This window comes from Helianthus annuus, chromosome 4, assembly GCF_002127325.2.
Source record: "Helianthus annuus cultivar XRQ/B chromosome 4, HanXRQr2.0-SUNRISE, whole genome shotgun sequence".
NCBI classification, from domain to species: domain Eukaryota; kingdom Viridiplantae; phylum Streptophyta; class Magnoliopsida; order Asterales; family Asteraceae; genus Helianthus; species Helianthus annuus.
This window is the reverse complement of record NC_035436.2, coordinates 61,730,738-61,874,916: the sequence shown is the minus strand read 5'-3', so window position 1 is coordinate 61,874,916 and position 144,179 is coordinate 61,730,738. Positions and strand designations below refer to the sequence as shown.

Genomic DNA, 144,179 nt, shown 5'->3' with positions numbered 1-144,179 from the left:
ACAAGCCTTACACAAAACTCTATTGGAACCGCTAAACACCCCAAATTTTTTTCAAAAACTTTTTCATTTTTTTTATTTACTTGTCTTAGTTTAAGTTGGGAATAACAAGTTCTAAAAAGGTTATATTTTTACAAGTTTACAACCGATAGCGTCGTGATAAAAAAGAACCAACATAAGAAAATTATGAAACAGCATAACAAGTCTAGTTAAAAATTTGATTATATATACTTGGTCACATTAAAAACCCATTCCCACAAAAGTGAGTTTTGAGCCTTTATTGAGCATAAAAATATACATATTTAGACTAAATGCTCATTTTTCGTTTCTTGTCTGAATAGCCGCTCGGTTCTTACAAATCTAGAACTTGCCACGATAATACATTCCCGGTCCTTACCAACTTAAACCCAAGTAAGTAAATGATGGAGGCATTAGGACTAACCATTTTCTTTCAAAACCATTATTTTTCATTTTTTATCACCTACCCAAAAATCCCCCTAGATAGCCCCTTTGAGCCTAAACCTTTCATTTCATTACCCCAAAAACCCTTTTTACCCACCAAAAACCTTTTTATTTTTCACCCTTTATTTTAGTAACAAGCTCGATTTTTCGTAAACTCGCCTTTTCATGTGAAAAAAAAATGATGATGAAGTCAAAAACAAACAAAAGCTATAAAAAAAAGCTTGTTTGGAGAAATACTTCAAAATAAAAAGTCACTAAAAACAAGGTATTTTACGAAAACCGACGCTTTTTACGATTTTCGCCCTTTTTACTAACCACTAACCCAACCACCCACCTTTAACCCAAGCCTAACCCTTCACCCAAAAGTCCTCTTGATATTTACAAAGGTAAAAAGTTAAAAAGGAGGAGGATTGATTGCTTGGCAAGCCTATGGAAGGCGTAAGTTCCGTGCCGCTCTCGAGTGATTCACTAAAATATACACCTTCGGCCGAGTGTTGAGTGATCTCCCGTGAGGTATGTGAACTTGTATATAAATGGAATTTTAATAAGGCATGCTATGCCCAAATAAGTAATTTATCTTATGAAACGTTCAAAATAAATCATAACGAATAGGATTGTAAATAAATAAAAATAAAACTTACAAAGACCTTGGATTCCCGACACTCTAGGACAAGCTAAAAACTTCTCTTCTACCTATTCCATTTGGGAGTGTAAGCCACATTTAAAGAGTTTTGCTTGAGGACAAGCAAAAGTTCAAGTGTGGGGGTATTTGATGTGTGAAAAATGCAACATATAAATCACATCAATTAAGGCATAAAACTAACCCTTTTTGAGTACTAATGTTGGAAAAATAGTGTTTTTGTCTTCCTTTTGTATTTTCAGGATTAAATGAGCTCAAAATCATAAAAGAAGCAAAAAGACAACTAATTCTAGCATAAATACAAGAAAAGGAACAAAAGTAGACTGCCCGGACCCTCAACGGCACCTCCCAAGGCAAAGGAGAAGAAACAGAGTCTGAACACGCCCCGTGTCCAGCGAACACGGGGGCGTGCCCAGGAAGCAGCAGAAAAGACAAACCAGTAGAAGCTTCCATTGCCCACCACGGGGCCGTGTCCAGCGGGCACGGGGGCGTGGTGAAAGTACAGCAGGCGCATTAATTGTAATTCGCAATTACAATTAATGAAGAGAGAGAATGTCAGACGGGCACGGGGCCGTGTCCAGCGGACACGGGGCCGTGTCCAGCCTTTTGTTCAGCCTATAAATAGAGGAGCTTGGCTTCATTCTCTCTCATCCCTTGGCACACCACCTCTCTCACACTTCATCCACCACCCACCACCACCATAACACCATCATCCACCACCATCATCCATTGTCCATCGTAGAGTGTGTGAGTCGTCTCGGGATCCAAGATTGATCGTAAGAGTTCTTGACAATCAAGGCCATGTTTGCCTAAGTCTCTTACATCACTTGGTGAAGACAAGTGTTTAGTATAATACTTTTTATTTTTAATCTTTTGCACTTTTTATTTGGTTTTGTATTAATGACTTTAATAACTAGTTACTTATGTTGAAGGTGATCTTTCCTTATCGTTTGTCCGTGGTGTCTTGTCATTATTTTACTGTCTATATAAAATAAAAGATTTTCACCATTCATATCTCCACGATCTATATGGAGGTATGTTGGCTACCTGGTCGGGGGTTAAGGGAACGGTTTGGTAAGGGTCTTGCCCTTGTTCAGCGTTTAGAGGTCCTGCTTGGGACCTGGGTCAATTTTAGTAGGATCTCCTTCAATACCCATAGGTATTGGATGGCGGGGATCCAAACTCTTTGACCCCCTCATAAGCTAACTACTATTAATACTATAACCCGGCTACTTAGGACTGTATCCCTGCTGACTCAGACTACTTAGCCGAGGGTAACGTCACCGCCAAAAGCGGGGCCTACCACAATTTGCATTAATAACTTAATTCATTATCTTTCAATAATCCGACCCTTTAGGATTGTATCCTTGCTGACTCAAACTACTGGGTTGAGGGTAACGTCGCCTTCAAAAGAGGGGCCTACTACAATAACTAAGATAATCTCTTAAACAAGTGCAAAAGTGCGAAAATAATCAAAGGTTATACTAATACACGTGTCGGATCCAAGTGATTCATCTTGTCTATCTGTTTTTATTTTATTTTTATTTTCAGCATTTAGTTAGTTTTTATTTTTCTTAGTTTAAACATTTTTCTAACCTTTTGATTTGATTAGACGTTGAGGATAAACCGGTACTAAAAGCTCTTGTGTCCTTGGACGACCTCGGTATCTTACCAACACTATACTACGTCCACGATGGGTGCACTTGCCCATATGTGTGTTTAGTGTTAGTAAATATCGTGTTTTATAAATTTAAAACTTGGCTAAAAGTGTAAAAAGGGGCTTAAATACTCATCAAAATTATATCGCACCGACACACATCAATGGACACCCTTTGCCAACCCATGTGGACGGGCCACGTTTTGCTGGTAGAAATGTGGGTTGGAAATTTGACAACCTTAAAGGGTTAAACATTTTGTGAATAAATAAAACTTTAAATTTTTGACTTATCCTGTGTTGTTATCCTTATGAATCCTTTAGTTTCCAAGTGTTATTATATACTTTGTTTGAATAAGAAAAGTTAAACAAATTAGGTTTAAGAATTTTAGGATATGATCCAGGATCAAATATCCTATAGTCGAAAAAGATAAACTTTAGAAAGGTTATGCCATTTAAGAATCATTGGGTCTGTTGTCAAAGAATAAGGGTCACTTATATAAATGATAAAATCAAAGTAATTTAAGGGTAATATCTGAGGATCCAAGTTAGGATCCTAACTCCTTAACAATCATAATCAGGATAATCAAGAAAGACAAACCTTAGTGGAAGGTAAGGATCAAGGATCCTTGCTTGTTTAACTTCAAAAACCTGAAATAGAATACAACTTGGGACTAAGCCAATATAAGATAAGAGTTAGTAACTGGGGACAGGCCCAAAGGATCGTGTGTAAACTGGAGTATGGCCCTGACTAGCGACTATCGAAACTTAGTGACATGAAAATGCCAAAACCTTAGCTAACGTGAAAACGTTAGAAACCTTAGGAACGGATGTATGGTACGTCTACCATTATACGTAGGATCCCGGATACAACCAATACAATGAAATTGTCAGCCCCTAAAGCGAGTACTGGTCCCATTGCCGTAAACTGTACCAGGATTATCGTGCGCCACTGGCAATACTGGGGACAGGGCCAAACTGGGGACTAGCCCAAATAACTGGGGTCAAGCCCAAATAACTGGGGTCAAGCCCAAATAACTGGATACTTCTGTGGATAATCAATCCTTTGTTAAGGATACCTGAACCTTCAAAACTCAGAATCAAGTGAAAGGAGGATATAGGATGCATGATCCTTATCCTTATATAAGAGAATAATAGAATGAAATAGTTTGAGATTAGAATGTTACCAAAATGAGGATCATCTGTCTTGTAAGGATCCTTCAAGGATACTTGTCATGTGAGGATCATGGATCCTTATCACATGAAGTATTTCTTCAGATGGACAGCATTCCAGGCTCTTGGTAGCAAATCACCTTCCATTGTTAGCAATCGATATGCCCCCTTTCCTGCCTCAGCTTCAATCAAATAAGGGCCTTCCCACTTTGGTGCCAACTTTCCATCAGCAGGATTGGTGGTATTCTGAAATGCTTTCCTTAGTACCATATCACCAACTTGGAATTTTCTGATCTTGACATTCTTGTTGTAAGCTCCAGCCATCCTTGGTTGATAACTGGCCATCCTTATCCTTGCCAAATCCCTGATTTCTTCTATAGTATCCAAGTCTTGAACCAAGTTTTCAGCATTTCCTTTAGGATCCCGGATACTTGTTCTTGCAGTAGGAACCACCATTTCTGTAGGGATCACCGATTCTGCTCCAAATACCAAAGAGAATGGAGTTTAACCAGTAGCATTCTTGGGAGTTCTCCTATTAGCCCATAATACATAAGGTAGCTCTTCTGCCCATTTCCCTTTCTTGGATCCAAGTTTCTTTTTCAAGTTGTTGATGATGATCTTGTTGGATGATTCTGCCTGGCCATTAGCTTGTGGGTGGACTAGTGTTGATGTTATCATCTTAATCCCCCAGCTGTCACAAAAGTTAGTAGTTCTATTCCCAATAAATTAGGATCCATTATCACATACAATTTCAGAAGGAATACCAAATCTAGTAATAATGTTTCTTTTAATGAAGGATATAACTTCCTTTTCTCTGACTTGACCAAAGGCTTCAGCCTCTATCCACTTGGAGAAGTAATCGTCATAGCAAGCATGAATACTTTTCCACCAGGTGCCTTAGGAAGCTTACCAACTATATCCATTCCCCATCTCATAAATGGCCAAGAAGAGGATATAGGATGCAAAAGCTCTGTTGGTTGGTGAAGGATATTACTATGTCTCTAACAAGGATCACACTTCTTGGCATATTCCACATCGTCCTTCTTCATAGTAGGCCAGTAGTATCCTGTCCTCAGGATCCTTGAGAATAATGCTCTGCCCCCAGTGTGGTTTCCACAATCTCCTTCATGGAAATCCTTTAGGACTTCTTGGATTTCAGGATCCTCAATGCATCTTAGATATGGTCCTGCCAGAGATCGTTTGTATAGCATGTTATTCAATATTGTAAATTGAGATACCTTAATTTTGAAAGCTCTGGGGTTTTCTCCTGTAGGGATCTCTCCATGTTGGATATATCTCATAATTGGGAGGATCCATGATCCTGAATGAGATCGAGTATCATCACTAGGGATGATTGCAGAATCCTCTCCATTCTCCATAGCTACATGATCCTCGATAGCAGGGCTCAGGATATGGATAATAGGAATCCTTATGTCCTCCGGGATCTTCAAGGATGATCCTAGATATGCCAATGCATCAGCCTCTGCGTTTTCTTCCCTTGGTACCTGTGTTAAACTAAAAGATACAAAAGAGAGTGCCAATTCTTTGACTATCTCTAAGTATTTGATTAGCTTTTCACCTTTAACAGCATAGGATCCATTAAAGTGATTAGTGATTAATAATGAATCTACATGTACCTCAAGATACCTAATCCTCATATGCTTAGCAATTTGCAAACCAGCTATCAAGGCTTCATATTCAGCCTCATTGTTAGTAGTTTGAAATTCACAAGCTATAGAGTGGGGTATTATGTCCCCCTGTGGCGATTTTAGTAGTATTCCAAGCCCTGTTCCTTTGACATTAGAGGCTCCATCAGTGTAGAGTATCCAAGGATCCTTAGTTTCCTCTAGCTGTTGAACTTCTAATTCAGCCTCCCTTTGCAAGTCACTACTGAAATCTGCCACAAAGTCAGCTAAGGCTTGGGATTTAATGATTGTTCTAGGCTCATATCTTATATCATAAGCACTGAGTTTCACTGCCCACTTAGCCATTCTTCCTGACATTTCAGGTTTCCTGAGAACATTCTTAATTGGAAAATTAGTCTTAACAATAATGGCGTGAGTTTCAAAATAATGTCTTAATTTAGAGGATGCCATAATCAAAGCAAGGATAAGTTTTTCTAAATGTGAATACCTGGATTCAGCATCAAGCAAACTCTTACTTACATAATAAACAGGATGTTGTGTACCTTGGTGATCCTTAACAAGGACCGCACTTACTGCTTTTGAGGATACCGCTAAGTATAAGGATAATATATCCCCTTTTTCTGGTTTCATCAAGGCGGGGGCTGAGGATAGGTAATCCTTAAGAGCTTTGAGGGCACTTTCATGCTTCTCAGTCCATTCAAATTTCTTGTTCTTCCTCTGGATGTCATAGAATTCCTTGCACTTTTCTGAGGACTTGGATATGAACCTGTTCAAGGCTGCGATCCTTCCTGTCAATCTTTGCACATCCTTAGCATTGGCAGGAGATTTGATATTCACAATAGCCTTGATTTGCTCTGGACTTGCTTCAATGCCCCTCTTTGTCACCATATAGCCTAAGAATTTACCTGCTTTAACACCAAAATGACACTTGGAAGGATTTAGCTTCATATTAAATTTATCAAGGATATTGAATGCTTCCTCCAGGTCTTTAAGGTGATCCTAAGCTTTTTTAGACTTAACCACCATGTCATCTATATAGACTTCCATAGTATGTCCAATTTGATCCTTGAACATCATATTGACTAGCCTTTGATAAGTAGCACCTGCATTTCTTAATCCAAATGGCATAGCAATATAACAATATATACCAGTTGGGGTCATAAAGGCTGTATCCTCTTGATCAGATGGTTCCATCTGAATTTGTTGAAATCCAGATGAAGCATCCATAAAAGTTAACAGTTCATGACCCGTGGTAGCATCCACCATGGAGTCAATGTGGGGTAATGGGAAAGGATCCTTGGGACATGCCTTGTTTAAATCAGTAAAATCGACACATACCCTCCACTTTCCATTTTTCTTTTGAACAACAACCACACTGGCTAACCATCTTGGATACTTAACCTCTCTTATCATACCTGTTCGGAGTAATTTTTCTACGTCCTCCTGGATAATGGCATTTCTTTCTGGTGCAAATTTCTTCCTTTTCTGATGAATTGGTTTGAATGACCTGTCAATGCCAAGTTTATGAGTAATTACATCCTTAGATATACCTGTCATATCCTCATGTTTCCAGGCAAAGGTAGTTTTTCTTCTTTGGAGGAAGGATATTAGCTCCTGTTCAATGTCGCTAAAGATCCCTGTTCCTATGAAGATCTTGGATTCAGGATCATCAGGATCCATGAGGATTTCTTTCAAATCATGTTCTCTTGCCTCCAAGACATCTCTTGAAGGATACTTTAATTGCTATTGCTCCCTTGGTCTTGAGGCTGGCTTCATTGATGATGTGTAGCAGTTCTTAGCCTCTTGCTGATCACTCTCAATTTTTACCACCCCCCATGGACTAGGAAGCTTTACACACTGATGATAGGTAGATGGGACTGCCTTCATGTCATGTATCCATGGCCTGCCAAAGATAACATTACAACAAGATAAGCAATCTATAACACAAAATTTTTTATAAGAATGTAATCCTTCTATGTAGATTGGGAGTTTGATGTCCCCCAGAGTATTCTTGGTCTCCCCACTGAATCCCACAAGCACTGAGGATCTTGGTATGATATCGGATTCAGGAATATTCATCTTCTTAAGGACATCAAGCTGGATGATGTTCACAGAGCTTCCTCCATCTATAAGGATCCTGCGAACAAAATGGTTAGAAATAAAAAGAGTAATAACAAGACCATCATGATGAGGATCCTGAATGTCAACACGATCATCCTCATCAAAAGTTATGACTTTATCCTTGGTAACACTGGACGTTCGAATGGGTCTGTCTCCGTTATCCATCTTGGTTTCCTTAGCATGTCTCTTGGCTGCTAAAAAAGAAGTACCACAAATGTCTGATTCTCCAGATATGAAGTTTATAACTTGTGCATCTGCTGGAGGAGCTGGAGCTTTTTCTGGGATCCTGTCAGGATCCTGGGTTCTTGACTTCTTTCGTCCCAAAAGTTCCTTTAAGTGCCCCTTGCTTAACAAGTAACCAATTTCTTTTCTAAGTGCAATACACTCTTCAGTGAGATGCCCAAAATCCTCGTGATAAGCACACCATTTTTACTTGTCTTTTGTACCGACTGGTTTATCACTTTTTCTTGGCTATCTAGATTTCTCACCTAAATTCTGTATTGCAAGAATCAGTTCATTGTTATCACCAGAAAAACAATATTCAGAGATTGGAGGATAATCCTCATCATCCTCTTCCTGTTCCACTGCATGCACATTCTGGTTTTCAGATTTGTTGTAGGATTTGAACTTGCTGTTCTTGAAAGAGGATCCCTGCTTTTCCTGTTTTGAGGATCCTGCTAGTCTTTCCTGGATCCTTTTCTCATCCTCTAACCGGATGAACCTAAGGGCCCTGGTTCTTACTTCATCGAGATTCCTGCACGGAGTCATAACAATATCATCATAGAATAATGAATCCCTAAGCAAACCCATTTTAAAGGCTTCTAGAGCCGTAGCTATATCCAAGTTAGGAATATCTAAGGATTCTTTATTAAACTTAGTGATATAATCTCTAAGTGATTCATTTTGACCTTGTGTTATCCTATACAAATCACTAGTTAATCGTTCAAACTTTCTACTACAAGAAAATTGGTTATTAAACAAGTTAACTAGATTAGCAAATGAAGTAATAGAGTAGGGAGGAAGACTTAGCAGCCATTTAAGAGCTGATCCTGTGAGGGTGGATCCAAATCCCTTGCAAAGACATGTTTCCTTTAACCTTTCTGGGATGGGGTTAATCTCCATCCTTTCTCTGTATTGAGCTATGTGTTCTTCAGGATCTGTGGAGCCATCATATAACTTCATGGTTGGTATCTGGAACCTCTTGGGTATCTCAGCATCACAAATAGGTGGTGCAAAACGAGATATTTTATGGCTCCCATCTGCGATCTCAGGAATAGGCTTAACCACCCCTGGAACACTGGAGATCATATCCTTAAGCTTTTGTAACTCCCTAGCCATAACTTGATTGATACCTGTATCCTGCATAAGGCCATGGTTAGTGGTATAAGAATTATTGAAAGTGTTACCTCCCAGTGGATTCAAACTTGGAATCCCGGATGTAAATCCATATTGTCGAGGTTCTGGTATGATTGAAGGAGCAGAAGAAGCAATGGTTTGCATTAGGATGAAGTCTCCTTGATGGACATCAGAACTTCTAGGTTGCAAACTTCTCAAGTATCCTAGATCCTGGGGAGCATTGGATCCTTGATGCACTGTAAATGGGGGTCTTGGAGGATAAACCGTGGATCCGAAAACCAAAGAGGATCCTTGAGGCTGAAAGGAGGATCCTTGAACCTGAGAGGATCCTAGAACCTGAGAGGATCCTTGAACCTGAGAGGATCCTTGAACATGAGAGAATCCTTGAACCTGCTACGTCCCCATGTATCCTCCTGAGCTGACGAAGGATCCTTGGTGCTGAGAGAAGGATCCTGCTGGTTGAAAATAGGATCCCAAGGCCTGAGACGTTGCTGAGGATCCGTAGTGCATTCCTCTTGTTCCACCCAAGTATTGGACATCTGGATCTGCAGAATGCTAAGAGGTTATGACTGGAGTGTCGAAATTCAAAGATCTGGGCATCAATGGGGAATGGTCCTCTGTCGATCTCTTCTGTTTCTTGATATCTCCAATTTCTCTGAGAATCCTTTCGTTGGTCTTATCATGCTGCTGTATGTGATCCTTCATTTGCAAAATTAAAGTGAAAAGGTCACTAGTAGTAGGAGTATAAGATGCAGAAGAAGTTGTAGGTTTTGAGAAAATAGGAGTTGGTTTCTTCTCAGCATTCTTCTGGGATCCAGAAGGTGGTGGAGGCAAAGGTGGAACGCCCTGGGATGAATTGACCGCAGACATTGCACTTGAAGTGTTCTTCGCTGAAGAAGCCATCTGCTTGGTTGCAACGAACCGAAATGATCACAGAAACAAGAATTCCTTAGGAATGAAGCACCAATTGCCCCACGGTGGGCGCCAAACTGTTTTGGTCAAAAATCAAGCAAAGATAATGCAACAAAATCTTTATGTGTGAGGTGTGATGCTTGAATCAATGAACAATATTAAGGATCACTCTGAAATGTAATGAACAAGTGACACAGAGATTTATACGAGGAAAAAGCCCTTGATCAACGAATGATCTCCGGCATAAAAAACCTCGGGTGATGGAAACTATCGATCACCAACTCAGATTAAACAAGAATGTATTACAACTTCGGATGATAGTGAGCTAATTACAAGGATCACTATAGTGTAATGTGCAAAAAAGTGTGTAATCGCCAAGTGAATTGTCAAGAGCTGGTGAGAGCAGTTACGAGTGTGTGTGTTAAGCTAAAATTAGCCAAGTGTTTCTATTTAGCTCGCTATCCCCTTTAAAAATAGAAATTATCTAAGCTAACAAACATTCCGCATTTGGTGCCAGTCCTACACGACCTCCATAACGTCCACTTCAGTCATGCACGTGCGGAATAAACATGGAATATGCTCCAGGAATATCGCCAAGACCAAGTCCAAGCTCGTACCCCTGCAAAACAACATCATATTCAAAGCAGACAATCGTTAGTATAAGGATCCTTATGATGATCCATGATCCTGATCCTGCAATACTTCTGAGGATCACTAACTCAAACAGAAGTGAGGATCACTAAACCCAACAGCAATTGAGGATCACAAATCATTGGAAAATCCTCCCCTAACAACACTATAGTGATCCTTGTAATTAGCTCGCTATCATCCGAAGTTGTAATATATTTCTCGTTTAATCTGAGTTGGTGATCGGTAGTTCCATCACCCGAGGTTTTTTATGCCGGAGATCATTCATTGATCAAGGGCTTTTTCCTCGTATAAATCTCTGTGTCACTTGTTCATTACATTTCAGAGTGATCCTTAATATTGTTCATTAATTCAAGCATCATACCTCAGAACAGAAAGTTTGGTTGCATTATCATTGCTTGATTTTTGACCAAAACAACTAGATTTGGCATACCTTCTGAAATTGTTTGTGACAATGGATCCCAATTCATTTGGAGCCGAACTACTAACTTTTGTGACAACTGGGGGATTAGGATGATAACATCAACACCAGTCCACCCACAAGCTAATGGTCAGGCAGAATCATCCAACAATATCATCATCAACAATTTGAAGAAAAAGCTTGAATCCAAGAAAGGGAAATGGGCAGAAGAATTACCATATGTATTATGGGCTGATAGAACAACTCCTAAGAATGCTACTGGTCAAACTCCATTCTTTTTAGTCTTTGGAGCTGAATCTGTGTTCCCTACAGAAATGGTATTCCCTACTGCAAGAACAAGCATCAGTGATCCTGAAGGAAATGCTGAAAACTTGGCTCAAGACCTGGATACTATAGAAGAACTCAGGGCTTTGGAGCTGAATCCGTGATCCCTACAGAAATGGTATTCCCTACTGCAAGAACAAGCATCCGTGATCCTGAAGGAAATGCTGAAAACTTGGTTCAAGACCTGGATACTATAGAAGAACTCAGGGATTTGGCAAGGATAAGGTTGGCTAGCTATCAACAAATAATGGCTGGAGCTTACAACAAGAATGTCAGGGTCAAGAAGTTTTAAGTTGGTGACCTGGTATTAAGGAAGGCATTCCAGAATACCACAAATCCTGCTGATGGCAAGCTAGCACCAAAAATGGGAAGGCCCATATCTAATTGAAGCTGAAGCAGGAAAGGGGGTATATCGTTTGTTAACAATGGATGGTGACCTCTTACCAAGAGCTTGGAATGCTGTTCATTTAAAGAAGTATTTCATGTAACAAGGATTGAGGATCCTTAAATATCTTAATATTCTATACATGTGTGAGGATCCTCAGAGGATATATGGTCCTCCTTCTGGTAATGTTTTGCTTATTTTCTCACTAGTTCTTTAATTCATTCATTGTGAGGAAAGGATGTTAGATTTATAACATCCATTTTCATCAAAGTTTTAAGTTTTGCAGAATTATTTGCATTTGTGACAAAGGATCAAGGGGTTGGCCACCTCTCCAAAGTTTTTGGGCTTGTCCCTAGTTTAAGGTATCCATTACATTCTATGGTTTAAAGGTCTTCACCTTTCACACGAATTGGGTTTTTACACCCCACCAGTTACGCACGAGTATCCAAGTATAGTTCGAGGCAATGGGACCAGTACCCGCTTTAGGGGCTGGCAATTTCATTGCTGTTGGCTATATGTAGGATCCTAAGTATAATGTAGACGTACCATACATCCGTTCCTAAGGATTCTAACGTTTTCACGTTAGCTAAGGTTTTGACATTTTCATGTCACTCACGTTGGGATAGTCGCCAGTTTGGGCCATACTCCAGTTTACACAAGTTTATTTGGGCTTGTCCCCAGTATATTTGGGCTTGTCCCCAGTTTGTTGGGCTTGTCCCTAGTTTGTTGGACTTGTCCCCAGTTTATTGGGCTTGTCTCCAATTTATTGGGCTTGTCCCCAGCTTGTTGGGCTTGTCCCCAGTTACTAATGATCCTTTCATTTGATATTTGGCTTAGTCCCAAGTTATATACTGTGACTGGTTTACGAAGTTTAACAGCTAAGGATCCTGAATCCTAAAGTTCTATCGATTTTTATGCTTTGATTGACATAACTGTAAGTGTTAAGGATATAGAGTCCTAACTTGGATTCGCTGGTATGATCGTTCATTTACCTTTGTTTTATTTTTGGCTTGTTAATGTTACTCTTAACCTTTGAGAACAGGATATGTGATCCTTGATCATATAATGTTAAGTCTTTTGAAGAACTTGTTTTGACACGTATTTGGTACTCTTTTTAACAACTTATAAATTCCAAAGTTATATGATATGGAATTGGCTAATAAATGTCAACATAACAATATTCAAAGTAAAAAGAACAACACCAAAGATAGTCAAAAGCTTAAAGTTTTATTTATTTATTAAAAAACCCTTTGAAAGGTTATCAAAATTGCCGACCCAAGTTTCTACCAGCAAAACGTGGCCCGTCCACTTGGGTTGGCAAAGGGTGTCCATACAAACGGTTCATAAAGTGCAGGAAATTAAAGGCGAGGGGCACCAAAGGCTTCATCCTCCACAAACAGATGGATCCATCCACCTTTGCTACCCCCCTATTGTTCAAAGGATCAGTGATCCTTAACCCTAAAAAGCTACTGTTTAGTTACAGACCATCATTGTTTGAATCAAAACACCATAAACCAAAAGCCATCAACATCTAAAAAAATGGGCTCCGGCAACGTCTAAATTTTCCATCATCGCCCATTGTTGCATCCTACTCCTTCGCTTCCTTATCCACCTTAGCTTTACCACTTAGGGCTGTAAACGAACCGAACGAACACGAACAAGGCCATGTTCATGTTCTTCGTTAAGGAAATTAATATGTTCGCGAACTGTTCACGAACGCATACTGAACATAAGTTTATGTCCGTGTTCGTTCGTTAAGGAAAATCAATTTGAACACTGGTCTCGAACACAAACGAACGCAAGCAAATAAAAATGAACAATGACAAACATTTAACTTGAAAATAAAAAATGAAAACATTGTTATCCTTAAACATTGGATATAGATAGTTAAATACAACCATTAAATGATAAATTAAAACACAAGAAGTCTACCACACCACCAAACAATAAATAAAGTTTAACTAACTTAGACAAAATTAACCTCAAAAATGTCTTAGAATGTCCAAATTTTAGCTAACTTAGAAGAAAATAGAGTTTAAAGTTTTCAATATGTTTAGATAAAAGTTTTATTATTTGTTATTTTTTAATATAATTAAACGAACATATTACCGAACGTTCACGAACGCAGTCGAACGAACGAGACCTGTGTTCGTGTTCGTTCGCTAAGCTAACCGAAAGAAATTTTTTGTTCATATTCGTTCGTTAAGCTAATCGAACGAACATAGACGAACTTCCCGCCGAACGGTTCACAAACTGTTCGCTGAACGTTCGGTTCGTTTACAGCCCTATGACACCACTGCCACCAGTCGCCGCCACATCCTCAGCAGTCGGCACCTCCTCAGGCTCCTCGTCATCCCCAAGCTCGTGTAGCCTTTGCCTCCAAGAAACAGTATCCCATTCAGCCCTGTTGAAGGAAGGATCAGCAGCCTCTCTAGCCATCCGGAGCTTGATCTTGAGGGTCACAATAGCAGCAGATTGTTTGGCCTCTTCTATGATCTCTAGTCGCTCATGGGTAGCGTTCATCTCAGCAACCACTACCTGCTTCTGCAAGCCCTTATTCTCCTTATCCAGGTGGGAGTTCCTTTTATCCTTAGCAGCTACAATGGTTTTGAGGTCCAGGATACCCTCCTCTGCATCAGCTAGGTGTTGGCCTTGAAGAATTTGGATCTCAGCAAATTTCTGCAAGCAGGGGATACATTATTCAGAATCAGTGATCCTTAGACAGGATGCAGAATTTAGGATACGTGATCCTTACCTCGGAGATGGTGTCATGGAGCTGTTTCTCAATCAGGGGGAGATCACAGGAGGGCTCACTGGGCTTCTTCATTTTGCTTCCTGCTTTGGCTCGTGTGGTCGTGCCTTTGACCTCAGGGAGGCTTTGGCCTGCGGCCAGCTCTTTCTTAACGGACGTGGGGGAGATGATGCCGTCGATATCACTCACTCCGAATCGGGAGGCGGACTTGGATGACTTAGCAGCACCTACCAGCATACAAAACAGATAAGTATTCATAATTTATCTTTTATGAAATACTTACATACATATGTGGATACTTACTTGACATGGTGTAGGAGGCTGATGAAGCTTCTTCTGTATCCTTGATCCTTGGTTGGTATGTTCTGACAGCTAAATCCAAATTCCAGAAAGAGGTGAGTCTTTCAGATGTTGCAGGTGTATCTTGCAAGCTTGATAAGGTGATAGCTGCATAAACAAGAAAAGCATAAGCATCAGTTATCCTCTTCAGAAAAGAAAGGAACTCTCTATGATCTTAGCCTAAGGATCCTATATCCTACCCTGGGTGTTCCATTTTTTTGGGAAGATGATTTCCATTGGGAATGGAATCTCTCCTCACAAAAAAAAAAAAAAAAAAAAAAAAAAAAAAAAAAAAAAACTGATTTCTCTAGTTAGTATCGTTCTTGGTGACTTTGAGGAATGGATGGGGATGTTGTGGCTTGGCTTTGAAGAGGAAATGGTAAGACCCATGGCTAACCAGATTGTACATATGGTTCAGTTCAGAGAGCCCTAAATCTATGCCCTCATGCTCAATGATCTGCTCGAGTGTGAAGAGGACTCTCCACAGCATCGGCATGGCCTGTATGTAGCACAGGCCGGTCAGGGTGAAGAAGCTCAGTGTGAACGCCAGAAAAGGGTAACTAAAGCCAATCTAGAACGGGGCAGCAGGAAAGGAGATCCAGGCATCAGACTTGCAATCACTCTTCATCGAAGAGTCAAAGGGCCTGAATATCGTTCCCTCAGGGAAGCAATGACGTAACTGATCAATTTTTGGATCAGTGAAGCGACAGAGTTCCAGGGAAGGATTTTTTAGGAGACCTTGACTCCTCGGTGGGCTGTTGTTCTCAGGATCCTTGACTAGAGGAGTCTTATCGATGACGTCAGACCTGTAACGGCTAGTCCGCATATAACGGCTAGTTCTTTGGCAACGAGTAATCCGAATCCAGCAAAAATATGACTCATCTAGTCACAATTAATTCCTTATATTTTGGGGGCAATTGTTAGGGCATGTATTTTACGCTAAGGATCATCCATCCTGAGATTGGACCTGGATCACGGATCCTTAATGGATAATGCAAGGAGTCTGAGGATCAAGGATCCTTACCAATGTTTATGTTTTTAACAATTGTTCCTTGTGTTCTTAGTTTGCGTTTGCGAGTATTATGTGGGCCGAGTCAACACAGGAATATTGGTGGAATATGCTATTTTTGGCACATAGAAAGCAGTTATGACCGTTAAGGGGATCATGTGAAGGCTTGTATGATTCTCGGATAGTTTGTTATTAGGATATTTTCTAATTTTAAAGGGGTTAACAAGCTCTTTTTAGAAACACACCAGCTTACATTCGAACTCTCTGATATTCATTGGTGAACAAACACATTCACATTAGCAACTCATTGTATTGAGCTTGTTATCTTCCAAAGTTGTAACCTTTCTTGTTCAATATAGTTGATAGTGATAGTTTTCACTATCCGAGGTTTTTTTATGCTGGAGCTCATTCATTGATCAATGGATTTTTCCTCGTATAAATCCTTGTGTTCATTGTCATTTCCTTTTGATAATTGTTCATACATTTGTTCATCTAATCAAGCACTCAACCTCACAAAAATCAGATTTGGTTACATTATCCTTGTTGTGATTTTTGACGAAAACATTGAGGATCCTTCATGTTATTCCAAAACAATTTTCTTTCCATTTGGATCTGTGACTTTTATTTCTTGACCAGCCATGTTTGTGGGAATGATTTTAACCAAATCAGAATCATTTCAACATTGGTCATTTTTGCGAAAACCTATGCCAAATTTCACATTGTTTTTGATCTGTTTTTCCAACATCAACTCATAACCTTTGCAGGATTCTACCCATTTTTCACAAGTGATTTGGGTAGACTCAAGCTCCTTTTTACAACTATGATATTTTTCTTTCATAGCTTAGATTTGATCCTTGGTTATGCTTGATTCATGTTTGAGACTGCTGATTTCACATTCTTTTTCAAACAGTTTTGATTTTAACCCTTTTGCATGTTTTTCAAACTGTATTTCTTCATCGAAGATCTTGTTCCTAAGGTTTTCATTCACCTCTTTAATGTAAGCAAAAGCAATGATACATTTGTCTAAACATAAGTCTTTAAGGACTTGAGGTGATACCTTAGCAGCAGCCATCATGGCACAATCACATTCTCCTTCACATACACTGGACTCCCATGGGTCTGACAGAGGTTCCATCAGTTCTTCACTAACCTCTTCTTCTAAAACAAATGTTTTAACATTATCACCTACCACATCAGACTTGGACTCCACTTCCTCAAATTCAACCCCTTCTTGTATTGTCTCTAGTGCCATAAAACAAAAATCAGGTTTCTTTTCTAAATTGGCAAATAGGGTAAAATTTCCATCTGTAAGTTCATAAGGTAAGCTGCTCCAATCAACAAAGCCTTATGTGAAAAAGCTTTGTTGACTGGTTGCTACCTGAGCAGATGTTTGTGCAGCTTGTGGTACAGGTTGCACTTGAACCTGAGGGGCTGGGGCTTACACATACTGTATCTGAGGAACAGGGGTTGTGACATGTTGTACTGGAATAGTGTTTACAGGGTGTGCAAAGTAAGCAGTGCTTTGCATGTGTGGTGTAGGGGTATATTGGGAATAATGGACAGTGTTTTGAGTGTTTTGAGGTTTAGGATTTGGATGTGTAACAATAGGACCACTGTTTTTGCTCCTACATTCTCTAGCAAAATGGCCTAACCTATTACACTTGGAACACTTGATTTTTGATTTATCCAACCCAACTTTCAATCCCCCATGCAACCCTGGAAATTTTCTGCCAGTTCTTTTGTAAAATTTGATAGCTCTAACACCTAGCAATGCAAGTTGGTGCAAAATGTCCATTTCTTCCAAATCAGTTGGGTCAAAGTGTTGAAGATCATTTAACTCAAAAGATAAGTTGTCAGAAACTTGGTTTCCCCATTTGCTGCAAAAGCATAATTGGGTGAGTAAGAATCAGAGTTAAACCCCCCACCAGATGTTATGTCAATAAAATGATCATAACTCTGATCCTTACTTCCACCAGAGGTTTCTTCTTGACCAAAAAGTGATGTGCTACCAAAAGCATAGTCATCAGCAACTTTTCCTGACTCTTGTAGCTTCTTTTTCTGGTTAAGCTCTCTCTCTTAAGTGAGGAGCTTACCATGAAGCTGAGTCAAACTCCTAACATCTACTATTTGCCTAAGTACTGTCACATTGATAAAATCTGTTGAGCAACATCTGTTTGAGCTTTAACCTCTGTTGAGCCATAGCAGACCTTTAGTTTCTTCAGTCTTTATCTTCATCAGCAGAGCATGATCAGACCTTTGCTTCAACAGACTTTGTCTTCAAGCAGAGGTTCACTTTGGCAGACCTTTGTATCAACAGACTTTGTCTTCATCAGACGTTTCTCTTTGGCAAACTTTGGCTTTAGCATACTTTTGGAGTAGCAGATGTTGATGCTTTTGTCATTGGGGGAGCAGATCTTCAAAGCACTGTTATTGGTAATCAGATGTTGTAGATTATTTTGGCTTTCCAATCATCTGTTCTTTTGGCGGGGTCCACATGATCCAACAGGACTGGCTCGGTTCGTCACTGTATCGCTATTTCAAATACAACTCCGTATTTAATAAATTTTATATCGAATTTTTGAGAAAAAATAAATAAATCATAACGCATCAAAGAATTTAGTTTTTATTAAAAAGGTAACGAATGAAAATTATAAGAAAAATATAAAATTATCAAGTTAAAGGCATACATTGATATAGTATAAGGGTGAAATTGAACTTAAAAAGTTAAAAAAATCAAGTCATTTGATGCAGCCACGTATTTAGTTTTTATAAAAAGAAGCTAAGGAACAGAATTATACGAGTAAAGTAAAACTACTTGGTTAAAGACGTATATTATTTATAATATAAAGTGTGTAATGGTAGTTAGAGAAAAGAAGAAATAAAGAAAGTCAAATTATAGCACATGACGTTATAGACTATTGGCATCTTATGGGTGGAATAAGACTTAGTGATTATGGGGGTTCTGGTTTCGATTTTCACAAAGGGGGTTTTTCCAGATTTATTGGATTTTCTCCAGAATTGGTGTATATGGATTATTGCCTAGTGGAGATGGATATGATAAGGTGGTTCCGCTCATGGCATGATGATACTCCAATGATCCGTCAGTGATCCAAATTTGCCATAGCAATGTGCGTAAATAAACCGTACATCTATATCGACAATTTACCCTCACATCAACAATACACATACACCAAATTAACATGTACTTGTTAATAACTTCCATATTATTATGACGTTCAAAATGTACTTGTTAATAACTTCCATATTATTATGACGTTCAAAAGGTTGGCTTCACCACCGACCAACCCAGACACCAAATTACCAATCATACCTAATTTCCTACCATAACAACATGAAATAATTGATTTCCTATTTACGAAAAAAAAACAATAAAAGAATTTACGAAAAAAAACAATAAAAGAATCTTAAAAAAAAAAGTAAAAAACACTTCAAATGCGGCCGGCCCCGAGGGACTAAAAATGCCAACACCCCCAAGCTTTTATTAAATAAAATACATGGGACCCACCTCTAGTTTGACCCAGCAATTTACATTTCTTTATTCCCCAAATTATTATATTTTATTTTATTTATTTTTTTAAACATCATAAATATATAGAGAAAAATGCCCGGATAGTCCCTGTGGTTTCGTATTTTTTCACCTATAGTCCCCAACTTTCTAAAACTACCTGAATAGTCCCCAACTTTTCATTTTTTGTTCTCGGATAGTCCCTGGGTCTAACTTCAGTTTGTTTTCTCTGTTAAGTGGGTGTGAAATGACCAATTTACCCTTTCCTTTAAAAGGCCAAACCACAGGGACTATCCGGGCATCTTCTTCAATTTAGAGAAAAACCCCACCACCACCACACTTCATCTTCAACCTCCACCCACCATCACCCTCCTCCACCCTCCACCGTCACCGCCACAACAGTCACTCTCCACCTATAAACAAAATATCATTTTAGAGAAACAAAATATCACCACCTATAAACACAAGATAAATTGTAATTCGCAAGTATTCGTTTGGTTAACAAAAATGAAAGTTTATCACATACAGGTAAAAGAGATGTCTTGGACAGCTTATTAATAAGAGACAACCAGACAGATTTTTCAGAAACTCTGGAGCCCCAATTGTTATTTCCTTGGTAGGCTCGACCGGTACCAACAAAGTTCTGGGGAGCGGTTTGTTTGTTTGGTTTGCCTCTTGCAAAACTAGTGTTGGGTTTTTGAGTATGAAGAGGTGCAGGTGGTGTGGTCAACGTTTTTCTCTTATGGGCATCTTTAGCAGCTCTCAGACCCTGTGATATAAATTTCTCCTGTTCACAGATTTTGTACACTTCTCCAGAATAAAAAAGGCAGTGCTCTAGTGGGACAGGCCTTTTTGTAGTCCTGTCAAATAAATAAATAAATAATCTGATATACACGGGTGTGCATGACTAGAAGAATTCTTATAAAAACTTACCCAGTAACACGGATTTGCTTTTGTTTCGTCCTACCAATCCAATCGGCAAATTCTATTGTATTAGGTACCTGCAAATACAATAACAAAGATTAATAATGTCCCCCAACTGAAAAGTTTCTACTTCTTAATGAGATATTCAATGTGTATATGTAGAAGAAAGAAAGAATTACCGTGGCAGAGAGGAGAACAAAATTGATATGCCTTGGGAGCATTATGATCACCTCTTCCCAAACAACACCTCTTCATTTTAGAGAAACATATCATTTGGTGGAGAGTGACTGTGGCGGTGACGGTGGAGGGTGGAGGAGGGTGATGGTGGGTGGAGGTTGAAGATGAAGTGTGGTGGTGGTGGTGGAGGTTTTCTCTAAAAATGAAGAAGATGCCCGGATAGTCCCTGTGGTTTGGCCTTTTAAAGGAAAGGGTAAATTGGTCATTTCACACCCACTTAACAGAGAAAACAAACTGAAGTTAGACCCAGGGACTATCCGGGAACAAAAAATGAAAAGTTGGGGACTATTCAGGTAGTTTTAGAAAGTTGGGGACTATAGGTGAAAAAATGCGAAACCACAGGGACTATCCGGGCATTTTTCTCAAATATATATTTATTAATTTATTCCCCAAATTAAATATCCCAACTACATACATGTGCACAAACAAGTACACACAACCAATCTCCCCTCTCACTTTCCCCAAAATCTCAATCTCCACCACCATGGACTCGCCGGAAAACCCCACCGGCAAGTCTCCCCGGTCACTCCAAGGCCCCCGTCCGGCACCTCTCCGGGTCCACAAAGACTCCCACAAGATCCGCAAACCACCAGTAGCCCCACCACAACACCACCACCACCACCAACAACCACCACCCCACCACCACCAACAACAACAACAACAACTCCGGCCACCGGTCATCATCTACACCGTCTCCCCAAAGGTAATCCACACAAACCCAAATGAATTCATGACTCTAGTCCAACGTTTGACCGGCCCATCAGCTCCATCTCCGGTGGGCTCGTCTTTCCCCGCCTTCGACAGCGCCGCCGCCGTGGACGGCGGCGCTGTGTCGCCGGCGGCAAGATTTGCATCGATAGAGAGGGCGGTGAAGTCGCCGGAAGGGAGAAAGACGGCGGCGGTGGGTGACGTGGCGGCGGTGGAAGGGGTGGAGATGAGTTATTTCCCCGGAATATTGTCGCCGGCGCCGGGATCGCTGCCGCCGATTCCGGCGAACTTTTTTTCGCCGTTGAGTAATGATTTTTTTAGTGGATTAATAAGCCCTGGTTTGCATAACAATAGTTTTGTTGCAAGTCCTACAAATCTTTTGTCTTCTCGTATAGTTTCACCTACAACACCAAACTTTGATCTTTTTACTAGTTTGTTTGACTTGTAATATGCAATGTGATTGCTTTGTTAGGGTTCATAGTTGCCTTTGTTGATCAATGGGTAGGTAGGGGTAGAATTGGAATTTTGTAATTAGTAATTTATTTTTGTTTTTGTGTAGAGAAATTGATATGGGAAACTTTGAGTTGACTTTTAGAGTACATTCATTATACATGTATCTTTTTTTTAGTATTCTCCTTTCATTTTTTTAGTTGTTTGAAATTTGAATCGATTTTTTTTTTTTTTGATTGATTTGGAGTATATAGAATGATGGATTGAAATATCTGGCTGACGGTTTAGAGGTTAGATCTTGATTGCTTTGTAAACAGTGAAATTGAATCATTTCTAGATATTTTAGCTAGTTAGATTGATTGTCTAGCTGTTTTAAAACTTGCTAACCATCAACCTGAACTGGTTTTAGATCATGTGTAGTGATCAAGCTGTATAAGATTGTGGGGTATGGGGCTTGGGTTGGGGCGTGGGTTGGGTGAAAACGCTCAAGTCACCACTCCGGGTGGTCTTGGGTTTGGGCGTGGCCCCATTGGCGTGGGATTTAGCCCGGGCGTGGGGCGGGGCTACCCACATGACATGGTGAAACCTTATTGGCCAAAAGCACTAGCCACGCCACCCCAGCCACGCCCCACCATACCCCTTTGAAATTGGCTTTTGGTCTTGGGTGCCCCGTACTCAACGTGTCGCACCATGCCCCCAACCCACGCCCCACCATACCCCACGGTCTAAGACCCCATAAAAGGGTTATGTGATAAGTGACAAAATGTGTAAGAGAGGTGGTTATATAACTTAATGTATGTAGTGGAAATAGGGTTATATAACCCCTTCAATATATGTATAATCATCCCGGGGTATATATATGTGTGAGAGAGAGCAACCAAGATGGTCACGTTATAATTATCGCGGGGTAAAAAACTTTTGCCCATAGCGCCTGAGGGGGTGGTGTACCCCTGTGCTATGGGGCTTTATATTGAAAATTGGCACCATGTAGCGCTCCACAGGTGGCCTTAGAAGGTTTGGCCAGTGGACACCGGCAACAATGTCTGTTTGTTTTGCCATTTTTTAAAGTATGGTTACCTTGTAATTTCCTTCAAAACCGTTTGAAGGATGTAAACATCCGTGAAGTATACATTAATAAGTTATTAGTTATTAGGGGAAATTTCGCTTTTCGTCTTTTATGTTTGTATCGAATTGCAGTGGATGGTCTTTAACTTCAATAATTACAGTCACAGTCCTTTATTTGTAAAACTCATTACACCCTACGTCCTTTAATCCTAACTTGGTTAAAATATTCAGTTAAGTATAACATGTGCCTTGCACATGAGGGTAAATTTGTCTTTTACAGTCTTAAAGGACTATTTATGCAATAAATATGGTTTGCTTTTTAACCAAGTTATGATTATAGGACGTAGGGTATATTGGGTTTTACAAATAAAGGACTGTGATTGTAATTGTTGAAGTTAAAGGTCATTCATTGCAATCCGATACAAACATAAAGGACGAAAAGTGTAATTTATCCAAGTTATTATTATTATTATCATGGCTTGTAACATGTAATTCCATTGAGTTTGGGTGCCATTGATCCTATGTGTTTGGACGGGGTGAAATGTGAAAAAAAATGTTGTCACCTCACTATAAGGAGTGATTTCACATTTTACACGCACGTATGTTATGAAAATGTGAAATGTGAGAGTTTTTGTTTTGCCTTTTTAAAAGAGTGCGAGGTGTATGAAAGAAATTGGTCAGTCGAAGAAGTGATTTGGGAGGTCAGCCATCTCGCGCCAAAGGGTAGTGTTCAACTGGTTATATGCACGCTCCACTGTGGCACATCATATGTGGGTAGATATAACAATGATAATTGATTGATACGAGTAAAGAAGCATTCATATATGGGTTTTCATTTTCTTCGTTCTCTTACCTACTTTTTGTTAGTATTTAATGCCCTATAGGCCATATTGGTTGCAAAGGGCGTGTATAATTCCTACAGTCCTGCTTCATATTTTATACTTTAAAACTTAGTAAAGGGATAGACTTTATGAAGGAAAAAAGTGATACTTAGATTTTGATTATTTTTACAAAAAAAAGGGGAAAAAATTAGTTAAAAACACAAATGTATACTTTTTGTCATTATTGTTATTTGTTTTTTTTTTTAAACCAAATAAAAATAATCACACATTACGTTTAGTTCTATCTTAATTGTTTGATAATAAAAAGAGGGTTATTAAGTATAAGGGTGAACGGAGTGGGGGCGGTAAACCCACTCGGTACCGTCCCCCCTCCACTGCCAACCATTTTTACCGATCAAGATTACCGAATTGGGGGGTGTTTTCGGTGAAGGTTCACCGATTCGGTGAAGAGAGGGAAAGGGGGAGAGAGAGGGTGTGTGGTGGGGTCCATTTATTCTCAACCAATTGCACATTTTTCCTTTTTTTAATAGTTTACCTAAATCCAATTAGGTAAACCACCGCCAACGTTTTTTAGCATTAGATAAACAATTGACATAGCGCTATGTGATTGGGTGAATTGGGAGTTTACCTATTCCATTAGGTAACCGAATCAAAAAGAAGAAAAAAAATCGGTTTTTGGTTTTTGGAAAATGTTCGGTATATTATTTATGGTTTTTGTGGCCATGTTATTGGGCTGATAGATGAACTTATAATCTTATATGAACTTGAACACTGTTTAAAACCCTCCAAAATATATCAACCACATGAACCTGAACTTGATCACACATATTCACGGTTGACATGAAAGCAACTAATTTAACCTGAAATTTTATATCATATTCTTTTACGTATTAAGTTACAATTATATAACTTAAGTACAAATGTTAAAAAAAATAATTACGTTAAACTACAAAATCTCTGCCCATTTATAGTTAACTTCAGAGTTTTATAGTTAACTATAAAACCTATGCCCTTTTCTTAAATAAGTTAAACGGGTCAACCCATCCGTTAGACTTGCTCGAATATGACAATTTAACTGAACATGTTTGTGAATTCACTTTAAAACTGATCCAAACCGATTGAAACTAAATTCAAATCCTATATTTGATGTTAGATTCATAATATGTTTTCACCAAATTCAAACCATGTCCAAACTTACCTATAAAATCTAAGAAGTTATCAAATATGAAATAATTTAGTGAGAAAAAAGGCCCAAATTTACGACCAAACAAAATCTACTACATAAATCTCAACTTTACATGTTAAAATAAACCATAGGAGTAGGAGACGAAGTTTCCGCGTAATCACAAACAACACCTAACCGGGTTTCTAATACCCGTATTTAACTCTCCTCCAACTCGAGTTAAGTCGTGGCTCAACAAGTTAACTCATTTGTTTTCCATGTTAATGATTTTGTATTTTTCTTTCAATAATAAAAGCATTGAATAACAAATTAACATATAATGAAATGCGGTAATTTGTATGAGCCAAATCATCTCAAGTTTTATACGAACGACATATCTTTGGCTCGGAAATTATATTTTTGAGTGACTAGATTGGAACACTCCTAAAACTTGATTACTGGCAATCTGTATAAGTCGTGAACGGGCTGTAGCTATGAACTATGTCAACCGCTCTTATTGGAGGCAAACCACTTACCAATTCCAATAAAAAACTTGAGATAGAAGCTCAATTCAAGTCACAAAAAGAACTCCATTTTGAGCCTAGCAAGCCATCATTCTTAACAGATCTGCCACCGGCCCATAATGGCATAATGTGTGGAGCCAATATCGTGGTTTGTAATCTGTTATATGCTTGTTTACATAATAAAACTTTGGGCTCGTTTCATTCACAAAATTGGACGGAATTTTAATTTAATTTAATTTAATTTTAATTTATTTATTTATTTTAAATTTAAATTTAATATATTTATTTAAATTTAGTTTAATTTAATTTAATTTAATTTAATTTAACAAGGTTTATCACCCTAGCCGCGTTGCGGCGAACTTATTTTATTATTTAGTATGTGTTTACATGTGTTTTGAAATCACTACGAGTGCGTTGCACGCGGAACCAATAACAAAAATAAAAAGAAAATGTAAAAAACAGTAAAAAAATAATCGAAAGAAACTCAACCAAAAAAGTTGTATGTTAATGATGTTGTTCGTATGAAACCCGTGGTCAGCGATGAGCAAATAATACTGGGTACCGGTACCGAATTTCCCTAACCGAAGGATCCTAAGTACCAATTCAGTACCGACTTTTGGCGTTCCTAGTACCGGTTCGCTACCGATTTTTACCTTCATATGCCGGTACCGTAACCGGTATTTTCGGTATCGGTTGCCACCGAGCTCATCCCTACCCCTCAAACTAAAAAAAAATCATTAAAAGTTTAAGAAAATCAAGAAGAAAAAGTTGTACGATACCATTGTTGTTTGTACGGCACATGTGATCAGGGATGAGCAAATGGTATCGTGTAACAGTACCGAATTTCCTGAACTAAAAGATTTTCAAACTTAATCCGGTACCGACTTTTGGCGTTTTCTATATCAGGCTGGTGCCGATTTGTACCTTCATGTACCGATAATGAACACTACCGTACCTGTATTTTCGATACCAGTATTGATTGACACCAAACTTATCCAACTGAGAAAGTAAAGAAAATAATAATAATTGGTATTATTATATTAATATATTATTATTATTATTATTATTATCTCTATCTCTAATAAAAGAACTAGGTTCTTCCACTTGGCACCCCCACATTCCCCCTAAACACATGTCAGCCCCTCCTTCAATTTACTACCTACCGTGTTCAACAAATAAGGTGTCCACGTCTACACGCTGCTGAACCGGGTTTTTTTTTCATTTTCGAACAAACCCTAATACTTCCCCACAGCCGCTCTGATTCCTTCTTCTCTCCTCAACACTCGCGCAACCATTCTTCTTCTCCATCACTCATCCATGGTTCCGGATCTTGACCACACAATTAACAGGTATGGTTTTATTCTATTTTTGTCCATTGTTCTTGATTTTAGCAGTTTGTTGAGTTGATTTTGTTACTGATTATTCTAGATCTGAACACCCCGTATTTCATATTAGGGTTTATTCTTCCATTGTTCATCTCCATCATTCATCCATGGTTGAAGATCTTAACCACGCGATTAACATGTATGGGATTCCTCCTTTTTTTGTTAATTGTTCTTCATTCTAGGTGGTTTTTAACTTGATTTTGTTACTTATTATTGTAGATCTGAACCACCCGTTGATCATATCACGGTTTGTTCAAGCTATCCGTACCGGCGGCTGTTTTCATTTTCCCAATTTTGCATCCTTTTCTGTCTCAGGTTTTATTCTCCCTAAAAAATCTTTTGTTTTTTTAAAAACTTTTATGAAGATTTGAACAACGCGTTTAATAGGTTATGATTTCGTCATGTTTCTGATCACTGCTCTTGATTCTAGGCGTTTGTTGAGTTGATTTTGTTAGTGATTATTGTAGATATGAACCACGCGTATTACAGGTTAGGGTTTCTTCATCTTTTTCATCATTCTTCTCTTTTAGCAGTTTTATGAGTTGTGATTCCATTTTGTTATTCAAACATTTTGTTTTTGGTTGAACATATTAGGGTTTATTCTAAGATCCGAAGTCAAACAACTTGGTCGGCTTCATGTGATTGACACTGTCAGAACTTCAAAGATTAAACCACAATACAAGATAAAATGCAACTTTATTAATAAACTTCTCCGAATAATCAATACAAGAACACTAGTCAGTCATCACAGATTGACAGGCTTTACAGATGAATCAAATGATTAAAACAAGAACAAAGTATTCCTCACGAATGTACGTGTGAGGGATCAGTAGATGTTTAGGGTTTTGAGAAGGAGAAACAATGAGAGGCGGTGCACATGATCCCGAGGCAGAGCCCTCCTTTAATAGCACAGAACATCCAAGCCCACAATCTTAACCAGCCCATCAAGAGATCCAAGCCCAACCGGGTAAACCTCAAAGGAAAGACATAAGCAAACAATAGCAACGGTTATAAAGTTATAATAGGAAATGAATAAGGACCAAAATGGAAAACATTTAAACTGAATAAATTATAATTTTAACATCCCCCCTCAGTTTAAATGTTTAAAACAGATTTGTAAGCCCTAATGACTTACACATTTCGTCATGATTTCTTGGCAGCAACCCTTTTGTAAACATATCAGCAAGTTGAAACTCTGTTTTTATACCGGTTGTCTTGATAATACTGGCAGCTATTTTTTCTCTTAAGAAGAATAGGTCAATCTCGAAATGCTTCGTCTTATCATGAAATACAGGATTGGCAGCTATAGATAAAGCTGCAGTGTTGTCACACGTGAGAGTTACCGGAAGGTCAACTTTGATCTTTAACTCCCTTAAGATATTTAATAGCCACAGAATTTCACATGAAGCACTACACATAGACCTGTACTCAGCTTCCGCCGAGGAACGAGAGACAACACTTTGTTTTTTGCTCTTCCAAGAAACTAAAGAGTTCCCAAGAAAAATACAGAACCCTGTGACAGATCTTCTACTGTCAATGCACTTAGCCCAGTCTGAATCAGCATAGGCAGATAAACTAAACGAATCACTTTGTTTAAACATGATTCCGCAACCAGGTGCATTTTTTAGGTATCTCAGCAGCCTAAAGGCAATCTGAGAGTGAGCTTCGGTTGGCTTATGCATGTATTGGGACAGATAGTGAACAACATAGGCAATGTCAGGACGTGTGTGGGAAAGATAAATAAGTTTCCCAACAAGTTTTTGATATTCAGTAACACTAACTTCTTTTAGCTCTTCATTTTTACTCAATTTAGTCAAAATATGATTTTGTTCTATGGGATAGTTGACCGGTTTACATCCGCTCATCACATATTCATTTAAAAGATCCATACAGTATTTTCTTTGTGTAAGACAAATACCATCTTTGTTGTTAATGACTTCAATACCAAGAAAGTATTTCAAAAAACCAAGATCTTTGATTTGAAATTCCTTTTTTAAGAAGGATTTGACTTTGTTAATTTCATCAGAGTTGTTTCCTGTTAGCAAAATATCGTCCACATAGACTAATAAAACAGTAAACACAGAGTTATCAGACTTAACAAACATAGAATGATCACACTTGGACTGAATAAAGCCAATTTTAACAAGAACTTGAACAAGTTTTTCGTTCCACATGCGAGGAGCCTGCTTTAGGCCATATAGGGACCGTTTTAATTTGCAAACCTTATTTTTGTTATTTAAGTTTAAACCATCAGGAGGGGTCATATAGACATCTTCCTTTAGGTTACCATAAAGGAAGGCATTGTTGACGTCAAGTTGATAAATGGGCCAATTATTTTGCACAGAGAGACTAATAATACATTTGACTGTGACCATTTTGACCACAGGAGAAAATGTCTCCTCAAAGTCTATGCCCTCAATTTGACTAAAGCCTTTGGCCACCAGCCTGGCTTTAAATCTATCTATTTCACCGTTTGATTTGTATTTGACTTTGTAAACCCATTTACTCCCAATGGGTTTCTTTCCATTTGGAAGATCAACAATGTCCCAAGTATCATTACTATATAAAGCAGAGAGTTCATCATTCATTGCATCTATCCACCTTTTATCTTTACATGCTTCTTTATAGTTAATGGGTTCCGAGGTCTTATTTAAGTTGGCAGCAAAGCACATATTTTCACTAGATAGATTCGCATAGTTGACAACCTTATCATAACTATACTTAGCATTTCCAACAATGAAGTCATTGAACCTCTTAGGGGCAGACACATGTCTAGTGGACTTTCTAAGGTTAGATTGGTTACCCTCAGGGAGGACTGATTCATCATGCGTACCACTGGACTCAACCCTCACAGACTCACTTTGAGACTCACTATGGTGCTGAACATTAGCCATGTCAAATGACTGCTGAGCGTCAGCAACATCAACTGACTCATTTGAGCTACTGTGTTGATGTATCTCAGGTACAGAATCAGACAACTCCTTCTCTTCATCATTGGGATTTGTATCACTTGAGGACTCATAGATGTCAAAAAAATTCGAATGATTCAAAAAGTTTGTTTTGTCTAGGTCAGCTTCAGAAAATAGTTTAGTTTTGAAAGGAAAAACAGTTTCATAAAAGCTGACATCTCGTGAGAAGGAGAATGTCCTTTGATCCAAACTCCAGAGTTTGTATCCCTTTTTTAGATTTGAGTAACCCATAAAGACACATCTTTCAGCTCTCTCTTCAAGTTTATCAGTATTAGTTAAAACAGTAAAATAACATAGACATCCAAAGACTTTCAAGTGATCAAGAGAAGGTTTAAACCCATAAAGTAATTCATAAGGGGTTCTACCACCTAAGACAGAAGAGGGAGTCCTGTTAATCAAATAAGCAGCAGTGAGGACACATTCAGACCAGAACCTTAAAGGAATACTAGATTGAAACAATAAAGCCCTTGTAACATTCAGAAGGTGCCTATGTTTTCTTTCAGCAATCCCATTTTGTTGGGGAGTGTAAGTACAAGATGTTTGATGGATAATGCCATGAATTTTAACAAAATTTTCCATTTGAGAGTTAATAAATTCAGACCCATTGTCACTTCTAAAAATTTTGACTTTTGTTTCAAACTGAGTTAAAACAAGATCATAGAAACTTTTAATATTTTCAAACACTTCAGTTTTGGATTTCATTAGGTAGACCCAGACTGATCTGGTGTAGTCGTCTACAATAGTGAGGAAAAATTTATACCCATCAAGACTAGGTCGTTTGTATGGACCCCAAACATCAAGATGAACAAGGTCACCTATCCTTTTGGATTTATGGTCACTTAAAGGAAAAGGAATTCTATGTTGTTTGGCCTTATGACAAGTGTCACATGGTTCAATTTGACCTGTTTCATTTTTAAGATTTAGGACATGTAGGACTTGGTCTGAGGGATGACCAAGTCTGGAATGCCAAAGCTTTATTGTTTCACTCTTATTAAAACAAGCAATAACAGGTATACTAGAGTTACCACAGAAATAGAGCCCATCAGTTTGCCTACCAATCACCAGGTTTTTCTTTAAGGATACATCCTGAATATAACAATTATGTTCGTCAAAAACAACTTTAAGTTTGTTATCTTTAGCAAGTTTGTGCACAGAGATAAGATTCACACAATATTCAGGAACAACAAAGACATCTTTCAAGATCACATCTTCAGACAGTTTAAACATCCTATTTGTTTAACTTTAGCATCAGTCCCATTAGGGTGTTTAATAGTAATATCATACTCAGACACATCAACAAGATTAAACATGTTGTCATTTTTCATAACCATGTGTTGGTTAGCCCCCGAATCAATGATCCATTTTAGCTTATTTAGATGGAAAAAACTGGAGTTAAAACAATAGGTGTTTTTATTTGACCCAAGAGAAGTGAAAGCATTATAGCACTAACCACTCATATTAGATTTGTGAGGGTCTTCCAGCTTATTTTCATTTAGAAGGCCTAGCAACTTGGAAAACTGATCAGCAGTTAAAGCATTTAAGGAGGAGTTAACAGGTTGATCATTCATAGCATTGGCAACAGAGCTATTCGCAGACAAGTTGGTTTTAGGCCATTGAGAGTTGTTTTGATTTGATTTATTTCTATAATTTGATGGATAGCCATGAAGTTCAAAACACTTTTCAATCACATGACCAACCTTGTTACAGTGAGTGCATTTCAAGTTGGGATTAGGACCTTTGTTAAAACGTTTTTTGTTGTCATTATATTGTGTTGCCTTGGCCACAAAACCAACATTTGGTGTTTTTGAGGATTTATTTGAATCTCTATGTGATTCTTCTCTAGAGATGACAGAAAAAGCAGTTTTAACAGTTGGTAAAGGATCCCTAGTTAACAGGTTAGTTCTAACAGGTTGATAAATGTCATCTAATCCCATTAGAAACTGCATAAGTTTGATCAGTTGACTGAACTCATTGTATTTAGATGAAGCATCACAAGTACAGGAAGGCAATTGAACCATGGCATCAAATTGTTTCCACATAGTGTTGAGTCTATGATAATATTCAGAGACACTAGTGCCATTTTGGCTAACACAATTAATCTTTTGGTATAACCCAAACACAACCGACCCATCAACCCTATCATAGGTGTCTTTTAGATCACTCCAGACTTCACTAGCAAGGCTGGAGTAAACTTGACCAACATATAATTCCTCAGAGACAGAGTTGAGAATCCAAGTTAAGACAACAGAGTTACACCTATCCCATTGACTTGCTAACACATCATCTTTAGTGGATTTGGTGCAAGTACCATTTATAAACCCTAGCTTGTTTTTAGCAGTTAAAGCAAGTTTCATAGCATTTGACCACACCACATAATTTTCAGTTCCTTTAAGTTTAATATTGACAATAGAAAGACTACTAGAGTCACTAGCATGAAGATATAACGGATCACTAGCATCCAATTTACTAACCAAGGTGACAGATGATTCACCTTGTTTTTCTGTATCGGGCATGATAACACACAACCACAATAAAGCAAATAATCACAAGAGCAGTAACAGCAAATGAACCAGTCACCAATAGAAAACAAAAAACACTGACACAGTAACAGCACAACAACAAAAATAAACAGAGGCAAGGGACAAAAAAGGTCAAGGACGAAGCGAAGCCTGAACAGAGGTCCGATCAGAGGTTCATCACTCAAAAGGTGCCTCCGCAGATAGTATTCAGGGAGCTTAAAAACACGGACAAATGCAACAGAGTGGACCCTCTCTGTATCCCAAATCAAACCGGTCTCACCTAAAACCTGGTATCAATATGCCTAGACACAAACAGTAAGAATGATGCAGGCAAAGAGAAAAAATAAAAAAATAAAAAGGAAAGATCTCACAGTGGGTGCGTGTGAAGTCCAGAGGATCAAGACTTGTAACCTTCACTTAGGGTTACAAGAGCTTGATCAGAAGACAGAAGACCAGATCTGCTGGTTTGCCCTAAAGGGACCAACAAGAAATTCTTCAAGCAATCCGACGAGAAAACCCTAAAAATTAGGGTTTCGTATATCCTACGGCGGCGCAGCAACCACGATCAAAAAAGGATCCAGGAACTAAGCACAGTGGACCACAGGACCGCCAAGGAACCACCTCCAAGAAACAACCTTTACTTCAGAGTCCTTGGATTGAGAAACACCGGAGAAGACCAGGCAACGGAGAGTGCAGCAGAAGATCACCAGAGCACCAAATTAACCTTGGAGCTCTGATACCATGTCAGAACTTCAAAGATTAAACCACAATACAAGATAACATGCAACTTTATTAATAAACTTCTCCGAATAATCAATACAAGAACACTAGCCAGTCATCACAGATTGACAGGCTTTACAGATGAATCAAATGATTAAAACAAGAACAAAGTATTCCTCACGAATGTACGTGTGAGGGATCAGTAGATGTTTAGGGTTTTGAGAAGGAGAAACAATGAGAGGCGGTGCACATGATCCCGAGGCAGAGCCCTCCTTTAATAGCACAGAACATCCAAGCCCACAATCTTAAGCAGTCCATCAAGAGATCCAAGCCCAATCGGGTAAACCTCAAAGGAAAGACATAAGCAAACAATAGCAACGGTTATAAAGTTATAATAGGAAATGAATAAGGACCAAAATGGAAAACATTTAAACTGAATAAATTATAATTTTAACAGACACTTCTCTGCACGATTCTTGGAAATCCATAATCAGATAAGTCGAATTAAGAATTCTAATTTTTAAATGTAAATTAGAAATCTTAATAACCAGTTTATACATAATTGACGAATCCTAACTAGGTAGTTGAATACTGAAAGTAATTGTTTGGCTTGATATTTCTAATGTTGAACTAATTTCACTAACATTGGGGTTTTTTTTTACTGTTATGGATTTGGAAAACCAATTATTTAGAATCTGAATATGATTTGATATTTGATAATCAAATATTGTGTTAAATGTCCAATTTGTGTTCTGGATGTTTGCAAGAAATAATGTCACCTCTGTTTTTTAGCATGATATTAGTTTTTGTTTTTAAGAATTGGATGGATGCATACCTGAATCCGAAATCTCACTCAGCTGAGTTTGAAATGGTCCAAAGGTATATAAGTTTTTAAGTCTCATTTTATCTTATTGTTGTAAATGTACTCACAAATTGATTACTAACATGTTTAGGATGAATGATTGTAAAATTTAAACTAAATCTTGGTTCATATGATTTATGTCACCATTCTGTATTTGAAAACAAAATATTCCAAACAGATCTGAATCAATTTTGGTATTTCTTTTAACCTATTTTATAACTTTTTACACTTTAAACTTCTAAGAATTCCTAAAGTATACAAGTTTGTCTTTGTATCAACAAGGTAATCAAACTCTTCCCCAAAAACATTGTTCACCTCCTATACTTTTCAGATTACTAGCTTTAAAAACCCAGGAAAAGTACAAAAATACAAAGACAAACTTTTCATATTTTCATAAACCTTTTATTTTGACTTTCTGAAAGACCTTTTCCTTTTAGTTGACCTTACCCATAATCTTTGTTCCACTTTTCACCATTCAGTTTATTAACGGTCAGGCCCTTTTGTCATTGCAGTACATTATGGTTTTCACAGTTTTTAAATTGTCAACTATAGATTAATTCTGTTTGAATAATATACTAACAATATTTCTTTTTTTGAAAGTAAATCAAATTTTTCAAGGACGTTTCACAAAGACACTTTGATTTCTACTCATAACCATACTTTTGTAAACATTTTAAAGACTGGAAACGTGTTTCTTTTTTATAAAGATCATTAATTTAAACCTTTACAACAGTAGTCCTTAACAATAGTAAAGGATATTTCATATACATATGTATTTAAATAATTAAGAGAACAAGTATTCACTAAAAAAAACTATACATACCCAATTGATATTCATACAGCCTATTAAGGCCCTGAAAAGACAGCAGTTAAAAAAACAGAATAAATGGGATTGAATTCTTTGTTCCTTTAACATATGGACTTTCAACGGTTCATGCTTTTAAATTGGCAGGTTATGTAAGGTCTAACTTTTTTCGGTCAACTATAAGGACAAATAAACCATTTCAAATTGTTTCACCTTTTAGTTATTGTACTACCTATCCAAGGAAGATAACTGAATCTGTTTACTTTCATATACCTTATATAGTTTTGTTTTTTTTCTTCCATCCCCCATTATTTATATCTACTCCCCCTTCCTCCTTTTTCACCAACTAGAACTCTCCTTCTTCCATTTCATCTGTGAAGCAAATTAGTGAACTAATGGAGCACGGGTAGTTCTCTTATTTTTTTCATTTACTGATTCATATCCTATTTTATACATACTAATATTAACCCCATATTTCTTTGATACAATAACATCACCTATTTGAAGGATTTGGATTTGGCTCGGCGTGATTACACTGTGAAGGTTCGTGTACTCCATTTATGGAAGCAGCCCATGTATAACAATCCAGAGCAGTTTTACTCAATCGAAATGATCGTTGTTGATGAAGAGGTATATATTTCTCATATTAAGTTCACTGTTTTTTGAAATAACGAACAAATTGAATTATTTTACATCTCAAACAAACTTATAACCTTTGCATCCAATCACTTTGTTAAAGTTTTGGTTATCTAATTACGTATTCGTTTAATTTAATGTGTTATCCTTCTGCTTATGAACATCTGACTGTAACATGCCAAAATGAAGTTTCCTGTCTCTTTCCTCTGTAATCTCCGTAAAGTATATTTATTTTTTGTGGTTTTTAACCTTTTTATTTTTATTTTTCATGTTTTATTTGACAGGGAACCACCATGCAAGCCAATGTTATCCGAAGATGGTTTCCCAAATTTGAACATCTTTTGAATGAATCGGGTATATTATTTAAAACCTTTTAAAGTTGTTAAAGTTATATTTAATGCAACAACCTGCCCGTTTAACTGTTTCATATTAACTTATTTACAGCTGCCTTAGTTATAATAAAATGTTATTTTTTACATCCACATATTGTAAAACTAAAAGGTGGTTATAACTTACGTATATTCAATAACTTATAACCGTTGAAATAAGCAACTGCCATGTATATTTTAACAATGTTTGGTTATGCATAAACTTGCATGTTTAATTGTTACATAAAGACTTATTCACAGCTGGCTTAGTTTTAATTAAATGTAGTTATGAAATTTTAGTTTTTATATTTATCTGTTTAATTGTGTATTATGGAGGTTGGTTCTTTATGTGTTTTTTTAAATTATTTTTAGTCACATGTCATTAATTTAGGACTTCTAATATCATGTTACCCCTAGAAAGTTATGAGTAGTTCCAAATGTTAAAACGTCAACTTTTGACCATATTCTCATTTAAGTCCCTTACATGTTTCTATTTTATACATCATAAATTATTTGTATACTTACATTTTCCGTATCCTTAAATTTATTTAAAAGAAATTATTTACATCCACATAGTGTAGAACTAAATGGTACTTATAAGTTAGGTATATTCAATAACGAATGATTCGATAAATAAGCAAATGCATAATTGTTGGATCTGAGTTTGATTCTGATTGTATTTTGTGTTTGAAATTAAAATGAAAATGGAAGAGTGTGCAGCGGAATTATGATGAAAACAAACTTTGCATACAATCAAACAAGAGTAATACTTTGATCAAACATCTTTACACAATGAATCGGAAGATTGAATTTATTTCAATAACAATTACAATGATTGATGAATGAATGCAAACTCCCCCTCAGCCAGAGCTCAGTTGTTTGTTCGTGCAAAGAAGACGATAGTGCAAAAGAGCTAATAGAACAGTACAAAGTACTGATCTATTTACAGGCACTTGCAAACTACTGAGCATCTTAGCTGACGTCACCATGAAAGTGACATCTAACCTCCTAACAAACTCTAACCTCTGATCTATACAGACACTGCTATGTTAACTACTGCTTATTACATTACATTACAAAACAGACTATTGATCAGCTGCTGCAACCTTCCACTGCTGTGAACCCAGCAGCACTTGTCCGGATCAGCAGAGCTTGACTCAAAGCAGTAGATTGAATCAGCAGGGCTTTAGTCTTTTATCAGGTCTTTTCTAGAGCAGGAGTTGTAGGTCAGCATTTTGCAAGATCAGCAGATAAGAGGTCAGCAGATGTTGAAATCACTTTCAAGGGGAGAGGTTTGTATGTAATCATCTGCTTATTCTGGATCCACTGCACTGATCCAGTGTTGGCTTTAATTATCTGTTCCTCTGATAGGGTTCAATCCCAACAATCTCCCCCTGGAACAGATAATGCCAAAACTCTTCATTATTGTGGACATTTATTGCCTCATCAACAGTTCCCTTATCTGTCCTTTAAATTGTAGTTCAAAGTCAAGGGCATCTGTGTCTTCATCATCCCTGCTAAGTGGAAGATCAAGGAGATCCTGCAAGTCTTCAAGACTCAGGCCAAGAGCTTGTTCCCTTGATATTTTCTCCACTTCTCCACCAGACCTGAGCAAAGTCAATACGCAGGTCTGCTTGTCAGTTTCCCACTTTTGTATTTTTGAGCCTGGTGGGTTTCTTGGGAGATGTTTATTTGCAGAGGTATTTGGTGAGGCTGGCCTATTCATAACTGGCTAACCAGTATTTGCAGTTTGACCCAAACCAAGAGTTTCTATGATCATTTTCTTTATGCCTTCTTTTACAAGGTCATCTCCTTTTATCATCTCTTGGATGGTTTCAGCTCCCAACTGTTTGTGTGACCTTCTTTTATAGATGGCAGCACCAGTTGGAGCAGTGGTTCTCCTGATTTGCAGCTTTGATGGTCTTTTTGAAACCTCAGCTTCAGGATAGTCAGGCTTTTGAGGAACTTTTGGATTTTCTTTCTTAATTCGTCCAACCTTTTGTAGGTGATCCTGACCACATCTTCTTTCCATCTAGCAATTTGTCTTTTGTTTCCATATTCAACAGCAACCAGTTCTTCTCTCATTCTTTTCAGTTCTACCTGTTTGTCAGGTACATTCTTTCTAAACTTTGCCCAGTCAGGAGGAGTCTGAGTGACTTTCCTTTTTATCATGTCTTGAATTCTTGCTGCTTCATTTTCAAGCTCAGGAACAGTCCACTCTTTGTACATGTATCTCTCTCCTTTGTACTTCTTGTGAGCCATGATGCTTTCAATGTAGTCTTTCTTCAAAGTTTCAGCTGCTCTTTCTGAAATTTGTTGACTGACATTTTTTGCAAATTGTTCTAGGGAACTGACTTGTGTGAGCAGATATTGATAGGTTCTAGAAATTTCTTTGTCAGATTTCCCTTGTGTGTTTCTTTTTGAGATATCCTCTGCTTGCTTGGCTTTGATCTTCAAATATTCATCAACATTTTTAGGCCAGGGATATCCTCTTATTGATGGGAAACTCCTTTTGGCAGGGTCATCCTCATAGTAAAAAGATTTTATTTCTTCTCTAACAGCTGCTAGTTCAAGAGGAAACTGAACACCTGCAGGAGGTAAGGGCTTGTGCATTCGAACTGAAGAGAGAGTAACTGGTTTTGGTATTGTGACAAGAGCTAAAGATTTTGAAGATGTTTGAGATGGTGAAGTGTCATCATCTTTGAGAATTAGCCTTCTCCTCTTTGTTTGAGGAGGGGCTGATGATGTTTTGGATGGAACAGTGGTGGTGGATGTAGTGGCAGTGATTTGTGATTGACTAACAGTTGTTGAAACAACTGGTGTTCCAACCACTGTTGTCTTTACAGCAGATGTTGTAACAACTGCTGTCTTCTGCCTTTTGGCAGGAGGTGATTTTGTTTTTGGTGGTGATGGTGATAAGGCAGTGGATGTAGTGTGTGTTGAAGTGGTGTGTGTTGAAGTGGGAGCAGATGTTGAAACCACTGAAGTACCAACAGTAGTGGGTACAACAGGAGTTACAACAGCTATTTTAGGTGGTGGTTTTGGAACAGACTTTGAACGTCTGGTTGGAATGGATTTGGGTAGCCTTACTCTTCTTGTAGGCTTCTTCTTTTCATCAATAAGATTTTCATCATCTTTTGACCCTGAAGTACCCTGGTCCGGATAATTCACCCTGGCTTTCCTTTTGGCCTCTCTATCCCTTTTTACACTTGCAACTGCTTCTGCCAGTGCATTTGTGGTCACATCAATTTTCTTGCTTCCATCTGGCAGAGGGATCTGTTTGGTCATGTTTGTATTTTCTGATGCAATGTAGAGACCATCCTCTATTCCCTTCTTTTTCCACTCCTGAATTTTCTCCCCCTTTTTGGCATTATCCGGGGGAAGTTGATCAATGAAGAGAACTGTTGGAGGAGCAGTGCCAGTGGTGTGCAGGATCTGAGTTTTGAGGGCCTTTAGATCAGCCTGAGTGTTCTTGAACCTTGACTTCATTGCATTTCTCAGCTGTTGAACATGTTTTTCATGTTGCTGATCTGCTAGTTGTGCTTGGTGATGGAGAAAAGGTTGAAATAGATTCCAGAGCTCATTTGTAGCAGGTGCCTGTTGTGGAGCAGGTGCTTGAGGTGGAACAGCTGTGGATTGCATCTTTTGAGTTTTCAACACCTGCTGTAGCATGTTTTTAAGATCTGCAACAGATGTATCCAACTTTTCAATTCGTTCCGTCAAATCCTGATATTTTAAATCATCACCCAATTTAATGGGATCATCTGATTTCCCACTAACAGTGGTTTTATCAATGGTAGAGGTAGGGAGTATACTCCAAACATTAACCACTGATGCCCCTTTTTCTTGGTACTGGGGTCTTCTCCCTTCAACACTTGACAACCTTTTGATGTTGCCAGTAGGATAAATAAATCCACTGGTGGTTGGCAGAGGTGCTATAAAAGGAATTGCCTCCAAGGAAGTCTTATTGATGTAACCACTGTCCAACTGTAAACCAGTGGGTTCAACAGCTGTAGTAGCTGCTTCACTTGGATTACCACCAAGAGTTACTTGTAACTCAAGGGGTGTAACCTCCTCAGGTTGTGTTGGTGGGTTAGCAAGGAATGATACTTCAGGCTCAGTCAGTTGTTGAGGTATATTCTCATTAACAGGTGATTGAGAAGGACTGAGTAATGCCTGGTTCAAATTGATTGTATCCAACAAAAGTTGTGTTTTTGGTGGAATTGTGGATGTGAGGTGGGGTGTAGAAAGAGAAATTGCCTCGGGCATTGGGCTGTGGATGATGGAAACGAGTGTTTCCAGAGCATCATAATGTGGTGGCCCTATGTGTACAACCTGTTCTTTTTGTGAAGAAGCAGGAGGAGTTTTGGTTATGGGTTGAGATATTTGTACCAACTGCTGTGAGGAAGTAGCAGCAGTGGTTTCTTGTGACATTTGTGTTGTCACAGGCAGTAGCTCTGGTATCTCATCCTCCAGAGTTGCCGTTTTGATTGGTTTGGGGGGTTTTTGATTTTTCTTTTTGTTTGGCTTTTTGGGATTTGTAGGTGTGGGTTTCAAAACAGTTGGTCTGCTGCTTTGATCACCTTGAGCAGTGGGCTCAGCAGCAGATACCTGAGGAGCAGTGGTAGCTGCTAAATTCTGCTCAGGCACCTCTGCTTGTGTTTTGCAAGGTGCTAACATTCTTGAAAAAGTTTCAGTTGTTAAGCTGTTTATTTGAGTAGACTCGCCTTGATTTATTGCAGCTAAATCATTCTTACTGAATTTCTTTTCAAAATAGTAACTTAAAAACCGTGGAAACAGTAAGAATGACTTTGTTTCAACATTATTAACCAAATCTTTAAAGATTTCCCGAGAGTAATTAAAATTTTCTTCTTGAAGAATTGCATATCCCAATTTTGAATCTTTAGAGGGATTTCATTGAAAGAAGTGGTCTTGTTTGAAACACATAGTAGGAGGGTATGAAATAAAAATCTGGTTGCAGAAGGAAAATAACCTTTTTGTAAGGTAAGTTTCTTCATCATTGTGGCCTCATACCCTCTTTCAATGAAGTCAGTTTGTAACTCGTTTTTAGTGAAAGAAGTTTTACCTTTCTGATCATCGAGTTGAAAGACCTCTGAAATGGATTGTGGCGTGATTTGGATAGCTTTACCCTTTATAGAAGAGTGTATGGTGGTTGCAGTGTCTCCTTGTTTTTCAAGGGTTGCATTCTTCCAGAACTCCCTTTGGGTCTCCAAATAGATTGATGCATTGGCGGTGAACAAAGTTTTGTACTTTGATTTTGCCATGATGTTAATGATGGAATCGAAGACATCGGTGGTTCCTGGTTTTGTGAGAAGACCCAGGAGATTGTGAGATGATTTATATGGGATTTCAGTGGAGATTGCCTTTTGAGAGGCTGTTTTCGATGATGATTTGGATGTGGGTTTTGCAGATGGCTTCGATTTTGTCATTTTTGAATAGAATGATCGAAGAAGTTTGTGAAGGATGAGATGAAAAACTGCTTTGAGAAGAGAATTTTTAAGAATTCAATTCGACAGTAAAACCCTGTTTTGGTGGTGAGTGGGGGATTCTTATAGGGAAGAAAGTGAATGCTGACGTGGCAGCCGTTACAAAAGGTCTGACCACTATGTACTGCCCACGTGACAACCCCTGGTGAAAGTGAAGGACAGTACTTTGATGAAAGTGAGAGATGAAGGCAGTGGTAAGGAAGCAGTGGATGATTTTCACTATCAGTGGATAGCATATCAGTGGATAAGACACTGCTTTTGAACAACAGAGATTATCAAAGGAATGAGAGAACAGGGGTTGACTTTCAGCAGTGGACAGACTTTTGAAGTAGAGCAGACTTTTGAACAATCAGTGGTTATGGCAGACTTTTAAGGATTATAATGAAAATTTCATTTTTAGCTATTTTTAAGGATGAATTTTTGATTTTCTGAAAACATTTTGTTGCTTTTATTCAAGGAAAACCAAGATGTTGCTTGTTATTCCATGTTCAGCATCCCAATCCTAGAGACCAAGCTTTCAAAAGTGGTTGTATCAAGTGCTTTTGTGAGCACATCTGCCAGCTGGTCTTTAGTTGGGACATGATGCAGAGAAATCAAACCTTTTTCATAGCAATCCCTCACAAAGTGATGTCTGATGTCGATGTGTTTGGTGGTAGAGTGGGAAACTGGATTTTTGATGATATTTTCTGCTGCCTGGCTGTCCAACATGAATGGTGTTTTTAAGGCAGTGATACCAAAATCCAGTAACTGATTTTGAAGCCACAAGAGTTGGGCTGTACAGCTTGCAGCAGCAATGTATTCAGCCTCAGCAGTGGATGTTGAAACTGCTGCTTGCTTTTTGCTTTGCCAAGAAACTAAGCAATCACCTAGAAACTGGCACCCTCCTGAAGTGGACTTCCTTGTGGTGTGACATCCAGCAAAGTCACTGTCTGAAAAACCTGAAAGCTTGATATTCCCATTAGCTGGATACCAGATACCAAGTGTGGGAGCACCTTCTATGTATCTGAAGATCCTTTTTACAGCAATGAGATTTGATTTTCTGGGAGCTGATTGACTTCTTGCACAGACACATGTTGCAAACATGATGTCTAGTCTAGATGCAGTTAGGTACAATAAAGACCCAATCATGCTTCTATAGAGTGTTTGGTCAATCAGCTCATCCTTTTCATCAGACATGACCAGCTTATTTGTTGCCATGGGTGTACTGCATGGTTTACAATCATTCATATCAAATTTGGTCAAAAGTTCTTTAGCATATTTGCTTTGATGAATGAAAGTTCCATTTTGCATTTGCTGTACTTGGAGACCAAGAAAGCATTGCAGCTCACCCATTGCACTCATTTCAAACTCAGCTGTCATGAGTTCTCTAAGCTCTTCACACATTTTGTTACATGTGCTTCCAAAAATAATGTCATCCACATAAATTTGGACAATCATTAAATCCTTCCCTCTCCATTTAAGAAACAGTGTTTTATCAATGGTACCTCTTTTGAAACCATTTGAGAGTAGGAAGTTGGAAAGAGTTTCATACCAGGCCCTTGGTGCTTGTTTCAGGCCATACAAGCCTTTGTTTAGCCTGTAGACATGATCAGGATAAAATGGATCCTCAAAACCTGGAGGTTGACATACATACACCTCTTCTTGAATTGTACCATAGAGGAAAGCACTTTTGATATCCATTTGAAACACCTTCATGTTGTGGTTGACAGCAAAGGCCAGGAACAGTCTAATGGCTTCCAATCTTGCAACAGGGGCGAATGTTTCATCATAATCAATCCCCTCTTCCTGTCTGTAACCTTGAACCACAAGCCTGGCTTTATTCTTGACAACAATGCCCCTTTCATCAGTTTTGTTCTTGAAGACCCACTTTGTGGCAATGGGACTAACCTCTTCTGGTAGTGGTACAAGCTCCCATACTTGTTGTCTTTTAAACTGTTGGAGCTCCTCTTGCATGGCTTCTACCCAGCTGTTGTCTTTCAGTGCCTCTTGGTACTTGACTGGCTGATGGAGTGATAGAAAACCAGCAAAAAGACAAATGTTTTGGGTTTGGCTTCTTGTGAGCACCCCTTCATTGATGTTGCCAATGATTTGATCAGGTGGGTGAGATCTCAAGAAGATTAAATCTCCTTGGTATGGTATGATGGCATTTGTTGGTGAAGGCTGCAAATGTGTATCATCTGAGCAAACCACTGCTGGTGACTTTGATGACCCAGCAGTGGCTTCAAAAGGTGGTGGAATAGGTGGTAATGAAGTGGACAACTGCTGACTTTTATCCACTATTTGAGGACTTTTGTCAGCAGTGTTTGAAGATGTGGAAGCAGTGGTGGATGGGCTACTTTGGTCAACAACTGTTGAGGTAGCAGTGGTTGAGCTTTGACAACTGTTTTAAACAGCTGGTGCTTTTCCCTTTGTGGCAGACCTTTGAGGAATGATGATTTCATACCCATAGTCTGGTGTTGTATCCTCTGATGGACCTGCACAGTTAGTCTTGACAGCAGTATTTTCAAAAGTAAATTTTTCAAGATCAAACAGATCTGCAGGATTTGCTAGGATTTTCATTGATGAAAGTTCATTGAACTTTACATTCAAAGTCTCCTCCACTGCCTTGGTCCGTGTATTGAACACTTTGTATGCCTTGGCAGTGGTTGAGTATCCCAGATGATAACCACAATCAATTTTGGCTGCAAATTTTGAAATGGAATCTTTTAAGTTCAAAATAAAGCATGGGCAGCCAAACACCTTGAAATATGAGATCAGTGGTTTGATTTTATACAGAATTTCATAAGCAGTCTTTTTATGCCTGGGGTTTATTAAAACTCTGTTCTGGACATAGCAAGCAGTGTTTACTGCCTCTGCCCAGAAAGTTAATGGCAAACCTGAATCTGCAAGCATAGTTCTGGCAGCCTCAATTAAAGTTCTGTTCTTTCTTTCAACAACCCCATTTTGCTCTGGTGTTCTAGGGATACTGTACTGCCTTACAATCCCTTTCTTCACACAGAAGGCATCCAACTCCTTATTTTTAAATTCTGTGCCATTATCACTCCTGAAGCTTTTCACTGGAAGGTCAAATTGCTTTTCAACCTGTGTCATAAAGTCTTGCAAAATGCCTGCAGTCTCATCTTTTGAGTGTAAAAAGAAAGTCCATGTAAACCTAGAAAAGTCATCAACAATAACCAAACAATATCTTTTCTTCTTGAGGCTCATGACTTGAACTGGGCCAAACAAATCCATGTGTAGCATTTGCAAACACTGGGTTGTTTTGGACTCTTCAATGGACTTGTTTAAGCAACAAGTTTAGTTTGACCAGTTTTGATTATTGCTTCAATCTTTTTGACCATTTCTGGTCCAACAATCCTACAACAATCTTTTGTGAAGAATGACCCAAACCCTTTGTCACTCATTTGTGATACACTCAGAAGGTTGAATTTTAGATTGTCTATCAGATTGACGTTTTCAAATTTTACATTTCCAGATTGCACTGTACCAGACCCCAGAACTTTCCCTTTACTATTATTCCCAAAGGATATATCACCCCCTCCATGGATTTTAAAGTCTTTGAGGAGGGCTTTACATCCTGTCATGTGCCTGGAGCCTCCACTATCTACATACCAAAGACTATCAAAGCATGCAGAAGCTCCCTGCACATGAAGTAAAAGGATTAGTTCATTAAGGGCTCCAAAGCCAACAGGGCTTTGGATGGGGATTCAACAGTGTCTAGTATGGATGCAGAGTGATGGACAGTGGTTAGGTCAAGGGTTTGGACAGCTTTAGTACTGTTTCTTGCCAACCACTGTTGGGGGTCTTGACCAATCACCTGCTGATAACCAAAAGGATGCCTATTCACTCTAGGTTTAGAGGGCCTTTTGTAGGCCTCATAAACGTGTGGAATCCTTTGGTAGGACTGTTTTTCCTTGCCTTTTCTGAACTGATTGGCACGGGGTGCATCAGTAACCTGAACATCTCTTTTGACAGATGTTTGGTTCAGCTGTTTTGTGACAGCTGTTTGAACTGGTACAAACAACGGTTGTTTCTTGGTGAATTTGACAGATGATGATGATGATGATGATGGACTCAAGGATGTTTTAGCAATGTACTCATTCTTTTTCACATCAAAGTTTTTGAGATACACACATGCTTGAGTTTTGTGGTTTGTTTTACCACAAACAATGCAACTTTCAGCTGAAACAATGACACTTGTTCTGTTTATATCATAAGCTTTTATGTGGAAACAGTCTTTTGTTAGATGATTCCTTTTCTCACAGAATTCACAAAACAAGTTATCAATTTTTTCTTTCTTCTTTCTCTTTTCAGACTCCTTTGCAGCAGAGGTTTTAACCACTGCTGGGATGTCCTTGAGAGGTATGACTTTAGCTTTTGGAGCTTTAACACCATCAGTTGATGTAAAGTCCATTGGCTTGAAATTTTCAAGAATATCACACTCATCAGACCATTTTGGTTTAAGCTGATGATCTTCAAGCTCCTCAAAAGTAGAGGATCCCATTGGTCTGTCAAGTGTGATTTTGTTACCAAGTTTGTCAGTGATTTTCACTTCTTGGCCATTCTTGTTCGTGGGGATGAACTCAGTGGTTACATCAGTGGTTGGAACAGATTTTTCAAAAGCAGTGTTTTCATCATCATGTTTTCTATAACCAACCCCAAATTTCACATTGCTTTTTATCTGTTTTTCAAGCATAACCTCATACCCTTTGCATGATTCCACCCATCTCTCACATGTGACTCTAACTCTTTTTTTGAAAACTTGGTATTTTTCTACCAAAGTTTGGAGTTGGGTTTTGGTTATGCTCTGCTCTTCTTTCATGCTGCTAATCTCTTTCTCTTTTTCAGCCAATTTGTTTTTAAGTTCTTTTAGAGATCTTTCAAATTTGACTTCATCAGTTAAAATTTTATCCCGAAGGTTTTCGTTCACCTCTTTGATGTTAGCAAAAGCAATAATGCAATTGTCAGAACACAGTTTTTCAAGAACTTGAGGTGATACCTTGGCAGCAACCATCATTGCACAATCACACTGAGGATTTTCTTCATCTTCAGCTCTTTCTTCTTTCTCACCTGCTTTTTCTTCTTTCTTTTCTTCCTTGTTCTCTTCGGACCATGGGTCTGTCAGTGGTTCAATCAGGGTACCTGAACTTTCTCACAACAGTAGTTCACCAGCCACAACAGTAACCACTGCTTCAGTCACCTCATCCACTGTTTCAATACTCAGCTGTTCCTCTTCAGTTTCAACCCCCTCCTGTATTGACTCTAATGCCATCAAAAAAAATTCATTATGAGAAGAAACATTGGAAGCATAGAGTGCAAAATTTTCATCACTGAGGTCTTCAGGCATACTGCTCCAGTCAACAAACCCTTGAGTGAAAAAACTTTGTTGATCTGGTTGTACTACTGCTGGAGCAGTGGTTTGAGGTGCAGGCTGCACTTGTGCCTGAGGGACAAGGGTTTGAACATATTGGATCTGTGGAACAGTAGTTTGGACATAGTGCACTGGCACAGGGGCAGCAGCATAGTGAGCAGTGTTCACTTGAGCTGCTGGGGCATATTGGGTATAGTGCACAGTGCCTTGATTTTGAGGTCTAGGATTTGAGCTAGGATGAGTGATTATGGGACCAGTAGTTTGACTCCTACATTCCCTAGCGAAGTGTCCCAACCTATTACACTTGTAGCACTTGATTTTCGATTTATCCAACCCAACCCTTAGATTCCCATGCAAACCTGGGAATTTTCGCCCTGTTCTTTTGTAAAATTTGCTAGTTCTAACACTTAGCAAGGCCAGTTGGTGTAGAATATCCATTTCCTCTAAGTCAGTGGGATCAAAATGCTGTAGATCATTGAGTTCAAAGCTTAGATTGTCTGACATCTGGTTATCGTTTGCAGTGAATGCAAAACTTGCAGTGTGAGGATCAGGGTTGTTAGAATTTGCACCAGCAGTTATGTCTATGAAGTGATCATAACCCTGATCCTTAGCACTACTCCCAGATTCTTCTTGACCCAGAAGAGCAGTGTTACCGAATGTATAATCATCAACGGTTTTTCCTGACTCTTGTAACTTCCTTTTCTGGTTCAACTCCCTTTCGTAGGTCAGGAGTCGACCGTGGAGTTGGGTCAAGGTCAGATCCTTGAACTCAGGTGAATTTTGGGTGACAAAAGCTATGGTGTCCCATTTTTCTGGCAGTGACCTGTGGAACCTGCTATTTTGAGTTGAGTTTGTAAAAGTGGTATTAACAAGCCTTAGTTCACTGATGAGACAACTGAAATGCTCAAATTTTTGCGTCAGTGATTCACCTTTAACATGACAAAATGTTTCATACTGTTGGTTCAGGATTTCCCTATTGTTTTCTATGACTTCTTCGGTTCCCCCAAACTGTTCCTTAAGCGCGTCCCATAACTCTTTGGCACTGTTACAGTGTAACAGTCCAGCATATATTTCATTGGGCAGCGCTGATGCTATGATGCTAAACGCTTTAGCATCTAGTTCGATCTTTTGAAAGTCGGTTTCGGTATAATTTTCAACTGGTTTTGGAACGAACTTTTTAGCATCTTCAGCGCTTGGCACTGTGGGAACATGGGGACCAAAGACGACAGACCTCCAACAACCTGTGCTTTGTTGAGCGAGGATGTGACCCATCCTCCTCTGCCAGATGTTGTACTCATTTCTTTTTAGCATAGGTGGTTTAAAAAGCGAGCCGATGTTGTTTTTGTCATCCTGAGATTGTGACGTCATTCTTGTTGTTTTAAAGACACTGAGAAATCAACTTTAGTAGTGATTAATCCTTGCTCTGTTTTTCAACAAACGAACAAACGATCAGTATGAACTGTTATGAGTGGAACTATTTACGTCAAAATGATTGTTAAATCAAATTTGACTGTCCAGGCTCTGATACCAATTGTTGGATCTGAGTTTGATTCTGATTGTATTTTGTGTTTGAAATTAAAATGAAAATGGAAGAGTGTGCAGCGGAATTATGATGAAAACAAACTTTGCATACAATCAAACGAGAGTAATACTTTGATCAAACATCTTTACACAATGAATCGGAAGATTGAATTTATTTCAATAACGATTCCAATGATTGATGAATGAATGCAAACTCCCCCTCAGCCAGGGCTCAGTTGTATGTTCATGCAAAGAAGATGATAGTGCAAAGAGCTAATAGAACAGTACAAAGTACTGATCTATTTATAGGCACTTGCAAACTACTGAGCATCTTAGCTGACGTCACCATGAAAGTGACATCTAACCTCCTAACAAACTCTAACCTCTGATCTATACAGACACTGCTATGTTAACTACTGCTTATTACATTACATTACAAAACAGACTATTGATCAGCTGCTGCAACCTTCCACTGCTGTGAACCCAGCAGCACTTGTCCGGATCAGCAGAGCTTGACTCAAAGCAGTAGATTGAATCAGCAGGGCTTTAGTCTTTCATCAGGTCTTTTCTAGAGCAGCAGTTGTAGGTCAGCATTTTGCAAGATCAGCAGATAGGAGGTCAGCAGATGTTGAAATCACTTTCAAGGGGAGAGGTTTGTATGTAATCATCTGCTTATTCTGGATCCACTGCACTGATCCAGTTTTGGCTTTAATTATCTGTTCCTCTGATAGGGTTCAATCCCAACAATAATTTATTTGTACATTGTTTGGTGGTTGTAATTTTAACTTAATAATACGACATTGCATTGTAACTTAAGTTTTTTTTAGTTTCTAAATATCTTTTAACTGTTACATATCTACTTATTTACAACTGCATTAGTTTTAAGAAAATGTATTTATGCAATATAACTGTTTGTTTTTATTTGTATAATTGTGTATTATTGAAGTAGTTTCTTTATGTGTTTTATACATGTATTTTTATTCACATGTCATTAATTTAGGAATTGTATTATCATCTTATCCCTAATAAGTTATGAGTAGTTCCAAATGTAACAACCACAAGTTTTGACCATATTCTCATTGAAGTACCTTATATGCTTATATTTTAAACATCATATAATATTTGTATACTTACATTTACCTTATCCTTAAATTTATTAAAAATAAATTGTTGACATCCACATAGTGTAGAACTAAAAGGTACCTATAACTTAGGTATATGCAATAACTTATAACCTGTATAAATAAGCAACTGCATAATATATTTGTACACTGTTTGGTGGTTTTAATTTTAATTAATAATACAACATTGCATTGTAACTTAAGTATTTTTAGTTTCTAAATATTTTTTAACTTTTAAGTTTTACATACCAACTTTTTTACACGTACCTTACATGTTCACTTTTTACTGTTTTTAAATTCTTTTATGTTTATTTTCCAAATTTTCTAACAGATTGCTATTTCATTGTCAAACCCACTATTGGGTTAAATGAGTCCAAGTACAAGTATGTGAACAACAAAAACAAGCTGGGAATCTACTGTGATACCGATGTGTACCCATGTAAGGATTTCAATTATCCCATCTATGGCTTCTCATTCACATCCTTTAAGGATATCATCGACAAAATTGTTCCTGAAAACAAATCTATAGGTAACTAAAAACCTCATACATGTTTTTTAGTTAAATTGTTAAATACTGTAATATGTTTTCACATTTAATCCGACTGTCATTTTCTAGATGTTATTGGTTTTGTTGCTGATGTTAAAGACCTTAAGAAGTTTAAGACAACAAGGGGTAAAGACACCAAGAAACTCAACGTCATCATTCAAGATCTAGAGTATGTATTTTAATTCGTATTCAATGTATTGATTATAAATTCATAATTTATAATGTTTACCCCTTTTGTTTAAGCCTGATTTTACAATATTTTTTTGTGAAGGATGGATTCAATATACCTGTCTTTATGAGATTCTTATGCTGATCGGATTTTAGAGCACTGGGAAAACAGAGAACAACATGGTGTTATTTTTGTCATTCTGCAGTTTGCTACACTAAAGTACTTTGGTCGTTTTGGTTATTTTAACAGCTCTTTCAATGTTTCAAAGCTTTTCATTAATTCTGATGTTGATGAAATGACTTCTTTTCGTAACAGGTTAATCATTTCAATTAAAAAAAACCGAGAATTCATTTATTAAAATTTTTCGGTAATTTATTATAAATACACAAATATTAATGTAATCTAATTATTTGTAACAGGCTTATTACAAACTCTGCTGCTTCTTCATGTTCGAGTCAATCTTCTCGGCTTTCTGGAATATTTTTATCATTGTATGATGAGTATGTTGTTAGATCTGAATTCAACAACATAGCTGAAGTAAATCTCAATCAGGTAAAGTACATGACTATGTTTTTATATTAACATTATTTCTGTCGTTATAACTAAACTACTTATTTTATAGGCCAAGTCTGTTGTTGTTGTTGGTACTGTTCAAATGATATCCGAAGATTTGCCATGGTATTATTTTGCTTGTAAAGCTTGTGACAAGAAGGTTTTCCAAAAAGTTAATAATGATACACCTACGGTTGGTGTCTTGATTGATGTAGAAGAGGTTTATGAGTGCAAAACGGCAACTTGCAAGGACACTGTGATTCAATATACTCAAAGGTCTAAACAAATTTAAATTGTTTGAAAGTTATTGTTTCTCTTAGTTGTTTATATTTCATACCTTACATTTTGACACTTGTTATTTAGGCTTAAAATTCCATTGACTGTTCAAGATTCAAGTGGAACTGTGTCATTGGCATTGTTTGACAGAGATGCTTGCTGAATTCTAAAAACAACTGCAGCTAACTTAATTGAGAAACATGTTGCTGTAAGTTTGTATTTATTAATTTTGCACATTCTTATTTTTGTCCCATCTAATATGTCAATAATATATTTGTATATATACTACATGGTGATGATAAGGGTCTCTATCCTGACGAGTTTGAAGCTCTTTTGGGGAAAAATTTGCATTTAAGATTGATATAAGTGAGTTCAACATTGAAAACAACTTTTGGTTTTTTGGTGTTTCTAAATTGACTGATGATGAGGATATCATATTTGAGCTTGAGAAGAAAGCAAACAATATTGAGGTAATATTAAGATTCAGTACTTAATTACCGGTTCATTTACTATTGAAACATATTTGACATACTCAATTTCTGAAAAACATTGTAGGTTGAAAAGTCCGCTTCTTTGAACAACAGGTTCACTGATATGGATTCAGAAGATACTGTTAACCTGAATGTATGCATTCTGTACTCTTTAAAATTACTCATTATTAAACTTTATCTTCAATTATATGTTTATGTAGTATTTTAGTTATTTGATATAAAAATTGTACTATACAAAAAATGCAGGATGATAACTCCACTGATGTTATTATGGGAGTCACTGTTGGTACCAAATCAAACGAAGACGTCAAATCGAAGGTATGTAAAATTAATTATATACTTTTAATTTTTTACAATTTAATTTATATAATTAAGACCAATTTTCAGTATTTTTGTTGACACCAATTTTGTATATCATTTTTAGGTTGCTACTGAGTCCATGGATGATAATGTCATCACCCCTTTGGCCAAAAATTTGGATGACACTGCCATGGCAAGTAAGCCATTTGGTGAGCCTGCGATCTTTAAGAGGAAAACCAAAAAACCTGCTTTCAAGAAAAACTTGGTTGGAGTTATGATGTTGATGAAAATGGAGAAATGTCAACCACCAAACCAGTTAAACCTGGGAAACCGACTCTCCTAATTCCAAAAATTGAAAAATGAAGACTTTATAGTCTTTATGTTCTAAGTGTTGTTTTCCTATGTTATTTTAGTGTGTTTTAACTTATGTTTATCGTTTAAGAACTACTTCAAAAGCTTGGGATCATTCCAGCTTTTATGTTTAAGAAGTTTAATTTCCTTTTGTTGTACTGAATGGTTCAAGACAATATTCCAAAGCAACTATTATGTTTTGGTTTTTAATGTATTAATGTTTTGTTACATTTCTGTTTTTATTTTTTACAACATTATATTTTATGTCATTATAATGTAAAGATAAGGTTGATCACTTTTTAAACCCTGGTCCTTTCTCAACAACTTTTTTTAGAATATACATTATCATCTTCAGTTGATAGTAGTTACAAGAAACCCTCAAATCTTTTGTAAATATCGACATTCACAATACACGATAAACAATATTTTTTAGTCTAAACTTAACTTTAATCTTTATATTGCGATTGTACTACATAGTTTTTCAAAAAAACATCATTTTTAAAAGTTTATACCCTTTAAACATTCAAATCCTTGAATGTCAAAGTATTCCACTCCTTATTATGTACTTTTAAAACTCAACATGTCAAAATTTTAATTTTTCAAATACCTCTGGAAATATGCTTTATGTCTGAGTCTATGTAAAATATTTTTTTTCCTTACTTATACCATATATTATCCACAGATCAAAACGAGGGAATTTTTGAAGCAAAGGTTATGCGACAAAAAAGGAAATTACATATGGCAGTTAAAAAAACAAAAGCTTGTGATTTTACTTGCACAGGCAAAGGTCATGTTTTCAATACCTTCTCCTATTTGTCAATAATATATGCCATTCAATATTAATTTTTGCCTTCTTATAAAACAATAATTTGAAACTAATGAAAGTTTTTTATATTTATTCAGACTTTCAAATGCGAAGTCCGCTTTCTAACATTACAATTGGTATGTATTTACTTTATTTACTTTTCACCTATTTGATTATAGCTGAAATATTTGTATTCATTCTAGATTGTGAAGAAAGAATAGTTATGCGAAAAGAAGAGATCGATAAAAGGAATTCCCACAACAAATCTAAAGGCAATTTATATGTTTACCATTAATTTTTTTTATGAATAAGCTATATTTTAAAGTTAATCTTCATTACTCACATCTTTTTTAATTTAAATATTTCATTTTATGCAAATATTAACTGTACACTATTATTACAATACTAAATATTTGTTTTCATAAAGCAGGTTTGAAAAATATCCCACTTACTTCTAACCAATCACCAACTAACAGAAGTGCCGATTATGGGAAGGAAGTCGTCAATACTTATCAATCAATTCCAAACACACATACCACTGACACTGCTTCAAATATCTATTATACACCATTGCTATCAGATGTTACAAATGGTACATATTTATTTTTAATCAATTCTTTAAAAACTACATATTTCCATTATGTTTTTGTCTTTGTATACCACATTTTTTGTTTCACAGCTTCAATCCCCAATAATGATTATACTAGCCCGAAGTTTAATCGGCGCATCCGGAAACAATATCTGGATAGCAAAAAACAAGTCATGAATTCTACATCACCAAACATTCCAATTTCAAGTACACAACCATGTCTTACATTTTGTCAAAGTATGGTAGTCTCATTTTTCTAATTACAAAATACTAATTCAAATTATTATTAATAGTTCTCATATATTTGGCAGGTACTTCTTCATCAAATATCCAGTTCAATTATAACAATTCACCAATTAATAGAACTGTCCCTTATGTGAAGGAAGTTGTTATTCCTTATCAATCAAATCCAAATCAACATACTACTGTTACTTCTTCCAATATCTATTTTACACCTATGCTATCAGATATTACTAATGGTATATAAATTATTAATTTTCCTGTTTTGCATTTAATAAAAAAGTACATATTTCCATTTACTTTTTCTCTTTGTTGACAACATTCTATCTTTCACAGCTTCAATCACCAATGATGATTATACTAGCCCAAAGTTTTGTCGGAGCATCAGGAAACAATATCGTGATAGGAAAAAACAAGCAATTAAATCTCCATCAGTAAAGTTTCAAAGATCAAGTACACAAGCATCTATCAAATTACCACAAAGTATGTTACTTACTTATTTTTATTTTCAAACTCTAAATTCAAATTATTATCAGTAGTTAACATATATATATTCACAATTGTTAAATACGAATTCCTTTTTCAGGTACTTGTACGTCAAATAAGAATATGCAATTATCTTCCTTGAACAATTATCGAGAAAAACTCCATCTTGCCGGAGAATTTATAACCAATATATTTTGTGGCATATCAAAAGGTAATATTCCATTTACAAAGCTTTTTAAATTTATCCTTTTCAATTTAACAATACTATGTTATACTACTAAAATTAAACTTTACCATTAACAGATTACTTGGATCATGGTGATCAGAGTTATATATGTGAAACATGTCATGCAAAATTATGGAAAGATGAAGTCTTAAGAGGTTATCAAAGAAAGACTAAATCAAGTTTTTCTGTATGTTGTGGTTACAACAAAGTCAAACTTCTCGATTTCAAGCCCCCCCCCCTCTGATTATAAAAGTCTTTATACTTCTTTGGACTCAAAAAGCAATCATTTTTTGAAAAACATTCATCGTTACAACTCAATGTTTTCTTTTACTTCCATGGGTGGAAAAGTAGATAACTCCATTAACAATGGTAAATCTCCGTATGTATTCAGACTTAGTGGTGAAAATTATCATAGTATTGGAAGTCTTATACCAACGAATGGATCCAAGCCCAAATTTTCTCAGTTATATATATATATATATATATATATATATATATATATATATATATATATATATATATATATATATATATATGATACTGAGAATGAGGTTGCAAACAGACAATTTGTTTTAGGGTATGTTTTTTATGTAATTTTTCAAAATTTCATATTCCAAAAATACCTTTTTTTATCAATCCTTATTTACTTTATATTTTACTTTTTTTAATTAGGCAAACCAAAAAAGACTCCACATCAAGTACCGAAAATTTGGATTTTGAAATTATTAAAGAATTGAAGGCAATGTTAGATTCACACAATCAGTTGGTTAAGTCTTACAGAATGGCGCGAGATTGTTTTCAAAGAAATCCTCGTGAGAATCTAAAGATACGCCTTATTGCAAAAAGGAATCAAGATGGTAGGACATATAACTTGCCAACTGCTTCTGAAGTTGCTGCTTTAATAGTTGGAGATATTGACACTTTGTTTGAACCTAGAGATATTATTGTGAAGAGTAAACAAGGTTATCTCGAGCGTATTAGTGAACTACATCCTTCTTATTTAGCTCTTCAATATCCCCTACTTTTTGTGTACGTTGATGATGGTTATAGAATTGATATCCTTCATCGTGATGTTTCTACTTCAACCACCAGTGATGTTTCTACTTCAACCACCAGTAAAAGACATACGTGCACAATGAGAGAATACTTTTGCTATAGAATCCAAGACAGATTGAATACGTTTTCTTTGGTTCTTAATTCCAGAAGGCTTTTTCAACAATTTTTGGTTGATGTGTATACTATGATTAAAAGCGAAAGGCTCTTATACATACGTACTCAACAAAAGAAATTAAGATGCGAGACTTTTGAGAATTTATGTTTCGTTAAAAAACAAGGCAAAGGTGATGTCTCCAAAATCGGTCAGCGTGTTATATTACCTTCGTCTTTTACTGGTAGTGAACGGTACATGTTTCAAAATTATTTAGATGCCATGTCCCTTTGTAAATGGTATGGATATCCTGATTTTTTCATAACAATCACATGTAACCCAAAATGGCCTGAAGTGAAGAGGTTTCATAAGGACATGACTCTTAACCCGGAAGATAGGCCTGATATTTTATGTAGGTTATTTAAAATCAAGTTGGATTCCATCATTAAAGACTTAAGGGATAATGCAATTCTGGGAAAGGTTCAAGCAGGTATTTAATTTTTTTTGTTTTTGTCTTCAAACGTTTCTACATTTTTTTCGACATTTATAATAAATAAACTATAAACTATGTTATATATGCCTATTTAGTTAGTAAACGGTAGGAAACATTAAAAAAGTAAATATATTACACAATTTAAAATTTGTTTTTTTGCTTTTTTTAGTTGTATATACGGTGGAGTTTCAAAAGCGCGGCTTGCCTCATGCTCATTTGTGCTTATTTATGCATGCCGACCACAAACTTCCAACCGTTGATTATATCGATCCATTCATTTCTACCGAAAAAGAACCAGAGTTATATTTTCTTGTAAGTGAGTTCATGATTCATGGTCCTTGTGGTGTTGAAAATATGAATTGTCCCTGCATGATTGACGGAAAGTGTTCAAAAAAATTTCCCAAAAAAATCCGTGAATCTACATGCATAGAAGGTGATGGTTTTCCCGTTTATAGAAGGCGTAACAATGGTGTTTTTATTGAGAAGTCAGATGTCAAGTTAGATAACCGCAGTGTTGTGCCATACAACAAAATTTTGTTACAAAGATATCAAGCACACATCAATGTTGAGTGGTGCAATCAGGCCGGATCAATAAAATATTTGTTTAAATATATAAAAAAGGTCATGATAAGGCATCAATTTGTTTTGTACCAAGTAAAGAAGCAAATGATCAAGAAAAGACGATTGATGAAATCAAAGACTACTATAGTTGTAGATACATATCTGCTTGTGAAGCGTCTTGGCGGATTTTTTCTTATGATATACATTATAGGAATCCTTCTGTCATTAGGCTTCCTTTTCATCTTCCAGGACAACAACATGTTATCTATGAAGAATTTGAAGAAATAGAAGATGTGTTAGATAAACCGTCAGTGAATGCTTCAATGTTTTTACAGTGGTTTCTTTGTAATCAAAAATACCCAGCCGCACGTCAACTTACTTATGTCGAATTCCCAACACAATTTGTCTGGAAGAGCAACAAACGTAAGTTGAAACCAAGGAAAAGAGGGTTTTCAATTGGCAGAATTCATTCAGTTTCTCTTTCAGTCGGTGAAGCTTATTATTTGAGGATTTTGTTGAACAAGGTGAAAGGTCCAAGAAATTTTGAGGATATTAGAACCGTAAATGATGTTGAGTATCCTACTTTTAGAGATGCATGTTATGCATATGGCCTTTTGGATGATGACAATGAATATGTTGAAGCAATTGTAGAAGCAAGTTTCACCGGATCGGGTTATTATATAAGAAGTTTGTTTTGTACAATGTTAATGTCCGAGAGTATGTATAGACCTGAATTTGTGTGGGAAAAAACTTTCACTTACTTGTCAGATGACATTCTCTACAAGCAACGTCGTATTTTAAAACATCCAGGTATTTTCCATTATAATAAATTTTATATGAGTTTTTAAGTTAATGTAATATATATAATTTAGACGTTAATATAATTATTTGACAGGTTTAGTACTTAACGAAGATCAAATTAAGAACCTAACATTGTTTGAGATCCAAAAGTTTTTACTTCGAAATAATTCGACTCTTAAAAGGTATTCCAGTATGCCTTTTCCTAATCATGATTGTATATCTTCCGCAAACAATCTTTTACTTAGTGAATAGTTGGCTTACGACAAGGAGATATTAGCTAAAGAGTTTCGTAACATTTTCTCTTCATTAACTCATAAACAACGAGTTATATATGAAGAAATCATCACAGCGGTGGATAACAACAAAGGAGGGGTTTTTTTGTTTATGGTTACGGTGGAACTGGAAAAACATATCTTTGGAAGACTTTATGTGCATCTATAAGATCTAAAGGGAAAATTGTTTTAAGTGTGGCTTCCAGTGGAATTGCATCTCTTTTGCTATCAGGAGGGAGGACTGCTCACTCCCGGTTCCATATTCCTATCAATTTAGATGAGGATTCTTTTTGCTTCATTTAGCCAGACAGCGATCTTGCACGTTTATTACAAGAAACATCACTTATTATTTGGGACGAAGCACCAATGGTACATAAACATGGATTTGAAGCTTTGGACAGATCGTTAAAAGACCTTTTTAGATCTGTATCTGGAGCATCATCAGAATTACCATTTGGTGGGAAAGTTATAGTTTTTGGAGGAGACTTCCGAAAAATACTACCTGTGGTGCTAGGAGGAAGCAGACAACAAATTGTAAATGCTTCTTTAAGTTCTTCTTATCTTTGGAGAACTTGCAAGGTCCTAAAATTGACAAAAAAATTGCGGTTGAGTACCTCAAATGATCCATCTGAAATACAGAAAACTACCATTTTTGCAAACTGGCTTTTGGATATAGGGGAAGGTAATGTTGGTGGTATGAATGACGGCGATGCAAATTTACAAATACCCGAAGATCTTCTCATCAAACATTCGTCAGATCCCATTTCTGAGTTAATCGAGTTTGTATATCCTTCTCTTATATATCATTTCAATGAACAAAATTACTTCCATCAAAGAGCAATTCTTGCTCCAACAAATGATGTGGTTCAAGAAATTAACGACCGGTTGTTGTCAGTTTTTCCGGGAGTTGAGAAGGAATATCTAAGTTAAGATAGTATATCTAAGGAATATCTAAGGTGCCCAGGTGCAGAAATTCATTACAGCTGCCTATTCCAGCCGGTTTAACCGACTTAACTTACCATCTTTTGATACCTGGAGCTTGTTTGATGGTTTTAAAGGGTCTAGGGACACTTGTAATCATCTGGATTCATTCATAGACTTGTTTGGCATGATCAAATTGCATCTAGAAACCTATATAAGGGCCATGAATTTGGGTTCTTCAATGCTCATTCACTTGTAAACTTCACAACTCACTTCTTGGAGGTTCCTGGAGCTCAAGACTCATCCATAGTGATCATTAGTTGTGCCTAGGACTATTGTAAGTATGCTTAACCTCCTTTAATTCAGTTTAGCTTAGTTATTTAGCGTAAAGTCAAATCGTCGTAATTAAGATTTGACTTCGTCATTAATCTTAATTTCTTCAGTAAAATTGCAAATTGAAAGTACCTATGAGTTGGTAATTATGTGGGCAATAAACCCTTAAAAGGGCACCATCTGATTCCCACTCTAACTAAGTCAATTGTCGAGTTAAACTTGATCTTAAAAAGTCAACAGAAAGCTTATTTTCAAATTAATGCATAACTAGCAACGTAGAAGCTATGCAACCTGTTTTGCCATTAATATAACTTGGTAATTAATGTAAGAACATGTCTAAACATGTTCAACTTGACAATTTTCAGTTTAGGCTCGGTTCGGGACCGAAGGTCGCATAGTTTGACTTATGCTTTGACTTTCAGTTCTGACCCGTTTGAGCATGATCTAGGAATGCCTTAGAGCTTATTTGGGACCAGGTTTCATATAAGTATAACCCTCTGTGATTATACAACTTGGTTCATTAGTTATCCGATTCTTATGCATATTTCCGTTAAATGCTTAAATGTTGACTATTATGCCCTTATGACCTTAAAACGTAAATTTTGAAAATGTAAAAGAGTAGAAACCTTAGGTACTGATTTATAAACTTCTACCTAGAATTTGACATCAGTTGAGGTCTAGATTAAGAGTTACGCTCAATAGCGTAATTAGAAAGCTTTTTAGTAATTAAATGGCGTAATTAGCATATAGCCTACCTAAACCCAATTTTTGATACCAAAATTTTTACCCACTGATATAACATAATATTTTGGGATTTTTGGAGATTTTTATTTATTTTTAGGCTGATCATAACCTAGAGTTCTAAGCTTATTTCGATAGTTGTCGGTTTTGCCCTTTTAGGCTATAAAATGAGTTTTACCAAACCTTTTGACCCCAAACCTTTTTTCTACTGATCTAATATGATAAATAAAGTATTTTAAGTCTTCTGGAATAATAAAAATATCAGCTTTTCTTTAAAAACCCGGAAGTGGCTCCAAATCACCTTTTTAAGCGTTTTTAACGCGTAGTATGTATTAAAACAATTTTAGATATATAAGACTTGATACCTACTGATGTTTTAAGTAAATTTTAATACTTTAGCAGTAAGCAAAAGTCTTAAACTTAGAATTCCAGTTTTGACCTTTTAAACCTATGTGAAATTACCAAAATGCCCTTAAGATGCATAGTTTGGTTATAAGTGATAAATTTCACATATAGGTTATACCCTACTGATATAACTTAGTAAACTAAGTATTTTTACTGATTACATCAGACCCGAAACTCAGAATTATATTTAAACTCTTTTATAACCTTTTAAATGACCAAAATGCCCTTACGGGGCATAATTTGAGTTTGAATTCATATGGGGCATAATAGAAGATATCTTACTGATGTCACAACATATTTAAGGCATATTAACTTAGGAAACTTGTATATGACTCTTGTGGTTACTCGTTACGCACATTTCGCGTTCGGATCGGCTTATGTAACTAGTTTGCATATATTAGCCGAAACGGGTCAAACCATATCATTTTTGTCTCAAAATCCAGAATGTGTTTAAGTTACCCATATTAAACAAGCATACAAGCTTTTCGGGTCAAAACCACATTCTAAACCGTTCTTCGCTTTATCATGCGTTTGAACCGTGTCTTCCTTTTGAAAACTAACTGGTCTAAGTCGAGGCTTAATTAAAGACCCGTTAGGATTCTAATAGGTTATTAAAAATCTTCATTCCAGATTAGGAGCCCAGTAAAAGCTACGTGCACTTGCTGTATTTGATTTATACCTTGCTCAGGTAAATACTCTTAACTTATTTTCCCTATACGGGCTTGGGATACAGTACTATAAAAGTACTGCTTGGTCGGGTGTATGTAGTCATTTAAATCGTATTGTGATTGATGTATTTACATAACCTGTTTAATATGTATTATTTGGTGTATGGCTTTTGGGGGTTAAATGACCATGTCCCGGATATCCTTGGCATTATTCAAAGAAATGGCCACGACCTAAGCACGGGGTGTAGGCGTACACCTGACAGATGCATTATGTAAAAACGGGTATCCCACTTAAAGGAATCGACCTTGTGGGCATTATACCTGTGGCGTGTCAGCTAACTTAAGTCCGGCCCTACAAACCGGCCCTAATGGACGACAAATGAGTAAAACTGTATACAAGATTATTTTTAAATAATTGTCCCAAGTTATAAAAATATTTTTGCCGAAGTGCATTCAAATCAATTTTCAAACCATTTTCAAAATGAGTCAGTTAAGTTGTATTTACCAGTGTAAACTGACGTATTTTCCAAAAAGGCTAAGTGCAGGTACTAGACGAAATAGGCTGGCTACTCCAGGCATCATTACTCAAGTCTCGCAAGCTTTAGATGCCTTTAAAGTAAGTTGAACAGTTTCCTCTTTGTTTTGATCCTCCTGTGGATATTACTCAACCATGATGTGATACTTAATATTACACTTTTATTTGGTTGAAATAAAAATCTATCTTTTGCTTCCGCTGTGCATTTAAATATTGTGTTGTTTGACTATGATGATATCAACTACGTCACGATACTCCCCACCGGGCCCACCGGTGACACCTGGAAAAATATCGGGGTGTGACAGAAGAGAGATGCATCAAGAGAAAAACAAGCTTCTTCCTCGGATATAGATTAAATTATAAGGGTTTCAATATCGTAGAGCCAGTTCATCCCAAGGTATATATATGTTTTTTATATCGTCTAATTTGATGTATCTATAGTTTGAAGTTTGATTCGTTTACATTGGCGAATATAGTATGTATTCAGTTTATTGAATATCTAGATTGATTATGATTTTGGTGTTTAGAGGTGGTGGTAATACCCAAATGGCAATTTATATCTATTAATAAAGAAACTGAAATGAACAGTATTAGGAGACATGCTTGGTTTTGATTAGCTGACAAGGGCAGTGCCACTTCAAATCATGTGTAAGGCGATGGTGGTGAATATGCATGTCTCAGATCAAGCCGCTTCTTTCTTCACTTCACCGTCGCCTCCACCACAATCTCTGGCTGAAATCAACGGAAATTTAAGAACCTTACAGGCAAACTCAACTCTTAACTGAAGAAGAAGATGCACCTGTGATGATCGAAGTGGCAACATGCGTATAAAATGAGGAGATGGACAGAGGGTTATCCAGGTAGGTTCGATTTTATATGTAATCAGGTATGTGTTCTTTCTCTTTGGTCTTCTAAAACGACTGACGTTCTTTTTTCAACCATTGCTTCCGATGAAAGTGGTCAGAAATAAGGTTCGATTACACCGCTTCATGTTCGTTTGATTCTAGCTATGATGTTGTTGGAAACTAATAAAACTTTACTGTGGGAATTTTGTTTGGATTGATTTATCTTTATTACAAAGAAACCTAAAAGGCACTTGCTATACTTGCTATTAAAAGAGAAAGCATTTGAATAGTGTGTACTGTGTGTGTCGTCATGTTGTTGGGTTGATGTTTTTTGGGCGGTCAACGTTTATTGTCCTCTATACTAAATTATCGGTCGAGATACTCTATATGTTGAGTATGAGCAGACGATGGTGTGTTATTAATGTTGTTGATACGGTTGTACCCCGCTGCAGTGCGGGGGTGCTTAACCCGACACGAAAAAACAGGTTTGGGTCGACTAACCAAACCCGTTTAAAAAATGGGTCGGGTTCGGGTTGACCCATATTAAAAATGGGTCTGGTTCAGGTTGACCCATATAAAAAACGGGTTGACCCATTAACCCGTTTAACTATTTAGAAAAAAAATCTTTTATATTTTTTTTCCGTTTCTATTTTACATGGTTACTTATAATAATCTTAATTTTGATAAACCTTCCATCAATAGAAAACAGAAATATCCGTCTTGCACACCAGGTGTTCGACTTAATGGTCACTTGAGGTACACTCTTAAATTTGAGTTCATTTTGGTTTCCTTGATGCTAGGTAGTTGTGAATTATCAATTTTGCCCAATATTGGGCTGAATTATTACTACTTATGTTACCTAATACATGCATGGTTAAAATAGAGACTAATTCAACTTGATGACCAAGAAACATAAACATGGTCCCTTGCCCCTAAATAAACTAATTAGGTTGGCTCCTCCTTGTCGCCAACTTGAGCCCAGGCCCAAAGCCTTCACAAACCTCTAGCCAACGAGATGCTTTCACGGACTCAGCTTCCTTAACAAGCTTGGTTTTAAATTGTGCAATGGCAGTTGCTGTCAAGGCTCTAACTTTTGCCTGTCTTTTCTTCATGTGGTGGTGGGGCTGTACGCTTACCACACCATTGAACCCTCTCAATCCCTGTAGAAGTTTCATAAGATGATATGACTCTTTCTTTACCGATTGATCAACAAGTCGGGTAATTGAATGGAGCAGACCAAATGTTCCTTTCGAAAGCTCTTCCCCCTCTTCCAGTGGTACAACATAACTAAAGTATTTCTCAAAGTCTGATTAATACAGTAGATAAATGAGTTTAAAGTTAGCTGAAACATTCATTTTTCCCGCTGTATTGGTTACATGTATTTACAGCTAAATGTAATTTTCGATTGTATGTATTCTCATACATGTCTCATCAGAGGATGAGCCAGCTCAACCTGTTTAAAAAAAAAGAGCCTAAGAGTATGTGGGACGACGAAGATGTTGATTAAAATGACGTAAAAGATTCATGGGAAGATGAAGATGAGCCTGCTCTGATACACTGTTATTTATTTATGCTCAATTTAGCTGGTTCAAGCTTAACATCATCATCATCATCATCTTATATTAATTATTTTCCTGTCATTATTACCCTTCTTTTCTTTCTGTATCAGCCACCAGTGGTAGCACCTCCTCCTGTGAAGTATGGCCCCAAAGAAGTCTAAACCAGTCCAAGAAAAAGAGAAGGCTGTTGAAGTTGTAAAAGAGGCGCCATTAGATCCTGTAGCAGAGAAGCTCAGACAACAACGGTATGAACCTTGGAAACCTGTTTATGGTTATTTTTTGTAACAACGTGCTTATGTGTAAACATGTTTTGATTTATATTTCTCTCAAGCTTGTGGAAGAAGCTGATTACAAGAACACAGCAGAGCTTTTTGCCAGCAAGAAAGATGATGACAAGACTATTGATAATTTTATCCCAAAATCTGAGAGCGACTTTCTACAATACGCACAACTAATTTCTAATAAATTTTGTCCGTTTGAGGTAATATTGAGTTTGCTATATGTTTTTATTTAACGGTTGATAAGTTCAACAATTAAGCTTTTTGTTGACCTATACATGCAGAAAAGCTTTCATAATTGGGTTGCTGAAGCATGTAATGAGATTGTTAATGACTTCTTTAAAAGCTGCTGATGCGAAAGAAGTTGCTTCTTCAGTGACTGCAGTTGCTAATAAAAAGTTAAAAGCAGAGAAAGAAGTTGCTACTGGCAAAAAGAAAACAGGTGAGTGGGGTCCCTTTTGGAACAATGCATACATGTTATTCAGATTTATTTTATCGGCAATGCATTTTTCAACCTTAGATTATGTAGCAAACTGAACATTAGGGCATATTATTAGTTGATTCAACTACCATCAAGCAAAGTCTTAATGGAACAGATAACACGCGCACAACATCAAAAATCTAATTTGATTTTCTATTGGACTAAAGGCAAATTGGAAGTTACTCGACTTGCTTTTAAGCGTATACCTCTTAGTTCAGGCTATGGGGCATTGCATCTGATGTGAGGTGACATGCGTACTTAAGACATGACCCATTCCGTTTAAAAAAAAAAAAGTTGAGGCGCATGCATGGAGCATATCTCTTGTACATAGGCAATTTTTATGCATGGAGAGGTTGTACATATTGCTTTTTAGGTTGTACATATAGGTTATCTATATATTAAATCACGTAGAGAGGTTATTTAAATCCTAATTTTAGGTACGCAATAATAGAAACTATCATAATATGTAAAAATATTATGTAATACCTTGTACCTCGCATACATGATGTGTGCTTGGTTAGGGCCGTAGGGGTGTTGATGGCTGGTTTTGACAACACATCTACGCCGGACTGCTGACTAAGTTTCAGAAAATGGAAAAACAAACCAGTCAAAGCAGTTCGGTTTGGTGGTTTGAACCAGTTTTTATTTTTTTTAACTTTTTTTTGTTATGTATTATTTTTTCGTACGTATACATAACTGCATATTTTGGATGTATTTTCACTGTTATTTTATCTCAACATGATTTCATGACCACCATTGGCGTAGCTTATTAGGGGTGGGTGGGGGCGGCCGACCCCCAAACTTTTCGCTCAGTAGTGGAGAATATGTAGTTTTTGTATAGGAATTTTTGGGTATATACGTTTTTTATCCTTTGGTTTTATAGAAATTTTTGGGTATATACGTTTTCAACCCCCCGGTTGGAAATCTCAAGCTTCACCACTGATGACCACGACACACTACGACGAATGTTACAAGTATAACTTTAAGCCATTTCATTATGTGACTTTTAAGCCATTTGATTGTGTCACAATGCTCGTAGGGATCTCGCCTTGAAAACCATTACCAGCAGCATGAAAAACTTCTATTTTTTTCCTTACAGGTTTGAATTTCCTGAAGTTACGAAACTGCCACATGACGTGTTAGTCACTTAACTTGTTGATATGTCAACACACTTAGCTACATCAACACACCTTTTGTAAAAGTTATGTATGCTGTAAAACAGACTACACTTCTTCATGTAAATATATACTAGCTTCTTGTATGAAATCATTTAGGTGATGTTTGTTTTTGCAGACATAAATTGTCTGCAAGCTGATTTCATCTGTTTTTATGTCTACAACTGAAGATGTGGTCTGAAGATCTGCAAGCTGAAAATATAAGACTGTTTGTTTTTATAAGTTGATACCAGTCTGAAGCGCATCAAACAATTACGAAACATTCACATTCCGCTTCGATCCAGCGGAGGAGAAGAGGGAGGTCGGAGAAGGAGCTGGTCACCGGAGGAGGAGAGAGGTCGCCAGAGAAGGAGGTTGGTCGCGTGGAGGAGGAGGTAGGTCGGAGAAGAGGTAGCTAGGTCGCCGGAGGAGGTAGGTCGCCGGAGGAGAAGAGGGAGGTCGGAGAAGGAGGATGAGCGGCGGTGGGAGGGCCTGATCTTTGAGGGAGGAAGAGGGAGGTGTGAAGATGTTTTATGAAGGGGGTCCATAGCTTATTTTTTAAGATGAAAAAATCTGAGTTCAGATCTGTTTAAAAAAACAAACAGTCTTCAAGGGTAACGTCTGCACGCTTGTAGACATCAGCCCCCTTGAAGATGTTAGAAGAAAAAACAAACACCCCCTTAATCATAGCCGCAACGCGGCGGGCTCTTCAACTAGTTTAATTTAATTTAAATTTAATTTATTTATTTAACTTATTTATTTAATTTAATTTAATTTAATTTATTTATTATAAATTTAAATTTAATATATTTATTTAAATTAAGTTTAGTTTAATTTAATTTAATTTAAATTTAATTTATTTAATATGTGATGCTTGTGAATAATTCGCTTGCCACGTGGTGATTTGTGATTTGCTCCTTTTTTCATATATGTTTTCTTTGCCCACCCTTTAATGTGTTTAGCCGTTTGGTTATAGATTTGGTATACTATTAAAACTTATCGGTTTGGTTCGGTTATTTTCGGTTATTGAAAATGATTATCCGAAAACCGAGCCGGAATTTTCGGTTATTAAAAATCCGAAAAACAAACCGTCGTCGGTTTTTGTTTCGGTTCGGTTTTTTCGGTCCGGATTTTTTGGTTATTTCGGTTATGGTTCGGTTATTTCGGTTTTCTGCTCACCCCTAGTGGAAGACACCTCACCCTTGGGCGTTTTGTACCATGTGGCGGTCCAATCAGTCAGCAAGGGGGTTTTATGGAGCGTTTTCTAAAATGGGTGTAGTGGGGATGTGGACATTATATTAAAAGGGGTGTAAAGAATTAAATAAATAAAAAAACCATAAAAAAAAGTGATTGGCCAAAGAAAAAGAAGGTTACCTATGATTGGCCAACAATATCTTCATCTGGCGTTGATTTTACAACGCTCCAGCCAAATTTTTGTATAAAAACGCCCACGGGGGCGGAGAAGATGGCGTGGTGGGGCGTTGTTTTATAAAACACGCCCAAATATCGCTTGAGCTTGAGTACGGGTGGTTTAACCTTTTGCACTTTTAAACTTGTAATATTGCCATAATCAATATATATCTCAAAAAGTGTTATCAGCAATTTCCTGGATCTAACCATCACTAGTGCTCTAGTGGTAGTCACAGGTATTTAAGTTCCACCTATACCTATGATGGACCCGTGTGAGTTTTTCCCTCCATGTCTCAAGTTCGAGTATGAGTGATAGGAGTTTCTCATCAAGGGGTTTAAAATGGGGATTTATTGTGCGAGGGGGCTCTCTAGGGCGAACCCAGTTAAAACAACGTATGCTAGACCTCCCAACATTCGCGAATAATTCACACTTTAAAAAAAAAACAATTTCCCAGATCTACTTCGAGGTTTAGTTAAACAAACATATACTTAACCTTTGTGGATAACAAATCAACCTTAATAACAACTGAGCCGATTTTATATCATGTTTACCAAATCAATTTACGGATAACTTGAATTATTTTTTTTAAGTTTTCCTCCTAATTAAGTTTGTTCAAATCAACCTTGTATTCAAAGCGGTTTTTTCTAATTTTAATGTTAAATTCAGTTTAGACCCGAGTTCAGTTACATACATATCATTCAAATTCGAATTTTCAGGTCGGAACAATTTGAAACTCACAATTAAAAAAGTAAGTAAGAATATGAATTGGTATTCTAGTCTCTAGAACAACTCAAGTATCCAAATTAAAATTTCATGTACTTCGAAATGCTTCAAACATGAGCAACGTTCATTGTTATTATTATATAGTAATAGTAATATATAAAAAATAAAAACTAGATCACATCACTTTTGTATTCCAACCTTATAAAAACATGTAGCATATGAAGCAATGAAACCAAGTTGCATCCTTAAGAAAAAGGGCATTTTGAAGACGGTAGATCATTGATAGCAGAATCTCCAGTGGCCGCTACTCTCCCGCCTTTGATCAAACCCGCAAGTAGCTCTCCTTTATCGTAGAAGAACTCGATCTTTACAATCTTGAATTGTTCATCCAACTGAAAATGTTTTTGTTTTTAAATCATGTAACATCCAATCAAGCCTTTGTTGACAAAACCGGACTGTAAACACCTCATTATACATTTATTATAATTAGAATTTTTCTCACCTTGACAATAGAGACACCAAACATTTCTACTATTTCATTTGTAGGTTGATAACCTTTGAATGGACCCTCCATATATGCCCAATGCCTAAACTTATACGCGATTACTGGAGGACCCGAATAAACCTCAAGAACCTCCAAAGCAAAACCGCGAGGAAATGTGGTTGTGAAGATTTCTTTAGCCGAATCTGCAGTTTCTTCGTTAGGATTATACAATTGCAAGTGTTCCGGAATTGATGTTTGAAGAAACATATTATAGCCACCACCAATCTCAACTACATCTTTACTTGTCAAAGGTTTCCCGCCTTAAGTAAAAAAGTTCATATGACATTAGCAACTATAAATTTTTATAATTTGTGAAATCTAAAGAGAGAAAATTGATGGTTTACCATTAACGGAATATGTCAACTTTGTGACATCAACAGCTTTAATATCTTGGGGATTCACTTTATGAAACATCTCCATTTCCCATGTTTTCACAAGATTCTGAACTTGCTCTTCCAATGACCCTGTTGGCCATATCTTACCAACCAAAGTATAGAATATTATTAGTTAACTATGATTAACATATAGTTTTCTTCTTTGTAGATTATTATTAGTGGGCCCAACTCACATTTTTTAGATCAAAATTGATGTAATTATAATCCAACAAGCTTAACAAGTAAAAGAAAAGGTTATAGAATGAGGATTGAAAGATTTATAACCTTGGTTCTTCCTTCTTCAAAAAGTTTGTTGACCACATCAAAGTTTGGTGGTGCACCATACTTCCATGTGGTGTTTTTCTCACCTTCTCCACTCATGAAGCTTCTATATTTGTCTACATCTGAGCCTTTATATTGATCCATCTTTGTGGTGGTAAGCTCTTGATGGTACAAAATATGATCTTATCTTATATAGGGAGTGGAAGCTCTAGGGGTGGGGCCTATCTGTCATTAGGGGTTTGGTGATTGGCTAGCTAATCTTACTTTTTACAAACATGTTTATATAAGCATATTGTTTGGGCTTGTTTATTATTATGTATTAAAACACACTAACAACATGCGTAATGAACATTATAGATGTGTGGAGAGGTTTGATAACGCTCCTAACACCAACCTTCTGGGCGTTATAGGGGTATGTAGAATGAGAGACGTTTCTAGTATAACGTCAAATAAGGATAAAAAAACTTAGAAAATAATTATTGAAAGGATATTGAGGGCGATAGCCATTTCATATTTTTTGAATAGATGTTATAATGTTGATGTGACGGAAAATGCCAATTAGTGGGCGTTAACCATTACGGATGGTATAAATGTTTGATATATTATGATTGGAGATAAAAGTGTTGTATTAAAACGCAATAAGAAATTGATAACTTTTTTTTGACCGGCTAATGTTTCACACCAAGTGGGGATCGAACTCCATACCTATTTCACACCAAAAATAGGTAATAATTTTAGTGTGAAAAGGGAAAATATGTAATTAATTTTAAGGGTTGGGTATATATGTAATAAGAGAACTTAGGAGGGGGATATATGTAAAAACCCTAAATACTATATACAATCGTTTAAATCATATAATACACTGTGTATTATAAAATATGTTATTTTTCAATTATATAATACACAAAATATTTATAGAAGAGTAAATTGTCATTTTAGTCCCTAAATTTGTTTCAAATTGCCATTTTAGTTCAAATAGTTTGTTTCTCCTCTAGATTCCTAAGTTTTCCATTTTTTTGTCATTTTGATTACATTACATAACTCTATCTAAAAACCTTGTTATAACCAGCGGTATTTTTTGTATTAACAAAAAAAGGTGTCTAAATTGCCATTTTCATCTAAAACCATTTTTATATTTTTTTAATCATTTATATGTATAGAAAAAGTGTATCGAACAAAATGCCTTAACATAAGAAGCGTACGCTATGACAAGTTCGCATGTTATAACCCCAGAAAGAAAATCTCGCATGTTGAAAAAAAACCAAAGATCGCATTTAAAAAACAATTGCATGTTAAAAAAATTGAATGTTGCTAAAAAACAAAATCGCATGTGTTGGTGCATATTTCATATGTCCGCCACTCTGTGAATAGGCTAGATAGAGTGTGTGTTGAATATTGTATAGATTAGTGTGAAAACGGACAAAGTTTTGTATTGTAAATGTACATTCATACGGATGGAGTCCATCCACACGAATGGACATCATGCAGGTCCGCACCGATCTACATAGGTAGATCCGCACAAATAAGTTGATCCCTCCTTAATGGTGCATTCGTGATTAAGTCCATTCGCACATGTTGATCCTTGCGAATGGACTATGCCTATAAATAGGGATGAGGTCTCTTCATTTGGACAAGCTTTGGTTCCCAGAGGGGAGATGTTGTCCAATTGGTTTCGCGTGTATGTAACTTCAAATCATTGAATAGAAACCAGTTTAAATTAACCTGTTCGGTGTCTATTCTACTTCTACTCCTTTCTTATCAATAATATTTCACCGAATCGGTTATCTCGGGGCCAAAACTCCGTCAAACCTGTCGGATCCTGGAATTTCAGCATGATGATACTGCATCTCGTACGCAGCGTACATTAAGACAATGTGTACAATAACCGGCCTATATATATATATAATAAAATTATTATAATAACATTAATAAACCCACAATACATAAATCTATCATTTGCCACCACCCCATCATCTCCACCAATCGCCGCCACCACCACCACTAGCACCACCCTTACCCACCACCTGCCACCACCACACCCCAACCGTTCCCCAAATCAAAAGCCACCACCATCCCCACCATTCCCCAAATCATCTCCACCATTGCCAAATCTAGCCAAAAACCACCACTATCTCACTTAAAAACTACCTGATCGAGTTCCCCTTTCGTTCCCGCCGCCCATAACCACCTGAAACACAAGAAATCGGATCTGAAATACTTATCTCCTCTTGATAACCACCATAAAACCATCCGGAACCCAAGTCCATCTCTCTAATGTCGCTGGAACCCACCACACACCTCCAACCGGCTTCACCCCCTCCGCATTCACATCCCACCGCCACAAAATCCGAATCACTGCCATCATCACCATCGGAAACGGCCTAAAAAGCGCCTAACACAGTTGATACTCGCCGAAAACGTGTTTCGCCGGGAAACACAACTTGACGAAAAGTGGATTCGTGGGTAAAACGTGGCTCGTCGAAAACGTATCGGTTTTTAAAACCCTAGTTGCCTTATCTCTATCAAATATTCTGTTCCTTAAAAAGCATTCCTCTGTTTAAATTTGCAAATGTTTAGGGTGTGTACATTAAAGGGTTTTGGAATTAAAGGTATGTTGTGGTGTCTTTGTTTTGGAATTTGATTAATGGATATGAAAAGCGAGATGGGAATTTGGGTTTAGGGTTGCGATGGTGGTGGTGGGTTGGTTTTGTATGTGTGTGTATATAATAAATAAATAAATGTGTGAAAATGGGTAAACTTATATTTTTTATAAAAACTAGAGTAAACTGCCATTTTGGTCCCTGAGGTTTGGTCACTTTTGTCATTTTAGTCCAAAACTCAAACTTTTTAAATCTGGGTCCCTGTAGTTTCACTTTTCTTGCCATTTTGGTCTAAAAATGAAACCACATAATATTTGGCTAATAAAAGACTGCTATTTTGTCATTTTCCTTAAGGGCAAAATAGTCATTTTAAGTATTAATATATATATATATATATATATATATATATATATATATATATATATATATATATGTAAACCTCAACTGCACTCTCTCTCTCACTCACTCACTCTCTCTCTCTCTCTAAACACCTCGGTTTGTTGAGTTTTTTCTTCTTTCTAGTTGATTTACCAGGGGTGACATAGCAATTTCCCATGATTTAAGTGACAAAATGTTTAAAACTCTATAAATTGAAATCATAAATAAACAAAAAATGAATCCCACATCATAAAAACATCTTTTTTTAAATCAATCCCTAGAAATTAACTAAAATAGAACTGCAAACAGAGGGATGTTTAGAGAAAGAAAGCCAGAGAGTGTTTTGTCTCTTCATCTTCATCATCATCCCCATTCAAACATGTCTACCAAACGATCCCACCTCCGATTCCGACTCACTTCCAATCACCGTGTACTCAACTCTTACCTCTTCCTCTTCACCCTACTCTCTCTCATCCTCTTTCTCGCTCTAAAACCCACCCACCACTCCACCCCCAAACCCCTTCCAAACACCACCATATCCATAACTCACAACCTCCCATCCATTCCGAAATTCGCCTACTTCATCACCGGCAGCAGCGGCGACGGGGCTCGCTTGGACCGACTGCTGCGGGCAGTGTTCCACCGGAGAAAATATTACTTGTTGCATCTGGACCTGAAAGTTTCTGTTGCAGAGAGAGTTGATGGGTGTTTAAAGAGAGAGAGAGAGTGTGTGTGTGTGTGTGTAGAGTTTTAAGGTGTTTTTTATTATATATATATATATATATATATATTTAAAATGACTATTTTGCCCTTGAGAAAAGTGACAAAATAGCAGTCTTTGATTAGCCAAATATCATGTGATTTCATTTTTGGACCAAAATGGCAATAAAAGTGAAACAACAGGGACCCAGATTTAAAAGGTTTGAGTTTTGAACTAAAATGGCAAAATTGACCAAACCTCAGGGACCAAAATGGCAGTTTACTCTAAAAACTATACACAATTCAGATTTTTATCTTTTATATAAAAAGAAAAAAAAAGAAAATGAATTGGATGAAATGGCAAATACCAAACTATTTACTTAATTGACGAAATTGCCCTTGACTTAACTGAGATTTTTAGACAGAGTTAGATAATGTAATCAAAATAATAAAAAAAATAAAAAAAAAAACTCAAGAATCCAAAGAAGAAAAAAAACTATTTATACTAAAATATGAATTTGAGAAAAACCCAAATGACAATTTACTCTTTATAGAAAAGAAAATATTGTGCCCAACAACTTTAGTTATCTGATATGTGGTTTGACCTCTTAATCAATCGAGCTAATCCTGCCAATTTTTCAATTTACTTCTATTTTTAAATTAAATAATAATCAAAATAAAATGCTATTTTCAAATTATGTAGTACGCTATGTATATAAAAAATGTTTATGCCCAACAACTTTAGTTTTTTAAGATGTGTTTTGACCGGTTAATTAGTCTACCTAATCCGACCAATTTTTTCACATACATCTATACATGATACTAAAACGTTTAAGTTTAATTTTTAGCTTATATAATACACAATATACTAACAAAATTTTTTTCACAACTTTAGGTTTTTTTAGTTTAAGTTTATTTTTTAGCTTATATAATACACAATATACTAACAAATTTTTTTTCACAACTTTAGGTTTTTTTAAAATGTGTTTTGACTGGTTAGTCAATCCATCCAATCCGCCCGTTTTTTCATATACTTCTACTTTTGTGACCAAAATAATGATATATTTTAGGGATTTTCTAATGGTACACCTCCTGTCTATTAGCACACTTTTTCAATTCAATACGCATCGTATAGGCCTATACGATGCGTATTAAATAAAGTAAAAGATATGGCAGACTGACGGGTGCAGGTTATGTCTGGCGACGGGCTTGATACGCATCGTATAGGCCTATACGATGCGTATCAGGTCACTGTTTTTGTTGTGTTGTGTCGAATGCGAACCCGAGAAACGAAAGGGATTTCGAGCAGTTGGTCGATGATATGATAGATAAAGATCTTGACACGATTATTTCAATTTTCAAGTATTATTAAACCATTCAAGCCCACCAGTCTACAATGTGGTTCCCAATTTGCGGAACATAATCCCAGATTGTCTAAAGAAACGCTTTTATCATGTGTCATGTAGTAAACAAATACCAAGGGTGTATACAGATCTCTATTCGGTCATCTTTCCAAGCTTTTACACACGAATATGTGGTTCCCAATTTGCGGAACATAATCCCAGATTGTCTAAAGAAGCGCTTTTATCATGTGTCATATTAGATATGTTATGGTGAGATTTTTCAAGTTTGCACAATGGGAGAAAAGACTAGCACCTCTGTCAGTATTGTCCTTTAAATTCGCATAAACATATATTTGTTTCATAACCTCCTCCTATAAATCAACCACAACTCATCTGAGACCAACTTCTGGATCACACATGATAAAAGTGTCACACCCTGGCTTTGCGGAAGCGTGGTTAATTTGGTGTGACTTCTTAATACCGTAGCTTAATCATAACAAAGCTATATGAATTAAAAACATGCAGGATCATCCATTAAGTTTTGAAAACCAAATACAATACCATTGTTTTAACGGGAATACACCCTACAACCATAATCTTGTTCAACAACCAAACAAACATAAACACAGTTTAAGGACTGTGACTTGTCCAGGAAAGAGTCACATTCCCTAAACCCCGGATGACCTCGGAAACTAGTGCAGCGGGAAAACGTGCCATACCGTGCCAGATCCTTTAATTCCCTGAAATACATGTAAGTTGAAAAATCAACAATAATGTTGAGCGAGTTCATGCGTTTAGTATGTGCGCGCGAATAAACCTTTACAATCATTGTAAGTGTGAATATTTTTGTAAACTCTGGTATGAAAGCAAATGAGGAAGCCTATCAGTTAATGTGTACCACATGGTCCAACCTGCGGGCGCATGGGTGGGGATAGGACAAAGTCACCACATGGTCCAACCTGCGGGCGCATGGGTGGTATTACGACAAGGTCACCACATGGTCCAACCTGCGGGCGCATGGGTGGTGTTACGATAAGGTCACCACATGGTCCAACCTGCGGGCGCATGGGTGGTGTTAAGACGAGGTCACCGCATGGTCCAACCTTAGGGCGCATGGGTGGGGTTTGTTATGCTCAAATAGGCCTATCACTTCTATCCCTCGATCGTACTACGAGGACTAATGTTCTTAAGATTTCGCCTACCCAAATCACATAACCTAACAGTTCCTTCCGTAGCTGACCATACCATGTAAGAAATATTCGTAAACATAGTAACATGTATTTCACCCCCGCAGTTAAGTAAACTGAAAACAGTTAGAGAAAAGGGGGACATGAACTCACAGTGAGTGCGTCACAATATCAGGTAATCCAAATGTCCGAAAGCTGCGCAACGACCTACATGTGCTAATTCTATTAGACGGATGGCCGTGCTTTAGCTTCTTAGTTTATATTTTTGGGAAACGGTTAGACAACCGCTCCGTGTGTCTACTTGATAACGTATTCTCCTTCCCAAGGATGGGGGAATTAATACATGTGTAATTATATCATTTTATTAAGTCCCACTTAATATATTTTATTCCTACTTCCAAAATATATTTATTTTTCTCAAAAACAATATATTTCCTTTTCCATATAATACTTTCCCAAATTAATATTTTGACAACACATGCACTTATTGAATATTTCCGAATAAAGCGTACGTTACGTTTTGGCGATTAAGTGGTAATGATAATTACCGTTGTAACTTATATATTCGTCGTGTAAGCGTTTGTATTATTTTGGGTTCATCAACGTTTGTAAATATTATTTTTACTCTAAAAATAATATTTATATATTTTCACAAAATAATCATAAACAGTGTGGTGAATAATATATTTATCGAATAAATATTTATCACGTTTAGCTTTGTGAAAATCCCACCTCCGATTATTTATAAATAAAGTTGTGGCGAAATATATTTGAAAACATGTCAAAGTAGTCTAACACTTGTATATAATTCTAAGTGTTAGATTTTAGGAAAATTTCGCCAGAGTTTCCCCTGTAACTGGAGGTGGCCACGCTTTCAAGCGTATCATTTTCTTTTACAAAATCATTTCAATACTTCCTTTAAATCAACCAATCAATTTCCAATACAATCAACAAGTTTCAACACTTCAAATTTGTAGATTAAAATGTGAAATCGCATTATCACACGAACTTGTAATTTTTCCGAAAGTCGTTTTGTAGATCACTTTATATTTAGTGGATCTATACATAAAATAACTTAGTCTTGCAAAAACCCCGTTTTTGGAACAAATCACTTCTTACAACTTCCCGACAATTTTTGTAAAAATGGTTATTTTGCCGGATCTTTCATTTTATAAGTGTTTCTACACTTGTAGACTTTGAAAATCATATTTGTTAACATGTTAACCAACTTTTATAAAACATGATTTTCTCAATACCCGGTCCTACGAATATACCACTTGTACATACGTAGATCGGCTCGTTTTAAATACTATTTTTCATGTTAGAACACTTTTACACAAGTTCATGTTTCCCGTGTGGTGGAGTTTCACCTTTTAACCCTTGTACTGCTAGAAACAAGTGTATGTCAAGATTTGGGATCTTAACAAAGTCGGGTTAAACGATGATGAGAGCCACCACATCATAGATCGGGCCATATTAATCAACATATTCAAATACTACGACATTTACACGCGTTATGAGCTTTTATCCAACGATATACGCATTTTAGTAGACTTTAAAGTTTCATTAAGTGGGTTACCGACATTCAACCGACAAAAATCCTTTTAACCACTTTAGACATGACTAAAAACGAGTTTTAAACATTATACCTCTAGCTCGGGGCTAGGGAAGATTCTAGTCGAAAACTGCGTGGATAAAAGCTAACGGTAGAGGTCCTTCAACTTCCGTTTGTTCCGAGCTTCGTTGTATGCGATCACCGACACTTGTACAAGCTTGGAATGGCAAGACTTGAACCGAAAAATGGATGGATGGGGGGGGTGCTATGTTCGGCCATGAGGGAGGAGCAAGGGAGAGAGAGAGATTTTCTTGTGTGTGTGTGTTATGTGTGAGAGAGAGAGTGGAGGGTATTTATAGAGAAAAGTGCCTCGTTCTTCGCGTAATCTAATTAAATATAATAAAAATTGTACCCTCATGTACTCTCTAGTTGGCCGAAAAGTTAGGGTGGTGGGGCCACCCGGTTCGTTTTCAATCGTTCAGTTACGGTTCAGTTAAGTTAAGTTGGTTACTTTAGGGTCTAACCTCGTTAGTTGTTTATTGCGTTATAAGGTGGGTGTTAGGGTAATCAGGGACCCTAACTGGCCCAGAAAAATACCAATAATATTTCTGGCAATATTTTTATGTTCCGGGTATAGTCCGGTTGTTCGGTCGGATGGTAATCCGTTAAAGTGCTTAAGTAATCCTTTAAGCGTCGTAATTAATATTTTTAGCGACACAATTTATTCTGCAAAGTGTCAGGAATATTTCCCCATGTTTTGGCACTTTATTAATTAGCTAGAAGCTAGTGTGTTGATAAAAGTGCTGTGTTTTGTGCTTAGAGTACGTTTTAGGCACATCCAATCTCTGTATCTTATTCCTAGAGACGCAATTATACAACCCTTGTATCCCTACACACACTATGGGTGTAGTAAAACAATTCCGGCTCATTCAGGCCTTTAGAGGCAGTGTCTGCCTGATGCTGGCTATATCAGCATGTCAAATAGGTTATCCGTTCAAGTGCTACTGTGCTTTTGTGCATCATGTTTGTCACTAAAGTTCAGTAAGTAAATAATGTAGTGACGGAAATCAAAGTATGATGCAGATATGTACAAGTATCAACAGTCAAGTAGCAGTTCATCAGTAATCTCAGTCAAGCACAGTAATTAAGCAATAATTAATAGTTAATTAAGTCGTACGGATACCTGGTTTAGTGAGGGTTGTCACATTCTCCCCCCGTTAAAGAAATTTCGTCCCGAAATTTAAGTTCTGCTTGTAGAAGCAGGGTTCTTACGAAATAAGTGGGGGTATTTCTCTTTCATTCGGTCCTCACGCCCCCAGGTGAATTCAGGACCATGTCTGGCATTCCAACGAACCTTGACGAGTTTGACACTGCTCCGGCAGGTCTTATTCTCTTTACAATCCGTGACCTCAACAGGTTCTTCAACGAAGTGGAGCGTGTCGTCAACATGAATTTCGTCAGTAGGAATGACAATGGTATCTTGAGTTAGACTTTTCTTCAGATTGGATACATGAAATGTTTCGTGAACCAAATAGAGTTCAGCAGGTAAGTCCAGCTTGCATGCTACGGTCCCAATTCTTTCCAAAACTCTGAAAGGACCATTATACCGCGGATTCAACTTCCCACGCTTCCCAAAGCGTGCCACACCCTTCCAGGGTGATACCTTCAACAGAACTATATCTCCTACCTCAAACTCCAGAGGTTTCCTGCTTCGATCCGCGTAGGCTTTCTGACGGTCACGAGCCGCACTGATGCGATCTCGGATCTGTGCAATCTTCTCTGTGGTTTCCTAGATTACATCAGGACCAACCAACTGTCTATCACCGGCGTCAGACCAACAGAGCGGTGATCTGCATTTGCGCCCATATAAGCTTCGAAAGGCGCGGCACCAATACTGGTGTGGTAGCTGTTGTTGTTTGAAAACTCAACCAGAGGCAAATGCTTATCCCAGCTACCGCCCAAATCCATAACACATGCTCCCAGCATGTCCTCTAACGTCTGAATCGTCCGCTTGCTTTGACCGTCGGTCTGCGGGTGAAAAGCGGGGCTCATATTCATCTTTGAGCCAAAGGCTTCTTGGAAGGATTGCCATATCCTTGATACGAATCTCCCATCTTTATTGGAGATAATCGAGAGAGGTACTCCATAGCGTGTAACCATCTCTCGCACGTATAATTCGGCCAATTTGCTCGTATTATGCTTTTCTCGGATAGGTAAGAAGTGTGCTGACTTCGTTAATCGGTCCACTACCACCCAGATAGTGTCATGGCCTCTAGGCGTTCTTGGCAACTTTGTAATAAAATCCATGGAGATTTGTTCCCACTTCCACTTGGGAACCTCTGGTTGTTGCAGAAGTCCTGAAGGCTTCTGGTATTCCGCTTTAACCTTAGCGCAAGTTAAACATTTGCTCATATAAACAGCCACATCGCCTTTCATCCTAGGCCACCAATAATAATCTTTAAGATCTTGGTACATCTTATCCGCTCCAGGGTGGATAGAGTACCGCGACCTGTGAGCTTCATCGAAAATAACCTTCCTTAAACCACCAAACAGAGGAACCCAAATCCTTAAAACACATCATTCCTTCCCTGTTTGGTTCTAATAACTTCTCCATCCCACGGAGATACTCTTCTTCAAGGTTTCTTTCTTTGAGAGCTTCCTTCTGCGCGGCACGAATGCACAGAGGCAAGTCGGTTTGAATAACCATCTCCAAAGCCCTAACCCTTATGGGCTTGATCCTCTCTTTTCGACTTAGGGCATCGGCGACCACATTCGCCTTCCCTGGATGATCATTAATCTCGCAGTCATATTCATTCAACAGTTCTACCCATCGTCTTTGCCTCATGTTCAACTCCTTCTGGTTGAATATGTGTTGGAGGCTCTTGTGATCTGTGAAGATTGTGCACTTCGTACCATAAAGGTAGTGTCTCCAGATCTTTAAAGCAAAGACTACTGCGCCTAGCTCCAAATCGGGTGTGGTATAGTTGTTTTCGTGTACCTCCAGTTGGCGTGACGCGTAGGCAATAACCTTTTGGCGTTGCATCAACACACAACCCAATCCCCGACGCGATGCGTCGCAGTATACCACAAAATCGTCTGTACCTTCCGGTAGAGCTAAGATTGGCGCGTTGCAAAGCTTATCCTTCAATATCTGAAATGCTTCCTCCTGTTTGATTCCCCAATCAAACTTCTTGTCCTTCTGCGTGAGGAGCGTTAATGGTTGGGCGATCTTTGAAAAGTTCTCAATGAATCTTCGATAATAGCCAGCCAAACCCAGGAATTGCCGAATCTCGGTTGGCGTTTTTTTTGGCGTTTCCCAATCCTTGATCGCCTCGATCTTGGTTGGATCCATGTGGATTCGATCTCCATTTACCACGTGCCCAAGGAATTGGACTTCGTGTAGCCAAAACTCGCACTTAGAGAATTTGGCATACAACTGTTCCTTCTTTAGCAGCTCCAGAATGGCTCTTAAATGCTGTTCGTGCTCGGCCTTCGTCTTTGAATAGATCAAGACATCATTGATGAACACGATCACGAACTTATCCAAGTACGGCTTACAAACTCGGTTCATTAAATCCATGAACACTGCAGGTGCGTTTGTCAGACCAAGCGGCATAACGAGAAACTCGTAGTGTCCATAACGAGTTCTGAAGGCTGTCTTCGGGATACTTTCCTCTTGTATCCTTAACTGATGGCATCTAGATCGCAAGTCGATCTTTGAGTAAAAGCTTGAACCTTGCAGTTGATCAAACAGATCATCAATTCTTGGCAGAGGGTATCTATTCTTGATCGCCGACTTGTTCAGCTCCCGGTAGATGATGTTTATCTGAAAACCATCATCCCTCTTTTTGACGAGTGGTAATGGGGTTACCCAAAAAGAAAATTTTGGTCTGTTATCTTACTTCTCTACCCATTGCTAAAACTTCTCTGCCATTCCTTGCATCTCCGAAAACGTAAGTTGCTACGATGCATTGACTATGGGTGCAGTGCTTGGAATTTATTGTGGAGGGGACGATTCCGGCAAATCTTCGAGGAAGACTTCGGGGTATTCTCCAACCACAGGGATGTCTTCGGGTTTTGGTTCTTCGGCTTCTCTTTCCACGACATGAGCCAAGAATGCAACACATCCTTTGCGCGAAAATTTTCCTGTCTTCTCTGCCTGATGATCCGTAGGAGCGTATCCTGCTCCATGAATCACAATCATTTCTCCGTTCGTCGTCGGGGTGCGGGTGACACTTTCCGCCGGGTTGCTTGACAACCAGTCCATCCCAATCATCACGTCGAAGCTTCCGATAGACTTGTTCTATCGAGAACTGGGTATCTAGGTTAATTACTACTAAAACAACTATATTTTCTGAAGCTAAAATTTGACAATACTGTCGAATAGAGCGTAACTTTGACTATTATGAGACGTACCGATATCCACGCTTGGATTCTATCCCTGCTGTTGAGCTTTCATCCACGTGCCTGAGTGTTCTTAGGGCAATACTTCCTGAAATGCCCCACATCACCGCAATTAAAACATGCTTGGCCACAGCCTTGATCGTTACCATCCCTGCCTTGATAGTTGTCGTCGTTGTTATTTCCTCCGCGATTTCCGTTACCATCTTGACCTTTATTTCCATGTTCAGTTCCTTGCCGACATGTTTCCTTGACATGTCCCACCTTACCACAGTTACCACACTTTCCATATCTACACCGCCCGTTATGGGGACGTCGACAGTTGTCGCACTTTGGTAGGATACCCGTGTACTCTTTTCTCTTTTTGGCCTTGTCGTCGCTACTCGACTGGGTACCCTGTTTGAAATTCGCCAACTTCCTCTTGTTGTCCCCAGAGGACTCTACATGAGTCTCCTTTCTCTCCTCAGAGGCTGAAAATTTGTTCATCCTGATTGCTTCTTCTGTCAGGGCTACACTTAGGTTGATGGCCTCAGAGATTGTTGCAGGCTTTGATGCCGTTACCATGCTCATGATTTGGGGTGCCAATCCCCAAATGAAACGCTCAATCCTTTTAAACTCTGGATCTACCATGTAGGGAACGATACGCGATAGAAGTTGGAACTTCTCCACATACTCAGCTATTTTTGGACCATCCATCTTCAAATTCCAGAACTCAGTTTCTACCTTCTGGCTTTCTGTTCTTGAACAGTACTTTTTATGCATTAGCTCTTTCAGCTCGTCCCACGATAGAGCATACGCAGCAGCCTCGCCCATTGTCTGAACCTGAAGCTTCCACCATGACAGAGCCTCATCTCGGAACAGCCCGGTAATGTACGTGACCTGGTCTCTTGGGGCGCATTTGCTTGCACGCAAAACAGTGTCCGTCTTCTCAATCCAGCGGACGAAGGCTACGGCACCCCCAGTGCCGTCGAAATGTAGAGGCTGGCAGCCTAAGAACTGCTTGTAGGTGCAGCCGTTGGGTGGGTTATTTCCTGAGGTACCTCCGTTGCGCTCGGAGTGATGGGCCTCGTATTGTGCGATGACTGCAGCAATGATTCCCTGGAGTTCCGCCTTATTGGTGGGTATGCGTACATCCTGTCTTGGAGGCATCTTCCTATGATGATTGTACGGTTCAGGTCATAGTAAGTAAAATGTGCGTAGGTATACAGCAATATCAACACATAACATCTCATGTTATCAATAAATCAATAACATCTCATGTTATAGAACATAAACAATAGATCACTTTGATTGCATTGCCACAACTTGAGACCAGAATGTAAGGTTTACAGGTATCCAACTGTATCATACAACATCAATGACTTAGTAGGTGACGACCCTAGGCAAGTCGTGCGATCGCTGGACATGTTTAGAAATCTCTGGTTCGTCCATTCAAATTCCAGAACTTCACCTTAAGCTTCTGGATTCCAGTCCTAGAACAACATTTCTTCTCAATCATTTCCTTGAGCTCGTCCCAGCTCGTGCATAGGCAGCATTTGTACCAAGGGTCTGAATATGATGGTCCCACCATGAGAGTGTGCCGTCTAGTAATGACCTTGAGGTAAAGGTATCACTCCATTTGGGGCGAATAGTTTGTCTTTCTTAGAATGGAGTCAATCTTTTCAGACCAACGAACAAAAGCAATGGCGCCTCCTGTTCCATCGTAGTTCAAGGCCTGCAGTTCAGGAGTTGCTCATAGGTGCAGCTAATTGGAAGGTTACTTCCACTAGTGCCATTGCTGTGCTAAAAGCGAAGGGCTTTATGTCGTGCAATTGCCTGGGAGATGCGTTTTTGCAGCTCGGCTTCCATCCTTTGCAACGTACTGGTGTTTGTGTCACGCCTGGGTGGCATCCTCTTTTGCCGAAGTGGTATGAAGTGGGTTAGACAACCTTCCAATTGTCTTATAAGATACATAGCACCGTAAGCCATCATGTACTCACCCAATTTTACACATAAATATACTCAATGTATGGGTGGGGAAATAAATTACTGAGCCTTCACATAGGCTTGCCAATTTGGCTTGTTGCTTGAAATAGGATGAACTTAAGGCTTCATCGCCTTGGTCATTCGTGTTCGAGTTATTTCCTGCCACATTAGTTTTCATTAGCTTGACCCGCAGAGTCCACCAGGATTTCTGTGCACTACAAGTCGTTATTACGTGGGCCCCCGTAATAATAAATTGTCTTGCACAGTTACCCCAAATTTTCTCTCGTCCAAGCAGATGATCAATCAAGAAGCAACAGCAGGTGCATTGGCATGAACAGGGTCATGCTCTAATGCGGTGTTAGGAGCGATGCCTGGCTCAGGGGCCACGGCTGGCTCCGGATCAACAAACCCCATCTCAAAATCAGCTGGATCAACCATCACCGGGGGTTACAGGATCCTCCAAGGACTGGCCTAAGCGTATGAACTCAAGGTCATGGTCTGGATCAGAACCAGATAGAAGAACAGGATCACCCTCAAAACTGTGATCAAACTCAAAGCTGTGTGCGGGAAACGGTGCAGCTGATGATGCCGTATCAGGGTCGGCGTCGTGTGAATGGTGCTGCACTCCCTGTATATGCGAAAATGCGGATGTCAGGAACTCAAATGAGTCCGGGACAGGGAAATGGGCATAAGTCTCCCCTGCAGGAGCGTCCGCAAGCAGTAGGTTGATACCAGCAGCAATAGGGCCTCGCCCTCGAATGGGTCCTCCACTAGTAGCTCGTTATCGTCATCAGAGGCCACGTCGGGGGGCATATCAACAACAGAATAAGCGGCAAGGGGCACAGGAGTAGGGATCACCGCGAGTGGCAAATTCCCAACAAGATGGCCATCAGTAGGCTCTGCTACGACTTCAGGCAGCGCAAAAGGGCTGAAAGTCGTCATTGTCTGTGCCGGTAGTATCGGAAATGTGCACCTCGTGCTTCGATGTACTATGTCGTCTGATGCTATGGCCATGGGATTCGTAGCGTCCATCTTTCTTGTGTATGATGAAAGCATGACATTTGTAACATAAACACATATACGTATAACAATCAATCACATCCACATATAAACATGTTAGCCAGCAATAAGCAATCAAATAATTTTCCTAGTCCCACTAGCCTCCCAGCCTCCCAGACTGATATTCCTAGTTCCACTAGCCAAATTCCTCCCAGTCTCTAAGACTGTTCTATCATCCACCTCGACCTCCTAGATCGAGCCTCGGCCTCCATGACCGAGCCTCAGCCTTCATGACTGAGCCTACTCTTCCTAGTCTCACTAGCCATCTACCTCGATCTCTAAGATCGAGCCTCGGCCTCCAAGACCGAGCCTCAGCCTCCAAGACTGAGCCTAATAATAAATAAATAAAATGTGCTCAACATGTGTTTATAAAAAGGTTTTGGATCTGGACTTAAGTGGTATGCAGTAAAAATGTTTTCGTGAGAGCCCTAGTGATCATAGTCTAGACTCGAGAAAGAATCCTAGTTCGCTATGATCAGAGCTCTGATACCAAGCTGTCACACCCTGGCTTTGCGGAAGCGTGGTTAATTTGGTGTGACTTCTTAATACCGTAGCTTAATCATAACAAAGCTATATGAATTAAAAACATGCAGGATCATCCATTAAGTTTTGAAAACCAAATACAATACCATTGTTTTAACGGGAATACACCCTACAACCATAATCTTGTTCAACAACCAAACAAACATAAACACAGTTTAAGGACTGTGACTTGTCCAGGAAAGAGTCACATTCCCTAAACCCCGGATGACCTCGGAAACTAGTGCAGCGGGAAAACGTGCCATACCGTGCCAGATCCTTTAATTCCCTGAAATACATGTAAGTTGAAAAATCAACAATAATGTTGAGCGAGTTCATGCGTTTAGTATGTGCGCGCGAATAAACCTTTACAATCATTGTAAGTGTGAATATTTTTGTAAACTCTGGTATGAAAGCAAATGAGGAAGCCTATCAGTTAATGTGTACCACATGGTCCAACCTGCGGGCGCATGGGTGGGGATAGGACAAAGTCACCACATGGTCCAACCTGCGGGCGCATGGGTGGTATTACGACAAGGTCACCACATGGTCCAACCTGCGGGCGCATGGGTGGTGTTACGATAAGGTCACCACATGGTCCAACCTGCGGGCGCATGGGTGGTGTTAAGACGAGGTCACCGCATGGTCCAACCTTAGGGCGCATGGGTGGGGTTTGTTATGCTCAAATAGGCCTATCACTTCTATCCCTCGATCGTACTACGAGGACTAATGTTCTTAAGATTTCGCCTACCCAAATCACATAACCTAACAGTTCCTTCCGTAGCTGACCATACCATGTAAGAAATATTCGTAAACATAGTAACATGTATTTCACCCCCGCAGTTAAGTAAACTGAAAACAGTTAGAGAAAAGGGGGACATGAACTCACAGTGAGTGCGTCACAATATCAGGTAATCCAAATGTCCGAAAGCTGCGCAACGACCTACATGTGCTAATTCTATTAGACGGATGGCCGTGCTTTAGCTTCTTAGTTTATATTTTTGGGAAACGGTTAGACAACCGCTCCGTGTGTCTACTTGATAACGTATTCTCCTTCCCAAGGATGGGGGAATTAATACATGTGTAATTATATCATTTTATTAAGTCCCACTTAATATATTTTATTCCTACTTCCAAAATATATTTATTTTTCTCAAAAACAATATATTTCCTTTTCCATATAATACTTTCCCAAATTAATATTTTGACAACACATGCACTTATTGAATATTTCCGAATAAAGCGTACGTTACGTTTTGGCGATTAAGTGGTAATGATAATTACCGTTGTAACTTATATATTCGTCGTGTAAGCGTTTGTATTATTTTGGGTTCATCAACGTTTGTAAATATTATTTTTACTCTAAAAATAATATTTATATATTTTCACAAAATAATCATAAACAGTGTGGTGAATAATATATTTATCGAATAAATATTTATCACGTTTAGCTTTGTGAAAATCCCACCTCCGATTATTTATAAATAAAGTTGTGGCGAAATATATTTGAAAACATGTCAAAGTAGTCTAACACTTGTATATAATTCTAAGTGTTAGATTTTAGGAAAATTTCGCCAGAGTTTCCCCTGTAACTGGAGGTGGCCACGCTTTCAAGCGTATCATTTTCTTTTACAAAATCATTTCAATACTTCCTTTAAATCAACCAATCAATTTCCAATACAATCAACAAGTTTCAACACTTCAAATTTGTAGATTAAAATGTGAAATCGCATTATCACACGAACTTGTAATTTTTCCGAAAGTCGTTTTGTAGATCACTTTATATTTAGTGGATCTATACATAAAATAACTTAGTCTTGCAAAAACCCCGTTTTTGGAACAAATCACTTCTTACAACTTCCCGACAATTTTTGTAAAAATGGTTATTTTGCCGGATCTTTCATTTTATAAGTGTTTCTACACTTGTAGACTTTGAAAATCATATTTGTTAACATGTTAACCAACTTTTATAAAACATGATTTTCTCAATACCCGGTCCTACGAATATACCACTTGTACATACGTAGATCGGCTCGTTTTAAATACTATTTTTCATGTTAGAACACTTTTACACAAGTTCATGTTTCCCGTGTGGTGGAGTTTCACCTTTTAACCCTTGTACTGCTAGAAACAAGTGTATGTCAAGATTTGGGATCTTAACAAAGTCGGGTTAAACGATGATGAGAGCCACCACATCATAGATCGGGCCATATTAATCAACATATTCAAATACTACGACATTTACACGCGTTATGAGCTTTTATCCAACGATATACGCATTTTAGTAGACTTTAAAGTTTCATTAAGCGGGTTACCGACATTCAACCGACAAAAATCCTTTTAACCACTTTAGACATGACTAAAAACGAGTTTTAAACATTATACCTCTAGCTCGGGGCTAGGGAAGATTCTAGTCGAAAACTGCGTGGATAAAAGCTAACGGTAGAGGTCCTTCAACTTCCGTTTGTTCCGAGCTTCGTTGTATGCGATCACCGACACTTGTACAAGCTTGGAATGGCAAGACTTGAACCGAAAAATGGATGGATGGGGGGGTGCTATGTTCGGCCGTGAGGGAGGAGCAAGGGAGAGAGAGAGATTTTCTTGTGTGTGTGTGTTATGTGTGAGAGAGAGAGTGGAGGGTATTTATAGAGAAAAGTGCCTCGTTCTTCGCGTAATCTAATTAAATATAATAAAAATTGTACCCTCATGTACTCTCTAGTTGGCCGAAAAGTTAGGGTGGTGGGGCCACCCGGTTCGTTTTCAATCGTTCAGTTACGGTTCAGTTAAGTTAAGTTGGTTACTTTAGGGTCTAACCTCGTTAGTTGTTTATTGCGTTATAAGGTGGGTGTTAGGGTAATCAGGGACCCTAACTGGCCCAGAAAAATACCAATAATATTTCTGGCAATATTTTTATGTTCCGGGTATAGTCTGGTTGTTCGGTCGGATGGTAATCCGTTAAAGTGCTTAAGTAATCCTTTAAGCGTCGTAATTAATATTTTTAGCGACACAATTTATTCTGCAAAGTGTCAGGAATATTTCCCCATGTTTTGGCACTTTATTAATTAGCTAGAAGCTAGTGTGTTGATAAAAGTGCTGTGTTTTGTGCTTAGAGTACGTTTTAGGCACATCCAATCTCTGTATCTTATTCCTAGAGACGCAATTATACAACCCTTGTATCCCTACACACACTATGGGTGTAGTAAAACAATTCCGGCTCATTCAGGCCTTTAGAGGCAGTGTCTGCCTGATGCTGGCTATATCAGCATGTCAAATAGGTTATCCGTTCAAGTGCTACTGTGCTTTTGTGCATCATGTTTGTCACTAAAGTTCAGTAAGTAAATAATGTAGTGACGGAAATCAAAGTATGATGCAGATATGTACAAGTATCAACAGTCAAGTAGCAGTTCATCAGTAATCTCAGTCAAGCACAGTAATTAAGCAATAATTAATAGTTAATTAAGTCGTACGGATACCTGGTTTAGTGAGGGTTGTCACAAAAAGCGCTTCTCTAGACAATCTGGGATTATGTTCCGTTTTATGACACATGATACGGCACGCTTACCTTAATCACATCTTCCATGGAGTCACAGATCCGACAATAGGGCCCACAGATCTTCTCCTTTTCTAATTCTCGAAGAATCTCGTAACGTATTCTCTGTTTCTCTAAATTGTCTGTAAAATTATTAAAAAAAACAAACTAGTGGTTTATCACCCTGTGTGAGCATTGGAAGCCCGATAAACAGTCTTGCAATTACATCTTCAATCGAGACCGCATTTTTAATTATAAAGAAGCAATGAAGATTGAATGTGCAAAACGCAACCGTTTTTTACTACGGAAACGGTGGCTATATGAAATATAAACCCGACACGTCTTCTATGATGATTCGAAACATTCACGAACCACAATGGACTCAGACTCATACTACTCTAATATGACACATAATAAAGCGCTTCTTTAGACAATCTGGGATTATGTTCCATTTTATGACACATGATACGACACGCTTACCTTAATCACATCTTCCATGGAGTCACAGATCCGACAATAGGGCCCACGGATCTTATGCCCAACCGAGACCGACCTTTGGATCACACATGATAAAAGCGCTTCTTTAGACAATCTGGGATTATGTTCCGTTTTATGACACATGACATGACACACTTACCTTAATTACATTTTCCATGGAGTCACAGATCCGAAAATAGGGCCCACGGATCTTATGTACACCCGAGACCGACCTCTGGATCACACATGATAAAAGCGCTTCTTTAGACAATCTGGGATTACGTTCCGTTTTATGACACATGAAACGGCACGCTTACCTTAATCACATCTTCCATGGAGTCACAGATCCGGCAATAGGGCCCACGGATCTTCTCCTTTTTCTAATTCTCGAAGAATCTCATAACGTATTCTCTGTTTCTCTAAATCGTCTGTAAAATTATATAAAAAAACAAACTAGTGGTTTATCACCCTGTGTGAGCATTGGAAGCCCGACAAACAGTCTTGCAATTACATCTTCAATCGAGACCGCATTTTTAATTATAAAGAAGCAATGAAGATTGAATGTGCAAACCACAACCGTTTTTTCTACGGAAACGGTGGCTATGTGAAATACAACCCGACACGTCTTATGCCCACCCGAGACCGACCTCTGGATCACACATGATAAAAGCGCTTCTTTAGACAATCTGGGATTATGTTCCGTTTTATGACACATGACACGGCACGCTTACCTTAATCACATCTTCCATGGAGTCACAGATCCGACAATAGGGCCCACGGATCTTTCTTCAAGATTTACGTCTGATGTCCAAGTTTAATCACATTTGACTTCATCTACGGCAGACCAATGACTTTCTTCCCACGTGTCAGCGTTGTTTATCACCCTGTGTGAGCATTGGAAGCCCGACAAACAGTCTTGCAATTACATCTTCAATCGAGCATGTCATCTGAAACAATTAACAGGACATTGTTAAAAGGGAGTATCTATTGGAACACCTGATTGAGAGAAACTTATTCGAGCTAACTTCCAATATCTCATCCTTCTTATCTTGCTATTAATAGATTCTGAAGCTGTTATTTCGGTTATTCAGTACTTCCGAGACGATTCTACGTTGTGTTTGAAAGACGGATATGGAAAACGATGTTATCTCCGTTGAGTTTGAAAGACGCAATCGTTTGTTAATTTTATTGAAGCAATGAATATTGAATTTGCAAACGAATAGTACTTCCGAGACGATTCAAGTGAGTCCTATGAAGCAAGTGTCTGTCTATTCAATTGAGAGGAATCATTATATGCTTCTTTCCTGATGCATGTCTGTGTCGAACAGTTTCTCCGTTGCTAATTTCTCCACTCGTCGTGAAATCGAACAGTTTCTTAACAGATTCCGTCCGGTTTCAAAGCCGGTTGAGGATTACGAGTGTTCTAGACTCATTCAAGGCATGCCTGTTTGTGCGATTTACAAAAATAAGGATGCATTCCACGGTAAACGATGCAGCTGATGAAACCGAAGCTATTATTTCGGTTGTTCAGTACTTCCGAGACGATTCAAGTGAGTCCTATGAAGCAAGTGTCTGTCTATTCAATTGAGAGGAATCATTGCATTACATCCCCGTTGAAAACAAGTGGTTGTAATGATGGAACCCTTGATTTGAAAAACATTTTTGAGAAATTCATAGTTCAATACGCATCGTATAGGCCTATACGATGCGTATTAATCGATGAATTTACTGAAATACCCCTGTTTTTCTTATAAATTCAGGGGTATTTTTGAGAAAATTGAAACTTTAATACGCATCGTATAGCCCTATACGATGCGTATTAAGCTGACATACGATACAACATAGGCCTATAAGATCATATATGGCATTATTTTAAATTTAGTTTTATCATGTTTCCCTCGGTTCGACGCGTATACGTCTCGTTTTTTGCCGAACTTTCGCATATTTTGTTGTTTTATGACGTATACCTTCAACATAAGTTGTTTCGGTGCCGTTCGGTTGCGTGCGAATATCGCATTCTATGATTACGTATAGTTTGTTTGAAATCCACTTGTACTCCATTGTGCCGTGTTATATGTATACGTGTGTGGAAATATCGTTAGTCGTGTATTTTGACGTATTCTAACATGTTGTTGCGTATTTAATAGTATTTTGACGTATTTGAGCGTATTCTAACCTATTTTAGCTTTTTAACCTATTTTAGGGTATTTTTACGTATTTCGGCGTATTTTAACGTATTTTGGCGTATTTTAGTGTATTCTAACATATTTTAGCGTATTCTAACGTATTTTAGCGTATTTTAGTGTATTTTAAAGTATTTTAGCGTATTTAACGTATTTTGGCGTATTTTAGCGTATGTTGGCGTATTTTTTGCGTATTTTGACCTATTTTAGCGTATTTTAACGTATTTTTGCGTATGTTAACGTATTTTAGCTTATATTGAAGGATAACGCAAACAAGTTCTCCACAGTTTGTTATTCAGATGTCTATTCGGTCATCTTTCCAAACTACAACACACGATAAGTTTAAACTTTATAGTGTGTGATTTGACCGGGAAAGGATTGGAGGTGATTTATACTTTTAATAAGTTGTCACAGTTGTCAAATTCGTTGTGTGCATTCATATTGTTTAGACAAAAACAGATAATAAACGGGTTGTTGGACTTCTTGTTCCAAATGCACGCCTCAATTCATCTTTTTTTACTATTTTCTTTGATTTCAACAAATCTTTTCCTTTTCCTTCAATTTCGAGAACATTCTCCGTAACATGAAGACGTGTCAGGTTCTTCTACTGGTGGTATTTTAATGAAGTATTGAAGATTGAATGTGATAACCCAACAGTGGAGGATCTCATTCTACAACTTCGATAAATTCTGGGGTATTCTCAAATAATGTTTCCTAGATGTTTGAAGACCGACAAATGTCCAAAGTGCTGCTTCTTCATTCGCGTGACGGAAAGCTACCACGTGACAGGAAGCTACCTTGCAAAAAATTAAAAAATTAAATCGATACCTTCAATACGCACCGTATAGCCCTATACGACGCGTAATACTTTTTGGTAAGGGGACAATAGCAGCCTTTGGCAGACATACAAGTTTGAACCCACCTTGATACGCATCGTATAGGCCTATACGATGCGTATTAAGGGTGTCGATTTAATCCCCAAAGGTGTGCCAATAATACGACCCCTATTTTATGGCCACCAAAGTTACCAGCTAGTGAGGTCAGACCTACGTGCAGGAGGGGACAGGTATTTAGTCGGTTTTGATGCACTAGTTTTTTTTTTTTTTTTGAAAATTAAACTTCACTAAGAACAACCTCTGACCCAAACGGGCAAAAGGCCAAACAAACAACAGCACCACCGACCCAAACGGGCAAAGGGCAAGAAAATTACAACATATACAATGGGTATTTACACCATTCCGTCCACCTAATAGACTTACAAGAAGATCTATTTCTCACCCATGCGAAGCTTCTAGATTTTAACTCCCCAATGATGTCCTGCAGGTTACATCTTTTCTGATTAAAAACCACTTCATTTCTCTCTTTCCATAAACACCAAGACGTAATTAAGGCCAAACCATAAATGATCTTCTCCTCCTTGCTACACTTCCTGAATTTGTGAATATCTAAAATGTCTTTAAATTCAAAAAGGTATATTGGCGGGATGTTGCACCATTCACTGAAAGCCGTCCACACCCTTAAGTCTATCGAGCAAGCAGTGAACAAATGCTCAACCGATTCCTCGGTCTCTTTACATAACGGGCACATAGTAGACGGTATGTCCACATTCCTTCTTCTTAAATTTAATCTAGAAGGGATTCTATCTAGATTACCTCTCCAGTTCATAATATTGCATTTAATAGGAACCCATTTACACCAATTAAAATTTGGAGGGTGACCACTGCCTCTATCCTTAATGAAGGCCGATTTGACTGCCTTCACCGAGAACCCATTCTTACTATCCTCACTCCAGAACCAAGTGTCCTTTCCGTTAGATAGACTCACCATACTAAGAACCTTGCAACATTCCATCCATTCCTTAAGCTCCTCTTCCGATTCAGGCTGTCTAGACCACTGCTATTTGAACACTCCGTTACCTCTACCGAAATCCAACCTCTCCGCCACCCTGCATAACTTAAACATCTCCAACCCAAATAAGTGGGGCCACCTTTCCCCAAAGGGAAGATCACCCACCCGTGTCAATCCAAAACCGAATGTCAGCCCCGTTCCCAACCTTACCCTTTATAAGATGATTTAAACCTTTTCCATTAATTTTCACTTTGGAAATCAGATTCACCATATTTTTCTAGCACCCTGAAATATTACACCCTGAAATATTACTGTTAATAGGAAGGAAGCTCCTTTGATTACTCTTACCATGACATGCTTCCACCAATTTACACCACAGATTATGATTGTCATTCCTATATCTCCACCCCCATTTGACCAGAAGGGCTTCATTGACCTCTTTTAACCTGCTAATACCCAACCCACCTTTAGACTTGGGCCAAGTAACCCAATCCCATGCCACCCACTTCATTTTAGGAGTGTTACCTGAGCCGACCCATAAGAATTTTCTCATCTTGGCCTCGAGGTCCTTTAAAACACCTACCGGGGCTTTATATAAAGACAAACAATAAATAGGAAAAATTTCCAGCACAGAATTAATCAAAGTTAGTCTCCCCCCATAGATAAAGTTTTAGCTTTCTACGTCCACCATCTTTTATCAAAATTCTCATTTATAGGAGTCCAATTATTAATTCTGTTCATATTAGACCCCACCTTAATTCCCAAGTATGTAAGTGGAATAGAATCCGATTTACACCCAATCACTTTAGCCATATCCGACACCAGTGGCGGAGCCAAAAGCTTTTCTTATGGTGTCATTTTTTATGGATACCCTGGTTTATAGTAACCCAGAGTTGAACTTTTTGGATCTGTTCGGATCTAGTCGGGTCGAATCACATAATAAAAGCAAATATCACAGTAAAAGTACAATGTCAATGAATAAAAACACATAATAAAATTACAAAGTCGTTTGAAATATATAAAAAAAACATTTAATATTTGCTCTGTACGCATTTTCATGTTTTGAAAACGATTCATAATGTTTTCAACCAGTATTCAAGAATGCGCTTTGCGGTGGGTCGTAGGAGGTTGATGGTGAAGATTGGAGCCCACGCTTCACGGCGAGGTCATAGAGGTTGATTGTGAGGATGTATATATTTCATGACAGTTGATGTGCACAAATGCAACATATAAATTACATCAATTGTGGCATAAAACTAACCCTTTTTAAGTACTAATGTTGGAAAAAGTGTGCTTTTGTCTTCCTTTTGTATTTTCAGGATTAAATGAGCTCAAATTAACAAAAGAAGCAAAAAGGCAGCTAAATCTAAAACAAATACAAGAAAAGGAACAAACGTGGCATGCCCGACCCCCCTGACAGCATCTTCCCAAGCAAAACAAGAGAACAGAAAGCTGAACACGCCCCGTGCTCAGTGAGCACGGGGGCGTGCCCAAGTGTCAGCAGAAAAGACAAAGTTGTAGAAGCTTCCATCGCCCACCTCGGGGCCGTGCTCAGCGGACACGGGGCCGTGGTCAACTATAAGATTCGCGAAATCCAGGCAAATCTTGATAGTACAGATATGCTTCTGCACACAGGGTCGTGCTCAGCGGACATGGGGGCGTGGTCAACTAATGCAGACAAACTGCATTTAATGAAGAAAGAGAGGAGGATGGACACGGGGCCGTGCCCAGTGGACACGGGGCCGTGCCCGAGCTTCTGTTCAGCCTATAAATAGGAGTGCTTGGAGCTCTTGCAACTCATCCCTTGGCACACCACCTCTCTCACACTTCACCCACCACCTACCACCATCACAACACCATCATCCACCACCATCATCCATTGTCCATCGTAGAGTGTGTGAGTCGTCTCGGGATCTAAGATTGATCGTAAGAGTTCTTGACAATCAAAGGCCATGTTTGCCTAAGTCTCTTACATCACTTGGTGAAGACAAGTGTCTAGTGTAATACTTTTTATTTTTAATCTTTTCGCACTTTTTAATTGGTTATGTATTAATGACTTTAATAACTAGTTTCTTATGTTGAAGGTGATTCTTCCTTATCGTTTTTCTGTGGTGTCTTGGCATTATTTTACTGTCTATATAAAATAAAAGATTTTCACCATTCATATCTCCACGGTCTATATGGAGGTATGTTGGCTACCTAGTCGGGGGTTAAGGGAACGGCTTGGTAAGAGTCTTGCCATTGTTTAGTGTATAGATCCTGTAAAGGACCTGGGTCAAATTTAGTAGGACCTCATTCAATACCCACCGGTATTGGATGGCGGGGGTCCAAACTCTTTCATCCCCTCATAAGTTAAACTACTATTAAAACTTTAACCCGGCTACTTAGGACTGTATCCCTGCTGACTCAGACTACTTAGCCGAGGGTAACGTCACCTTCAAAAGAGGGGCCTACCACATTATGTGTTGGATCGTCCGGTGACCCTACAAAGTCAGTCTGAGTAGTTCATCATCAAAAACAAAGGCGGAATCAATGTAAATGATGTCAACACGGCTTGTTCCTTTCAAATATTCTTCTATTACTGATTCCCTGAGCTTTTACAAGTCTGGTAACAATTCGACAGTACCTCGGCTCACAAACACAACTCTCTAATTCCGTATCAAATGAACAGGACTCAACAGTATTTATAGGCCATGTAATTCCGCTTGAAGTAGACTCAAACGAAATCACAGGTTCATGCGGAATTACTTAATTCCGTACGGAATTAGTAATTCCGTGTGAAGTGTTAATTCCGTTTGAAATAACATGATGCAACATTCAAGCGGAATTACCTACAAATCCTGTTTCCTCGTTTTTCGTGCCCTGATCTAATACATACAATACAAGACTCTATAAAGACGAAGTTAACAGACATCAGTGCACTAACAGACTCCCCCTTGGATGTTGACGAAGTCTTTAGCATCCTGTCTTCAGTCTTTAGTCTTGATTTGACTTCAATCTTCAATTCCAAATTGTTATGACATTGTAAAGCTTCCATCAATCTTCAATCTTCAAACTTTAATCTTCAATCTTCAATCTTCAATCTTTCTATTCACAAGACTCGATACCAGACGAAGTTGACAAACAAATACACTAACAGACTCCCCCTTGGATGTTGACGAAGTTTGCAGTGTCGAGTCTTCAAAGTCTTCAGACTTCATCAGTCTTTATGCTTCACCAAAATGTCTAACACTGTAAAGCTCCATTAATCTCTATCCATCTCTTTCTTCAAACTTCTATTTGATCATTGATCCAGAATGTAAACTCTTCCTTTCGATAAGCTGGAATTTATTTTCTGGTTCAAACTTTAAACTATCTATGCCATGAAGATAACAAACCTGCACATTCTCTACCTCAACATAAGTTTCACAAATTTTTGACAGTTAAAATAAAACTTACCGGTAGAAATCATTCATTCATCAATCTGTTATAGTTACATCAAGTTCAAGTGAATGACCTTGATTAACTAAACATACCATTTTTTTTAAAAAAATATGTATATAACATTCAAATTTTTCAACAAATTTTCCCAATCCAATTCATCATGTTTAGCTCTTCGAATTTTGAATATCAGCTCTTCAACATCAGTTGTCGAAAATCTTTTTGAATTTTTCAGAAACTAAAACTAAAACACAATATTTTTTGGATTTTTGTTTTTGAATGAAATACAGTAAAGAAATATATACAGACAATATTTTTGTGAGTTTGTGTAAGAGGATCATATCAGTTCATGAGACAAATCACTAGCACCGTTAAGCTTTAATCATTTTAAGTTCTAAACGATTCACATAGATTGACGATATAGTTGTCCTTTTAAACTCAAACTGAAAAATTTCGAAATGCATACCGATACGTTAAGGTATATTAATTTTGCACTAAATTCTTATGGACCCCACGATCTCAGCATATCCCCTCATCATGCAATACACTGACTCAAGTAATGCTTTTAACCTTTCATCAACTGTGATATGTGCGAAAACAAAGCAGAATGTTTAAACATTAACAATCAGGTCGATACTTCCGTATACGCAGAGAAAGTCCAATGTTTAAACAAAATAAGAAATAAAAACAAGTTGAAATTGTTTAGGCTTTAACCACCAGGTCGATACTCCCGTATACGCAGAGGTGATCCAAAGCTTAAACGAAACACCAAGAAAAATAAAGCAGAATGTTTAGGCACTAACATCCAGGTCGATACTCACGTATACGCAGAGGATGTCCAATGCTTAAACAAAATATAGAAATAAAACAAGTTTAAATCTTTGCAAAATAAAATGCACAATCACAGTGACTTTTTCAGCAAGTTGTGAAAGTTCACAAACTGACCGGTTTTTATGCTCTTTTAGCATTCAACGATTACTGAGTAGGTACACAATCACGAAGGACAAAACTAAGTACTATGCTTTCAACCGTTTTTTCCACTAGAACTAGGCTTTTTCATTTATGTTTGTATCGTTATTGCAAATCTACTAGTCTAGCTGAGCCTATCGTCACATCCTTAGTGAGACCGTTTATCACATTTGACATTACATTTCTTTAGCATGCTGTGATAGTCCACTGATTTACTATCATTTCCTCTTGTCTCAACAAAACTCATTTTAGCTTTTTCAATGTTTTTGATATTTTCAAATTTTCTAATTTTTTTAAAAAAAATTTCTCCCCCTAAAATCAAAATATGTTTCAATTTTGATTTTCTGGGAAAATTTGAAAACAAACTATACAAGGAAAGTGACAAACTGATATCAAATCGCTTCAATTCGCCATTCTCTTGGCATAAACAATCAGAACTCCCCCTGATAACAAACTATTTTCCCATTATGATTTCAAAACACTTAAGTTTGTTTTAATCAAAATGGTTTTTCCGGAAAATAAGTTTTGTTTGTTTTTTTTTACAAACTTGGGGTTCTTTTCATCACATTGTTCTTCTTCAGTCACTTGTAAAGACATATATTTGACATTTTCAGGATTAAATCAACTTTGTATGAAAGTTAAATCAAGTACAACTTAATGTCCTTGATTAAACTTTATCAAGAATGATGCCGATTCCTGTTCCACACTTACCAACCTGGGAACTCCGGCAAGTCAGGTGTTTACTTGAACAGATTCACCCAAGCCTGACCAGCCTTGGGTAATTTTGACAATTCAGATTCATCACTTTTTACCTCAATTTTTGGCTCCTCTAATTTTGTGGAATCAGATTCATTGCCAACACGTGGCTCTTCTGACTTTGACAAGTCAGATTCATTGCCAACACATGGTTCCTTTCCTTCTGATGAAACAAATTCTTTGTCAGAAGATGTCTCTTTTGTTTTTGCCAAAACAAATTCATCGCCATTCTTTATTGGAACCCAATCTCTACAATGTTTAAGTTTTCCAAATTTATCAACCTGTGACGTGCATGACCTTTCACAATGTTTGTTATACTTAAACACTTTGATAAAGGCTTTGTCTAAAAAATTAACTTTCTTTGATTTTTTGTTGGTTTGATTAGTTAAGTTTTCTTTCTTTATCACCCTTTTTGTCCTCAGATTTGCATCTGATGAATTCGTTTTGCTTGCCTTTGCAGTTGAGGAAAGCAATTCATCAGAACTTTTTCTTGGATTACCAGTTGTATTCGAGGACAAAATCTTTTCTAAATACTCTCTGGCTTTCTTTTTCTTCTTCCTCAGTCGATCTTTCTGCCCCTGTGATAACTTCACTTTCTCCTTTTTCTTTTTCTGTCTTTTGGGCTTTTCTTCAATTTCCCCCTAAAATCAAAATATGTTTCAATTTTGATTTTCAAAGGAAAATTTGAAAACAAACTGTACAAAAAACATGGCAACTTGATATCAAATCGCTTCAATTCACCATTCACTCGGCGTAAACAATCAGAACTCCCACTGACAACAAACTATTTTCCCATTATGATTTCAAAACACTTAAGTTTGTTTTAATCAAAAGTGGTTTTTCCGGAAAATTAGTTTGTTTGTCTTTTCTCAAACTTAGGGTTCTTTTCATCACATTGTTCTCCTTTAACCACTTGTCGGAAAGATAAGTCAAGTACAACTTAATGTCCTTGATTAATCTTTTGTAATTCGAAAAATCACAGTTACCAACCTGTGAATTTCTCAAGAAAGATGCCGATTCCTACTCCACACTTACCAACCTGGTAGTTCCGGCAAGTCAGGTTTTTATTTGAAGAGATCCACCCAAGCCTGACGGTCCTTGGGTGCTTTTGAGTTTCCGTTTAACAATGGTGAACAATTTGCATCATCATTGTGGCTCTTTTGCTTTCAAATTCATAGCCAAAACGTGGGAGTTCCACACTTACCAACCTGGGAGTTCCACACTTACCAACCTGGGAGTTCCGGAAAAATCACTTTTTACCTCAACAGATGGCTCATCTGACTTTAATGAATCAGATTCATTGCCAAAACGTGGCTCTTTTGCTTTCAAAGAAACAAATTCATCGCCAGAAGATGACTCTTTTGTTTTCGCAGAAACAAATTCATCGTCATCTTTTATTGGAACCCAAAATTTACAAAATTTAGGTTTACCAAATTTATCAACCTCTGACATGCACAATTTTTCATTGTCATTTTTATACTTAAAAACTTTGATAAAGACTTTTTCTGAAAAATTAACGTTCTTTGATTGTTCATCAGTTTGATTAGTTAATTTTTCTTTCTTTATCTTCCCTTTTGTCCTCAGATTTGTATCTGATGAATTCTTTTTACTTGACTGATCATTCTTTGGAAAGCAAAACGATTTATCAGAACTGTTATCTGATTTTCCGGTTGTATCCGAGGACAGAATCCTTTCAAGATACTCCCTTACTTTCTTTCTTTTCTTTCGAAATTTGTCTTTCTGCCCTTGTGAAAGTTTCACTTTCTGTTTTTTCTTTTTCTTTTCATTGGGCTTTTCTTCGACCTTGACTGATTCCTTCATTTTTCCATGAGATTCAGCCGTCGATCTTCCCTTTGATCTCATTGGGCAATCTCTGGCAATATGTCCTTTGATTCCACAGTCATAGCATTTTCTTGTTTCAAATCTCTGAGTTTGGCAGTTAACAGCAATGTGTCCTTGATAACCACATGTGTAACACACTTTGTTATCATACCTTTCTTCACTTTCATACCACACACTCAGATCATAACATTGATTTGCTTTGTGGTAATCATGTCTTCTCTTGTATCCTTGATTTGACATTTGAGCACTGTGGTCAAACCTGCACCATTTATTACCAACTTTTTATGAGTTTTGATTTTTAAGTTTTTATGATTTTTCATAATGATTGGATGACTTAACTGATGATCTTTTATTTTCTTTTTGAAAATTTTTCGAATTTTTAACATTTTGTTTTTGTTCTACATTCTTCTTAACAGGTTTTTGCTTTGAGCATTCACCTATTTCAGTAGAATGTAAAACAGTATTTTAAAATTTTTCTTTTAATTCCAAAAATATTTTTTTCTTCTCATTTTTCTCATTTTCATCATCAGTTTTATCATCACAATCTTCAATTTTGAATTTGTCAAAATTTGTGACATTGTCACTTATTAGAATTGAATTGATCGGTTTTGGACATACAAGATCTGGTAATGATGAAGAAGTCACAAAGCCTTTCAATTTCTTTTCAAAATCATCAATTTTATTTCTAGCATTCTCAACTTCTTTTTCAAGTTGAGAAATTTTCTCAAGATGAGAATTTATTGTTTTTTCATTTTCAATTTTATTTTCTTCTAAAACAGATTTTTCATTTTCTAAAACTTTTATTCGATTTTCAAAAACTGTTTCTTTTTCTTTTAAAACTTTATTTTCTAAATTTATCCAAGACACTTTTTCATGTTCTAAAGTGTTTATTTTATTCTCAAAATCTTTCTCAATTTTCAACTTTTCATTTTCTAAAATTTCTATTTTATTTTGAAATTCATTTTCATTTTCTTTTAATTTTTTGTTTTCCAATGTCATACTCTCCACATCCTTCAAGAGTTTAACATTGTCTGCTTCAGATTTTTCACATTTAGAGCACACAACTTCACATTTTGAAGTTTCATCCTTATTGGATTCTTCATTCTTTGACATTTCCTCTGTCTCCGTCTTGTATGTTCCTGCAAGAAAAATTTTAACAAAATCAAGAGGATTCATATATCTATCTATTATACTAAAGCAAAATAAAGGTTGACTTTTTGACCTTGAGGTGGCATATCTCTTTAGCCAGAGAATTGTGATTTGGGCGCCATTTTCCTTTCTCTCCTTTCTTATTCACTTTCACGAGCGGCAAAATGAATTTAGGCATTCTCCAAACATTCATTATTGAAACCTCTCATATGCTCTTTGTATGGAAACTGCAATCAATCATCAATCAGTTGAAAATCTTCTCCAAAATTACGAATACTATGTTTAACTAGAGGATTCAAACGTGAATTATCTTCTCCTCCGTATTCATCTTTTTTTCATCATTCTGCAAATCTGAATCATCGGTGAGTGCTGTCAAGCAATTGCTTCTTATATTATCTATTATCTTAATGTTGAAGTTTAATCCGTTAATTGGTGGTATGTTAATGAATCCTTAAAACCCTAATTTCAGTTTCATACATCTCTGCATGTCCATCGCTGTATTTCTCATTAACCCTAAATCAAGGTATGTGTTCTTCTTAATCTTTGATGCCGTAAACAAATATTTTTTCTTCTTATTCTTTGATGCTGGTGGTCTAGGGTTTCTCTGTGACCATGACGGCTGCGGGTGTAGGTTCCGCTGGTGATGTCATGACGATTTTGATGGTTCAGCATGTAGTAAGTGGTTCAATTTTGATGGAAATGATTGGGATTTAGGGTTTATGTTCTGAATATTTTCATTTTTCTCTAAACTGTATGTAAAATAAATAAAGCATAAACACTGCTACTATAGGGTGACTTTTTGGTTTGAATAATTGATGTGTACTGGTGGTTATTGGCCTGTTTGATTGGTTGTGGCCAGTAATAAATATGCAAACTAAAAAAGGTTGGGCTTTTAAAATCCAATTGTAGGGCTTTGTTGTCATATAGTGTGAAATTTGAAATGATTAGAACCTGAAAATGCAAAGAAATTTGAAATGATTTGTTCTGTTAGTTTTCTTAAGACAGACGAAGATTAAGCAAAAAAACTATGTTTTGGGATCATCGGTGAAGGGCTACCGTCTTATCTACTGCATGATGTGTGTAACGATCTTTTAGATTTTCTGTTTTGTGCTCTAACAATGCAGAAATATATGTAGATTGTGAGTGAAAATTGGGAGCTTTTAAAATAAAATAAGCTTCTGCCGAGGTCAGTTTTTTTATTTACATGGAAGTAGATTTCAATAAGCATCTGATTTGTTTAATTTACATGTAGTAACTTAATCTTTATGAGGAAGTTTGGTCTGTATCACCACTTTGTTTAATTTGGCATGATTCTAGAAAGAGACCTGCATGTTTCTGTTCATGAAGAGCACATGCGACTGATTATGCTATAGGTAATGCTTAAACATTGTTATTATATCGTTTAAACTAGACGTAAGTTATAAATAATGAAATCAAATCAATGCAAATCTTATCGCTTCTTTGACGTACGGGCATTATTCTTGCTTTATATGGAGCTGCAAAAATTAAACACATAGCTTTGATAATTCAAAGTGTCAACTGGATTCAGGTGATTTTGTGAGATTTTCTATTCATAATCGGTTCCATTCTTCTAGAGACGTATCTCCTAAGGAATTTTAACCTTAAAAACATCATTATCATATTGTTTAAAATTTCTAAAGAAGCAAAAAACTTGATTCCCAGCTATTCTAAAGATGGTCCATTTCATCTGGGACACATAGTTATCAGATTATTACATATCTTAATTAAGGTATGACATGTCTTATTGGCTTTAACTTTTTGATACATTTGTATGTTCTCGCATCATTTTCGCAAGAAATGAAAAATATTTGAGAAATAATGAAAGGAAAAGAAGATGAAACCTACATATGTAATAATGGGATTGCTCATGAATACATACTAATACTCTATCATGCTGTTGCTTCTTTGATGCTTAAAACTTGGATAGATAGGGGGATAGCGATTAAGTAATTCTTGACTTTTTCAGTCAAGAATTGATAAAACTCTTATGGAAGTTGACACATTTTCATTAACTAACACCTTTTACATTTTACACATGCTTGCTTTTTTGGTTTTTTGTATTGTCGATGCTCTTTTTCTCCTTCTGAACCATATTATTCCTTTATTTTTTTTGTTTCTTTTTAATACTTATATTGTTACCTTCATTATATACTTTAATGATATATTAAGTGCATTTTTTTGAGCAGGCCTATATACTGGATTGCTTAGACAAGCTGCATACAAGACTATCAGACATGGTAAATTGATGAACATGGTGTTTTACATTTTACAGTAGGATTAATCTAATTAATCATGTAATTATTATTATTATTTTTTTTTATTTTTTATTAACATGACCTTGGACTTCATAATAGGATTCTGACGAACAAGGCATTTGAGGCCAATGACGGAGAACCCCTTCATTTATAAGATTTAATTACAAAGTTAAGTTTCTAAGTCCTAACGGTTCTAAAATGTGTGAGGGTGCTAGACAAGTGTCAATTTTAGTATGGTTGGATTGACTTGAAGCAATTTTTCTTTGATTTTATTAAAATTATTTTTTAATAATGTTACAATTTTTTTGATTTGCTGATAATATATTTTTTTATAAGAGTAACCTTAATTGAACTATGCATAAGCTAATGGGTCAAAATATTTTTGAGAAGAAAAAGGCCAAAAGTTTTATACGAAATTATAAGGTTGGATTAACGAATAAGTGTTGATATGTTACAGGAGATGCTGACTCTAGCCCTTATTATAAAAAAAGTGGTACAGGAAGAGGACTATTTCCATAGAAGTTAGCTATTGCAATTACAACAATTTTAATCAATGAAATAAACAGGGGGTGGAAGTAAATTGAAGCGAATGGGCTGGTTTTGTGTTCTAAACGGTTCAGTTTTCGTGGTCATATGGTTTAAGTTACTAGGGGTTCAATTATGAATTATATATAGATATTAAAAACCAAAGTTGGGGCCATGAGAGTCAGTGCCATGTGTTCAACAACAACAACAACAACAATAATAATAAAACTCAGTTACTTTACTTCACCAGGTAGCAAAGGATGAGGGGTTTGAGCTTCCGCCTCCCGGTGAATACGCAGTCGGCATGTTCTTCTTGCCTACTTCTGATACTAGAAGGGAGCAAAACAAGATTGTGTTTACAAAGTATCTCAACAATTAAATGTACAATGGTGAATTTTCTGCAACAACCTTTGTTTTGAAATTCTTACATCGATCGCCAACATTCGGAGTGCATTTTTGAGCTTAAAAGCAAAAGGGATGTCCATACAAGGAAGCATTGTATGTCCTCTATTTAATACTCCTTTTATTTCGATACGAAGGATATTCAAATTTTGAACATTTTACTTTACATATGTAGAATAAATGGACAAGAATCTTTAAGAGAAAATGGAACATGAAATTTGACAAGAATCTTGCCATATGTAGAATAAATATTATAAATTATTGATGTTTTAAGTTGTCTTCTCCAGGCTAAGGTGGAAGTTGAAAGATTGAAGCATTCATGCCAGTCATTCAACAAGACACGTCTTTGAGAAGGGCCCAGTTGCATGTTACAAGAGGTGTTGTGAGGAAGGTCGGACGTTAGATGGTGAAGTTGCTGTTGCAGGTTAATTTTAGTTCATTTTTCTAACTTTTTTACTATTAATCATATTTAACATATGGTAAATTATAACCTATACATTATGTGTTTACAGTTTTAGTTTTAGACACTACTGTTGGTATTAGTTTTTATATAACACACGCATCACATACCTGGTGCGCACACATTGTGCATTGGATTCTGCAACCAAAATGCATCGGAGCACATTTTAAAACCATGTTTACATGTTGATTTTGTAACCCTGGTTTTTGGTTTGAGGTATACCACAATGCACTATATTTTTGTCGTATGTTGTATGTGTTTGGTATTAGCGGTGGTAACATTGGTGATTGTCAAAACGGGTAAACTTTAGTGCTGGTCATCATATGTCAAGCTGACACGCTAAGAGTAACAGTATGTATTTTTTAACTAGAATTTTGTTAATAGTTCATGTTTTACTATGATAAGAAAAGTGACATTACTAAATAATACACTTTGAGTGACTTTTGACCGTTTGACTCGAGAAATTGGTTTACATTTTAAATAATTCTATTAATTTACCCGTTGAACCATTTTAAATAATTTTATTAATTTACCCGATGTAAGGTGCTTCTAGCAGCGTGCTAGCCACTATTTTGTTTCTGGTGTTTCTTTACTTAAATTGCTGTTAAATGGAAAGAAATCCTGAAAGAGGATAAACGTACTCACACACTCCAATATATTTGTTTCTGGTGTTTCTTTTATGAATGATAGAGAATCATAGAATTCTATTTTAGTTCATGGATATGAGCGAAAATGCCTCAACTCTATATACATATTCTACTTTGTTTGTGTAGGTGAGCTGTAGAAGCAAAGCTCGTGTTCCTTTTAGATGGTATGTTGGTATGAATGCAGATGGAATTCGAGAAGGGTGATGTGATACTTCTACCTGCAAATGAATGCAGTTGGAATTTCTAGGAGGGTGGTATTGCAGTTCTTTCAGCCCCCAGACCTGGAACAGGTTCGATTTTATGTCTTAGTTTGTCTTTTACAAATTACAATTTATGATGGAAGTTGGTAATAACTGAGCACTATTTTAGTAATCTGTTACTTTCAATGTTTTTTTTGTTGTATGTATGTATGTCTTGGTTGTGCTTCACATCTGTATTGTGATTGCATATTCCTTCATTTTATACAAGATGAGATGTTGCGATTTTGCAACTGTTTTTACTTTCCTACTTCATGTATATGAGTTTTGAGTGGACGATTCCTACTGATTAGAGTGCGGCATTAGTAATGGGGATTTAAGGTGTATCACTCGCACTAATTTCCAATTTCATTTCGATGTTCTTCAGTTTTTTATTTTCACTATTAGTTCTCGATTTCACTTTGTTAATCCTTAAGAATCCGGTGTATCGATTTCACTTTGTTAATCCTTAAGAATCCGGTATATCATTTTTTACACATCACTAATTATGTTCTTGAATTAAGCTATTGATTCAACATTCAGGCATATCGATTGTCTTTCTATTCCATCATGTTATGTTGTTATTTTATTCCTAAAGATTGTTGATTTTAAACTATTAGGGTTTTTTAGCAAACAACTGATATTATTATTTTTCACATTTATTTTTTGGGTTTTGGGGATTCAAGATTAACCCAAAATTAAGCATATTAGATGGTCAGTTACTGTTTGTGGTCTTTTTCTAGGTGTAATTCAAGGGTGTTTGTTTAGGTTGTTTGGACAAACTAACTGATAAGGATCGTAGGTTGCTAGAAGCATACAAGGGTTACCTGATTGTTGAATCAAGGCTTATAACATGCGATTTAAGGTGGTTTTGCGGTCGTCATCTATATTTGGTTCAGGTCATCATTTTCAAAGAACAAGAATCAAGGGACAACAGGTGAACACAAGTTTGCTAAAACTGTTTCTGCTCTGGTATTGCTTATTTTTTCCCACTTTTGTTTATTGATCTTTATGAGTGTGGGGCTGGATTGAGACACATATCCCATTGTTTCGTTTTGTTTAATTTATGCGTAGAAGGTGCTCGATGAAATGCCTGTGCGAAAACTATTGAACTTGGGTTGAATCATAATTCACATGTTGATTAAGTTTGCTTAATATGATTGCCCACCTATGTACTTTGCTATGGAGTAAACTATCGGGAAATTCGGTACCGGTACCGGTTTCGAACCGGGTTGATAGCTTTGGCTCATTCCTACTATGAACTTGGTTTGATTTAATAGGTCAAAGAATCAACAAGGATGTTTAGTCAAAAAGTTGTCCTATGGTTAAAGATAAGTGGCTTCTACCTGAAACCTTGAAATACCATATGTTTACTTATATATTTGTTGTTGAATTTTCGAGATTTTTTTTAAACTTAGTCTTATGTTTTGATGGTTAAAAGAAGGGTAGTGGCCCAGTTTTGATGGTCTTTCTAGATTGTGAAGGTGGGCTTGCATAATACGTATAAATATAAATAATGGTTTAACACATAAAATAAATATTAGTGCAACATAGTTTAGACATAAAATTAAAAAAAAATTAAATAAAGTATATGTTTTGTTACTATTTTTGTGAACTAAACATGTGTTTTAGGTGGAAATACTATAAGTAGAATACCCATATAACCATATGTGTTCAACCAACTCACAAAATGTGAACCATCAATTCAGTGATGCTTCAACGAACAACCGAGTGCTTAAGTCAGAGTTGGAAGCCCTGAGAGCTAAGGTACCTTTTTTTTTCTTAATCATGTATAATTACATAGGTGACCCGTTTGACCCATATGTTCCTTTACTTTTAATTATTTACATGCTATCAATAAAATCTTTGAAAAAGGTTGGATCTTTTGTAGGATTTTTATTGTTTAAAGTATCTGGCTTACCAAATCATAGGTCAGTGCTTAAAGTTGGGGTTCCAATGATGCTATTACGAAATATAGACCAACAAAATGGTTTATGCAACGGTACAAGGCTACATGTTACAAAATTGTACAGCCGTGTAATTGAAGCAAAGATAATTTTGGGTTGAAATATTGGTACTCGCACATTCATACCTAGAATTAATTTAACTCCTTCGGATAGAAAGATTCCTTTCGCGTTTCAAAGGAGCCAATTTCTAATAGCCGTATGTTTCGCGATGACGATCACCAAAAGCCATGGCCAGTCGCTATCAAAAGTTGGGTTGTACTTGAGACAACCCGTTTTCACACATGGTCAGTTGTATGTAGCTTTATCAAAGGTTAAAACACGAGATTGAGTCAAGCTACTAATACTTGACAACGACGGCGAACCTATGAATAAAACAAATAATGTTGTTTATAAAGAGATATTCAATGAGTTGTAATTTTTGGTTGTATTCATGCATTTTAATTATTTGGTGTACTCTCTCTCATTTCCGTTAATATTTCAACGTATATATAATTAAAATATTTACGTCAACATGTTAAAATAGTTATTTTTCTTATTAGCCACCCGTGTAACACACGGGAACTTAGACTAGTTCATCAATATAACAACCCATCTTAATATCATATTTCATAACATTTTTTGCTTCAAGACACATATTTACTCTTCTTCTTATTTCAAGAATCACATCCAAACTTATTTTTCTTAAGTTCTTTTCTATTTCATTTATCAACTCCTTCTTTTTCTTTTCATTTTCAAAATCGTGTGTTTTAATCTTACTGATGAATTCTCTTAAACACAAATTTGAGAATCTAAAATCCTTTTTCAGGTTAATCAAGAATTCATTCCATTCAGCCGGTAATACATCTGCAAATTTTGATATCTGTTCAGCATCTGACATTCTTATCTCATTCTTTTTTATATTTTCAAGTAATTGATCATACCGTGTTACCAACTCATCCAACGGTTCATGTTTCTTGCACAAAAAATTTTCAAGTCTATTAACCCAAACATGCTTATTCCCATTTTCTCTCTTGTTAAACCAAAACCTATCATACCAATCATTCAATCTTTCAAGGTTATTGTTTTCCTGTTCGTCAAACATTTTATCCACAATTTCTTTGTTAAATGACTAGGTTCAAAAATTGTTTTTAGTTTTTAGCTCAAAGTCCACAAAATTTCAACTTCTTGATATTTGCACCTTGTAAATCACCTCGAATCAGCTGCAAACAAACAAATAAACGATCAGTTTAAACGAAATGAGTACGTAAAAGTGTGTGTTGATGAAATCAATCTAAGACTCGTGTCGAAGATTTGAGGACTCGTTCCAATGTTGTTGAAGTAAAGATCACTGAATGAACTTGATCAGATGACTTGTTGGAGCAATGCAAACCACTGATCTTAAACTCTAAAGGCCGAAACACTTACTTAATCAACATTCTCATGCAGCTAGACATGTTCTATATTGAATTCAGTAATCGTTATATCAACACAGGCTAATGAAACCAGACAACTGTTTATCACATGCAATTTGTCTACAATCAAATAACAATCAATGCCTCACATGCAAACTCTTTGATCGAGACACTTGAAAAAATATTGTCAAAAGTAGCCGACAATCTTTTAGACAAATTGATGTTATCAAGACTATGAGTTCCACGTGATTGGGCCACCAACACTTAAAACTAATTGGGCCGAGATATACAAGTAATTAATAATGATTCACATGAGCTGCTCACTTGTATCAAGACACGATTTATAATATGTACAGAAGCAATTAATGTGTCGGTTCAAATGATCTGATTGGGCCGCTCGATTTAGTGGGCAGATTTGAGGTTTATTTTGATTGGGCCTCCTTTATTAAATGTGGCTGAGATATATGATGGGCTGACACACTACAGATCACATGTAACAACTAAATTCAATTAGGCCGCTACAAATATGATTTACGTGGACAAATATGATAACTATTGATAACACTAAATCTATTGGACCTTTATATGACTTCACGTGATGATCTTGATTCAAACGAAATTATGACACGAAACTCAATTTCACAAGAGATTACCAAACGAAACTATGCATTTCACACGAAATTAGGGTGTTTTCAAGCAGAATTAAGATTTTTTCAAACGAAATTATGTTTTTTCAAGCGGAATTAAGATTTTTCAAACGAAATTATGTATTTTCAAGCGGAATTAAGATTTTTCAAATGAAATTATGTTTAATTTCGTGCGGAATTAGTCTGACATCACGCGATTTCGAACACAAAATCTCAGATTTCTCTCAAATGGCTAGGAATTAGGATCTAAAACTTTGTAGGGTTGTAGATCAGGTGTTTTCGCACAACATATCAAAAAATCATGTAATTTTGACCGTAAAAACCTGTTCAATTTTGAAAAATTCAGAAAAAAAAAGTGAAAGAATGAGTAGAAGATGAAGAAATGATGCAATTCGGATCTGAAATCGATGAAATCCGGTACGAAACTATGTGTTTGATTAGTGCAATCGAGCTCCTGCTCTGATACCACTTGTAGGATCGGTTTTTACACCAAACGATTGCGTAACGAACATGTGACGTGCGGAATCCGTACACGAACGTGACCGAACACACGAGAACGTACTATAACCGTGATTCTTATTGAATAATATGACGAGTACAATGCACCGAGAATCACGTATGAGGACTTTCTCTCTCTAGACTTTCTCTCTCTAAGCTTAGATCTCCTAAATGTCAAATGAGCAAAAAGTCTTAAATGAAACAACTAAAGCTCCTATTTATAGGCCAAGGTTTATAAGGTAGTTCACCTTATTTACAATAATGCCACCTTGCCTTTCTAACTAGATATTACAATAAAAGCCTAGATTTCTTCAGTTTCAGCTAGGGTTTTGATTGACGGAGGCGATAGACACATACTGCACTAACATTATGCATTAATAACTTAATTAATTATCTTTCAATAATCCGACCCTTTAGGATTGTATCCTTGCTGACTCAAACTACTGGGTTGAGGGTAACCTCACCTTCAAAAGAGGGGCCTACTACAATAACTAAGATAATCTCTTAAACAAGTGCAAAAGTGCGAAAATAATCAAGGGTTACACTATACACGCGTCGGAGCCAAATGATTCATCTTGTCTATCTGTTTTTACTTTTATTTTTATTTTCAGCATTTTACTTAGATTTATTTTTCTAGTTTTAAAACCTTTTTTCTAACCTTTTTGATTTGATTAGACGTTGAGGATAAACCGGTACTAAAAGCTCTTGTGTCCTTGGACGACCTCGGTATCTTACCAACACTATACTACGGGTATGTTTGGCAAAAGTAGCTGGTGGCTGGTAGCTGAAAGCTGGAAGCTGATAGCTGGTGGCTGGAAGCTGGTAGCTGTAGCTGGTAGCTAGTAGCTGTAGCTTTTTAGATATATTTGGTGTTTGGTAGAGTAGCTGGAGCTTTTAATAAAATGTATAAAATTACCAAAATGAACATAACTAAAAATTTAGAAAGTTTGTGCATTAAAAAGTTTCTTATTTTGAGAGGTTAAAATAGTCATTTTTCCCTAAAAGCTTGTAGCTCCTTCTAAACGCTACTAGTAGTAGCGTTCTACCAAAAGCTTCAAGCTCCTAACCTAAAAGCTTAAAGCTCCTTCAACCAAACAAGACTTTTTATTAAGTATGAGCTTTTTCTTAAAAGCTTAAAGCTAGAAGCTCCTAAAAGCTCCTAAAAGCTTCATGCCAAACATACCCTACGTCCACGATGGGTGCACTTGCCCATATGTGTGTTTAGTGTTAGTAAATATCGTGTTTTATAAATTTAAAACTTGACTAAAGAAAGTGTAAAAGGGCTTAAAATATACACCTAACATATATAACACTTCACACACATCAACAGTAAAATTAAGCAATCAACACAGTTAAATAAACAATATAGAGTTAAAAGCTCCATTTAACTATAATAAGGTAAATAAAAAAACGATAATATTTGTTATCTTGTATATTTTATATTGAAGGGGTAAAAAGAAACATGATTAAATAACCATGTCTAGAGTTAAAAGTTAACTTTAATTATAATATGTAAAAAAAAAAAAAAAAACTAAACCTATAAAAAGGATAAAAGAACAGATATTTGTTAAAAAAGAAAAAAAATAAGTTTATTAACTTTATTAAACTTTAAGGACTGTATGATAACTCTATTAACGTCTGGGGGTCGAAACATAAATTGCTTATAAAAAACATATAAATATTATTAAACTTACCTATGGTAAATCTATTAAAGTTCAAGGGTATATGTAAATCGTTTATCAAAAAATTATTATAGTTTAGAGGTTGTGTGCAACTTTATTAATGTTTAGGGTTAGAAACGTAAATTAATTATAAAAAATACAATAATATTATAGCCTTATAATTATGAATTAAACTATTAAATGAACAAACATAGATTTATTACTATTCACGTTTTGACTTGTTATAGTGTAGAATGGCAATTTACAAAAAAAAAAAAAAAAACCCTCTTTTTTCATTTTAACAAACAAGTGCAAGCATCATTCAGATGACCATCAAACATTTGGTTCCGGTTAAGTTAAACAATTGAAACAAAACCAATTAGACATGAGCCTATAATGCTTACTAGATTAGAAAAAAAAATTAAGTATGGATCTCTAATGATTTAAAGTATACTAATTAAATTCAAGTAACTTGGCTTAATTTTTGAACTATAAATTTGTTTATTATCTAATTCTTTTAGAAGAAGACAAAACAATGGTGTTGTAGGATCGCGAGACGACCTAACGAGTTGATCAGAAGAGTGCTCAGACTGAATCAGAGGCGGAATTCATTGATTCAGTCTTTATTTAGCTTGATTTCACTATTAACTATTGATTGTATTGATTAGAAAGCAATTACAACTCAGTCTTCACACCGGCAGCACCTCGGTATGGAATTACACAACTGTTATATGATTTCGCTTATGTGTACCTATTTATGGGGCTTGAGGTTTCGCTCCAACATACACTACCATATGAGCGAAACCCTCAATGATCACATAAGCGAACCTCTTGAATGTCCCTAAGAGCGATACCCCTAGGTCCATATAAGCGAAATCCCTATCTAATCACATACATTTTCCAGTTTTCTCGTAAAACATGCCCTGGTCTAACAATCTAAGACTAAGACTCGATACAAGACGAAGTCGACAGATGTAGTGCACCAACAAACTCCCCCTCAGATGTTGACGAGTCGTTGAGTCTTTTGGACAACTTCATGTCTTCACTTCTTCAGTCTTGATCAGTCTCTGGGCTTCTCTCTCTCTCTAAGACTCGAACTAAGATGTAGTCGACAGACAACTGCACCAACAGGTGTTGTTTGTAAAATGACAATGGTGTCGCTCGTAAAACACAATGGTGTCGCTCGAATTTTTCCTATTATACATTGTATTTGCTACACAAAATTCAATGGTGTCAGGCGACACCGTTGTTCAAAGTGTGGCTCCGCCACTGTCCGACACAGACCCACTATCAACACCTAAACCAAATAAGTTAGATTTTTGAAGATTAATTTTTAAGCCCAAACATAAGTAAAAAATTCTCAGACATCTCGCAACATTCTTAACATTAACCCTATCCCACTCCCCCAACACGAGAGCATCATCAGCATAAAAAAGGTGAGAGATTACCGGGCCGTTATTGGGGGTTTGAATACCTTTGAAAAGATCTTCCCTCCTAGCTTTACTCAAAATGCTAGACAGCGCTTCCATGACCAGAAGGAACAAAAACGGGCTCTGTCTGACCCCTTTGAAGAAATTGAATTCAAATGTGGGGGACCCATTAACAAGAACCACGGATCTAGCCGACGCTAGAATCCCTTTAATCCATTTGCACCATAATTCAGGAAAACCCATTTGCCCCATGATGTCCAAAAGAAAATTCCAACAAACATTGTCGTACGCCTTTTCGAAATCAATTTTAAGCAACAAAGCCTTTTTATTGTATTTTTTAATCCACGCCATTAACCCGTTTAGCATTAACGGACTGTCAAGAATGTATCTCCCTTTAAGAAAAGCTGTCTGATTTTTCGAGATGATAGACCCAATAACCATTTTGAGACGATTGGCCAAAACCTTGGAAATAGTTTTGCTAATCACCCCAATCAGGTTAATAGGTCTATACTCTCTCAGCCCCACCGGATCATTGTTTCTCGGAATCAGAGTTATGAAGGAAGAATTGCATCCCGCTGCTATCGTACCTTTGCTGTAAAAAGACACCATTACGTTATACAAAACTATTTCGAACACGTTCCAATACCTTTTGATGAAATTGAAGTTAAAACCGTCCGGTATTGGAGCTTTGTCCAACCCACATTCAAACACTGCTCGTTTAATCTCCTCTTTACTAAAAGGGACCGTCAGAGAAGCCGCGTCCGGTTCCGAAAGACGCATAACGTTCTGGCATATGAATTAAGGTCTATCCCTAATCTTTTCCTCGAACGCCCTTTTGAAGAAACCCATAATCTCTTTTTTAATCCATGAAGGTTTAGTTGTCCAAACTTCGTTAATCATAAGTCTCGGAATATTGTTACATGCCCTTTTGCTTTTAACGTATCCATGAAAAAACCTAGTATTCTCGTCACCTTCCAAATCCCATCTCGCTCTAACTCTTTGTTTGATATCTTTCACTTTGTAGCCTAGTTATAAACTTAAAAGCTATAGCTATAGAAGGAAAGTGACAACACAATACCCAGATTTAAGACTTGCTTCGCATACAAAACATGCTTTTTTTGAACAAAAAGTTATAAGCATGAACGAAGAGACTTAGAAATGGGGAGGGAAGAACAAACAACATTTTATGTGTCTAACCTTCCTAGTAACTATACGTTGGGTTAGTTATGGCAGTAGTTCAGGAATCATGGTAATAGGTGAAGAGACAAGGCTGGGGGATATTTTACTTTCATACGGTTTGAAAGGGTCATAAATAAAGAGGCGTTTGCAAGGGAGCTAAGTAGATCAATTTTCGGTAATGGGATGCTCACAGTTAACGTGGCTAAGTTCAGGAAGGAAGATAGTGTGGGGGATAGAAACCGGTTAAGGCGAGAAAGGAAGCTTTCGGTGGACGGGGTACCAGAAGCTAAACAACCGGCACCCGCGACGAAACAACCGTTTGTTTGGAGGCCAAAAGATAATACGGCGTCAAAGGTATCAGTCGCGTGTATGGATGCACTGAGTAAAGCTGCACATTGTATTTGGATCCCCGGGAAAAATTTTTCGGTCCAGATCACTGTGCGTAAACACTCCTTTCTTCATTCCCTCACAATGGTCCATTCCATTCCACCTCTCATTCCTGCATACCAAACGCTACCTAAGTGATTACATAATTACGTAACAATAGTTGACTATGTGTTATTATGTGACTACGTGATTTTAAATACTCATTTCGTGATTACATGATTTCATTATAGAATTTTATGTGAAACCACACCGAGTGATTACGTAAAAACAAAAACATGTAATACATAATATTTCATATGGAATACAAAATATTTCATGTCTAATCACGTATTAAGGATAAATTAAATACAAAACATTAGCCAAATCAACCTATAATAACCGCATAATGTCGTATATTAGAGATTTAATCGCGTAATAATGTATAACGATCAAGTTCTTATTATTGAAAGTGTAATCTGGTAATAGATTTATATTGAAGGTGTAATCACGTAATGACAATTCAAAATCACGTAGTCATGGTGCTGGGTATTCAAAATCGCGTAAGCATGTAATGGACTAATGGGTATTCAAAATCATTTAATTTTTTAAGAAAACCATAGCAATAGGCTGCTCGAATTAAAGAGAATGAAATGCTCGTTAATACGGTGTAATTTTTTTTTAAATATTAACGCATAAAAAGGTTATAGTTGTTTGAAAATTAGAGAGAAATTGTTCATTTGGGAAAGGACCAAATTACCCTTTATGCCAATGATACTTTTCCTCATATCCTTCCCGCGTATGCGCGAGGAAAGTTGTTTACATTATCCAAATATTTGTGTTAAATATCTAAAAGTTTATAATTCTAATATTATTTTTATTTAATAGAACAAAGACTTAAAAACTATAAAACTATAATGGTAGAATCATTTCATGTATCCTCTACCTTTTTTTATTTAAGAGATAAGAGACTTAAGCCAACATTGTTGTTCATGTCTACCATTAAGTTTATAATATATCGTATAATTATTTCATTTGAATAGCATTATTATATAAGCATTCAACTCTCCAAAAATGATTCTTTTTGGATTTTGAAATGAGAGTAACATGTACCTAACGTGTGGCCTTAATTAAATACAAAGGCAAATATTGAATTTTCCTCTACAATAGTCAATTGTTGATTTGTAACCTCAGTTGTGACCAACTCAATTTATAATATTTCGTAATTGGTTTGGTGAAAAGCGTAATTTAGCCCGATCTTGTTTGGCTTGTACAAATTTTTGGTCCGAGAGTTAAAGATATACATGTAAAATTTGTATACATAATTTTAAGAAGTTCGAATTGAAGCTCACACATCTTAAATCTATAACTTCAGTCGAAAAAAGAAATATGAATATAAATTGGTATCTAGAACAACTTGAAAATTGATTTACTTCGAAATGATTAAAACATGATATAACCATGGACAACGTTTGTTTATTATGGTAATAATAATAAGACCATCCGTAGTCGTTCGTTTTTTGGCGTTTTTTAATAACAAAACGCCCCACCATGCAAATTCCTCCACCCCCTCGGGCGTTGATTTGCAATTTTTTGCATGAGGCGTTCTTAAAACAACGTCAGAGAAGAAATTGTTTGATCAATGATGCTTAATCTTCTTTTTCTTGTCCAATAGTTTTTTTGTTGGTTTATTTTATTTTATTTAATTTTTACACCCTTTTAACAATAATGCCCCACAATGCCCACATCCTCACTACACCCATTTTAGAAAACGCCCAATTACTGACTGTACTGCCAATGGTGCAAAACGCCGAAAGGTAAGGTGTTAACCACTACACATGGTCTAAGAAAAATAACTAGATAACATGATTTTGTACATCCCAACCTAGTTAGAACATGTGGTATATGAACTATGAAGTAATTCAAGAAAATTGATAGCGAATCTCCAATGGATGCCCCACTCTCGCCCTAACCCGCAAGCAATTCACCTCTATCGTAGAAGAACTCAATCTTCATGATCTTGAATTGTTCATCCAAGTGAAAATGATTTTTTTTTATATAATGGTATAACATTCAATCACACCTTGGTAAGAAACAACAATAAGGGGTGCTTATAAATAGATGAATCAATCAAAGTTATAAACATGACTCTTAATAACAATTTAACAGAATAATCAAACGATATATGACATTGTTTAAATATAATTCAATAAAACATATATTAGACTATGTTATTGTGCAAGGTAACATTTCATATTAAAAACAAAAACAGGAACATACGGTTGGTCTAGACTTCATACGGCTACAGAGATATTTCAAGACGGTGGATTCATTCCCGTGATTTCTAGTGGGTTTGTTAGACCATGTATAGCGGCTTGATGCCCACTGCCAAATCACCTTAAAAGGGCGCTATATACCACGTCGGGCTGTTAAAGAGGGGCATCAGGGGGTTAATGTGCGTGAAAGGTGTGAGTTGTGGGGCCAACTCACAATCAACCATTTACTAACATTTTTATAAAACGAAAAAGATTAAAAACAATTGGGTTTATAGTTCACACACTTTTGAAGCACTAGTTAGACTAAAGGTTATGTAGCTGGGTTGGGTGCCACCTAAGCTATTGGTGGGATTCACTGAGTACGATGATGATGATGATGATAATATAAACTTACTTTCCTCATGATTTTCAAAGGATATTAACTTTTTTTATACGATAATACTTTTTTAGAAAAATTTCACCGTATTAACTAGAATTTCAATCTCTTTAATTTGAGTAGGCTATTGCTTCAGTTTTTTACGTTTTTTTACATGATACGTGATTACACATTAAATTTTAATCATTGCGTGATTACACATTCAGTATGATTTGTTATAATTGATGATACCTTCAATAATAATTTAATTGTTTATGCTTTATTATATGATTAAATCTATAATATACGACATTTCGTTGTTATTATAGGTTGATTGGTTAATGTTTTATTACGCTTATATGAATAATGGATTTAAGTAATACCAACTATTGTTAATAGGCCACCACTGGTCTCAACTACAAAAATCACCGCTAGCAATCTCAACAATTAACATATTGGCCTTCAATGGACTCTGACTAACGGAACCCTAACGTTGTTAGTAGTCGGTCGCCGGAAAAACATTTTTGGCCGGAAAACTCAATATTTTCGTCCCAAACAACTTTGTAACATTAGATTTGACCTTTAGGAACCTTTTTCTAATAACAGCCCCAATTATTAAGGTCGACGGGAAAACATTTTTTTTTTCCGAAACACTCTTTTTTACTAGAAAACTCAACATTTTTGTCCCAAATCTTTTTGTAACCTTAGGTCGGACCGTTAGGAACCTTTTTCTAGTAAAAACCCCAATTATTGAGGTCGTCGGAAAACTCCTTTTTGGTAAGAAAACTCAACATTTTTGTCTCAAACTTCTTCGTAACCTTATATCGGATCTTTAGAACCTTTTTCGGCCAAAAACGTTTTTCCGGCGACCGGTGACTAACGGCGTTAGGGTTCCGTTAGTCAGCGTCCATTGGAGGCCAATATGTTAATAGTTGGGACTGCTAGTGGAGATTTTTGTGGTTGGGACCGGTGATGGCCAATTAACAATAGTTGAGGTTATTTAAATGTGATAACCGATAAAATTTCATGATAATTCCGTACAACTTAACGACTATTTATACATTTAATTGCGTTCATTTATGGCTTAACTAGGTTATTACCCGGGATTGCTTCCCTGGCTCGATAAAGTTACTTATAAAAACTTTTTAAATTAAATACGAATTTTAAAAACTTAAGGTCATTAGAGGATTAGATATTATCAAAAATACTGAAAGGTAATTCTAATACTAATATTGAATGACAAAATCCTTTATTTATATGAAAATAAGTTATTAAACTTTCACTGAAGATTGAATAATATTTTTTGAATTTTAATTGCAGCTAATAGTTGATTAGAAAATAGGATTTATTAATCGTAAGAAATAATCTGTATTAAACTTAACTAAATGGGTAATGTGATGCTAAATCTATATATATTAATAAATGAGATGATGTGGGTTATGTGTCCTTGAATGGTGAAGCCATTTTGATGATGTGACAACCATTGGTTTAGTGGAGTTTGATTTTGGGAGGGAATTGATGTAATTCTCTATAAACAAACCAAGTTTCACAAAACACAAACCAAAAAACCAAAGCTACGCGGGATCCGGAATTGAATGGGTCAGTTTTCGGGTTATCCGAATAACCCATATTGAATTCGGATCCTTTAAATTGATTTCACTCAATTATTTTTCGTAACATTCTTCTTGAATCATCTTCTTTCTCTCTCTGTTCTCTCTCTTCTACCTACCATATTCGATTACAAACCCTTAATCAACATACCAACTCCGATCATCAAAATACTATAGCCGATCATCATCTTAGGTGACGAATCTTTCAAGAATCATAGGTAAATGTACTTTATCAAATCTATATACTGTTTATATGTTGTTAGATCTTATATGAATTTTTTTTGTTCAAAACCCTTTCGGCAGATCTTAATGTTTATTGTTGTTATTTTTTTGTAGATCATTCCACATAATTTGCAGGTATGTAATCTATATTAGATTTGTATTATCGTAAATGTTTAATTTCAATTTTTTATGAATTTTCTTTTTTTTTTTTTTTTTTTTTTTTTGTAGATCAAACATGTTATAGGTAACTTTAATCAAGAATCGATGAAAATATCTAATTTAAAAGTACATGATTATGGTTAAATACTGTTTATTTATGTTGTTTGATTTTCAATTATTCAAGCAAAATTTTAGTCTTTGATGTTGAAAACCGTTTTCGCAGTTTCTAATGTTTGTTCTTTTTCTTAATTTATTCAAGCAAAATTTAATTCTTTGATTTTTTTGTTGTTTGTTGCTGATGATTATTTTGCATTATCCGATTCCAATCATATGAAATGATATTTTGTTGATGTTTTGATTGTGTTCTCATATTACTCATATTTTTATTTACAGTCTTTTAGTTTGTTGTTGATGATGATATGTTTTGTTAAAAACTACAATAATTTTTGATGATTTTTCTTTTTTTTTTCGTTGTTTGTTGTTGATGATGATTTTGCATTATTCGATTCAAATCATATGAAATGATATTTTGTTTATTTGTTTATGTTTACATTTTGTTCTAATGTTTTGTTTTCGGAATATTGATTGTGTTTCTAAAAATAAATTGTTTTAAATTTTTTTGAAACCGTTTATTTTTATTTTTGGGAATATTGATTGTTTTGCTATAAATACTTTACCGTTTAATTTTTTAAAAAACCTTCATATATAATTTTCAGATATGGATCCCTTGCACAACAGTCCTTCATTTTTAAAGCTTATTGAGGAAGATGACCCGATATTTTTGGTACGTTTATTTGTATTCTAATTACTAATCATATTTTAAGTAAACTGATATTTGTCTTTTTTTTTTGTATTAAACTCATAGCAAATACCTAATGACTTTGCTTCAATGATTTAGGAAGATCAACCACCTTACAAAGATTCAGTTAAGATTGTTGATGGGAACAAGTTATGGTTTGTAAGAGTGAAAAAAACTGATGTGGGCCCTGTTCTTACTGATGGCTTCACCAAAGTTGTTCGGGATGGTTGTATAAGAAAAGATGACTACCTTATGTTTCAGTCATATGGACCATCATCATTCTTTCTAATGGTGTTTAAATCATTTGTTCATAAAAACTGCTTTATATCCAAAATGACACCTCACGAAGACGTTATTGTAAGTAGTATCTTATACAATCATTATGATGAATTATTTTTTATTTCTGTATATTGGTTTTTAAATTAATTTTTATTTTTAATTATCACTGCCTATGCAGGTCATGAATGATGAATTTTGGAGGCAATTTTATGGGAAAAATTTCAAAGGTGGTCAATCAACTCTTTATTTAGGAGATAGATTTTGGAACGTTAAGATGGACGGATTAACTGACAGTTTTGTTTTTACTCATGGATGTTCTGAGATGGTAAACGATCTTGCCTTAGACACGCGATCTACCTTTGTCTTTTCACTGCATGGAAATAAAATTTTCGAGCTTTCAGTCTTTAATCATCAAACCGGTACTCAAATTCAGAACAACAGGGTTGAGTTAGTTGTTTTGGATGACTCGATCTTTGGTGATGATTTGGTTATTGTGGTTAGAATTATACATCTACACTATTATTTAGTTATCAACGCGAGCTTACAAGTTGATATTGAATTTAATACATTGTTATTTTTGATATTTTTTGTAGTCCGAACATAAGGATAAGTGTAGTACTGCTGGAACTGACTTTCAAGAAGGTGTTGTTGTGGAATGTGAAGACGACAAATTTCAGTTGGCAAGTTTTGAATCTGTGTTCAATTTAATTTCCTATATTTTAATCAAATTTATTAAAACTTATTATAAATATCTTTGTTTTGTATTTATACATTTTATTTGTTTATTGTTAATTGTGTAGGATATTGATGATTCCAAGTTTGATAACTTTTTCTCATCTCTACTTGAAATGGAAGACCTTAAGAAGAAGGTAATTTTTGTCATTGTTATGTTTTTTTTATTTTTTTAGTAAATTTAATTATTATTCTTATTATATTGTTAAACACTTTTTGTCTATTTTTCTTTCCTTACTTTATTAAATTTAATCATTATTTGTACTATCTTGTTATACAATTATTTTCGTTATACGTAGTTCAAAGATGATTTGGATACAAAAGCTGAACCGCAAGGCAAAGCAAGTGTTGTTTGTGATGAAAATTTAACTTTAAAGGTTTGTGTTCATTTACTAAATTATATGAGTTTGTAATTAACTGAATTATTTTACGTTTATTTTTTCATTTTCAAAGGTTAATGTTCTATCTTTCGTAGGATGATCTGAAGGCGGAAACAATTGTTGTTATTGATGAAAATCTAACTTTAAAGGTTTTTTCAGTTACTTAATTATATTTTTCTGAATTTAAGTGGATTACTTTACATTTTTTTATATATATGTTTCCCTTTTTCAGGACAAAAGCAAGTTTGAGACGGATCTGGACAAATTTTTGATACCCAAGAATAAGTCCGATGTATATCTACTTACTTAAGTATTATATAATACAATTTATTAATTCATAGTATATTAATATTTTTATTCTTTTTTGTTATTTAGGTTGATCCTACAGGAAAAACAAATGTTCTTTTTTCTGAACCGAGTCTGTGCTCCACAGTTGTTTCTGATGTGAGTTTTGCTGATTCTATATGTTTTCCAATAATGGTAGTTACTTATGTATTTATTTACCTGTTTAGACCATTCCGAAATATACCGTTGATGTTGGTCAAAGTGTTTTGCCGAGAAAGAGGAAGGTATAGTATCATATATAACTTTTTTTTTACTTTTAATTTTATATCTTATAAAAACAAGTAATTATTATTTATTTCAACTTATTAGGCCACTCGGAAATGTAAAACAGTTATGATTGTGTCCGATGAGTCTCTTATCGCTCATCGTACACGTTCATTGTTTAGAAACAAAAATGAATCTGTTGTTGTTGATAAGATCACGGCTGCTGAAACCGCATCTGTTAGCCGCAAACGTTCTACATTGAAAATGTCGAAAACAGTTTCAATCATTGAGTTCACCAAAGTTGCAAAAAATAGAATGGTATGTGTTTTCATATTATTAAATTTCATAGATTTTATAATCAAGTAATAAGCATATGTTATACATTACTTTGACAATTATTTTTTTGTGTCTTTCAGCGTTTACCGTCTGCTGTTTCCGATGAGTTGTCTCTTTCTGTTCACAACCTCCGTGATGTTTCAATCCAAAACCTTAGATGTGAGGTAACAAACATGAAGACAATAGCGGAAAAGAATGGTGATGGTTACAGGTATGGTTTTTCCAAGTGGTCGGCTTTCTTGAAATCAAATCAAATCCACATCGGCGCTACTCTTTTCTTTAAATATGTCAAGTCTTCGCAGCTTTTGATTTTGACCAAAGTTGTTCACAAGACCACAAAGAAAAGAGGTCGTGCATGACTGTTTGCATTTGTGGTTCTTAGTTGGTTTTGTATATGTTTTGGTGATCTGGTGGTTATTAGTCAATAGTGGGTTGACAATATTTTGCATATTTTTTGCTTGATCTTAGTATGGTCCAAGTCTGATGTTAGTTATGTTTTTGTTTGGACAATTAGTACTTAAACACGTCTCTTTTGTAAGAAAGTTAACAAGCTGTTTTATGTTTTAAATTAGAACATAATTTTGGTACCACTCTTTTTGTCAATTTTATTATTATCTTTGAACAAGGAATTATATTACTCTTTTAATAACCATGCATCCAACGCAAACATCCGAACCTCTAAATTTATTAATTTAATACCAATATAAAATTCTTTTCAATCCGAATGTTAGTTTTATATATTTTGATAAAAATAGGAAAATTTAATATCTTATAGATGTTAAAACATAACAGTCCCAATTGAATATGTTATTGATGTGAAAACATATTAGAATTAGTTTGTTCTATTTTGAGAAAAATACAACAATTGAGATTACCCAATCAGTTGATGTTTGATTTTTTTTGTTCACTTATTTTGTAGATGCATATCTTATATTTTTAGTAACTTATTATTTAGATTTATTTTAGGAAACTTATACATATTTATAACAATTAACAAAACAATGATCATTTATTTATGTTAAATTATTTTGTCGATATTTTCTATTCATATTTTTAAAAGTTTTGTAAAGTAATACTTACATTTATAATGCAATATCATATAAAAGTTATTTTAGATATATTTGTTTCATTATTAATTGTCAATCATATATAACTAAACTGGAAACTACAATATAATGACGGAATATTTGTGATGTAAATATTTTTTTTTTGATCATAATACATATAATATATATAATGATCATTTGTTGAGTACTAATAAAAAATCCTTTTTTTATTGTCATAGTTTTCTATTTCAAAATGAGGTTTTTTTTTGTTTATCAAAGTTGTGTTATGCAGGTAAGTTTCACTTCTCATGTTGTTCATATTACAAGGAACATATATTTCTTTATTTCCAGTATTTTTATGTATTTATCTACACGATTATAATTTTTTTTTATAAATATGTATTTATGTAAATTTATGTTAGTCAATTATACACTTTCCTTACTCATGAAATGTTTACATAATTTTTTTTTTATATTTTTTTCGGAAAAATTGTTTCTAAGAATATGATCTTAGACGTTTTCATATAAATTCATGTTAATTTGTTCTTCATTCATAAATTTATTCCAAACAATAACTTTTCTTTCTCTTGAGTAACTGTTTGAGATGTAAGGTATGGAAGACCAAGGTGAAATTACTTTTTTGAATGATATTTACGCTCTTAGTACCAACTACACTATCAAAGTGAAGATTATTAGTTTGTGGAGAAAGAAGATGAAAGGTAACAAAAGAGAGACATATCGTATCGATATGATACTAATGGATGAGATGGTAAATTATTTAACTAATTATTTGTTCATCTTTATTGTTTTTATATCATTTAAAGGTCATATTAACATTTTTTTGCATGTTATTTTTTATTTATGTACAGGGTACCAAGATTCAAGCTTCTTGCTTACATAGGCTGTTTTCAAAATTTGAGAGACATCTTATTGTTGATGAATGCCTTATAATAAAAAGGCCATCTCTTGCTGCGAACATTGCATCTTTCAAAATTGTTCCTAACAATCAAAAGCTATCTTTGTATTACCATACATTTGTCGAAAAGTGTAGTAAATGGGATGGTCCACAGTTCGTTTTTGATTTTGTTGATTTCAAGGATGTTTTGTCACAGAGATACAAGGAGGGTACAGCAATAGGTATTATTGTTAATCCTTACAAAATCTCTATATTAAAATATTTGTTTCACATTTAAGTTATAAATATTGTTTTTAGTTTATATTAACATGTGACATGTTTTAATCTTAGATTTCATCGGTTAAGTTGTTGTTTGCTGTAAGATTGAGGATACTAACAAAAAAGATGGTACTAAAGGAAAACGCCTCAACTTAAGCTTCAAGATCTCGAGTAATACAATTTACATTTATAAATTTTATATTGCCTATATTTATTTCCTTTATATTTTATAAATTTTAGCTAATTTTGTTACTCTGAAATTAATTATTAATTGCCTATATTCTTTTTTAGAGATGTTGAGGTTGATTTAAATCTTTGGGATGATTATGCGAAGGACATGTGTTCGTACATGCTTAGTCAAGATCGTGAAGCCCACGTTGTCATTGCTGTTCATTTTAGTGCTGTTAAAACCTACAAAGGTATCTTATTAAGTCTAAGATTTAATTTAAACAATATATATATAGATGCGATGTTTATTTATGTTACTTAATAACAGGTAAGTGGGGGATATCTAATAATTTTGATGGTACACGGCTTTTCATTAACGACAATTTTGATCAGATGTTGACATTCAAGGAAAAGTGAGCAAAATTATTTTATTTAATTTTTCTAATTGTATCAACTAAATTTTTATTTGTATTTTTTTGTTCATTTTAGATTATGATTTCTTAAAATAATTTTTATTAGGTTTATTGCAAAACTTTCTGCTTCAGCCGAGTCAAGTAGCCATGTTGGGTCGTCTGTGATATGTTCTGTTGAAGATGATTTTATGAACAATGATGTTTTCTCACCAATTGCTTATATTGGTTCAATCATACAGGTTATTTCAAACAACTTATATGTTATTTTTTAACTACTATCTGAATCTTAATACGCTTTCATTTATTTAACTATTTAAACAGCAAAAAAAAGTTGTTATTGTGGGAACTATTGTAACAATTGTTTCTGATAAGATGTGGTATTATGATGGATGTAACTATTGCAAATCCAAAGTTGAGCAAAAGTTTGAAGCTTACAATAAGGAGGATGGTACAAGCGATGCTTGAGATGAGAAAGTATACCAATGTTCCAACAAGGATTGTCAAGGAATAGATGTTTTCCCAATGTCGAGGTAAATAACTTTTATTCATACTTCTGTTGTTTTTATACAACAACTAACATTTATGATATTAGATGGTTTGTGTTTCTTTGTTAACTATATAAATACACTTTTAAGGTTTAAAATACCAATTCGAGTTCAAGATTCTATCGGTACGATGACACTTACATTGTTTGATCATGAGGCGTTGAAGTTTGTTGGTAAAACTGCAAAGGAACTTATATAAATTCAGGACAATGTAAATATAATACTTTTGTCTGATTTATTTAAATTATTTTTTTCATATATATCCTCACCACACATGACATATTTTCAATATAGATACTCAAGACCAATGAAGTGCCCAGAGCATATCCTGTTGAGTTTGACACATCGGTTAATCTCAAGTGTGCTTTCGTTATTTGAGTAACAGACTTTAATATTACGAATGCTGTTGAGAATTATGGTATATCAGTTGTGACCAATGATACTGATATCTTGGATCAGCTAAACAAAAAATGGAAAATTCATCAAGTAAGGGATTGTTATATTTATTATTTTTTAACTATTTAATTCCTTTAAATGATCCTTATAGAAATTGTATTTTGATTTCTATTTTTTACAGCTTGATGCCTCTGATTCGTTTGCTATGAGTCAGTCTGATTTCCAAGATGCTGGCGGTGAAAGTGCAAAGGTTTGAGCTTTTAAAAACTATAATAATATAAAATTAAAAATGCTTTGGTTTTGATATTTCTTTTTTTATAAAGGATGGTGTTTCTTACATTGGTGATAACTCTACACCTGTTTCAAAGGATTTTGCTTCTGACTTGAATCAATCATCAACCGATTTGAAGCGTAACCTTGGTGATGTTTATGTGAGTGAAGACGTAGTGGGATCGTCGGCAAGTAAACCTCTCATAAGTGGTGATACCATTTCTTCTGATGAGGATCATGCAAAGAATTAATAACCAACTAATCTATTATTACAATAAGAAACATTTGGTTTGATGTTTGAATGTTTGGTTTGAATTTTTTTTTTTTGTGGTGCTTTAAAACATTTACATGGTTTGCTTATGTAATATGACATCTTTAGTTATCTATTGTGTCGTTTGCTTTTAAATGATGTTTGGTTATGTTTCTTATTGAATTAGATTACATTATTTATTTACTATTCTACTCATATGATGTAGATCAAAAGCAAAATAAAAAATTTGATATTACTCTTACCCTTACTATTTTACCATGAAAGTGATACTAATTTTTTAATTTAAATTCTTTGTATTAATAAGTTACCATTTTTAATATATTGTATACAAATTTAGAGGTAATACAAATTCTATTGTTTTATTCAATGATGTAACACCCCCAAAATTCCACCTGCGGAAACCCCGCGAGGCGTGTTACACATCAGAGTTCGAGCCACCAATCACATTGAACCAATGGTAAATACTTAATTAAACATACCATTAATTACCAATAGAAATTGTCAAACATGATATCAATTCTCAAGATGTTGTGTAGCGGAAGCATGTAATAAATCGTTTAACAATAGTTTCATGATAATAATCAAAATCATTGTATCGTTTATAAGTCAATCCAAGAGTCTCGATCCATGACCACTCCAGCACTCCCAGATAGCAAGTCCATGTTCCAAACGTTAATGACCTACAAGCATGCAACAAGTGTGTCAGACTACGCTGGTGAGTTCAAGGTTTTGTTAACGTGTTGAGTTACCAGATGTATGTTAATGCGATTCGATGTTGCGTTACGATGTTGCTCATGTTAGATACCCTAGGGAGTGTGCCCATGTGTATCCGGGGAGTGGGTACCCCTTAACGACCGTTTGCTATGTTGCCATCGTTAGATACCCTAGGGAGTGTGCCCATATGTATCCGAGGAGTGTGCCTCTAACAACCATAGCCCTATCCAGATAATTAGTTCACGCCCGTCCTTACGGCCCGGTGTGAGGTTTCCCACCTAATAGCGCTATCAACTAATTACCCCCATTGCCCTCCAGGCAATAACCCAAACCGATTAAGTTGTTTACCCAATGTTTCCCTTCCAAATGTTTACCAGTTGTCCCCAAACCACTGGGACGCATGCTTGAGAAAATGCATTGAACTCACCTGGGGTTGCTCGGTATGATACACGAAAAGGTTCAGTTAAGCTACAATGTGATCAACCACGTCCTAGCATGTTTACCATACAAGTCAGGCTTGTATTCAAGTATTGCACGTACAGTTACACAGAGTTAACACGTTACATACACGTAGAGATCATAGCAACACTTAGCAGTTAAGCCATACAAGTTAACAGTCATAACATATAACACATAACATTCAATTAACATAGTTCACGTAAGCACGTAACGTCACAGGAAGTAGGTTCAAATTACGAGTTGTCACAGTATCCCCAACTAAAAAGAAATTTCGTCCCGAAATTTGGTACGCACTCACTGAGAAAGCTAGATAAGTTAAAGCTAGGTAAGTTATATCGTTTGCTGGTTTTCCTGGGGTGTCACATCCTCCCCAACTTGAAAGAAATTTCGTCCCGAAATTCACCAGTGATATCAAAAGTTGGTTCAATCCCTTGAACAATTGAGAACATTGAAGTTTTAACATATCTTTCCGTTCCTATGTGAACTTCAGTCCACGTATTGAAGTTTAACAAGCCCTCACGATTGTCATATGACTCATGCTAGCGAAGCTTGACTTCTTAGCCCATGCTTTCGATAGATTCCCTGATATATATACAACTGATCCGATGACTTCAAATTCCGGTGAGGGTATCACCAGGGTTTCATCAGGCAACCGCTGCCTTAAACCTAGGGCATACATACCATTACGATAGTTATCCCGTTTCATCAATTAGTCTGAGTTTGTGAGCCAAGTCACCGTTTGTTCCAGTAATCCGTATGTCTCACGCGTCGTAAAGTAAGCTTGCCATGATTTCTATAGCATACCGCACCCCCCCCCAGGGTGATGCTTTCGATAATGACACGTTTGCCTACAACAAACTCCCAGTGTTTCCTAAGCTAATCAGCTTTCCTAGCGCTCATGCGCTGCCATCAAACAATTTCCGATCTAAGCAATGTTCGAGAGTTTTGAGCTCAGGTCCTGGACCTGCGATTACGTTGTCAACTACATTAGTCCAGCAAGGAGATTAGAGTTACTGTCCAGGTTATGCCTCAGCATGGGCTGTATGCATACTATCATGGTGCAGCTGCATTAGAGCTTCTCCCCAAGATAAGTGTCCTTCCCAAACGTTTACTAAAGTCAGTTATGCACATACTTACAACATGCCTTCGTGTGCTCAGATGGTTCGTCACTTTGCTCGATTGTCCTACAGTAATAAGCAATGTTCATGTCAAGACGTGAGTCAAAGGTGTGCGCCATGCCCGCCTTGAATTAGGTATAGTCCAATAGGTAATAGCAGTTGGCACCTTATGCCTATAATCCGTCTCTTCCAGAGAAATTTTCACAAGCTAAGAAGACTCATCAGTTCCCTTGACTGCAAGGAGGTGTGCTGGTCACATTCAGCGATCAACGATTGTTACTGTTTGTGTTTCCATTTCGAGTTGTAAATATACTAGTGGCAGCATTCATAGCAGTCTGCTCCCATCTTCCACATAGGTGTTGCCAGTTTCTTATACTTCGCCTTGACTTTTCCCAAAGTCGAAAGTCATACCCATACATTGTTAGACGGGTTTTCATGCCCAATCATCAGTACAAGATTTACATGTCCCAAACATCTTTCTTTAAAATCCAGTTGAATAGAATTTTCGAAGCCGGTGTGTTTTGCTAACCACAACTCCCCTACCGTTGCTGTGAAATGAGATTTATAGTCGTTCTATGAGTTAATGAATATCGTTCGTTTCACCAAGGTTGCTCTTCCATGCCCCGCATGGACTCAACTTGAAAATTCTCTCCCGTTAGTTCCCTAGTTTGTACAGAACGAGTTGGGTCAGGTGGGTTAGAGTCGATGGCGAGCTGCAAAGTCCATACACGTTCAGGTTCCACAGTCGTAATCCACCCAGAAGTTCCATCCAACGATGCCATTTACTGATTTAGCTCTTTTGAAACCAGAGTACACGGAAGGCCCTTGTGATCGGTCTAAGTAACGCATTTGGTACCGTCCAAGTAATGCCTCCGTGTAACTCCAAAGACCACGGTTTCCACCACCAGTTGTGTGTCATGCAGTTCTTCTTTGTAATTTCTGTACGTAAGTCGTTACTTTCTCGTGTTGCGTCGACGTGTAACTGGGACTCTGATTCAAAACATAACGATATACCACTGTATTACCCATGCCCTTGGGTAAAAATGAGGCTCAGTACCTTACTGAATCAGGATTCGAAAGCTGAAGAGACGTCCTCATGTTCTGTCTTTCGTGAACACGGCACCCCGCTGTGCTAAAGGGATCTAAGCTATGCGACCTTCGAAATTCCTGTGATGAATCAAGCGGAACCAAGAAATCGTTGTATCCTCGAAGGACTTTTAGTGTCGATCAGTTTCCAAAGAAAACGGGTTTTAGCGAGATTCACGCGCATTCCTACTTCGTTGGTTATATGACCTAAAAAGGGTACATTTCTCATGCAGAAGTTACTTTTATCAAGACTTCGCGCGGTGTGGCTCCTCCATCAGGGCCTCCCAAATAGAATAAAAAGTTGTCCATGTTGTTGCTTTCCCCTCGAAAAAGGGTTCAAAATGTCACCCAATAGCACGGTCGGTTCACATGATCTATGAGGCTGCTGGTGTGATGATCGCTCTAAAGGTCTTGGAGTGCAAAGTTGTATTGTCGAATTGCGTCTGGTAAGCTTCCTTAAGAACTTTCTCCCCTTGGGTTTCCATCTGATAATAATGCGCTCGTAAGTTAATCCTTGAATGAAAGCTCGTCTCTTGTAACTAGTCGATCGGTTTTCGATACATGGCCACGGCAAACGGTTCTCAACTGTCGTCTCGATAGGTGCTCGATAATTGGTACATACCCACAAAAGGCTTATCTTCACGGATATAAATGGGGCTTCCCAAAGTGAGAATTAGGTCCAACAAACTCTTGTGCAACAGTTCTCGTAGTAGATTACACAGTTCTTGCAACCCTCCTGGTGTAAGACGGTAAAAGTATGAGTATTCGAAGCTCCCTCCAATCGTGAGATCACTGAGTTTCTGACTAGTAGTTGTGGTAGTAGACCTGAAAGCTCCTCCAATTGCACCTTGAGATGAGTCACAATAATCGGTGGGTCCTCGATCCTATCTTACTTAGTCTGATCATTAGGTATAGTTGCTAATACAGTGAGGTCCTCCTTCCATAGGCGCTTTCGAGGCTGTCATTACTGACATGATGCTGATCTTTTCACCACTCTGGTACTTTAGAGCATATAGTGACGCTAAATTTCTTCTCACAGGGTACGTCCGGGCGATATGTCCTACTAACCCACCAACACTAACTATCGCGCCATAACTGCCAAGGATAGTAGAGGTAACACCGGTGTCGAATGTCTGTCACCCGCAATATCGAGTTTGCATCCCAACTAATATATGCGGTTTCCGCTGACCTGCCATCAGCCGGTTTCATAACAGGTTTGGTTTCAAGAAGCATCAGGGTTAAACGGAATCGAGCCGAAGCGATTCGTTATCCATCCCAGCTACCATGTTTTTATGGTCCTGTCGTCGCCCACGTCAATCCTAAATACCCTTTCGCGAGCACCAGTGCAGGTGTTATTGTTACAATCACACGGATTTCTATCATACTGTCATCGCTCCCTTGGTTGTTGTCGTCTTGAATTATCAACTGCCATTACATGCCATAGGCACCTTCATTTCCATACTGCAAGCTACTATGACAAGTACCTTGATGTCATGATAGTTGTTGCCTCTAATGTTGTTGCTCGAAACAGGACTCTACGATCCTTCACCAACGATGTCCATCTCTTCGTATTTCGTGTCAAGTTCCGGGGTGCTACTCGTTGTGTTGGAAGTTACACAGTCCACATCCTGGTCGATTGCCATCGTTTACGTTTCGACTGATTCATAAAAGTCGGCTCCCATAAGTTGCTGACTAGAATTAAGGATTCGTTTGGAGTCAAATCGTTGATATTCATTGTCAATAATTGGAGTCGTTCAAATGCTGAAGTCGGTTGGGTACTAAACTTACCCTTATACCCATCGTTCTTACAAGTTGACTGGGTAAAACACGGTATGTTTCCGGAGGGTTGCAGGCGTGACCGCCCTTCGGGGTCTGAGATGTGAGTATATTGAGTTCCAACAACGAAGAGGAGTGAGGGGGAAAGAAAAGGGGTATAAACCAATCATGGACGCTGCAACATCCACTCAGGGACGTTCGTACAAGCACCTGGCATTCTACTTAGTTCGCTAGGCGTTCAAAGGGACGTTCAAGTAATACTCGATAGCGTTGCGATTTCAAAAGGATTCAAAGAGAGGTGAGATAGTCACATTTGAGTAGGAGACGATCGCTGTTATGACTCCTATTAGTTTGTTATGTTTCACACTGATCAATTAACAGAGCGGAACCCCTCCTTCACTTGTTAAGCCTCACTGGGACTCGCATGCACCCCACACTATTATTATGTGTGCACCCACAATAATATTGTGATTTGCATGCTCATCTCAGCTCCTCCTAACTCATGTCGAATGGTTCCCCCAACTCGAATAGCAAACAAAGAGCATCACATAACATAGGTCACGAATGTTTAGGGAATTACCACCCTATCAGTCATATAACACGTGCAAGGGATACGTAAGTTCATACTATCGTGTTTAACGTGTACCAGCATGCAATATCATATGTAAGTGTCCACTAGTTACGTAGTACAATGAGTATACGAAAGACGAACCTTGCAATCTGGAGCTGAGTGTCATGATCGATTTTCGAAGGTGTTCGGTTATAGTCTGGTTTTACAAAAACGTTTTAAAACCTAGTTCACTATAACCAGTGGCTCTGATACCAACTGTAACACCCCCAAAATTCCACCTGCGGAAACCCCGCGAGGCGTGTTACGCATCAGAGTTCAAGCCACCAATCACATTGAACCAATGGTAAATACTTAATTAAACATACCATTAATTACCAATAGAAATTGTCAAACATGATATCAATTCTCAAGATGTTGTGTAGCGGAAGCATGTAATAAATCGTTTAACAATAGTTTCATGATAATAATCAAAATCATTGTATCGTTTATAAGTCAATCCAAGAGTCTCGATCCATGACCACTCCAGCACTCCCAGATAGCAAGTCCATGTTCCAAACGTTAATGACCTACAAGCATGCAACAAGTGTGTCAGACTACGCTGGTGAGTTCAAGGTTTTGTTAACGTGTTGAGTTACCAGATGTATGTTAATGCGATTCGATGTTGCGTTACGATTTTGCTCATGTTAGATACCCTAGGGAGTGTGCCCATGTGTATCCGGGGAGTGGGTACCCCTTAACGACCGTTTGCTATGTTGCCATCGTTAGATACCCTAGGGAGTGTGCCCATATGTATCCGAGGAGTGTGCCTCTAACAACCATAGCCCTATCCAGATAATTAGTTCACGCCCGTCCTTACGGCCCGGTGTGAGGTTTCCCACCTAATAGCGCTATCAACTAATTACCCCCATTGCCCTCCAGGCAATAACCCAAACCGATTAAGTTGTTTACCCAATGTTTCCCTTCCAAATGTTTACCAGTTGTCCCCAAACCACTGGGACGCATGCTTGAGAAAATGCATTGAACTCACCTGGGGTTGCTCGGTATGATACACGAAAAGGTTCAGTTAAGCTACAATGTGATCAACCACGTCCTAGCATGTTTACCATACAAGTCAGGCTTGTATTCAAGTATTGCACGTACAGTTACACAGAGTTAACACGTTACAAACACGTAGAGATCATAGCAACACTTAGCAGTTAAGCCATACAAGTTAACAGTCATAACATATAACACATAACATTCAATTAACATAGTTCACGTAAGCACGTAACGTCACAGGAAGTAGGTTCAAATTACGAGTTGTCACAAATGATTTCTAAAATTTTGTACAGTTTATAAATTTAACATTCTTTCTATAATTAAGGTCATCAAAATCATTGTAATTGATTTACAATGATTTCTATTATTTATTCCTTAAATAGATTATGTCTATAAATACAAAAAAAAATACTCATTTCTTCATTTCATCTTCAAGTTTCTTTGAAATTTTGATTCAGAATTCTCCTACGTTGTAATATTTTTCCAATCACTCTTTAAATTTCCAGTAAGTTCTCAATTGTTGTACTATCATTTTTATGTATTCTTATGTGTTGTACTATTATTTATACCTATTCTGATGTTTGCTACTGATGACAAACCTTTGTTATTAGTAAAAATTTTTAGAATATAAAAGTTTTGGTTCTATAATTATGACTGTAAGTTATAATGTTTCATTTTACCTTTCTGCTGGTGTTTAGAAAATGGATAACAGGTTCGAACAACAATATTCATCTTCTACCGAACTTCCCATGAATGCCGTAGTTAATGACTGTAAGTGTCACACCCCCAAAATCCACGTGCGGAACACCACCGCTTGGAGGCGTGACTGACCAGGATCCAGCCACCAATTATACTGAGCAATATAATAAATAACATAAGTAATACTCACTAACCCCAAGGTCAGCAAATATTATAGTCAAAGTTCAAAAGTTTTAAGTTTAAGTAATAGTTCAGACAAGTAGCGGAAGCATAGACAAAATGGATTAAAACAAAGTTCTTAGTTCAAGTTGTTTAAAACCCAACACACGGGTTAGACGACCACTACACATCCGCAAGCTGCAAGCTCCTGAATCACTGGGTACCTGCAAAGCATGCAGTAGGGTATCAACATAATGTTGGCGAGTCCACGAGGTGTCAAGTTTTAGTTTTCGAAAACGTAAGTTGTTTAGATAAAGCATTTATAATCACGTTATGGGGAGCTACCCCATCTGTAAGCTCACTAAACTGTAGATATCGAAACTGTTGACGGAAAGTTGTTGTGCCCCGAGTCAATGTCTATCGTCATTGACCAAGATGCAAGGTCTACTAGTTCACGCCCGATCTCCCCCGGTCACGGTGTGAGGTTGTCAAACCTAATAGCGCTATCAACTAATAACCCGTTCGCCCCCGACGATTAATCGGTACTGTAAGCAGGGACTTAAGGTGATAGAGTTTCGTTTAGCTTGGCTAGTTGTGATTTATAAATAATATCCAAACGTATCTCCCCCGGAGATAGAAAATACCCATTCGGATTTCCCCCGGAAATAATAGTTTAAAAGTATTTTTCCCAAAGTTGGCAGTTTATCCGTGTCCCTCCTTGGGAAGCATGCTTTTAGTGTGTGAACTCACCTTGGGTTGCTCGGCAGATTAGGTTACTTGTCAAACACGCTGGTCACCACGTCCTAACATGGTTACCAGTATAGGTCAGGTATATTTTACACATAATCTAACACATAGCATGCATATAGTTACATGTAGAGTTATTGGGCCTGTTCTACTATTAGATCAGTCAACAGTATCAACTAACACATAGTTCAGTAAAACAGGCAGCCCAAACAAATCACGTTGTGGCCCAATAACTAAAGTGAGCAGCCCAGTCGAGACAAGGTGGTCTCGACTCGAGAACATGCGGTCTCGAGTCGCAACCAGGAGGTCTCGGCTTGTAATGGCTGGTCTCGAGTGGTGCACGCATGACCCGCAACCCCGGAGATCTCGAGTCCCGTCTCGAGTTGTCACGATGTGGTCTCGAGTCGAGACCTTGATGGTCTCGAGTCCCTGAAGTCCGTTTTGAAGTTGCTTGGTCCAGGTCTCGAGTCGCAACCATTGCGATCTCGAGTTGTAGCTCCATGGTCTCGAGTCGCAACCGTTGGTCTCGAGTCGTTTACCTGCTAATTCTGATGCATCTGCCCGAAATGTACTATGTAACAGAATTCTGATTTCATGCCATTAAGTACTATCCTATAAGGTTTCACAAACATGTTCCCTTGTCTAACACTTAAACAAAATGGATCAAACAACAAGTTTTTCAAATATTTGTAACAACATTCAAACACATTCAACACATATTCATCTAGTTCATCTTTAGGGTTTTCATCCTAAACAACCATACTCATTTAAACCGATTTATGCTAGCATAATACACCTAGTTTAATGTACTATCGATCATCATCATTCACACACCCAACCGAGAACATGATAGCACCGTATTCAAGCCTTTTTCTACTTATTCATATGTCAAGTTAGCATGATTATTAACAAACCACTCTATCTAGAAACCAAGCATCTACATCATAGATGAACATCAATCTTCATGTAATTCATGATTTTTACTCACCAAATCAATCAAGGTAATGTAAAAGAGGTTAAGCATATATTTCATTCATCAAGCACACAAGGCATCTAACACACATATAACACCTAGTACACATTAGAACACTAACCGGTAGAGACTCGAAGTGTGAGGGTATGATGGGTCGATGAGTGAGCTTCCGAATGGTGATTCCGAGCTTGAACCGAGCCGAGTGTCCTTGTTGTCACCGGTTTGGTCCGAGAGAAAGGAGAGGAGGTCTTGTAGTTCTAGGGTTTTAGTGAGGGAGAGAGTGTGTGAGAGTGTAAGGGAGAAGGTGGATGAGGGGTTTTATACTCGGTGGGTGGTGCACCCTACAAGGGTTTTGAGTGGGCTAAGGGAGGTTGCGGCCCAACCGGCCCAACCGTTTACTGTTTACTCGAGACCGAGAGTGGTCTCGAGTCGGGTTCGTGGTCTCGGTTCACTATCATACACACACACACACACACACACACACACACACACATATATATATATATATATATATATATAGTTCACATACTTAATACAAGGATCACATAACTCGTCAAGATAATTCACGAACTTTCATTTAATAATATAAGTATACCAAAGGCTAATACCAGGAGGTTGCTCGGGAAAACCTAGAGTGTCACATTATCCCCAAGTTTTAAGAACTTTCGTTCCGAAAGTTAAGGCGGCCACTGTCAAGCTAGTATGAGTGAGAGCGTTTCAACAGGGTGTCACATCATCCCCCCGTTAGTTTGGAATTTCGTCCCGAAATTCGGTTGTAGCTTCAGTGCTGGGAGTTTGGTTTGGGAACAACTGGGGATACTTGCACTTCATCTGGTCTTCCCGCTCCCAGGTGAACTCTGGGCCACGTCGCGAGTTCCAACGAACTCGCACGAGAGGTATCTGGCTACGTTTGAGGGTTTTGATTTCTCGATCCGTGATCTCAATCGGTTCCTCAGTAAAGTGTAGCTGTTCGTCAATAGTGAGTTCCTTAAAGGGGATTATGAGTGTTTCATCTGACAGACACTTCTTCAGATTAGACACGTGAAAGACATTGTGCACCGCACTCAGCTCTTTAGGCAGATTCAATCTATAAGCAACCTTACCGATTTTCTCGGTAATTTCGAATGGTCCAACATATCGCGGATTAAGCTTGCCCCGTTTACCGAAACGAATCACACCCTTCCAGGGTGAGACTTTAAGTAGAACCCGGTCCCCGACCTGGAATTCTAGCGGTTTCCTACGCTTATCAGCGTAGCTTTTCTGACGGTCACGAGCTGCCGCCATGCGTTGTCTGATCTGGGCAATCTTCTCCGTCGTGTCTACCACCAGTTCTGGGCCTGTGACCTGGCTGTCACCCACTTCCGCCCAGCAAAGAGGTGATCGGCATTTACGACCGTACAATGCCTCGAAGGGTGCTGCCTGAATGCTGGTGTGGTAGCTGTTATTATAGGAGAACTCCACTAGCGGTAGATGCTTCTCCCAATTCTTGTCAAAATCGATCACACATGCTCTAAGCATGTCTTCCAGGGTTTGGATGGTGCGTTCAGACTGTCCATCCGTTTGTGGGTGATAAGCAGTGCTCATGTCCAAACGTGATCCAAAGGATTTGTGCATAGCTTGCCACAACTCCGAAGTGAATCGTGCGTCTCGATCGGAAATAATGGAAGTCGGCACCCCGTGCCTCGAAACTACTTCCTTTAAGTAAACCTCTGCCACGTTAGAAAACTTGTCTGTCTCCTTGATGGCCAAAAAGTGTGCAGACTTGGTCAATCGATCTACTATCACCCAAATAGTATCATTCCCACGTTGGGATCTAGGTAGGCCAGTAACGAAATCCATGGAAATTTGCTCCCATTTCCATTTCGGGATTTCTGGTTGTTGGAGTAGACCTGCTGGTTCCTGATACTCAGTCTTGACTCTCGCGCAGGTCAAACATTTGCTGACATATGCTGCTATGTGGGCTTTCATGCCAGGCCACCAATACGTGGTTCTTAAGTCGTGGTACATCTTATCCGAACCAGGATGTACTGAGTAACGGGACTTATGGGCTTCGTTCATTACAAGTTCACGTAGATCTCCGTAGAGTGGAACCCAAATGCGCCCTGTCACGTAGTAAGCGCCATCTTCTTTTTGTTCTAATCGTTGCCTCGATCCTCGCAGGGACTCAACCCTGATGTTTTCTGGTTTCAGTGCTTCAACCTGAGCATTTCTAATCTGAGTAGGGAGGTTAGACTGGATGGTGAGTTGTAGCGCTCGCACGCGCTTGGGTGTAGTGTCCTTTCGGCTGAGGGTGTCTGCCACGACATTGGCCTTGCCCGGATGGTACTTGATTGCGCATTCATAATCATTCAAGAGTTCGACCCATCGACGTTGTCGCATATTTAATTCCTTTTGCTTGAAGATATGCTCGAGACTCCTGTGACCGGTGTAAATAGTGCACCTGGTACCGTACAGGTAATGTCTCCATATCTTAAGAGCAAAAACCACTGCTCCCAGCTCCAATTCGTGCGTAGTGTGGTTTCTTTCGTGAGTCTTAAGTTGTCGAGAAGCGTAAGCAATAACTTTCTCGCGTTGCATCAGCACGCAACCAAGCCCATGAATAGACGCATCGCAGTAAACCACGAAATCGTCGGTACCTTCAGGTAACGAAAGAATAGGAGCACTACAGAGGTTATCCTTTAGCTTCTGAAATGCGGATTCCTGGGCTTCATTCCATTTGTAAGCAATACCCTTCTGAGTGAGAGCCGTGAGGGGCTGAGCAATCTTTGAGAACCCCTTGATAAATCTACGATAGTATCCTGCCAATCCCAAGAATTGACGAACTTCGGGCGGGGTCTTAGGGGTAGGCCAATTCTTTGTAGAGTCGATCTTAGCTGGGTCGACGTGAATCCCGTCCTTATTGACCAGGTGCCCAAGGAAATGGACTTCTCGAAGCCAGAAGTCGCATTTCGAGAACTTGGCGTACAGTTGTTCTTTGCGAAGGAGTTCGAGGATAAGGCGTAGGTGCTGTTCATGCTCTTCTTGACTTTTCGAGTAGATCAGGATGTCGTCGATAAACACAATCACGAATTTGTCGAGGTAAGGCTTGCACACTCGATTCATGAGGTCCATGAAAACCGCAGGCGCGTTAGTCAGTCCAAATGGCATGACGAGGAATTCATAATGACCATAACGAGTTCTGAATGCAGTTTTGGAGATGTCTTCATTACAGACTCTTAGCTGATGGTAGCCCGATCATAGGTCGATCTTTGAGTAGTAGCTCGATCCTTGCAACTGATCGAATAGGTCATCGATACGCGGGAGAGGGTAACGGTTCTTGATGGTAACCTTGTTCAGCTCACGATAGTCGATGCACATTCGGAATGTGCCATCCTTCTTCTTAACAAAGAGTACTGGTGCTCCCCAGGGTGATGAACTAGGGCGGATAAATCCTTTATCCAATAGTTCCTGTAGTTGCGCAGAAAGTTCCTTCAGTTCTGCGGGGGCTAGTCGATAAGGCGCACGAGCTATAGGCGCTGCTCCAGGAGCTAGCTCGATTTGGAATTCGACCTGGCGGTGGGGAGGGTGTCACAGCCCCCGATCCCAATTCCCGGGGAACGGGCCGCCGTGAGCCAGTTCCGGTGGTATCATGTTTATTTATCTAATTTGGCAGCGGAAATTCTCATCAGGATCGTAGTTAGGAAATATTTAAATCAGAGTAAACCACCATATTTTATAATATTAAACACATGGGTAAAACCCAAGTTTTTATTACAAACTGAATTACAGGGATAAATCCCACTTTATTGAAATAAAACGCTTTCTTTTATTTAGGTAACTTTTATTGCCACTTTTCCAAGCCTCCAGTGCTGTCCAGCTGGCTTCTATTTGGCTTTCACATTTCGTTACCTGAAACGCGTTTTAAAAAGGTTTTGTCAGTGGAAAATACTGGTGAGTGAATCCCAGTTTAATCAAGTTTAAATAAAAAGTCACAGTGAACAGTATTGAGGGCGCATCCGCAATTACATTTGTTTATAGGTAATACCAATTAACATCCATGGTACTGTCATCTGACTTATGGTCATGTTACTCCTCTCCCCAGGTGGTAACAAATTTTGTATACAAAACCCCAAATATACCATCATAATTGTATCCTTACAAATACTCAATAACTGTCATTTGCATGGAAAATTATGCAAGGTTTTGTAAAAACAGTTTACAAAAAGGAGATTACTCACATTGCTATTTTAGGGTTTTCTTTTATGATTTCCTGGTGAATATCTATAATTTACACAATGCACGTGTGTTAGTATAATAACCCAATTTAACATTAGTAATACCCTCCCCGAGACGGCATTCCAACGACTACGTCGGGCAGAACCACGACAGCCGTTACGGAACCCTAGATCAATCGGGCAGCGTATCTAATACGTCTCCAGGGGTTATAATACTTACATCGTAGCAGAACCTCGCTATTTTAGGGGGTATAATACCCGGGTATAGTGTACACTACTCAGAAATTAAGAAAGAAAGAAAAGATTTGAGCGAGCAGACTGAAGGCCCGATGCCTCCTATTTATATTGCTGAAATTGGACTCCCACGCGACCCGCGTGGAGTTTGGGCCAAGTCTACGCGGCCCGCGTCAACATGCGGTCAACGCGTAGCTTGGTCCGGTCAGCGCATAGCTTCGACACGAGTTGAACACGTGGCTTCTCCGGGCTGTGCCACAAACCAGGACACTCGCGGCCCGCCTTCACTTATCCAACTATGTACGCGGCCCGCTTGGGCTTAAGGTTTTGGCCATATCTGGTTCTCCTACTCGCGCGGCCCGCGTTAGGTTGGGGTGAGGTCCATGCGGCCCGCCTCAACTTAACTTTTATTATTTTTATTTATTTTATATAGTATAATCTATTTTGGGGCTAGGTTTTCACATACGGGGTACATATAAAGACACATAGATATATTTAAAGATATATTAGGGTATCAGAATTATTATGAGGATGTCGGTTTTACCGAGGGTTGTTATATCCTCCCCACCTTGTTTTAGAGCTCGTCCCCGAGATCTACTGGAACAAGTGTGGATATTTCTTTTGCATTTCTGATTCTAGTTCCCATGTGTACTCGGGTCCTCTTTTGGAGTCCCATTTCACTTTGACCAATACTAGTCTTTTATGCTTGAGATTCTTAACTTTCCTATCTTCAATTTGCAGTGGCTTTTCTACAAACTTGAGTTGTTCATTAACCTCTATATCCTTAAGAGGTACTACGAGTGATTCATCAGCTAAACACTTTTTGAGATTAGATACATGAAATACATCATGTATTCCCGCCATTTCCTCTGGCAGTTGTAGCTGATAGGCTACCGGTCCTATTCTTTTAAGAATTTTGAAAGGTCCAATATACCTGGGACTAAGCTTTCCTCTCTTGATGAATCTTACCACTCCTTTCCAGGGAGAGACTTTCAATAATACTTTATCTCCCACTTGAAATTCTAAGGGTTTACGCCTGTTGTCAGCGTAGCTCTTCTGGCGATCACGCGCGGTTTTCAGTCGTTCCTTGACTTGAATAATTTTGTCGGTTGTTTCTTGTACTATCTCGGGTCCAGATAGTTGTTTTTCTCCAATTTCCGCCCAACAGACTGGGGTTCTGCACTTTCTTCCATAAAGTGCTTCGAATGGTGCAGCATTGATACTCGTGTGATAACTGTTATTATAAGAAAATTCTATCAAAGGTAAGTGTTCGTCCCAATTACCTCCAAAGTCAATTACACAAGCTCTAAGCATATCTTCCATCGTCTGAATTGTTCTTTCACTTTGTCCGTCTGTTTGAGGATGATAAGCGGTGCTTAGGTTTAGCCTGGTCCCCATTGCTTTTTGAAAACTTGACCAAAAGTGAGAAGTAAAACGACTATCTCTATCAGAAACAATTGATAAGGGAATGCCATGTAAAGAAACGATTTCATTTACATATAATTTGGCTAATTGTTCCATACTAAAAGTTTCTTTCATTGGTAAGAAATGGGCTGATTTGGTCAACCTATCTATAATCACCCAGATTGTATCGTTACCTTTTCTTGTTTTGGGTAATTTAGTAACAAAATCCATTGTTATCAATTCCCATTTCCAGACTGGCATTTCTAATTGTTGTAACAAACCTGAGGGTTTCTGATGTTCAGCTTTAACTTGTGAGCAAGTTAAACATTTAGAAACATAAGCTGCTACATCCTTTTTCATTCCTATCCACCAGAAATTTTTCCTTAAATCCTGGTACATTTTATCATTTCCTGGATGCATCGTATATTTAGACTTATGAGCTTCTTCTAATATACGGTGACGTAAATTTCCTAATTTAGGTATCCACATTCTCTTTTTATGGAACCTCCAAATTCCATCTGTTCCTTGTTCTAATTCTTTAATCATTCCTTTTAATTTTTCAGTATCTTCTTTGATTACTGATTCTTGCGCTTTTCTAATTTGATTGTTTAAATCTACTTGTAGATTTAATTTAAGAGAACGTACCCTTTTTGGCTTTTCGTGATATTTTCGACTTAAAGCATCAGCCACCACATTTGCTTTTCCTGCATGATACTGGATATCACAATCATAATCACTAAGTAATTCCATCCAGCGTCTTTGTCTCATATTCAGCTCTTTTTGCCCGAAAACATATCTTAAACTTTTATGATCAGTGAATATGGTAAACTTACTACCATAAAGATAATGTCTCCAAATCTTAAGGGCAAAAATTATGGCTCCTAATTCCAAATCATGGGTCGAATAATTTCCTTCATGACTCTTAAGTTGTCTAGATGCATAAGCTATAACCTTTTGACGTTGCATTAATACACATCCATAACCTAATTTTGAAGCATCACAAAAGACTACAAAGTCTTCAGTTCCTTCTGGTAATGCTAGTATCGGTGCATGGGTTAATCTTTGCTTAAGGATTCTAAAAGCTTCTTCTTGTTTTGGTCCCCATTCAAACTTAACAGATTTACAGGTTAACTTAGTCAAAGGAATGGCTATCCTAGAAAAATCTCGAATAAATCTTCTATAATAACCGGCCAATCCTAAGAAACTTCTAACCTCAGTTGGTGATTCAGGGGTTTTCCATTTAGTGATTGCTTCAATCTTTGCTGGGTCTACATGAATTCCTTCATGATTTACTAAATGTCCGAGAAACTGTACTTGTTCTAACCAAAACTCACACTTTGAAAACTTAGCATAAAGCTTTTCTTTTCTTAACAGGCTTAAAAGTAAGTGCAAGTGCTTAGCATGCTCTTCTTTACTTTTAGAATAAATGAGAATATCATCTATAAAGACAATTATGAATTTATCCAAATATGGCTTACATATTCGGTTCATCATGTCCATAAATGCGGCTGGGGCATTGGTTAAACCAAATGGCATGACAGTAAATTCATAATGACCATACCTTGTTCTGAATGCGGTTTTAGGAATATCCTCTTCCTGTACCTTTAATTGATGATATCCTGATCTTAAATCGATTTTAGAGAAAAATCGAGCTCCTTGAAGTTGATCAAACAAATCATCGATCCTCGGTAATGGGTACCGATTCTTAATCGTGACTTTGTTCAGTTCCCGGTAGTCAATGCACATACGCATTGATCCGTCCTTCTTTTTAACAAATAAAATCGGCGCTCCCCATGGCGATGAGCTTGGTTGTATGAATCCTTTTTCCAATAACTCGTCTAGTTGTTTCTTCAGTTCTTGCATTTCTGCGGGTGCCAAACGATAAGGTGCTTTGGCAATCGGTGCTATTCCTGGTAACAGATGAATTCTGAATTCAACTTCCCTGTCTGGCGGTAGTCCTGGCAATTCTTCTGGAAAGACATCTGAAAACTGGGATACTACTGGAATATCTTTTAATTCTTTTCCTTTAGTGTTAGTGATTATAGAAATCATATACACTATAGATCCTTTTCTTATATAACTTACAGTTTTCATCACAGAGATGAATTTTGTGGACCTAAAGGGTTTATCTCCTTTAATTGAGATCTTTTCTCCTCTTGGTGACTTTAATTGAATTGTATTTTGATCACATAAAATACTGGCTTTATTGGCTATTAACCAATCCATCCCTAACACAACATCAAATCCAGCCAGATTCATTGGGTAAAGGTTTGCCATAAATTTTTGATTTAAAATTTCTATTCTTGCCCCTTGCAAGATTTCAGAAATCCTAACAGTTTCTCCATTTGCGGTTTCTACTAGACATTCTTGTGGTAGTTTAGTTAATGATTTACTTAGGAATTTGCAAAACGAAGTATTAATAAAACTTTGGTTTGCACCAGAGTCAAATAATACTTTAGCAAAAATATCATTAACTAAAAACGTACCAGCAATGACGTCAGGAATCATCTTGGCTTCTTCTGCAGTCAAAACGAATGCTCTAGCATTTTTAGGATTCTTGTTGTTTGTAGCTGGGGTCAACTTTGGGCAGTTGGTCCTAATATGACCTTTTTCTCCACAATTGTAGCACATTCCATTACTAGATTTTCTTCTGCAATTTTCTTCCTTGTGACCTGGCAACTTACAGAAATTGCAGTAATTAGAGCATCTCCCAGAATGCTTCTTACTGCAGTTCCTGCAGTATGGTGCAGAGGTAGAACCTATATTCCTACGGTTAGAATTTCCAGAACGAAATTCTTGAGTAAGCCTTTGGGTTAAATTTCTCCTCT

At 37.1% G+C, this 144,179-nt stretch overlaps 6 protein-coding genes and 1 pseudogene across 6 annotated transcripts; 5 read left to right on the top strand and 2 right to left on the bottom strand.

Annotated features, from left to right (window-relative positions):
- The first annotated feature begins 20,931 nt into the window (after window positions 1–20,931).
- On the top strand, window positions 20,932–21,864 carry LOC110936640 (protein MKS1). Its single transcript, XM_022179047.2, has one exon. The coding sequence runs from the start codon at window positions 20,942–20,944 to the stop codon at window positions 21,680–21,682; it is 741 nt and encodes a 246-aa protein (XP_022034739.1). The 5' UTR covers window positions 20,932–20,941; the 3' UTR covers window positions 21,683–21,864.
- Window positions 21,865–34,648: 12,784 nt separating this feature from the next.
- LOC118491504 lies at window positions 34,649–49,904 on the top strand. The gene is made up of 6 exons (XM_035989334.1): window positions 34,649–34,684; window positions 35,045–35,167; window positions 35,458–35,527; window positions 49,390–49,587; window positions 49,675–49,774; window positions 49,877–49,904. Exons 1-6 carry the CDS (start codon window positions 34,649–34,651, stop codon window positions 49,902–49,904), a joined length of 555 nt encoding a protein of 184 aa, XP_035845227.1.
- A 4,967-nt stretch (window positions 49,905–54,871) lies between these two features.
- LOC118491503 lies at window positions 54,872–57,344 on the top strand. The gene is made up of 4 exons (XM_035989333.1): window positions 54,872–55,727; window positions 55,900–56,227; window positions 56,503–57,101; window positions 57,187–57,344. Exons 1-4 carry the CDS (start codon window positions 54,872–54,874, stop codon window positions 57,342–57,344), a joined length of 1,941 nt encoding a protein of 646 aa, XP_035845226.1.
- Window positions 57,345–57,730: 386 nt separating this feature from the next.
- Window positions 57,731–58,294, top strand: LOC110933522. The gene has a single exon (XM_022176740.1). The coding sequence runs from the start codon at window positions 57,731–57,733 to the stop codon at window positions 58,292–58,294; it is 564 nt and encodes a 187-aa protein (XP_022032432.1).
- Window positions 58,295–63,512: 5,218 nt separating this feature from the next.
- Window positions 63,513–64,274, top strand: LOC118491502 (annotated as a pseudogene).
- Window positions 64,275–67,490: 3,216 nt separating this feature from the next.
- On the bottom strand, window positions 67,491–68,795 carry LOC110936639 (pathogen-related protein). Its single transcript, XM_022179046.2, has 4 exons — window positions 68,622–68,795; window positions 68,307–68,439; window positions 67,921–68,222; window positions 67,491–67,810 (listed from the first exon to the last, which is right to left on the bottom strand). Exons 1-4 carry the CDS (start codon window positions 68,760–68,762, stop codon window positions 67,664–67,666), a joined length of 723 nt encoding a protein of 240 aa, XP_022034738.1. The 5' UTR covers window positions 68,763–68,795; the 3' UTR covers window positions 67,491–67,663.
- Window positions 68,796–91,719: 22,924 nt separating this feature from the next.
- LOC110882380 lies at window positions 91,720–113,417 on the bottom strand. The gene is made up of 5 exons (XM_022130416.1): window positions 113,284–113,417; window positions 112,682–113,229; window positions 100,350–100,487; window positions 98,767–98,951; window positions 91,720–92,406 (listed from the first exon to the last, which is right to left on the bottom strand). Exons 1-5 carry the CDS (start codon window positions 113,415–113,417, stop codon window positions 91,720–91,722), a joined length of 1,692 nt encoding a protein of 563 aa, XP_021986108.1.
- Between the last annotated feature and the right edge of the window lie 30,762 nt (window positions 113,418–144,179).

Excerpts from the sequence above, each read along its gene's own strand:
- LOC110936639 (XM_022179046.2), bottom strand. The coding sequence starts at position 68,762 with ATGGATCAATATAAAGGCTCAGATGTAGACAAATATAGAAGCTTCATG. Across the intron at positions 68,440-68,621 it reads TTGAAGAAGGAAGAACCAAG|ATATGGCCAACAGGGTCATT; the intron begins GTTATAAATCTT and ends TTGGTTGGTAAG. Across the intron at positions 67,811-67,920 it reads TTGGTGTCTCTATTGTCAAG|TTGGATGAACAATTCAAGAT; the intron begins GTGAGAAAAATT and ends AAACATTTTCAG.
- LOC110936640 (XM_022179047.2), top strand. The coding sequence starts at position 20,942 with ATGTGCACAAACAAGTACACACAACCAATCTCCCCTCTCACTTTCCCC.
- LOC118491504 (XM_035989334.1), top strand. The coding sequence starts at position 34,649 with ATGGACTTTCAACGGTTCATGCTTTTAAATTGGCAG. Across the intron at positions 34,685-35,044 it reads TCATGCTTTTAAATTGGCAG|GATTTGGATTTGGCTCGGCG; the intron begins GTTATGTAAGGT and ends ACCTATTTGAAG. Across the intron at positions 49,588-49,674 it reads TCCTGAAAACAAATCTATAG|ATGTTATTGGTTTTGTTGCT; the intron begins GTAACTAAAAAC and ends GTCATTTTCTAG.
- LOC110882380 (XM_022130416.1), bottom strand. The coding sequence starts at position 113,417 with ATGCGTCTTTCGGAACCGGACGCGGCTTCTCTGACGGTCCCTTTTAGT. Across the intron at positions 98,952-100,349 it reads ACTCTTGAAGGATGTGGAGA|AGGTTGATAAATTTGGTAAA; the intron begins GTATGACATTGG and ends TGTGCATGTCAG. Across the intron at positions 92,407-98,766 it reads CAGATGAGCCATCTGTTGAG|TGGTCTAGACAGCCTGAATC; the intron begins GTAAAAAGTGAT and ends TTCAAATAGCAG.
- LOC118491503 (XM_035989333.1), top strand. The coding sequence starts at position 54,872 with ATGGCGCGAGATTGTTTTCAAAGAAATCCTCGTGAGAATCTAAAGATA. Across the intron at positions 55,728-55,899 it reads TCTGGGAAAGGTTCAAGCAG|TTGTATATACGGTGGAGTTT; the intron begins GTATTTAATTTT and ends TGCTTTTTTTAG. Across the intron at positions 56,228-56,502 it reads ATTGAGAAGTCAGATGTCAA|GAATCCTTCTGTCATTAGGC; the intron begins GTTAGATAACCG and ends TATACATTATAG.
- LOC110933522 (XM_022176740.1), top strand. The coding sequence starts at position 57,731 with ATGGTACATAAACATGGATTTGAAGCTTTGGACAGATCGTTAAAAGAC.